Source organism: Rhinolophus sinicus, chromosome 16, assembly GCF_057876585.1.
Source record: "Rhinolophus sinicus isolate RSI-liver-muscle chromosome 16, RSI-T2T, whole genome shotgun sequence".
Classification (NCBI taxonomy): Eukaryota; Metazoa; Chordata; class Mammalia; order Chiroptera; family Rhinolophidae; genus Rhinolophus; species Rhinolophus sinicus.
The window spans coordinates 19,648,660-19,792,838 of record NC_142516.1 but is presented as its reverse complement, the minus strand read 5'-3'; the positions used below and the strand labels follow the sequence as shown (position 1 = coordinate 19,792,838).

General features: G+C 39.7%; 1 protein-coding gene, 1 long non-coding RNA gene and 1 pseudogene across 3 annotated transcripts; all 3 read left to right on the top strand.

The window, feature by feature from the left end:
- Positions 1–36,764: 36,764 nt before the first annotated feature.
- Positions 36,765–71,473, top strand: UGCG (UDP-glucose ceramide glucosyltransferase). The gene is made up of 9 exons (XM_019749553.3): positions 36,765–37,287; positions 55,083–55,224; positions 62,115–62,217; positions 62,908–63,009; positions 65,132–65,244; positions 66,641–66,819; positions 67,804–67,890; positions 68,174–68,363; positions 68,830–71,473. The coding sequence occupies exons 1-9, from the start codon at positions 37,190–37,192 to the stop codon at positions 68,998–69,000; spliced, it is 1,185 nt and encodes a 394-aa protein (XP_019605112.1). The 5' UTR covers positions 36,765–37,189; the 3' UTR covers positions 69,001–71,473.
- A 648-nt stretch (positions 71,474–72,121) lies between these two features.
- On the top strand, positions 72,122–127,523 carry LOC148754973 (uncharacterized). Of its 2 annotated transcripts, none has more exons than XR_016019489.1 (3): positions 72,122–73,610; positions 90,855–90,979; positions 125,791–127,523. It is a non-coding gene; the product is annotated as an uncharacterized LOC148754973 (long non-coding RNA). The 2 variants fall into 2 exon arrangements; XR_016019490.1 differs by lacking the exon at positions 125,791–127,523 and adding an exon at positions 100,356–101,363.
- A 13,186-nt stretch (positions 127,524–140,709) lies between these two features.
- Positions 140,710–143,874, top strand: LOC141571358 (protein CEBPZOS pseudogene; annotated as a pseudogene).
- Positions 143,875–144,179: the final 305 nt, after the last annotated feature.

Genomic DNA, 144,179 nt, shown 5'->3' with positions numbered 1-144,179 from the left:
GCACCTGGGGGAGGTGAGCAGGCAGTCTGCTCACCAAGCCAGGAGGCTAGGGATGCAGAGGACGGGCACCTTTCTCTCCTTCCCACACAGGTACTGTCTGTTATAGGAAGCAGATCTGTGTTCTCTGATTGGAGTCCTCTGATGGGAAGGTCAGGGAATTAGAAACCAGAGTGGGAACACAGGCTGTGTGGAGGGGCACAGGCTTTACAAAGCAAGTTGCAGAATGGAGGTCACCGTTCACATCAGGGCCCCTGTTTGAAACAGCCCAGGACCAGGGTTTTTGTTTGTGTTTTGTTTTTTTGGAAGACCCTGATACATTTCTAACTTGAGATTCAGACTTCATAATAGGTCTTCTGGTTTCCACCCAGTCACTTCTCACATCAGCCCTATTGATGTTTATCTCCCAAATAAATATCTCTCCTGAACATGAATATATTCTCTTCATCCTCACTGACAATTTCATATGGGAAACTTCTAGAGAATCTCCAGAAAGAGGCAACTGGACAAGAACACTAAGGACTTAAGGAGACGTGGCAAAGAACTGCTGATTTCCTAGGGCCAACCTTGTTGTCACCTAAAAAACCTTCCTGGGGTAAAGATCGAGGTTTCAGTTGTGGCTTTGATCCTAACTCTGTAAGTCCTTGCCTCTCTATGGGCTTCAGTCTCTCGGTCTGTACAGTAAGAGGACGCGGTCTTTATTCTGTCAGGCTATGATTATACCCAGCTTGGCTTCCAGAGGTTCGAAGCATAAAGGCAACTGGGCAGCCAGCTGTGGTAAGTGTGTAGCCTTGTCGAACCCTCATCTAGGACGGGAGGGAAGACATGGTTGGAAGGCACAGAGCCCTGCACTTCTCTCCCTATCCAGTTCGTGCCAAGTGAAGCAAGGACATAATTGCCTTAGCATAATAAACAGTGCTGTACTTACTTCTCCTTCAGGTTCTCCTTTTGTTCTTTGAGCCCTTTTGGAAGTTGCAACCCCTCCCACGGGTACATGCACGTGCAGGATGCTGCAGTAAAAAACCGGGAGCTTTGAAGTCCCCGTTCCACCCCTTATTAGTTATGTGACTGATTCCTGGTTTTCTAATCGGTAAAGTGGAGATAATGTTTACGTAATGGAGTTGCTGTGAGGATTAAATGAGGTTTTGTTTGAAAAGCACGAAGCACAGGCCCTGGCTGACACATGATAACTTCCTTTCCTCTTCTTCCCCTCTGCTCTTCTCGCCCCCCACCAGTGTACACATGTCAGTAAAGACTTATAGTTTTGCCCCCCTGGAGGAATGGATCAATTGGCTGATGACATAAGTCCAGGCTAATGACACAAGTTCAGGCACTTGACTATTTGTGGCTTGAAATCGCCCCCTTGCCAGTTCTTCATTGAGTTTCGTCTGGAGAGAAGTCTCATTAGAATGATAAAAACATACATTTTTCTTCCTGAAGCGATGGGTGCCTCCAGTTATGCTGGATGTGTTAATCCTGTGTGTGTGTGTGGAAGAGGTTAGCATCCATTGGATCCACTCAAGTGGCATTGGGAAGTCCCCTTAAGTGTCAGCCTCAGCACTCTCTGAGTTGAGTGTCTCCCACCATCCATCTGTGATTTGAATCCCCATCGTGTTGTCCCTGATACGCAGCCACAGCTTGAGTAATTTTACCCCCTCACTGAGGCAGCCCATGCTATCTGTACATCCTGGAGCAAACACACACTGTCCCTATTTGTATAAAACAAGCAAGTTAGCACACTGTACTGGTTAAGAGCAAGTCCATATTCAGACTGTTTTGATTTTGAAGACTGACTGCTACTTATTAGCTTTGTGACCTTGGGTATAGTTAACTTCTCACTTTCTTTATCTAAAAACTGGGGCCAATGGGGCCAACCGGATAAGGTTGTTGAGATGATTAAATGAGTCAATATATATAAAGTATCTGATACAGAAGTTCTCATAAATGTGTTATTATTAACAATGATAATGATCTCCACGTAACTTGTCAGATCCTCAAACAACGCTGAGAATGGCCCAGTGAACTGCAGCAGAACAGAATAGGTACCTAGAACTTGAAGCATTTCTTTCAGAGATATACTCAGTGGCTTGTCCTAGAAACTTTACCTTGAGGCCGACCATTCTAACTGGAAGGAAAGACCACAAACAGCAGGTGGAAGATATGCAAGTTGAAGGGCAGCTTTCTGCCTATTGAGCTTTTGCTTGACCACATAAGAGAACTCAAATACCTCTCTCTGCCAGGTGGATACCTAAGCACATTAAGGTAGGAATGGCTGTGAACTCCTGATCACCAGCCACCTTTGCATTTTTGTTTCGATGGTCATGACCCAACCATCCCTTGGAACTTCTTGACCATGGCCTTTACTTCAATCTGCTGTTGTGAACAGTATATACAACTTGTGCCAGTGACCAAATGGCTCCACCAGGACTTGGAGTACCTGACTGATAGGATTTCTTGGAAGAAAGGGCAAAAGAGCAGCCCTTGGCTCTGACCTCATGCCTAAATTTTAAGAGTATGTTTGCTTTTGGTGCTGAAGGCCTGAGTCCTTAAAAAATGACACAGCAGAAAATCTGTTGGTAAGGGTTCCCCTGGCTTTTGCTTTACCCTGTCATCCAGAATGTATTAGGATTACTAAGGCTTCTTGGCAGTCAGAGCATGTAATAACTACCCACTCCTGATCATTCTCAACTTGCTGGACCAGCTGAGGAAAGCTGGGATAGTCACACTGTTTGAACTCAGGGAAGTATGTAACCTCATTAGAATCTAGGAGGATGCCTGGAAGGCAGCACTCTACAATGACTCAGACAATCTGTATACTGAGGGATGTCCTTCTGTTTCTGTATTCGAAGATATTAATTTTTAGAAGTGCCGAGAATGAGGGATAAATAAAAACTTTACTGGTGGGGAGAAGTTCCCTGGAGGAAGTGGTCCACACTTCCAAGACCAGCTTCCCACTTTCCCCTCACTCCCACCCCCGGACCATGACAATTAAAGTCCTCTACACCTTTGACCTCTTCCTCCTGACGTAATTAAGGACACCACTTGCTTTATTGACCTTTCCATACTCCTTCAACCACAAGGCCCACAAGACAGAGCAGCATTCTTATATCCCAATGTCATTTATAGACTATTACTCAAGTACCCTCAAGTAAAAATTTTTCCTTTGTTGAATTTCAGGTCACTAGCTTATATACACCACAGCTCCCTTCCCTGACTCAAATTACTATCTTCCTGTTCCCTTCCCCACATTTACCTCTGGCCTCTGATCCACCTCCAGTCCCAAAGTCACCATGGATACCCACGATATCCATGTGGATGACCTATCCAACAGCTTCCTGACCATTCAACTCATGACCTCCATGAAACTTTAGTCAGCCCCATTTATTGACAAATCTTGGATCTTGTCAACTGCTCCAAACTACTCCACTTCCATAATCTTAAACTCTAGTGTCCTGCCCTCTGACTTCAATCTTCCATTTCTCTCACTCCTTGTTCTTTCTAGATCATTTTATTCCAGTCTATTTATTTCTCCCCATCCAACCTAAATTCTTATCTTTCCAGGTCAATTATTGTTTTGACAAAACTGTCTGTTCTTTTGTCCCCTTAACCTTTTTCTAAATCTAACTCACCTGGAAAAATAGCTGGCCCTTCCATGACACATCACTGGTCAGCTCTCTCTCCTATTCCCCAGAGCAGTTATTTCAAACTTCTCCATTCTCTCCAAATTCTCTACGCTTTCTTTGTCCCACCTTACCTCTTCACTCTTACAAGATGACCTCATTTAATACCTTAGAGAGAAAATAAAAAGTTTTAAAGAGTACCTTAAACTTCTGTTCCTCAACTCCATTATGTAAAATTACCATCACCTCTCCATATTCTTTCCTCTGGTCTAAAGTAAATCCTCTGATCCAAAGCTAATCCTTTGATCTAAAGCTAATCTAAAGCCAAAGCTACCTGTGCTCTGAATTTTATCCCTCTCTACTTCCTCAGGCACCTCACTCCGTTAGTTAACTCTCTGATATCATGAATGTCTCCCTTTCTATCTGCATCTCAGAAGCTTCTACACCAGATAGGTCCCTGTTCGCTAGGCTTCTTTTTTTTTTTTTTTTGACTTATCCTCTTTGAGCATTTATTCAGGAGCACCATTGATAGAAGTGAAAAATTCAGAAGGGGGTGGGGGATGGGAGATGAGGGTAAGGGGGATCAAATATATGGTGATGGAAGGAGAACTGACTCAGGGTGGTGAACACACAATGGGATTTATAGATGATGTAATACAGAATTGTACACCTGAAATCTATGTAATTTTACTAACAATTGTCACCCCAATAAATTTAAAAAATAAATAAATTTTAAAAAAATTCAGAAAAGGGGAAATATTTTTAGAAACAAGAATTAGGAATTGGGACTTTAGTTTTCAAAATACAGAGTTGGATGGGCCATTCCAGTAGAAATGTAAAGCAGGAGGTTTGGAGATACACACAAGAGAGATCGATCTTAGACATCCAACTTTCTTCCTTATTCTGACACTTCAAAGGCATATGACTACACATTAACTTGGAGGGTGTCTCTGGGTATTTCTTTTCCTAGTGTTTTTCTCCAAAGGGCCTTTGAGTTTGGGCGTATTAACACATTTATTTTAAATGTGTTTCAGTGGTGTTGAAAACCCAGATGTTATGATTGAGTTTCATTTCAATCTCCAGATTTGGAATCCAGAAAAATTTCCCAGGTATTATGACTGAATAGGAAATGAATGTCACTCTGGGTCTTTATTAGGAATTCTTACATTTTTTGTATAGAGAAAGCACTTAGGGATAATGTGTAGCCACATTTATTAAAAGAAAGGCTCCCAAAACTCTTATTAGAAAAGGACTTTACTATTTCTCTGGGAGTCAGAATGCACTAGTCTGCAGATGTTTCACCACCACCCCTTTTGGTGCCACCTCCTGAGTATATGCTGCATTTAAAGTAGAAAGAGGCAGAAGCTGAGAAATGTTGATGAATTCTTGGGTAGTCTGCCTTCGGCCTTTGATTGAAACTACTCAGAAGTTTATCATATTCCAAATTCCCTCTGATAAAGTTGAACTTCATTTCTCTGATGAATAATTGCTTTGTTAGTTCCAGTTACCTCACTACATACTTAAAAATTATCTTCTGTTGCTTTTAACTACCACAATCATCACAGTCTTTTTTTCATGATACCATGTTGGTTACAAATACCACAAAACACATTTTAACATTCACCAGAAATTTGAAGATTTCATTGAACAAACATTGGGTGCCATTCATCAGTGTACTTGAATATCTCCAGTGCAGCGCTGACAAATGGTCATCTGACTTCTCTTTGAAGCATGGGTCATTATTCAGAGTTCACATAGATGAAAACCTGTAAATAGAAAGACAGACTAGAATGACAAGACTAGAAGAGTCTTTTAAAGGCCACTTACTCTTTTCAGACACTATACTGTAAAAGCCATCCCATAGAATGAGATTTTATCATCCATTTTTATCTCCTTCCCTTTCTTCCTTACTCTCTTCTCTTCTTCCTTACTCTCTTGTTTACACAAACATTTACTGAGCACTCACAATGTTCCAGGTCCTCTGTTGGGTACTGAGGATTTAGTGATGAACATCAATCAGTTCCTGACTGTAATACTCTGTCTAGTAGAGGAAAGAGAGACTATGCTCCTGCGTCCAGGAGCTCAGGTGGGACATCTATATTCCTTAACTGAGTGATCAGGAAATATTTCTAGGGTGGTGAATGCTTGAACTCATCCTTTAAAGGATTAGTAGCAATTAGCCAAGCAGACAAGGGGGAAAGGGCATTCCAAACAGAAGAAACAGCAAGAGCAGCAGCATGGAAGAGTGAGAGCGCATGGGAATTATAATTGTATATGGGTGGCTTGGCTGAGACGTGTAAATGTGATAAAGGAGAGCCCTGGTCACCTATTCTGACGGTGGCATTTCAGTAAAAATAAAATTAGCCCTTAATTTTAACCCTGTTCTTTAGTAGAATTCTGAAAATTCTGACAAGAATAAAATCTGATTCCATGTCAATTAATCAGAAGTGACTTAGTAACAAATAAAGGGAGAGGAAACGCAAAGGAAGTTTTTTTTTGTCTCTTCTACTTTGTTTTAAGAGTTACTCTTACTATTTGCCAAGGGCAATGGTTATGAATAGAAGAAGTCAAGGAAATAACTTCTCAATTATTCTCAGCTGATTTCCCTGGCAGTATTTTATTCAGATCAGAAGGATTAATTCTATTTTTTGTAAGCTAGAGAAGCATGACTGGTTGTGTGAAATACAGTCCAAACTATAAAGAGTTCCAAGTCAGTTTGGATTAGCCTCAGGAAATCCTGATTTTTATCTGATGTGGCCCTAAGTCCAATTATTATACTCACAAGAGAGGTTCTTTAAGAACTGGTGATTAGCCTCATTTTGCATGCAGAGGCAGGAAGTAATAAACCTTAAGACGCAATCACATGACTTTTTGAACTGATGTCATTGAGGTCTCTCTCTTCCTCTCTCCCTCTTGATCTCTCACGTGTCCTTCCTTTTGATCCCCATCCTTCCTCTTTGCCCATTTCTTTTTCTTTTGTCTCCTTAATTGTTTTCCTTCATAATTTATATCTTATGCCTACCAGTATCTCTTAAATTTTCTTCTAGTGATACTTGGGTTTCTAACAGTTTTCTAAAAACAATATTGGAAATAATTCTTCAGACTGATCACCCCTCAAGGAATGTTAAATAAGTGTCTCTTATGATTTCTCCCATGCTCCCATGCTTGACAGAACCACACCTACAAGAACGGGATTATCGTGTCTGTGTCACTCACAAGATTCTTGTGGAGGGTCCTGTCTGTCCTTGTCCCTGCCCTGTTTGGCATTTTTAACAGGGATGTGTATGAAGACATAGATGGCAGAATTACCAAATCTGCAGGTGAGTCACAGCCAGGAAGGATAGCTGAGACCATAGAGGACAGAATCAGTTTCCACAATGGTCTCAATTGGCTGGAATGCTCATATGAAATCAACAATCTGAAATTTAAATCAGGCAGATGTAAAGTCCTAAATGTTAAGTTTAAAGAGAATCTGTAGAAACTCAAGTCCTGATTTAGATTAGCTCATGTGGACTAGATTGGAGGGTTTTAATAGAATATTAGCTTAATATAAGCCCAAAGCATGAAGCAGCTATTAAAAAGGCTAACATATTATTAGACTGTGAATTAAAAGAAGGGTCCAGATCAAAGGCAGGAATTATTATACTGTACTGTGTGTTGTCATACTATATCTGAAACATGATTTTCAATGAGAGGCAGAACAGGTGAGGTACATGGAGAGGGAAAGACAATGAGAGGTAACAAAACAAGAAGAGGGTCTATAAAATCATGTCAGATGAAAGTGGTGAAAAAACTTGGAAAGAAACAATAAGGAGGAGACCTGCTAGGTGAATCCACCTATTCCAAGATCAGTGTGAACCACTCAAGAGGAGGTGGGGGTGGCTTCCGTTGGCCCTGATCTCTGCCCTACCTGTGTTCCCTGCCTCTGCCCACTTCCTTTTTCCTCCGTGAGTTCTAAAATGAGTCTAAACCTCTACCATCACTGTTTCTAGCTCTACATATACAGATTTCTCTCTGTATTATGACTAAGGTATGGACAGGGTTGGTTGGTTTCATGGATGTACGATCTGTGCTGTTGCACAGGGCCCTGTGCTTGGAAGGACCCCGTGCTCACATTAATGTCTCCTTGAAATCCGGAACAATTTTTGAACAAGGGGCCTGGCATTTTCATTTTACACTGAGCCTCACAAATTGTGTAACCAGTCCTGGATGTAGAAAATATCATCTTCTTAGACCAATTGGAGTTTTCTGAAAGGAAGTTTTGATATGAACATGAGCTAGAAAAGAAAAACAAAAAGCAATGTGAGCTACACCACTCGTTTGCAAAGAATAAAATTTCAGAGTACAAGTTAATCCCAAAGTGAACTAGAACTCAGCCAAAAAAAGCAGTTAGTCAACACAGTTAAGAGAACCTATACCTTCTGGCTCTTTTTCACCTGCCCAAAATGTTAAATGAAGATGTGCACATGATCTGAAATGGATTTTGGTTTGGCAACGAAACCAAGCTGTGGGGTCTGTAGCACAGGCTCCATGCCAGGTCATTGGCTCTAGCTTCGTCACCACTTGCCAGTCCCATGTCTGACCTTCTCCTTCTGCCTCTTTCTACCCATTGGAGATCTCCGGCACCTGGCTTCTTCAGTTTGACTCCGTTCACTTCCTTTCTGCTTACCAGTCAACTGAAAAGGCCAGTTTACACAAATTGAAGAAGCTTGTCTTCCTCAACTATTATTGGCAGCATGTATGGTTGCTAGAATTTGCCAATAAAAATATGGGACACCCAGTTAAATTTGAATTTTAGATAAATAATGGATATTTTTAGTGTATGTTCTAAATATTGTATAACATAGACTTATGTAAATTTTTTGTTTTCGAGCTGAAATTCAAATTTATTTGAATGTCCCATATTTTATCTTGGAACCCTAGAATCATGGAGACCCATGCATCCTGGGCTACCCCTGACATCTGGGAGATGTGTACCATCTAACCTGCTTGGAGTCCGTTTGCATCTCTTCAGTTTTCTCTGGAACCAAAACTGCCTCCTGGCCTGTCTAATGTCAAATTTTGTTCTCCTGCAATTTTTGTCTCCTCTCTAGTTCCCATTTCAACAAGAGAGTAGAAATGACTAACAGTTTCTGCATTATTGAACAATCATGTATCTTTCCCAATTTACATTACCAATTCTTCCGATTTACTCACGTTCTCTTTCACAATTCCATTTCCATATCCCTAAAGAAGTCATTGTTAATAAATTTTGCAATAGAGATTGTGACTGGCATTCTTCCCGCCATTATTTCCCCAGTAGTTAGTATAGTGTATGGCACCCAGGGAAATTCCATAAATATTTGTTGAGTGAGTTGATTAAAGAATAAATTCTTTACACAACATTTGTTGCAACAGTCTTTTATTTTATTTCAGAGGTAACTTTGGGACACCTATGCCTGTTTATGGATAGGATATGTTTTTGAAAAAGTTGTTTTTATATGGATAGGTTATATGTTTATGTTTGGATAAGGTATAAGAGAATATGTGTGTGTGCGTGTGTGTGTGTGTTTGTGTGTGTGTGTGTGTGTGTGAGAGGCGGGGGTTGGGGATCTGTCCCCACAGAGTATATGTGTACTGGATGGATCCTCAGTGTGTTGGTGGGTGGTAGACCAATGCTCACGTTGATGACAAGTACGTATGTTTGGTTAGTAAATAAGTGGTGTGGGACCTATGGTGACAATAAGGCCCTGCAAGAAAGAAAATCAAATTCCCATTGCATAGTATTTCTGTCTGACCTGCTTATCCTGTTTCTATTGTCTCCAGGTACCCGGAAGATACACTAAGTACTGGCTCAGAGCAGGCTGATTGTGATTGAAAGAACTTTAGTCCCCTCCCTTTGGGTTTGTCATACCTACAACACAAGTGGGTAGTGAGATTCCAACACAGTGCTTCCTCACTTATGCCCTGGGCATGGCCTTCAATGTGCTCTCCTAGAACCCAGGGAAAATATTTACACCAAAGATGTGTTCACCCTGAGGATTTGTGTGGTCACACTCTTAGCATCCCTGAGTCTGAGCCACATCCCTGAGCCTGCCATACCAGCCTCTTTGTTTATATACAGTATTAATATTTTATTCACCTTTGTGCTGGAAATTTGTAGACCCATAGAATGTTAGATCAGAGATACTCTAGCTAGTGGTTCTCATTTAAGCTAATGGAGGAAGGGGCAGTAACTCTAACAAAACCTTCAACTTTGAGTATGGGGATGGCAGAGTGGGTCAGTGCTTCTTAGGTAACTCGGATGCCACTCTTTTCTCCTATACTTGAGACATACTGCTCTGATCTAGTCCCTTCTTGCTTTAGAGAAGAGGAATCTAAGACCCAGAAAGGGTAAGAATCCTGCACTAGGTGAAACGGCTTTATGACCAGCATGCATTTTGCCAGCTTGAGGTTCTCTAAACCACCCAATTCAGACGTTGACCTTTTGTAGGTGGGTCTACATGTATTTAGCTCTACCTGTACAAGCCTGAACACAGCATCTAAACTAAATAAGCATTCTTTGTGAAATTAATTTTAAAAAGACAAAGATCTACTATAACATAATATGGGACATGAGGGAAATAATAAATATACTACCTGAGTTTCAATAAAAACTGGAAGATGAGTGATCATGGTCTTTATGAGACAGATGAAATACACATTCATAATGGATAATGGACTAAAAATACCAGGTGGTGTAGAAAGCATTTTTATGCATTAATGTTTCTCCTAGGAAGAGACTCTGGTCTTCTCGAATTATGAAGCTGTGTGCCTAGGAAACCTATTTCTTAGAAGAAATAGGAAATCTCTCATGCTTTTTGCCTTCCCAATTTGCCTTCGCCCCTTACACGGACCTTCAGATGTAGCTAGAGAACTTAGAGAAAATAATTTTCTGAACCCCTTAAATTTATCTTTCATTTCCTTTCCGCTTTCTTTGATCCCAAGTTTATTTTTCTCACTGTTCAAAAAGAACAATGGGAAAGAACTCATAATTTAGAATCAAATCTCTCTGTACATAGTGGTTCCATCTCTCACTCTGTGGACCTGGACAAGTTTCTTAACTCTAAGTCTTAGCTTCCCCATCTGTAAAATAGTATGGTAATGACTACTGTGTATAGTTATAGAAATTAAATACGCGTATATGACCAGAGCAGGCAGGCAATGACTATGAGTCCTGTTTCCTTCAACCTTTACCTTTACCTTTGCCTGCTGTGCTGACAGGTACTTTTTTCCAGTAGAGTCACCAAAGGCAGGAAGTAGCTCAAGCTTCATCAGCCAGTGGAGCCCAGCTGGGCCAAAACTAGGGTGAGATGACAGAGGTGCTTCCTTGGATACAGAATTTAAGGAGGAGTCAAAAAACTCAGTAATCAAGATAAATAATGTTTAAAGTACTATTTTGAAAATAAAAATTAATGCTTTGGGTGATGAGCATGTTCTAAAATTAGATAGTGGTGGTGGTCGCACAACTGTCGATCTACTGAAAAACCACTGAATTGTACACTTTAAAAGGATGAATTTTATGGCATGTGACTTATGTCTCGATAAAGCTATTATTACAAAATTAATGCAAGAAACCCACAATGAACAAAATAATGACATTTTCATCAAAGTAATGATCAGGCCAGAACCTACCCAAACCCAAGGCACCCAGATTCCAGATTTCAGAACCACAAATACTGCTTTGAGAAGGGAGTGAGAGGGAAAGAGGGGGGGCCATATTCAGCAAAGAGGAGGAACGTACTTTCTGTCTCCTTTTTGCAGTTTAGATTTTTCTTTCCAAGGCCACAAGCACTAACTTCCCCTGAGTGCCTCTCTTAACAGTCCTCTCACATCTGCTCCTTCCCTTTCCTCTTTCTTCTCCATAGTTCACAATGGATGGAGCACGTGTGAGGGGAGAGAAGCAGTCTGGTAGCTAAGCTTGGATGGGGTGAGGAAAGCAAGGCTATCCTGTTTGTTTCAGGCCCACCTTTAACCCTGGCAAAGGTTTGTAATAAAATGGAGAAAATATTCAATTAACAACTGACACCAAAATTTCTAAGGGGAACCTTCTGAAGGGGAAAATACCTCAAAACTGTGGTGGAAGATGGGACCTAAGAGCATGTGTGTCAGCTGATGGCCAGGCTAAAAGGACCAACCCTGTACCTTAGTCAGAGAAAGGAATTCGTTTATCTGGAGAAGATGGGGTGGCAGTATGATATGAGAGAACAGATGATTATGATAGGGGAGGGAAAAGAGGGGAGCTAGGGAAGATATGAGTCTGGGGTCTGCATAGGCAGAACGTCCAGGAAAGGAATCTCCTGAATCGAGGAGTGGGGAAGGACACCCAAAAGATTTTTTAAAAGCAGGAATATCTAAAGTGGCTTGTAAAAGTTATCTAATGTGCTCTATATGGTGTAATCTCTCCCCTGTAAATCCCTGCTCTTCAATAAAATCTACATGTATGAGTGAGGGTTTGTGTGGAAACCAGTGGAGGGACTGAATTTCATGTACAGATTGACCTACTTACTCAAAATAGAAAATGGGACAGAAGAGGCAGAAGCCCAGATGTCAGCCCCCTGGACTGTGCAGAAACCTACAAAGGACTATGAACTCTTGCTGGCCACAGAATTAGGACAGTTGAGTCAGTTTTAGCTAGCTCTCAAAGATCAGGGAGGCCACATCTCATCCAGGTTCAGATCAGATCTATTCGGTTGGTGCAAATGTAATTGTGGTTTTTGCAATTATTTTTAACCTTTTAAACCACAATTGCTTTTGCACCAACCTAATATTAAACAGGGTTCAATCCTGTGGCCCCTTTATATTTAAAAGGGCCACTTGGGGAAAGAAGAATAGATTGGATTGATACCAACCATTGCTTTAACAGACTCACTGCAAATTCTTAGGGCCCAACTCTCTAAGGCCTGAATGTAGGGTTAGTACGTGACACATTCAAGGGGTTATTCACAGTCAAGATATTAGAATCTATATCAAGCTCAAGATCTCAGTTAGATAGCCCTGGATCTTGTTTTGCTAACGGATGTTCCAATTTAAGAGCAGATATTTGTAGTATTACCTGAATATGTGATTCTCTTCTTTCCACCTGATTGTCTTCTTTCTACATTAAAGGAGGTTTCCCATTGAAAATGACGGTTTAGTATGAACCATGACACATCCCTAATTTCACAGCACGCAAGAAGCATGAAGATAATTGTCTACTGGCTTTTCTATACTTGTTTCTTTTCAATAAATAAGTTTCTTTCCCAGAACTTTCTGACTATAGCTCTATTCTGTTTAGCAGTGGGTAAGCCTCAAAAAGACTTGAGTGGCACAAATCAGAAAACTCCACAGTTGAGTCTCTGGGAATCAGTATTTTTTTTTTTTTAAAGCTCTACAGATTATTCTAATGTTCCACCTTAGTTGCAAATAGTGGAAACTGAGTTTTTGGAGGCACGTGTATTTTCTAAAGTCCTCATCCCAGTCTACCAGTTGAGACATTTAATAAGATGAGATTTAAGACTATCTAAATCTATGGGTTGAATTATTAACTATGTAGTACTTATTGTGTTTTGTCCTCACTACCACTTGTCAAAAGCACAACCTACGGGATGAGAATTTAGAAATCAATATATTAGTCTTGAAATATCCTGACGTTTAATTCCTAATAAGAATTTGAGTTACTCCACTGATACTCAGGTATTTCATTCATTAATTTGTTCATAAGCTCTACAAATTATTAAGCACCTATTATGTGCCCATACTCATTTAATTGCTGGGGATACAAACATGAGCAGGCTCTGCCCTCAGGAAAACTTGCAATACAGTGCGATGATTATTAAGAAAAGTAATCCCATGGCACTCTGGGTGAATACTGCAAGGCATTTGACTGAATCACGGAGGTTGGGAAAGTTTAGAAAGCATTGTCTAAGCTGAGACTCAATGGGTGAGAAGGATTTATCCAAATGAAGACACAAGGGAAGAGTACTGCAAAGGCCAGGGGAAAAACCAAACAGAGAACACTCAAGGATCCACAAGTAGTTTAGTATGACTACAGCTTAAAGTTCAAGGTAGGTAGTGATTAAAGACGAAGCTGAACAGATAAACAAAAGTCAGATTATGAAGGACTCTGTCCATTATGTCCAGATTATGTCCATTATATTTTGGAGTTTGAACTTTAGGTGGGGTGTCCTAGAAAGATTTTTAAAGCCACCAGAATGGTTAGAATTAAAAATATTGACACCACCAAGAGTTGATGAGGATGTGGAGTAACTGGAATTCTTCTACACTATACACACTAATGCTCTATGATCCAGTAATTCCACTCTGGGTTGCTTACCATCAGAAATGAGTGTTTGTGTTAACCAACAGATCTATACAAAAACGTTCATAACAGCTTTATTTGTAATACCTAAACCCTACAAATAACCCAAATATCCATCAATAGTATAAAGGGTAACTAAATTGAGATTTCATAGACTGAAGTATTTAAACATGCCACACACTGGATGAATATCACAGACATTGAGAGAAAAGGTCATACACACACACACACACACACACACACACACACACACACACAAACCCATTGTATAATTCCACTTATAATTTTTAAAGTGGGAAAACTAATCTGTGGTGACAAAAGTCAGAATAGTAGTTACCTTGGAGTAGGAGTATGACTAAAATTGGGGCATGAAGGAGCCTTCTAGAGTGCCAAAATATTCTATATCTTAATCAGGTATACATATTTAAAAATATATCAAATCATATATTAAAGACTTCAGCATTTTACTAAATTTGCTTTGGACACTTTACAAGTTAATAATACCTTTATTAAGTTATACTTCAATAAAAATTTTAAAAATTAAATTAAAAAATTTAAAATTTAAATTAAGAAAAAAGAGGAGTGACAACAAGATTTGCATTTTGGAGTGACCACTCTAGTTGTAGAATGGGCTGGAGGCAAAGAGAAAAATTAGCAATAATATCAGTAAGAGAGTAGTGGCCTGAAATAGGGGGTGAATTAATTTTACACATAAAAGGCAAGGAAAGGGGGACTTGGTGTTTCCTGTATGTGGTGATGAGGGAGAGGGAAGTATAAAGAATGATTCAGGGGATTTGGCTTAGGCAACAGGATGGACGGTGATGACATTCGCTGAGATAGGGAGCACAGAAGGTGGAGCAGACTTGAGGAAATATTTCACAAATGAGAAAAACTCGGGGGAGGAGAACTGGGTGTAGCCAAGGCAGGTCATCCCCTCTCTCCAGCTGATCTGATGAGAGGTTCATAATCTCAGTTGAGTCACCTGCAGTTTGTTTGCACAGGAAGAACAGGGTCTAGACATTCAGAGTAGTTGAAGGAGGTAGTTAAGGAGCCATGGTCACCTGGGGAATAGGAATCTTGGTTTGAAAACAAGGCCTGTGAAAAATAAAGATGGATTTAAAGCCTCAAGTTTTCAGAATGCTGGAAGATGAGAAAGTAAAGACAGATTATGCCAAAGGAAATAAATGTGCTGACCATCTTTAGCCACATGATGAGGAACATAGATCTTGGGCTTTTGAGAAGGAGTTTATGTGGTTTGATTATATCGGATGAGGGGTGAAGGGAGGGGCAAGGACTCGGGGGCCACACAGACACACATTCAAATCCCATCTCTACAACTTACATCATGACTGAGGGCAAGCCAACTAAACATCTACAGCCTCAGTTTCTTTATTGGAAAACGTAGCAAATAATACCCACTGTCCCAGGTGTGATGTTTAAAAAAATTCATGTATGTGGAAGAACTTAGTTCATGATGAGTATTCAATATACTGTATATGGGTTTTCTTTTCCTTTTATTATGGGCAAAGTGTGTCCTCTGTTAAATTCACATAAAAAGTCCTAAAGGATAAAATGGCCTCCTCAAACCACTTCACCAAATTCCACTGTACCTTCTACACATTGGTTTTCAAAATCGTATTCTGCAAACTTTCCTAATCATGTGAAGTAATCATCTTCTCTCTATAATATACAGTATTAAAAAAGTAACCCTTGGGGTGGCTGGTTGGCTCAGTTGGTTAGAATAGCGTGCTGATAGCACCAAGGTTGCCGGTTTGATCCCCGCATGGGCCACTGTGAGCTGTGCCCTCCTTAAAAAAAAAACACAGAGAAAAAATTAAAAGTAACCCTTAAGTGCTATGGGAAATATCTTTATTCTTGTCCATTCCATTTCAGATCTCCCATCTTTCTTTTACTATAATACTGTTAAAAGATTGTTGTACAAGACTCAGAGTTTGAATAAGTGGCTTTATTACTGTATTTTAAAACCGTCAATTTGACAAATGTATTAAGTAGGATTAGTTTGGCAGCATTGAACCAAAAGCCCTAAAACAACAATGGCTCAAAAATACAGAAATGTATTTCTCATGTAGAAGAAGTCTGGAGGTAGGCATTCCTGGGTTGGCTCAGCAGTGCTCTGATAAGGGCCTCGAGCTACTATATTTCTGTCCACCATCTTAGCACATGGCTTCCATCCTCAAGGACCCTCGTGGTTCAGGATGGCAGCTGCAGCTTCAGGTATCTTGTCTTAATTGCAAGCCAGAAGGAGGAGGATAGGCATAAGAGCAATAAAGGGGCAGGTTTCTTTATGTGGCCTTTATGAAAGTGCTACAGAACATTTCAGTTTATATTTCATTGACCAAAACTAGCCGCAAAGGAAGCTGGAAAACATAATTCCAGTTGGTAATGTGCCCAAACAAAAATCCAGATTCTGTTACTAGGGAGGGAGAGAAGAATATATGTTGAAATAGCAACTAGTACTCTCTTCTCAGGGATTTCATTCATGCAACAAATGTTTATTGTATGAGTCTATTTATTAGGTACCAGTCCCCTATTCCAGACACTGGGGCTTCATCAGAACAAAAACAACAACAAAAAAAGACAAACTTCTATCTTTACAGAACTTATATTCTAGTGGAATATAATTGATAACGTTTATTAAGTGATTACTATATGCCCAGCATTTTTAACACAAGTAAGTATTTTACTTGTGTTAATTTATGTGATGTTTGCAACAATTCTTGGGGTAGGTATCATACAATATCCATGTTTTGTAGATAAAGGAAACTGAGGCACAGATAATTTAATAACTTACCCAAATTGATATGTTATAACTGGTAGAGCTAGGAGTTGAACTCAGTCTTAACCTCTATACTATATTGCTTCTCCTCAGTATTTTCATGTTTGATTTGTGCTCTCTTTTGGGCATAAATGATTGTGTATATGTTTTGGAGGCACAAATAGTTAGGCCCAATTCTCTTGCTTTTCTTTTGTAGTGATAGGGGGCATTGTAAGGGGGATGGCTGGCTATACATTCTATCAGGAGTGAATGGGAGAAAGTTGCCACATACAGAACGCAGGAAATTACTAGGCTCTTTACAAATTACAGTGTTGCTCAGATGCAGTAGAAAGCAGGAAGTGTCCTCCTCTTTTTTTTAAATTTAACTTTATTTTACTATTATTCAGGTGTACAAAACAACATAATGATTAGACATCATTATGTTGTTTTGTGTTGTGTCTAATGATTATGTTGTGTCACATAACATGTCACATAACATCATTATGTTGTGTCTAATGATTAGATATCATTAGACACCCCTCACAAAGTGATAACCTCACCAAGTCTACTACCCCTCTGACATCGTACATAGGTATTGCAATGCCATTGGCTATATTCCCTATGCTGTACTGTACCTCCCTGTCCTCTTTTTTAAGAGCTATGACTTGAATTGGGGTTAGTGATGGTATCACTAGTTGCTCAATCCAGAAACCAGGACATAGGTTCTGACTCTTCCCATTCTTTCACTTCCACCACATATAATCAATTAGGCCTTTTGCTTAAACCTCTTAAATATTTCTAGAATTTGTCAGTTTATCTCCATCTCTATTGTCACATCTCCAAATTCATGGCATTATCATCTTGTGTCTGTGTAATTCAGTAGCTACACATATGGTGTCCCTGCCTCCAGTCAAGCCCTCTTCGGTCCACTCTCCACACTGTAGCCTGGGGATCTAATACCCACAGCTGATCAAATCACACCCTTCTTAAAACCCTTCCATGACTCCATCTTGTCCTCAGAAAACGTGCAAACTTTTCACCTGACTTGCAAAGTCTTTCATTCCCAAAGCAGGCTCAAAGACTGTTGCAGGTTAGGTTCCCCAGGAAGCCGACTCAGATGGAGATTAGAATGCAGGAAATTTATTAGGGAGTCCTCTTGATGCCACATCTATGAAGGGGAAAGGAAGGAAGGAGGATTGAACGAGGAAGAAGTTAAACTTTGATGTAGTCTTAACGATGGCTTCAGTTGCCAATATGGCCCATGTGAAGCTGGGATGACCCATCAGAATTGTCCCAAGTTGGACTGAGAGGGCTGGGTATTTTATCCCCATATTGATCAGTCATTGGATATAGGTTGACCTGGGTAGGGGACATGACCTTGAATGAGGTCATCCACACATCCTATAGCCTCTTATACTAACTCCAAGCCCTTTTTAGAACATTGACCCAAACTCAGCACTTCCATGTGCCACACGCTTGAGTATTCAGGACCTCTCACCTAATTTTCCCAGTAAGACCAAAATGAGGCTGGCTGCCCTCAAGCCCATCCTCCCATTCACCATCCTCCCTCTTAAACCCTACACTAGACTCTTGGCTTCTTTATGAGGCTGCGTCTTCTGAGTTCTGGAATCTCTTAACTCCGTCAGTGGTTTCTTTCCCTGAGCCTCATCTTATGCCACTACCAACAGGTATTGTTTTAGGAACTATCCCAAGGACTCAGGCAGTATCAAAGGCCTAGCCATATCCCCTCCCTCCTCTGCCGGTCAACCAAATTTTATTCTCTTTGGGTGGAAAAGCAGCTGTTATGTTAACTCTCATTGATCCCAAATTAACTGAAAAGTTTTATGGTGAAATTTTATGCTCTGAGCCTTCCAGCTTTGCTCTTATTTTTTAAAGCCAACTTTTTACTCTTTTTTCCCTTAAGCATCAGGCTCATGAAGTTGAAAACCATGACTCTCAAAATTATTATCTCTGCTCCAGATTTACAAAAGTCTCCTCAAAAGCTCAAAATCCAAATAATTCCTCTCTCTCTCTCTCTCTCTGTCTCTCTCTGTCTCTCTCTCAAAAGCCATTCCTGCTCCTTAAATAGTGGAGGAGAATGATCTGGGCAAAAGGATAAAAAAAACCCCACCCATATTGTTTAAAATTAAATTTTACCCTTCTATACACATAAACCTGCTCTGTCTCACTCTACCTGCTCTCTCGCTGTTTTCCCTGGGATCATCTCCCAAATAAATTACCTGTATCCAAGTCTCTGTCTCAAGCTCTGCTTCCAGGGGCACTTAGTGAAGGGAAGTGTATTCCTCATCAACTTCGGAGCATTCTCCAGGGTATTGCCTCAGGCATGCTCAGGAACAGGCGCCTCCCTGGGGACTCTGCTACCTATAACTCTCAGACAGCTGAGTCAGTGGCTACAGAATTTTTTCTTGGGGATCACACCTGCTACCACCAATAGACCCTCAAGGTAAGGGCCACTTTTCCGAAGTATGGAACACACTTTGGAAATCATGTAATTGACCACAGTCAGAGATCAGTCTGTAACTTTTAATGGGATTTGACTAATGGTTCAAGGATCATGAAAAGGCAGTGCAATAATGAGAACCCATCACACAAGCCCAGATCTCTCCTGAAGTTTCTTCTTGACACAGCCAACTCCTTCTTTGCTCAGGTACTGCCTCTATGGCTGGAGGGTCACTTCACAATTCTACTACTGGAATCACTACTGATACTTCCACACCTCAGAGTTCAAACCAAACTGTCCCCTTAGCCTCAGAAAGAAGGGCTGGTCCCTCCTCTCCTTCATTCTAAAACCTCTTTTTTTTCCCTTTTTTTTGGCCTCAAAAATACAAAATACATCTTTTTTCTAAGGTAATTATTAGTGGGGTATGTATTACCTTCAGGGAAACTAAACAATAGGCATGTGATCTGGTTCTATGGAATCAGCAAGACATAAGTACACAATGTCTTTAATCAATAATTTTCTAAATCTTAAAAAGAAAATCAGAGTTGGGAAATCAATGCCCAATTTAGATTAAGTCTGGTAGTCTGATAGTTTCAACATCTGGGTCACCTCAAGTCTATGTAAAACTTAGCTTAGTTCCTTTTCAGTCTTTCTATTAAATATTCAAATATTGGGGTGGGGGGTCCAATCTTACCTAGGGTACCTATTACAAACATAAATAAAAAAGGATGGCAAGTTAGACAATCCAATTCAGACTACTTCCAGCAGATTATAAAATCATGGTAAAGACAGAAATGACATCTGTTTTGGGAGTCACCGGAACAAAGGATTTGAATGCAGTTAGTACATTCTCCCTGCCCATCTCTCACTCAGCTTCTTTACTCTTTATTGACTTTATTCTTTCAAGCTTCTCTAATGAAACTAAACAGCAGTTGCGATCTTATGGTTGTATAGCTTCTTATTTAAAAGATTAGCATTAAGAAAAAAAAGTATTTATATTTACCATAATTTGTCTCATTTCCGATGCTCTTCATTTCTTCATGTAAATCCCAATTTCCATCTGGTATCATATTTCTGCCTAAAGAACTTACTTCATCGTTCCTAGAGGCTGAAGGCTTTTGTTTCCTTTGAGAGATGGGACTGGGAAGTTGGGTGGGCTTCTGTAGCAGCCGATCACCTTCCTCATGCCTGCATCACCTGGTGGGGGGGCTCTCACATGTTTCCTGCCCTGCCCCCACTCTTCCTTGTGAGCACCCAGTGAAGACCATGGAATAGTTTGACAGTGAGTGCAAACTTTTCTTGTGTCTGGGGCTCCTAGCCATTTCAAAATGATACTGGATCATACTTGGCCTTTAAGAATTTGTTAACATTTTAGTCAATTTCTTCTTGCCTGTTTTTATTTTGGTAATAACCTTTATCTCCCTGATCTGCCACAAGTGAAAGAGTTTGGGTGTTTCATCTCTCATTGGAGTTGCTTGTCACTCTTTGAAATCCAGTTTACTTGGTTGCCTTAAGACCGCAGCTGTGTGATGGGTTCAAGAAAAGTTAAGATTTTGTAGATTGTATGAGTTTTTTGTGTTGTTAGGGTAGTGGTAATAGTCTCTTGTGGCTTTCTGCATCTTAAATGGAAACAGAACTCTCTTCTTATAACTTCTTCACCAGAAAGATGCTTCAGTTGGGGGGGGAGGGTAAACAACAGAAAAAACCTGATTGGCCTAGTCAGAATTTGCTTTGGTCATGTGCTCTTCTTTCCACCAATCACTGTCCACAAGGAATGGTACTATGATTAGCCTCATCTGGGACAGGGGCAAGAGATTCAGGATCTCTTACCAGAAGATGTAGAAGGAATGTCTAACAAGCAAAAACAGTAGCCTGAAATGTGATAAATACAGATAATTTCTAAAACTGTTTTTAATGAAAAAAGTAATATATGCACATAGCAAAAAATTCAAACAGCACAATGAGATGTCATTCTCTTTCCCAAATTATATTCCAGTCATCTTCCGCAGAGGCAACTATTGTTAGCAATTTCTTGACTATGCAACCAGGAATTTCTCTGTGTATGCTAATATATACACACATAAACACATACCTCCACTTGAAATAGATGCTTTCTTAACCAAACCTCCACTTAACTGACTCATAAGATTAAACAACACTCTTCACTCTCTCTGTAAAACACAAAATAAATATTTATGGCATCTACATGTCTGCTTCTATCAGTTGTATCTCATGCTTACCAAAAGTTAGTTGTGTTTATTTTAAGGCTTTTTATGCCAATTGTGGTTACCATTATATTCAGTAATTAAATTAAATGTTATGTAAACTGATTAAAAACTGAGTGCAAAAGAAACCATCATTTATATGAAATGCTTTGGAAAGACTTGATAAAAGTGAGTTCTTTTTTTAACAAGATCTATCAAATTAGCTGTGGGAGAAATAACTAAAAATCATTGGGGGAAATCTGAAAAATCAAGCAGGATTTTGTGCTGAAATTGCTTCAAAGTTGTTTTATGTCTTCATTCTACTTAGAGAAATATAAATGATGTTTTAAAAATTAGTCTTATTTTAGAAGGAAAGCACAGAAAATGCACTTTGTGTGTATTTATGCAAGAAGGACAATTTGAAATATGAATCAACTCATACCCAAAGAAAAGGTTTTAAGTTAAAATTAAATAGTTAAAATACATTCAAACATATATCATTTTTAATAATTTCCTGTTTTATTACTAATTTTTTTGATTAAACAACCAATTGATAATGTTGACCTCATTGGATTAATGGGTTTCTACTGTGTGTATGTTTGTATGTATGAAAAAGGAACTAAAGAGTCCTAATTTGTGTGTGAGCAAGTGTGTGTGTTCACACGCGTGTGTGTGTGTTCACACACGTGTGTGTTCACACGCGTGTGCTCAGGCACGCCATCTTCGTGGTCAGCAGTCAGGAAATGCATCTCTAATAAAATGGCAGAAATCTGAAGAAAGTGAGTCAACTATGCAGATCTCTAAGGGAAGAACATTTCAGGCAAAGAGAACAGCAAGTGCAAAGGTATGATATGTGCCCTAGATTGGTGGGTGACCAATGGGGCCTCATGCACTAGAATACTATGTAGCTGATTAAAAATTGAAGCAAATGATGCAAAGCTCTCCCCAAGACACAGTGTTAAATAATAAAAGCAAGGCATATATTATTTTTGTATTCAAATGGGATCATTAGAACTTCACATTCTATGTCACTGGACAAAATATATAAATAAAAAGCCATTAGAAATACGAAATGAAGTGGAAAGACACAAAAAGTACAATTGGAATTTTAACTCAGCGTTATCAACTGGTAACATAGTTAGACAGAAAATAAATAAACTTAGAAGATTTAGATAAAATAAATATGATTGAACTCTTAAGTATTTGATTTGTGCCCTAACATGTATTTTAAACAAGTAATTTCAAATTTGTCTGACCGTTTTCCAGAGTTAACCTTTTCTCTTTATTATTTTGCATCTTGTAATATTTACTAGAACTTTCAGATCTATTTTGAAATTTAGAATAAAAATTATTTGTGCCATAACAATCTGACCACTCTCACTCTAATTTTGTGTTGTACCGATCCTCCCTTCTGCCACAGAGCACAGAAGTATTATGATAAATGAAGGGGTCAAATGGTATTAACCTTAGCAATGCCAGTGCATTTGGCTGAAGCTGGGAGGTGGAAGGGTAAGGGAAACGGAGGAAATACAGAAAGTGGAACGAGATTTAGGAGTAAGAATTAGTAAAGTATGTTTACTTTTAATTTTCTGTGCTTTTGCCCTATTTTGAAAAATTTTAAATCACAAGTCTGTATTACTTGGATAATTCTTTTAAAAAGTAAAAAATGTAACAAAACCTTGAGAGAAACCCAATTTGGTCATGGTAGGTCATTCTATTAATTTGTGGTTGTATTTGTTATTCTAGTGTTTTATTTAGAATTTTCCAATCTATAATACATTTGTTCTGGCCAGTATTCTTTTTTATATGTGCTAACTTTAGTGTGGTCTAAGGATTATGTTAAGTTTATATAATAAACTGGGAAGTCTACCAGTTTTTTTCAATGCTCATTTATCAATTCATTCATTTATTCAGTCAATAAATATTTATTTAATGTTGGGCATAATTTTAGGTTTGGGTGCTACAGCAGTAGACAAGGCAGAAAAGGTTCCCACATTCATGGAACAGAGCATCCATTCTGAGGTGGGGAAGGCCGAAAATAAAGGGATAAATCGACAAGTTAAGCAAAAATCAGATATAATAAATACTTGGAAGAAAATAAAAGCCGAGTGACTTTGGACTTGGTAGTATGAGCAGGCCTCTCTGAGGAGGTGATGTTTAAGCTGAGACCTAAACAATAAAATCTGAAGCAAAAAGAGGAAAATGTAAGTTTATGAGTCATGCCACAGCTATAATCAAAAAAATAATTTCACTGACTTAAAGATCATGTATTTTGTGTATGATCAGATGATGTAATTCTTACCTCACTCCAACAGTAAGCCCCTCACACGTACACACATGATCCTCTTCGGGTGGGAATACAGTTAAGTTCTGTTTTCTGTTAACTTAGTGTCTAAGCGATATTCCCTGTCTTTCCTTTTTAACTGTAGGTGAAAACCAGGTGGCACAAGCATATACATAACCAGATTTAATATGTGTAAATGGTGTGGCCGCTGTGTCACTCTGTTCCCCTTTCAGAGCAGCACATCCTCTTACATTCAAGATGTTGTCTTTCATTTCCCCTCTCCAGAGCATAGCCTGCCACTGAGAATGTATTAGATAGACTTGCTCCGGTGAGAAGCAACTTAATTTCAAATCATCATTTATAACTTTGGAATTCCTGCCAGAATGAAACAAAAGTTGGCTGGGAAAGTTGACACCAAAGGATCTAGTACCAGAGAATCGGTGTTACCCTGGTGATAAATACTGATTCCCCTTTACTGTACTTCTTGGAAATACGCTGTTTGGGCCCCTACAGTATTAGTTTTCGTGTGGATTCTGAACACTGCTTACATGATAAAAATAGCAACTCTGGCGACGTGGTAATAAGCTCCAATGGGAACAGCACATTTCTTTAGGCTTTTCCATTTCAGGGCTCAAAAGTGATCACAGAGTTAACATTGAACCAACATAACAATTCTTTAGTGCAATTGAGTTGGAGCTCATTTTACAAATCACTATTTGTTTTCACTGTCCATGGAGTATTAATATTAATGACATTAATTCTGGGCCACCTTGAGCATAATTACATGTGGTAGCCCTTTAAAAAGATTATATGCTTTAGAATGACTGTTAGACACTATCAAGAAGACTTTTTTGGTGGCGCTGGAGGGGTGGGGAGGCACTTCTGCTTGTAAGGAACTGAGATGTGTTTATATTTGAGATCATGTTTTGTCTGGTATAGTTTCTGATGTGTGTTCCCAAAAGAACTCTATTCACTAGACTTTAATCTTTTATTATTAAAAAAAATCCAAATCAATTATTTCAAAATATAAATAAATTATCTTGAGCCCTCCAGCTTGCCCGGTGGCTCAGGCAGTTAGAGCTCCATGCTCCTAACTCCGAAGGCTGCTGGTTCGATTCCCACATGGGCCAGTAGGCTCTCAAGCACAAGGTTGCCAGTTCAATTCCTCGAGTCCCACAAGGGATGGTGGGCGGGTTCTGCCCCCTGCAACTAAGATTGAACACAGCACCTTGAGCTGAGCTGCCTCCCAGATGGCTCAGTTGGTTGGAGCGCGTCCTCTCAACCACAAGGTTGCCGGGTTCGACTCCCACAAGGGATGGTGGGCTGCGCCCCCTGCAACTAGAAAACGGCAACTGGACCTGGAGCTGAGCTGCGCCCTCCACAACTAAGATTGAAAGGACAACAACTTGACTTGGAAAAAAGTCCTGGAAGTACACACTGTTCCCCAATAAAGTCCTGCTCTCCTTCCCCAATAAAAAATCTTAAAAAAAAGTAGAGCCCTCTTTACCTGGCCACACATTCAAAGATAAAATTATGGTAAAATTTTAAAACTTTCCCTCTTTGAACTCTATTCACTAGACTTTATTTTTTTTTATTTACCAAAAGCCCCCTTCACACTAAGAGACAAGATGACAAATATTCTATTTGTTGTTTCTTTGATATGGGTCAGTCAAGGTATAGCTAGAAAGTTAAACAGGAGGAAGCTGCTTCCAAAGCAATAAAATACAGTTCTATTATATTTCCATTTTCAATAGCTGGACATGCAGCTGAAAGATGCTTGTTCCACTTTAGCTTCCTAATGTCCACATCTCACCATTCCCATTGTGTATTTGGTTAAAATGGATCTTCCATGTCACAGGTATTCTAAGAATTTCTGGTGGACAATATAGCTTGTCCCAGATTTGGGAAGCTCCCAAATTTTATTAAGATATTTGGAAACCCTTAATATTAGAACGATAAGTCCCCTTCTTACCAAATGAAATTCTAAATAAGAGACAATACCAAACCCTGAGCTATATTTAAGGAAGTTCAACAAATTGCATATTTCCCCCATGATGACCACATTGAGTCTTCAAAGAAATATTAAACATCAAATATTTCAAAATTAATTGTTCTTATTTTGGAACCCCATTTTTCCAGAGCCCTAAACACAGTTTAGGGTCAATCCTGCCATTTGCTACCTGGATTCCATACACTCACCTCTAATTTAGTACTTTCTCTTGTTCCCCCTTATAGCACTCAAAATATCGTCTACTATATCCATGCCAGAAAAGGTGAAACCACTCTGTTCCAGGTCATCAATGACCTTCTTATTGCGAACTCCAATGCTTAATTCTCAAGATTTATTTTATTGGACCTCTCTGCAAAAATTGATATAATTAATCATGTTCTTCCCTTTTACCCCTTTCTTTATTGGGCTTCTATGACACGGAAGTCTTTTGATTAGTAACGTATCCCAAGTTAACATAAAAATATTAAATTCTATCTTTCCGAAACACTGAAAGCAATGTGAACACTAGCAAAAACTGTCAAAATTAACTTTTTCATAACTCTGGAAATTAATCAATGATGTATCATCTGAAGAGCCTTTATTTAAGAAAAAATGGCTGAATCTAGGTAAGAACAATTAGCTTACTGACATTTTCGTGTGCCTTATTTGGATACTTTGAAGTGAATGGAAACAAAACATACGGAAACTTATGGGATACAGCTAAAGCAGTGCAGAAAGAAATTTATAGTTGCAAACAACTATATTAAAAAAGAAGGAAGATCTCAAATCAATAATCTAAACTTCCACCTTAAGAAACTGGAAAAAAGATCAAACTACACCTAATGTAAGCAGAAGTAGGAAAATTATAAAAATTAAAGTAGAAATAAATGAAATGGAAAGTAAAAAAGAGAAAAGTCAATGAAACCAGAAGTTGGTGCTTTGAAAAGATCAACAAAATTGACAACATTTAGGTAGACTGACCAAGAGAAGACTCAAATTACTAAAATCAGCTATGACAAAGGGGACATTACTACCAAGTTTACAACAATAAAAATTATTACAAGGGTATAATACGAACAGATTAGATAATATTAGTCAACAGATTAGATAACCTAGATGAAATGGAAAACTTCCTGTAAAGATACAAACTACTGAAACTGATTCAAGAAGAAATACAATATGTGAATAGACCTATAACAAGACAATAAGATAATTATTAAAAACAAAACAAACTTACCCACAAGGAAAGCCCAAGCCCAGATGGCTTCAGTGGTGAAGTCCACCAAATATTTAAAGAAAAATTAACAAAATCCCTCAAAAACTCTCCAAAACTTAGAAGAGGGAATGTCCCACCTATTATTCTATGATGTCAGTATTGCCAATACCAAAACCAAAGACATTGAAAGAAAATAAAAAACACAAACATCCCTTACAAACATAGGCATAAAAATCTTTAACAATACATTAGTGAACTGAATCCAGCAAGATATAAAGAGGATGATACAACATGATCAAGAGGGATTTATTCCAGAAATACAAGGTTGGTTTAACATCTGAAAATCCAACAATACAATACACCATATTAATAGAATGACGGGTGGAAACCACATGATCATCTCATTAGATGTCGAAAAAGTATGTGACAAAATTCAATAACCTTTTATGAAAAAAAAATTCAACAATCTGGAAATATAAAGGAACTTCCTCATCCTAATAAAATCCACAGCTAACATCATAATGATGATGAACCGAAAGCTTCGCCTCTATAATCAGGAACAAGACAATGGTGTCTGATTTTGCCATTTCTATTCACATTATGCTGGAGGTCTGAGCTGGGGCATTTAGGCAAGGAAAAAAAATAAAAGGCACCCCGACTGAAAACAAAGAACTAAAACTATTTCTATTAAAAGATTATAATCCTATATATAGAAAATCTTAATGAATCCAAAGAAGCTATTAGAACTAATAAATTCAGTAAGGCTTTAGTGTACTAGATCAATGTACAAAAATCAATTTTATTTCTATACACTAGCAATGAGCAATTCATAAATGAAATTAAGAAAATCTATTTATAATACCATCAAAAAGAATGATATACTTGGGAATAAATTTGAGGAAACTAAATGTAACACCTGTACATTGAAAACTAGAAAGCATTGTTGAATGATATTAAAGAAGACAATATTATTAAGATGACAGTACTACCCAAATTGATCTATAGATCTAGTGCAACCCCTATCAAAATCTCAGCTGTCTTTTTTTGCAGAAATTAACAACCTGATTCTAAAATTCATAGAGACCCACAAGAACCAAAATAATCTTTAGAAAAGAACAAAGTTGGGGAACTCATACTTCTCAATTTCAAACTTAGCACAAATCTATGGTAACCAAGACTATATGGTTCTGGAAAATGGATAAACATATAGATCAATGGAATAGAATTGAGAGTCTAAAAATAGATCCATACATTTATGGTCAAATGATTTTTGACAAGGGTGCCAAGACCATTCAGTGAAGACAGAATAGTCTTTTGAACAAATGATGCCAGGACAACTGGATATCCACATGAAAAAAAATAAAGTTGGATCCCTATCTCACACCATATATAAACATTAATTCAAATTGGATCAAAGACCTACATATAGGAGCTAAAACTATAAAACTCTTAGAAGAAAACATAGGAGTGAACCTTGTGACCTTGAATCAGGCAGTGGTTTCTTTGATATGACACTGAAGCACAAGTGACAAAAAAAAAAAAAAAAAAGATAAAAATTGGACCATTAAATTGAAAAACTTTGTGTTTCAAAGGACAATGTCAAGAAAAGGAAAAAAACAGCCTACAAAATGGGAGACATTATTTGCAAATCATGTACCTAATAAGGGACTTGTAGCTAGAATATATAAAGAACTCTTACAACTCAGTAATAAAAAGATTAAAACCCAAAAGGGGATGCGGATGGGGGTAGAATGTAAAGGGATTATGAAGCACAAATTAGTTACAATATAGCCACGGGGATGTGAAATACAGTGTGGGGAATATAATCAATAATGTTGTATAGATTATATAGGATGCCAAATGGGCACTGGACTTATTAGGGAGAACTTTTCATAGACTGTGTAGATGCCTGACCACTGCACTGTTCACCTGAAGCTGCAGTTGAATAATATTGAATATTGACTATAACTAAATACACACACACACACACACACACACACACACTGGGGGTGCCAAAAAATGTATACACATGACTTGTATTCCTCTTTTGTTATTGGTATATATTGAGTGTTACAATTTTAATACAGTTTTTTCCTTTCTTAAAATGTGTATACATTTTTTGGCTCTCTCTCTCTGTCTCTCTCTCTGTCTCTGTCTCTCTCTCTCGCTCTCTCTCTATATATATGTATATACATATGTATGTATATACATATATATTCACAGGATGTGGAGTACAGCATAGGGAATATAGTCAATGGAATTGTAACAGCTGTATATGACGTCAGAGTGGTAGTAGATTGGGGGGTTATCACTTTGTGAGGGGGTTAAATATAACTATTACATTGTTTTGTATACCTGAAACTAATAAAAAAAAATTTTAAACCAACAAGAGATTTTAATAGACATCTCTCCAAAGAACATGTACAAATATATGGCCACTAAGCTCATGAAAATATGCTCAACATGTGCCTTAATCCATTCAGGCTGCTAAAACAAAATGTCACAGACTAGGGGGCTTATACACAATAGAAATTTATTTCTCACAGTTCTAGAGGCTGGGAAGTTCAAGATCAAGGTGCCAGCATGGTTGTGTTCTGGTGAGAACCTTCTTCAGGGTTCATGACTGGTACTCTCTGACTGTGACCTCACATGGTAGAAGGGGCTAGGGGGCATGTGGGGTTTCCTTTATAAGAACACTAACCCCTGCTTACCTCCCAAAGACCCCACTTCCTAATAACATCACATTTGGGTGTTAGGAATTTCCAACATATGAAATTTTTTTTGGGGGGGGTCACAAACATTCAAACCATAGCAACATCATTAGCCATGAAACAAATGAAATCAAAATCATGAGCTACCACTTCACACTTACTAGGATGGCTATAACAAGTTTTGGTATGGATGTGGAGAAACGGGAACCCACATACATTGCTGGTGGGGTTGTGAAATGGTGCAACCACTTTAGAGAAGAGTCTGGTAGTTCCTCAAAAGGTTATAATAAAGTTACCATACAACTCAGCTCTTGTAGGTTTATACTCGAGAAATAAAAATATATGTCTACATAAAATCTGTATGTGAATTCTCATAAGAGCGTTATTCATAATATGTAAAGAATGGAAACAATCCAAATCCAACTCAATTGATGAATGGATAAACAAAATGTAGTATATCTTATACAATGAAATATTGTTTGGCCATAAAAAAGGAATGGTACTGATACATTCTACAACGTGGATGAACCTTGAACACATTAGGCTGTGAAAGAAGGTAATCACAGGAGGCCACATATTGTGTAATTCTATTTTTGTGAAATGCCCAGGATAGTAAATCTGTAGAGACAGAAATTAAATTAGTAGTTGCCATGGGCTGGGAGGGAGAGGTGGAGGTGGGGAATGACTGCTAATGGGTGTGGGATTTCTTTTTGCAGTGATGAGAATGTTATGAAGGTAAGTGGTAATAGTTGCTCAACAAGTATACACTCACTGAATTGTGTACTTTAAAAGAGTGAATTTTATGGTGATTATACCTCAATAAAGCTGTTATTTAAAAAAAAATCACAAAAGCTGAAAGAGGTTAACTGGGATCTTTCACAGTTAAGACTGTCTAGAAATTTTCCATTGTTTTGGAAAACATCAGTGTAATGGGTATGTGCTTATCTCTCCAATTCTGTCTCCTCCATCCATTGTATAGCTGCCGTGACGTTTGCGAGTGAGTATCCTTGCTCCCAGCTTCATTGGGTCATGATTTGACCATTCTAGTCTTCCTTGCCATGCCCTAAGCCAGTTAACGAACGGCATCAAGGGTATTCCAATTAGGAAAAAAAAGCTTAAGATTTTTGTTAGGTGGTCGTGAATAACTAACACATGTTCTCTCTTCCTGCATGTGAAGGGAAAACCATGAGGTACGGGTAACCGTTAGCAGCCGTCTTACAACCATGACAGAAACCAGCTTGAAGACAAAACTGACACATAGAAAAGGAAAGAGCCGAGATGATTTCAGAAAAATGGAGCAAGAGCCCTGATTGAAACTTGCCTGATTCCTGTGTCCTTTAAATAGTGTGTGACCATCTGACTCATTTGCCTAGGACAGCCTCCATTTATAACAGTTCTCCTACCGTGTTAATAGTGCCCCCTTTCTTTCTCAAAAGTGTCCTGATTTAGATAATCATTTATATGGTCACACTCCCTATAACTGGATTTTCAATTACATATCCCTTAACTTAACAGTGAACCAAGGCCACTGTTTCTCAAATTGTGTCCATTCAGACTTTTCTGACTCTCCCAGCATGCTCCTGCAGATTGCTCGGTTGTTTAAAATACTTAGATTCAAAAAGTAACCACAGAAGACATCCTGCTTTCCTCTCACCCTTTACCTGGTAATCTCTTCCTCTTGCTTCAGGACCCAGCACTTCTCCATGAAGTCTTTCTCAGCTTTCCTAAAGAAAAGTAATCATTCCCAACTCCCAAACAATTCTCTTCAAACCTCTTGAACATAACATTGCATCACAATGATCTGTTTTTGTGTTTATCTTTCATAGCCAACCGTGAACTTCTCCTGAAAAAAGATTATATCATGTTGTCTGTATCCAAAGCACGAGAACAATGTGCTCCTGGAAGATGGTTTCTTTTGATATTTTTTGAGGAGTAAAGGAAAAGAAATAACTGGATAGGAAAGCCACTCATTCGTTTCCTTTGTTATCTTGACAGTCTGTTCAAATAATTTTGCTCAGTATTTTCCATTGTATAGTGACTAACCATTAATGATGGCTTCCAACATCAAATGATCTCAAAATAATTAAAATAGGCAATAGAATTTAGGGATGAGCTTAGTATAGGAAAAGTCCCAATAGTTGTTTCCTTGAATTACACAATGGACTGTTTTATGTTTCTTCACATTTGAGATAACACTTCAAATTTATACCTGTAATTAAATAAAGGCTTGAAAATAATCTGATATGATTTCTGAACCATAAAAGTACTAGACTGGATGGAGGACTCATCTTCTTCAATTTATTGTTAGTTTGCTACTTAATCATGCAAATATTACTTTTTTTTAAAACCAATTCTGAGCTAAAAAAAAATATTGTCATCTAAACTAGACTCTTGAAAACTTTGCCCTTTGTTAATCCTGATATCCTGGTGCATTTTATTCTGAGTATTTTAAAAAGTGTTTATTACCAAAAATAATATTAGCACTTATCCAATATCACTGTTTCTTACATGTCAGAGCCTCCATGTGTATCTAAATACCTTTTTAATCACATTCTTTGCTTGTGTAGAATATTTTATTTCAAGGCCTGACATTAATTTTTCTCATGGAATAAAAGTATCTTTGATTGTCCTTTACTATTTAATTATATTCTTTATATTTTATACAATTGTAATCTAACTGCATTTGTTTCTAATTGACTAAACCAGTTATGTTAGCAAGAAGATGATTTCTATAGGATACTCTGATTTATGTAATAAACAAAAATTGTAAAATGCCATGTTTCTGCCTCAGACTGATTTTCTAAACAATCCTTATAAGTATAGTTAATTTTATTTTTATAGATAAAAGCAGTGCAGGGAGAAATGGAGGAAACAAAAATTAGTGATCTAGATGAAATTAAAATGGATGACCTCTCTCAATTATGGAATAATGATAAAACTTTGATTGAATTTTCATTTACCTAGAACTGTTCTAAGTAGTTTACGTATGTTAACTGTAGTCCTCACAACACAGGTCATATAGCTAGTAAATGGTACAACTGGGATTCAAACCCAGCCTGTTTGATGTTCGCAGTGTCTGTGCTTAACCAATAGTCTACACTGTATCTTAAAACAAAGCCTTCTTAAGATAGAAAGTATTCTGTAGAGATCCTAAATTCAGGAGATCCAGGTTATCTCAACAGCCTTTGTTCCTTAGTAAAAGTGAAATTCACACTTTAATTAGAGTGTCATTATTACTGTGAAATAATACAAAAAAGAAACAGATTACATTGACATTCTCCTATTTTTAAAAAAGTCTTCTACTTGTTGTTTACTCTCTTAGATGAATTATTCTGAAGTGACTCTATATTTTATGGAATTCCTCTTAACTGAAGCAAAAGATGTAAAAGGAAAGAGGAAGGTGTTTAAATTGCCAGTGCATCTTAGCATAAAACATATGGTCTCATTTTAACATATTATTCTATGTCTCAGATGGTGAAATAGACTTATACAGAACATTGGTTACCAATCTTAACACTAAAGCAAGTTTACTTTGCAATCTAAACTTTGATTTCTTCTATGTTTCGTTTAAATTAACTTAATATTGTACTTACTTGTATAAAGAGCATTGGCTTTGGAGTCCGACAGACCTGGGTCCAAACTCCACCTCCCTCACTTATCAGATGTATCACCTGGGTAGTTAAGTTAATCTTTTTGGCTTCCAATGATATATTTCATGACTTTTGTGAAAATCAATATTTTAAAAATTTGCCTGGTACAAAGCTTATGTCCTTGTGTTCAATAGATATTAGAGTCTCAGTCTCTCTCTCTCTCTCTCTCCAATAAACTTACCAAGTTTGTTTACACATACAGCCTAGGTGAAAGTTTTAACATTATAAACTGTAATAAATTAAATTGAGTCATAAATATCTAAAAAGAAAGAATTTCAAAAACATTTGAAAAAAATATTTACACGGGCCATACATATTTGGACATATTTTAAATTTAGCTTCCTTTAAGAATGAACATTAATGGTTCAACTTAGCACACTATGGAGTAAAACAAAATTAAATATGAAATTTGAAAAGAAAAATGAGCATGAAGTAAAACATTTTAATTAGTCATTTGGATATGAGTTAGCAAGACAGCTGAGAATGAAATGAACTCTAGTGAACTCTGGGCACTCCTCTGGACCACACCTATACACACTATACCAGTAAAGGTTTATCAAGATGAGCTGAACTGACAATTTGCCTGGAACCTTTGTGCATTTGAAGGCTATTAACAGTAACATAGTATCTGAGGATCTGAAGGTTCTTTACAAAGTTATCATTTCATGGGTAACAAAACTAACATAAATTTAAGCATCTGATCTGGTAAGTAGGTAAGGCATTTTTCTACTCATTTCAAACATGATTACGGGAAAATAGGACAAGTATTAAATAGCTTCTTTTGGCATTAACACTACAAATTTCAGATCAGTTCTAACTTTGTTTTTGAAATTCCAAATTCACCCAATTTCTGGAAGATCTCCTTTTTTTTTTTAAAACCTTCGTTTTACAAAAGTTTTCCTAGTGCTAAACATTTACAATATGCCTGTCTTCTAAAAATAACAACACATTAACCATAGGGAACTGAATTGTGATCTTTAAAACATTAATATATGAAAGATTCTTTATAACAATGACAAAAATGGACACTATGTCCTATGTTGACATAAAAATTTGCTGTTGACTGTCAAGCAGAGCATCAGCTTTGCAGTAGGTCTTCAGGTTGTGATTAGGTGAACTAATACATAGTTACTCTCACTCACTCTGTGATCTAATTTTGTAAGATGAAAGAGGGGGTATGATAGTTAATGTGTATTTTTTCCACAAGAGAAACCCTTTTTTAAGTATGTGCAAACAAAGGAGAAGGTTGAGCCATTTTTCCAGTGACTCTTCTCAATGTAGATTATTTATTCACTCGTTCAACAAATATTACTATTTGAGTGCCTAGAAGGTGCAAACCCCTGGGATTTAATGACAAACTAGTTGCTCTCACTTATTCAGACACATAACATTTCCAGTAATGTTTCTTTTAGCAGAGCACACACTATTTTTTTAAATAGACTTTATTTTTTAGAGCAGTTGTCGGTTCACAGCAAAATCGAGCAGCAAGTACAGAGAATTCCTATATATACCCCTTGCCCCAACCCATGCACAGCCTCCCCACAACTATCAACATCCTGCACGAGTGGTACTTTTGTTACAGTTGATGAACCTACATTGAAACATTATTATGACCCAAAGTCCATAATTTACATTAGGGTTCACTCTTGGTGGTGTACATTCTATAGGTTTTGACAAATGTATAATACATGTATCCACCATTATAGTACAACACAGAATAGTTTCACTGCCTTAAAAATCCTCTGTGATTTGCCTATTCATCCCTCCCCTTTCCCTACTGGAAACCACTGATCTTTTTAAAAATATGTTTCTTCACCTTTCTATGGCCTCAGTCAAACTGCAAAAAATCCTTTGTTGGAAGGCTCAAAAAACATTTTGGGGAAATGCAGAATATAACAAAATGCTTCAATTGACCAATTAATGTAGTTCATCAAATCTAAGAGGATGTTAATTGTAAAATACATTATTTATATGTGATTAAGAAAAACCACCTACCAATTAATTGTAAGATGTCACTGACTGTGTGAAATTCATTTCCATTTCAGAAATCTTAAAATGTGTTCAAGTTTTTTAAAAGTATGTCTTAGAATTGATTAACTACAACAGTGATGTTTTAAAATTTCCATTTGTAATGTTATTTCTATGTTAATAAATTATCCTGCTATAACTTTAACCAGTAACTCTCAACAATGAAGTTTGGTTTCTAAGCACTGTTCTTTCTCACTGACATTAAAGCAGACAAAACAAACCATACAGCAAATCCAGGATTGGTTCTCAATGCGGACATTAAACTCTTTCCTGATTGTAGTTTATAATTTAACCGCAGATTGAGGTATTCTCATTCTATCAATATTAACTATAATAAATTGCAATGATAAAATAAACAACTTTTCAAAACTGCATTCAATTCTAAAATCTCTCAAAGGGTCATGGATTATTTAAAAGGAAATCATTTGAAATAATAAACATTGTTTCAACATAAAACAATCGAGAAACAATACAAACTCATCCAGGCTAAAGAAAAAACAGAAACATTTAGTACTAGAATAAAACATCTCTCTAGACTGATTTTAAATTAAGACAAACACTAAGTTACCTTACTATCCAATGTGCCACTTCTTTCCTTTTTAGAGCACTGTTACTATGCACTTGTGTAATTAAATATTTTCTAGTAGCAAGACACATTTAAAAAGGAACAAAAGAACAGTGAAATTAATTGAATAACTTATTTAATTTAACCCAACATAACAAAAATATTGTTTCAACATGTAATCAATATAAAATTGATTACCGAGATGGCCTTAGACCTCCAGTATATGGTATACACTCCCAGCACATGTCAGTACGGTCACATTTCAAGCGCTCAATAGCCACGTATGGCTACCCTATTAGGAAGTAGTCTTAGGGGAGTTCAATAGTAACTGATTCTTTACATGCTGAGTTTGAGAATTTTTTGTATTACATGCAGTCTCTAACGCGCTTAGAGATCTGCGAGGCACCGGAGGTTATTTTACTGCCAAATCCGTTGTGATCCAGGATTCCACAACACTAAATCCAATGAGGGGGTTAGGCGATGGGAAACCCTTGCGCCCAAGAACGTGGCCTGGAGGAGGGCCTAAGCCGCTTGGGGCAATGCCCCGCGGAGAGGCTGCGGACACAGCATGGGAAGGTGGATTACAGACAAATCCGGCAGCCGTCTGGCACCCCATGTCTTTCTGGAGCGCTGTGGAACCCCAGAGCCGGACAGAAGGAAAGCGGCCTCCGAGTCGGACACAAGGTCACGTCCCGCAGCCGCTGCCACCAGGGCTGCAATGCTGGCTGCCCGGGCGCCTCGGCCCGACGCCGAGAGGTAGGCGGCGGCGGGACACCGGAGCCTGGGTTAACACCCGGCGGGCGTCCAACAAGCGAAGCTGCCCAGGGGCGCGCGACGGTGACGCAGCGGGCGCGAGGGCGGCAGAGTGGGCGGAGAGGAGCGGCGCGCCCCACCTCTCAGAGGGGCGGACGCCGCAGTTGCGGAGGGCGGGGACCGACAGGGGCGGGGCGCGCCGGGGACTCGGGGCGCAAGCCGCCGGTTTCGATTAGTGCGCGGAGCTGCGGCGGCGGAGCAGGGAGCTGAGCTACGCGGCGCAGAGCCCCGCAGCGAGGTGGTGGGGCGGCGGGGGCGCGGGCGCTCAAAGTCCGGCTGGCGGCCGCAAAGGTGTGGAGAGGCGAGCCCGAACGCGGAGCCACGGCCGCCCAGACCACCCAGCCCGGCCACCGCAGCGCCTGCAGTCGCGAGCGCGCCCAGGACTGCGCGCGGGCGGGGGCGCGCAGGCCCTGCCCGCCCCTTCCGTCCCCACCCCACTCCGCCCCTTCCTCTCCCCACCTTCCTCTCCCCTCCTGCGCCCCCGCGCCGGGCGCCTACCCTGTTCCCCGGCGGGAGCGCTGTCCGTGGCGGCGGCCGGAGCGGGCCGGGCCGGGGGATGGCGCTGCTGGACCTGGCCCTGGAGGGAATGGCCGTCTTCGGGTTCGTCCTCTTCTTGGTGCTGTGGCTGATGCATTTCATGGCCATCATCTACACGTGAGTGAGGGGCAGCTGGCGGTGCCCGTAGCGGGAGTTGGGGCCTCAGGGATAAGCGAGGATGGGAGGGATTGCGCTTTGGAGGGGATTGGGCTCGGGTGGGGGTGGAGAAAGCTAATTCGCAGGCTGTTTCCCCCATTCCCTCTCCCCTTGGACCAACTGGGGCGGGGGTCCTTGGGTGGGAAAAGTGGCGAGTGAGGGGGTTTCTGGGCTGCGGGTGACTGCACAGCCGGGGATCGGGGACTACGCTCTTTTTATGTGTCGCGCGGAAGGTTGCTTTCTTGGTTTGATTGTGTTGGGGGAATTCGTGTGATTTCTCATCTGGGCCACGATGTATGATGTATTTTTCTCTCTTTACTCTTGACCTGGGCCACGTTTCTATTGTGATGATAATCGTTTCCACTCTTCTAAGAGGTGCACACCGCGACCTGGAAACCTCTCTGTGGATTTTCTTCCTGGAAATGCTCTATGCCCTTTAGATAGGTGTGAAGCACCTGTCCGCTTTGAAAAATGTCCACCAAACCTCCGAGGTCTTACAGCCTTGAGTTCTGTCGCTTGTACATTCCAGTGTGGTTTTCTTTCCTTGTTTTCCTAATTTCTTATTTATTGTCTAGTTTGAATTTGTGTTGCGTTTCCCCTCCCCCTTTTCATTATTAATTTAACAAATACTTCTTGAGGTCGCCTAGTGCCATTCACTGGGGACCGTGGTGAGCAGGACAATTCCTGTCCTCAGAGTCCTTACATTCCAGAAGGGAGAGACAGATAGATATCCGAATAAGGTTATACCGATAGTGATAAAGTCCATGAATAAAATTAAACAGGATGACGGGATGAGTAATGACACGGGGTATGTGGCTAGTTTTGATAGTTCAGTTGTTTAAACGTATTTGAAGTGAAATCAGCCTTCATAAAGAAATGAAAGAAATTACGTAGAGCACTTAACTGATCGGGATTCACTGGTTTTTTAGCCTTAAAAAAAAGTGCTACATGCTAATCTTTACCACCACCATCTAGAATAGCTTATACGTTAGTAGAGGAGAAGAGAAGAACTTTAAGAAATTAATTATTTCTTTTTATTTTATTTAAAAAGTTTTTTTCACTTTTTACTCCAGAGAAAGTGTGCTTTTCCTTTTGAAAATGTTGCATTTTATTAGTATAATGTGGCATTTCCTGGTACTGGAGAAAGATGTTATTACATTGTACAAGACACACTGATAATTCTTTGAAGATGAAAGAAAACATGCCACTTGGATATTGTTGATATTAGTTTTTGGAGTTTGTGAGCTGTAGTCACTGAACACATTTCTGGAGTTTATTTTAAATATGTGAGTTCTTAAAAAATAATTTTGTTACTTTCTCCAATCATAAAATAAGAAATGCTTCCCATATAAGGAATTTAAATAATACAGAGGAATAAGGAAGAAACTCCATTACATGTCAACCTTTTGTGACTATCCTTCCAATTATATTTATGTGTAAGTGTGAGAGGGGAGGGGAGGAGGAAGGAAGGAAAGAGAAACGGATCTTGTGATTATTGTTCTGTAACCTGCTTTTAAAATTCATCTATTTAATAAATGCTTTTTGAGAAGCTCTTTTGTACAAGGCACTGTTCTAGGTGCTGGAAATAAGATTGAAGAGCAAGGCATCCAGGGCCCCTGCTCACAGTGGAGCTTCCATGTAAAATATCATGACTATTTTTTCATGTTATTGTGTGATTTCTGCATCACTTTTAATAGATGCTTGGCATTTTCATTTTTAAGATACTAATACATGTTCATTGTTATTGATGAGCATTTAGGTTGTTCCCAGTTTATCAAGATTACAAACAACACTGATGAATTCATATGCATATATCTTTAAGAGATGACCTCCTTAGTTTACGTTTATGAAAGGTATTATTGGGCAGGAAGTGGTGCACATTTTAAACTTTGATACATACTGCTCTATAGGAAGGTTGTATCTATTCATAGTCCTAGTAACATGGTATGATGGTCCCATTTTCCTCTAAGTATCAGGATTTTTACTGTTTTCTGGGTTGTTGGTTTTTTTTCCATTGCTTTAATTACTAGTTCCATTGAACACTTTTCATATATTTATATGTTAATTGCATTTCATTGTAAATTACATACTCATATCATTTGCCTGTGCTGCAATCTATTGCAGCATTGATCTTTTTGATATGAAGATTTTTTGTGTGACACAATTTTTTTCCCAGTTTGGGTTTTTTTTTGTTTTTTAGTATTTTTAGTTTTCTTAGCTTTGTTTTCACATTTTACCCTTTACTGTACTCAATATTTTATTTTGTTATATGATGAGATCTAGAGTCTTAATTTTAGGTTCACCTAAATAGCCACTTTTTCCAAAATCATCTATTGAATGGTTATTTGATTATTGCACAGTTTTGAAATACTACATTATAGACTGAATTTTTCTATATACTTGGGGGTATGTTTCAAGGCTCCCAATACTGTTTCATTGTTCTCATCCGGTATACACTATTTTAATTAATGAAGTTTTATTTACCTAATTACTGGTGAGGCAAGCCTCTCATTATTTTGCAAACTTTTTTGGCTTTTTGCACATTTTTACTGAAAGATGAACTTAGAATCTTTTTACTCAGATTAATCTTGTGGGGTTTTTTTGTTTGTTTGTTTTTAAAGATTTTATTGGGGAAGGGGAACAGGACTTTATTGGGGAACAGGGTGTACTTCCAGGACTTTTTTCCAAGTCAAGTTGTTGTCCTTTCAGTCTTGGTTGTGGAGGGTTCCATTCAGCTTCAAGTTGTGCTTTCAATCTTAGTTGTGGAGGGCGCAGCTCAGCTCCAGGTCCAGTTGCCATTGCTAGTTGCAGGGGGCGCAGCCCACCATCCCTTGAGGGATTCGAACCGGCAACCTTGTGGTTGAGAGCCCGCGCTCCAACCAACTGAGCCATCTGGTAGGCAGCTCAGCTCAAGGTGCCGTGTTCAATCTTAGTTGCAGGGGGCGGAGCCCACCATCCCTTGCGGGAGTTGAGGAATGAACTGGCAACCTTGTGGTTGAGAGCCCACTGGCCCATGTGGGAATCGAACTGGCAGCCTTCGGCGTTAGCAGCACAGAGCTTCAACCGCCTGAGCCACCGGGCCGGCCCTGGGGTGTTTTTTTTTAATTGCCATTTTTAAATTTATGGTTCAATTTGGAGAAAATTGACTTCTTTCAGCATAAGACCGTGATATATCTGCTTCTCTCTATTTTATATACCTATATATAATGGTAAAGTCACACTTCTTTAATTAAAATTAACATCAGTGATGTAGCCTAATATTCCGAGTAACCATCTGGGAGTATTTAGACTTGAAACAAGTCCAGAATTGTTTTAAGTTACTTAGTTTGTGCTTAATGATAAACAGCAAAGTTTTCTTAGAACACTTGTTTCTGAGAATAATGCAAACATTTAGTTAAGATGCTATAGAGAGGCTCTGTTTTCTAATGCCCCACGGAGTTACTTTTTTTTATTGATAGTAACAGGATCCGGTAAAGTTATGTGGAAATAGAATAAAGAAAATGCAATTCGTTTATAACAGATTATAATGACTAGCCAATTAAAGGAATCTTGTAAATAACCTTTCTCAAATGGATAACTGAACATAAAGCAAATAATCAACAGCTTCATTTTTGTATCAATTATCTTACCTTTTTTTTTTTGGTTAAGTTCTTTCTTCTGGTCCCACATTCAAAATTATTTACATGTTTGATTTGATTTCTTTCTTATGGAAGTAAAGACACTTCCCAGTTTAATTTGAGTTGTTCTTAAGCAGAGAGCTAAGTTTTTTCCCCTCTCCCTCTCTTTGCTGTATTTAGTAAAATTGCAAATTTGATATCTCAACATTTTGACAAGCAAGGTTAAAGAACATTGGCAACAATATTTTGGTTAAAATACTGTGTTAAGCATTCTGTATTTTACTGAAGAATATATTTTCTGAACACGTGTTCTATGTCCTGTCAAATTCTTTTGAAATAAGATAAAGAAAGTATCAATAAATTGAAATAAATCAATACTCTCCAAATCTTGTGTTTGCAGCTGGTTGAAATGAAGCCTATTTTCAAAAACTTAGATGGCTCCATATCTGGTTTTCAGATAATGGAGCACAATCTGTGAGCGCCTAATTGGTAAAAAATGTTTAAGAAATACAAATATTGTAGTAAAATTGCTGAGAAAAACTAAAAAAATTTTTAAACCTATTTTTTAAAATTAAATGCAGAATGTAATAGTATGTAGTTAACTTATTATCTCTTCTTAAAATGAGATGAAGATCTAACTAAGTGTTGACCTGTATTGAAAAATGGAGCTGAATGTGATTAATACGATGAACGATTCTTATGCAGTGAAATTATTTGTTCTGATATCACAAATGTCTTATAATTCCTATAAGCCTGCATTTTTTTAATGAGGTAATTTATAAACTAGAAAATCATTTTCAATATTTTGAAACTATCTCTATTCATTGGTGTGTCTACCGACTACTTTGCTCCGTTCTAATTTTATTCATTGGTGTGTCTACCGACTACTTTGCTCCTTTCTAATTTTAACATTGAACTGATGCTTAGTCATTTCATAACATATTTTAGGTGATAGACATTTGTGGGATTTCTGCCTATAATGTTAAAGGAAATACTCAGATTAGAGCATTTGAAAGTCAAGGCTCTTATTCCCAAGATTTCTTATTTCCTAAAAATAACTAATGATTATAGCCTCAGTAGGCAGATTTGGTTAAGTGATCTTTTTGAGTTTTTCTTTTTTGAGAGCTAGTGTGGTTTGATAGCTTGGGGGCTGCAGTGAAATCATGTAAGAGCCTGGAACCAGTTTTCTTCCCTTTTTAGCCCTTAAGGAGCCATATTGCTGGATGATAAGGGTATCTAAACAATACACTTTCCATTTTTCTCCTCCATCTTCATTCTTTTTCTCCTCTCTTCCCCGTTTTTCCCCTCAGATAATCGTATTTTCCCCCTCTGTACATAATGTCCTAATGTTTAGTATTAGGCACTATCTTTTTTATTAATTAACTGAAGCTGCCAGGCCTGTGTGGAAATTCATTTTCTGTCTGAATATTAACTACCCTCTAGTAAACCAGAGGTCCATTTCCTAGAAATTTTTTCAATTTAATTCTGTTTTATCTAACTTTTCTAGTATAGCAATGTTTATACCTGCTGCACAGCTTTTGAATGGAATTTAAGTACTCATAGTAGCAGGCTGTGATAAACTACCTGTCAGAAAATAATTGTTTTTAATGTAAACTTCAGCATTTTGAATATTGTTTTTAGATAGTATGATTTTTGCCTTAACTTCATTAACACATTGGTGTTCTGAGCCTTAGTGGAATGTAAATTGAGAGATTCTTTTCTGGGTTTAGTTCTGAGGATGCACTTGGTGGACTTTGGTCGGATGTTAATCTGTCCAGGTCATTGCTGCCAGGACCACTCTTTGGTGAATGAAGGAGGCAGCTGACCCCTTTAACCTGAGCCTGAGGAGCTACCGAGTTGGACTATAGTGTGACAGCTTTAAAAAGCAAAATGAAAATCGAAATTCAGGGTTAATATTCAGGATGTGGCTTCATCATCCCTCTCTTTTCCTACATCACTTGTTTAGTATAACTTATCTCTACCCCAGAGGGCTGAAACTATCTCTAAGCACTGGTAACCCTGCCTACAGCCTTGTTCCCTTTCTACTTTATTTTGCTTATTGTAGCCTTATCCTGCTGGAGCACTAATCTTAGATCATGTGCTTAAAATCTTACCATGGTTCCCCATTGCCTTCAGGTTAAAATTCAAACTCCTTAACAAGATAGGTATCTTTCTCTAGATGCTGAGCCATCCCCTTGTACCTGTATCTTCGGCAACATTGAATTACTGGCATTCCATCGAATATGCAGTGTACTTTTAGAATTGTTTCCTTCCTTTTCTTTTTACTTTCCCTCTCTCCTTCTCTCCCTTCCTTTTTGTTTAACTCCTACTCATTCAAGTTAATTTTAGAATTAAGCTCCTTACTGGGTTAGGCCCCCCTCCTCTTGTGTTCTTCCCCATAGTACCTTGAATTTACCCATCTAAATTATAAATGTATGTTCAGTTTTCTCTTTTTTCCCAATTAGATCGTAAGCTTTTGAGGGTAAGGTTAATCTTATTTATTGTTGTAGCTCCAGTGTCCACTAGGCACTCAGTTATTGATTGTTGAATAAATGATCTTTGATTTTTTTTCAGTAGTAATGGTGGATTTTTGCTTATTCATTAATTCAGTGTCAGTTACCTATTGTGATTTGCGGTAAATGGTCAGAATTTGGGATGCTCTGGACTTGAATGAATTTTATTGGACCAAATGGAATCTTTATCTCACTTTCCTATTAATTGCCAGTTGAAATAGAAAGGGCTGTATCAGTAACATGTTTACCTCAAAATATGAATTTTCCCCTCAAGGCGTTCCGAAGGGAATGCCTGTCTTACTATCAATAATCTTTACACTTAAATCTGTCCCAGAACCCAGTGCTATCCTGAGTTGGTTGACATACAAATCATAACATGTGTCCCCTACTTTTCTTTCATCCACAGAATTTTATTTTATATACAAAATAGTATAATTTAAACATTACATTTGGCTTTAAAAGGGTAGCCTTAGGGAATTGTGTAGAATGCTCTATTTTTCCATACACTAGGGCTACCTATTATTATCAAAGGGTTAATGAGTTGGGGTGAGGTTTTTTTGGGGGGTGGGTGGGACAAAATTAATAAAGATCTCCTATTTGTTTTCTATGGTGATGGAATCTTTTATATTCTGTAGTATATAAGTAGTCTGTTGTCCAGTGGAAGTAGTTTGTGTTTTCCTACAAAGTCAGCTCACTATTGGTTATTGTGTGTTCTCTGGGGAATCTTGTGTCTGCAGAGTTCACGTTGCACCAGAAGGTATGCTTTGTGTTCTGATGAAGCCCCTCGTGATGCAATCCCATTTTGTAAAAGATACGTGATATATGGAAGTCACATTAATATGAGGCAGACTGATCATAAACACACAGTAACAGCCTTCCAGGGCATAATCATAAGTAACAACAATAGAAGCCTTGAATCGTTGGAAACTGTTGGAGTGGACTATGTGAAGTAAAGGGCCTGCTGCTATAGCAGTCAACCTAATTTTACATGAAATATTAACAAGCTTGGTGGCATGCAGCAGAGATAAATTCCTAGAGTCAGATAAGTTGGTTCTACTGAATCACACAGCAGAACTATAATCACACAGCACAACCTGGGGCTGTTAAACAAGGTGATCTTTGCCCTCAAGGAATCCATAGTCTCCCCTAGAAGCCTGGAGCGAGATTCCTGTGCCTCACTTCTGGGAGATGTAGCACTGTGTTAAGGTTGCTGCAAAGGCTGCTGCCTCTGACTGGAGGGGAAGAGTATCGCCCGCCCTCTTTCTGAGGGGTTTCCCTTCATGCCAGACTTCCTTCCTGCTAAAAACTCAGCTAGAATACATTTAAAAACTGTACAACCATTAAATAAACGGAGTGAGTGGGGGTTGTGCTAAAAGGTTAGAAGGATAAAACAAGCTAAAATGATGAAATAGACAATAAGTTTTAGAGACCGAGATGTTAAATAAAGAAATCAGCTAAGAAAAAAAAAGACCATGCCATCAGTTCAAAAGTTGAAAACCCTCATGATGAGAGGCAACAAGGATTCCTCAAGCTAAAGCAGCTATGAAGTCCAGCAGAACCCCTGCATCATTTCTTACCATCACGTGGAGTTCTTTGAACTGTTCCCTGAATAGATGTCCTTCTAGCTCACCACAGAAAGCAGGACCCTGAAGGCCTCTGTCTCTTGCCTGTGTTGTGATTCATCCTTTCTGACCTTTTGGACTTACATTACTCGGAGAAAGCACCCCAGATGGCATACCTGCACTCGTGTTCCCTGTCCCTGCTGCTGGCAGGTACAGCTCTGCAGCAATGTGCTGTGAACACCTCCCCCTCCCTGTCCATGACGGTGACATGCCTTAATTATATGAATAGGACCCACCCCCCCCCCGTGACTCTAGCTCCTGATTTAAAGTTTAATTTAGAAGAAATAATTCCTCAGGAAAATGACACATGTTGAAATTTTACTGTTGTTTTCTACCTTCCCATAATTGCTCATTTACGTTTCAGGATCATTTTACTCTTTAAAAAGGAAACAAACCAAAACCATTGAGTAGCCAAATAGGAGGTTCATTCCTTTTATACCCGCTGTGTTCCTGAAAATGTGACAAAATCACATTTCTAAAAATCCAGTGGACGTACCTGTTCAGTGGGAGGTTCTGTTTCAAGAGAACTAAGGGTCTTATTAAAATCCCAAATTATGGGCTCCTGCTGGTCCTGACGCTTGGGACATGCTGCCACTGATGAAGAGCTTCTCAGGTGTTAGGGATTGTGGGGTGGGGCCTTCCCTCTGGCTAGAGTGGCAAGGGAAGTGGATAGAGGGCCTTGTGATCGGCTCTGGAGACCGCTAGGTATGGTGACTTCATGGTCAGCACAACAGAATAGAGTCTTTCCTGGGATCCCTCAAAACATCTTCATTTTAGAAAGTGATATCATTTGGATTACATAGTAACCAGTAGGTACTTTGTACATTGTCCCTGTTACTTTGTACACTGTATCTATTATTTCGTACATTGACCTGTGGAAATTATCTTACCTTTGCCTCTCAGCTCTGGGGGTGACGGCCTCGCCCTCTAGCAGAGCCAAGTGAAGGGGGAATTCTTGTGGCTGCAGAAGCTAACATTTTGAGTCAGGCTCTGCAGATAGAGGAATTAAGTAAGAGAAGCCAGGACTATGCAGTGGCTCTGCCCAACTGAGAGCCCATCTCATAGTTTAAAAGGAAAGTTCAGCTGAAAAACAATAAGAGGTCATTTTCAGTGGATGATAAGCTGTGATATTTAATGTTGTGCACTCTCATACTTGCTTTTTTTTTTTTTAAAAAGATTTTATTGGGGAAGGGGAACAGGACTTCATTGGGGAACAGTGTGCACTTCCAGGCGTTTTCCCCAAGTCAAGTTGTGGTCCTTTCAGTCTTAGTTGTGGAGGGCACAGCTCAGCTCCAGGTCTAATTGCCGTTGCTAGTTGCAGGGGGTGGAGTCCACCATCCCTTGTGGGAGTTGAGGAATCGAACTGGCAACCTTGTGGTTGAGAGCCCGTGCTCCAACCAACTGAGCCATTCGGGAGGCAGCTCAGCTCAAGGTGCCGTGTTCAATCTTAGTTGCAGGGGGCGCTGCCCACCATCCCTTGCGGGGACTCGAGACGTTGAACCGGCAACCTTGTGGTGGAGAGCCCACTGGCTCATGTGGGAATCGAACCGGCAGTCTTTGGAGTTAGAAGCACGGAGCTCTAACCACCTGAGCCAACGGTCCGGCCCATACTTGCATTGTTTTTACATTTTGGATGATGTCTTTAGAACTTTAAATTTGTTCCTAAATATTGGGTGTAATTTTAACTTTGAATATAATTTTATCCTAAATATTGGATATAATTTAAACTTTGTATTAAATGGGTTTATGGCATGTTTTTACTGTTTTTACTATGATTTGGGACTTTTGATTATTCCCCTTCCACCCTTAAACCCTTTTTAACACATGACTTTTTTTGTTTTTTATTTTTTAACCAAACATATTAGGCCATTTAACCAAATATTAGGCCATTTAAATAATGGCCTAATATTTAAATATATATATGAATCTTTAAATATATGAATTTCTAGTTCTTTCTCCCCCCCCCCTTGTTCCGCTCCCCTCCAACTCTGGTTCAAGCCATTATTTCTCAGTCTTGTTGTGTAAGACACAGCTCCCTGGCCCATGCTGGTATTATGAGCCTTGCGCTACCCCCAGCTGAGGCAGTGGGTTGGCCGCTCACGGCAGCTCTCGCCGCCTTGCTGCTGGCCGCACATGGTAGCCCGTGGCAGACACGGCAGCCCACTGGCCGACTTCCAGCTGCTCACGGCAGCCCAGCTCCAGGGAGAGCTGTTGTTGACAGTCTTGGCTGTAGAGGGCGCAGCTCACTGGCCCAAGTGGGAATCAAACCGGCAACCTTGGCGTTAGGAACACAGCGCTCCAGCCTGAGCCAAAGGGCTGGCCCAAATTTCTAGTTCTTTCATTTTGGTGTATAAGTCTCATTAAAGTTCAACACCTCTAAATCTCTTATCAGAACCATGGTAATTCAGTGAAGTTACATTTGGTGGAAGATGTCCTTAAATTAGCAGAGTTTTTAAAATTACCAATAAAAGGTATCATTTGAATGTTCACTTTGTGGCCGAAAGTCATCTATTTTTCACAACTACTTTATGACATAGGTACTGTTATCCACACTTTATAAAAAGAAAAGAAAAAGGAAAAAAAAAAAAAGAAGAAAAAGAAAAAGAAAAAAAAACTTGAGATGAAGAAATGACTTGGTCGTGAATAGCATAGCTGGGAAGCTGGTATAGAAATCCAGGCAGCCTGCAGCCAGCCCAGGCTCTTCAATCAGTATGGGGATCACTCCAGTTGCTATGACTCTTAAGTTTCTGATCATTGGCAACATTTACATTACTATGGAGAGGAGCCCCTGCTCATTCTCTCCTATTAATACAACTCTCCCCATTCTCACACCGCTTGTATTGCTCCTTCACAGGCTTCTTGGTTTTCAATTCAGCCCATAACTGCTGATCTTTCTACGAGTTTCCACCTCAGTCCTTTTCTGTTTTTACAGTAATCTAGTCTTCCTAAATCCAAGGTTCTCAACTTTGACTGCAGTTTGGAATTAACGGGAGGGATTTAAAAAAAAATAAAAAAATACCGCTGCCTGAGTCTCCACCGTAGAGATTCTGATTGACTTGGTCTGGGCATCCTGATTTTTTTGTGTTTTTTTTTTAACTCCCCAAGCGATTTTCCTGTGCAGTCAAGGTTGAGAACAACCTCCTTAGGCTGTTTATCCATAGTTGTGGCCACTACCTTCTCTACCTCGTGGCCTCATTTAATTTTCCATCTAACCCAGAACTCACAGTTCATCACTTCATTATCTTGCCCCGTGCCTTCCCTCATCTCTGTCTGCCCTGTTATCCTGAACCCCTCTCATAATTAATAGCTTTTCAACTTTCAAAATCCTGCAAAGGGTAATCACACAGCCATGTGGATTAGGACTAGTACGCATTCATGGTCTCAGATCTCAGCTAAGCCCACAGTACTATCTGGCAGTTCTTAGTTTCTATATTTAGCTCTGTCACCCTTCCTGGCAGAACCTCTTCCAAACTTTCACCACTCTACCCTCATGCTTGTCAGATTACCGTAACGCCTACTTCACACTATGGATCCTAATATGTCGTTAATTATTTTTAATCTTCTCTGGCTATACCCTTTCACTAGCTCTTTTCCCTTAACCATATACACTCAAGTATTAAACGTTGAAAATAATTCAAAATGAAACTGAAAACCCATTCTCCATCTGGTTAGTCTTTGGTCTTTTCACGCACTGTCAGGTTTTAGGAGAAACTACTGTTTATTCATTGTTATCACATCTTACCTCCATTCATGTACTTCTTAGCCTGTTCATATCTTTTTACTGCTGCCTAAAGTGCTCTTGCGGTCACCAAGTACACATTCTAGTGGACATTTCAGTCTAGTGGGCATTTCAGTTCTCATCTTGACCTCTTGATAGCATTCAACGTTCTTTCTTGAACCCTTTCAAAAAAGTTAACAGCACAGCCAGATACACCTTCTGTGACTTTACTTTCTTTCTTCCTGGCTATCTTCCCACTTCTCTGGTCACTCACTCGCTCTTAGTCTCCTTCGTGCGTTACTGGTTCTGTAATACTAATTACATTGATTTGTGGCCACTTGCTGATGGCATGTTCTACCCGGGAGAGCTCATGTATTTACCAAACTAGATGGCTCCCGTATTTTTATCCCTAGACTAACCATACCTTCTGAGCTCTATGTGTCTAACCCTTTGTTTATTTACTCTTCATTTACTCAATGTTTTAAAAAACTAAGGACATATTATGTACCATTGTTTTGCTGGACCCTGGGGAATTTATAGTCTGTAGTGTGTCTTCAAGTGTGGTTCACTGCGAGCCAGCGTCAGAATCATTTGGGAGGTTTATAAAAATGCATATTCGTAGGCTCTGCAACTGGTCCATTAAGTTATGGTTTCTACCTATGGGCATTATGTATACCAAATGTTGCAAAACAGTAGTCTGCTGGATAAAAGACATTGCTACTTGAGGTCTTACGAGTAACTTTAAAGTTAGTATGTTACAAATAAAGCTCATCGCTCTCTCCCATCTCTTGTGCCCAGGTTTTAGGAAAGGCTCCACTGGTCACCTGAACCCTAACCTAGGAGTCAGCCATGTGCCCTCCCATTCTCCACCCCCCTCATTGCCCATTGGCCAAACCCCATGAATTCTGAATTCTTACTTTCTTCTTTTCATTTCCTTTGCTAACTTCTGCTAACTCTTTAGTTTGTGCGCCTTTTTCTTTTGCACCTTTATAATATTTTCCTTTACCTTCCATCTCCCTGCCTCTACTTTATTCTCCTAACTTCTATAAATACAAAGGTGAACCTCGTCCCTTCCTTATAGTCTTTCATGGTGGTTTCTTGCCTACGGGATGAGCTACGAGCCTTTTCAACCTTGTCAGTGAAGTCAAGGAAGAGTTTATAGCAGAGATGAGTCTTAAAAAGCAGTGCCTCTCAAGCTTGGATGTGCCTATGAATCACCTGGAGATCGTTTTAAAATGCAGATTCTGTTTCAGTAGTTGTGGGGCTGGGGCCCAAGATTCTGAATTTCTAGCAAGCTTCCAGGTGATGCCATGCTGCTGGGCAGTGGACCACACTTGGAGTATGAGAGTCTTAGAGGAACACCTCCTAGGAAATGTTACATAAACAGTTTCATTATAGTTTGTATCACATTGCGTTTGCAGAGGCTTATACAAGTTGCTTGTGAATCGGGTGTCCTGTACACGTGTGAGAACCACTTCTCCTAGTCTAAACACATGGAAATGCCGTAATTATTACACACGCACATGTGCCCATGGCATGAAAATAATAAAGGAAAATCTCCAGGTCCCAGAAATGAAGAGGGAGTGCAGAGCAGTGAGTTGGCCTTGGCTGCTAATTTTAATCCCAGTGACAGTTCTAGGTTGGTTTCCAATTGTTGATTTTTGTCCTCGTTATTGGTTATGTTTTCCTGGTTCTTTACATGCCTGGTAATTTTCTATTAGGTACCAGACATTTTGCATTTACCTTTGCTGTGTGCTGGATATTTTTGTATTTCTGGACTTTCAACTCCATCTCTTCAATTCAGGGGATTCTGCTGGGTACTGCCTGGGTTTCTCTTCCCTGTGCCATGGCCTGGAAAGTGTCTCAAAGCAGTAAGCTGCAGCAATTGGAGGACTCACCTCACTTGTTTTCCAAGTTTCAGGAATCACTGCCCCTCTTTACCAGATGTTCAGTGTCTTAAAAACCATCATTTCCTATATTTTGTATGACGTTTAAAAATGTTTCAGGTGTGAGATTAAATCCAGTCCCTGTCTCTTCATCTTGTCCAAAAGTTGAAGTCCTGGGGGTGGGGGGTGGGGTTGGAGGGGAGAGGAGAAGCCAGGGGTTTTGATACTTATGTAGGGACAGAGACAAGACAGCAGACTGTTTGTAATGGCCAAACCCTGGAAACAACCCAAGTGTCTATCAACAGAAAGGAGATAAAGGGTGGCATATTAATACAAGGAATACTGTGCTGTAATGAGAGTGAATGAGCTATAGCTAAATGTAACCACATAGATGAATCTCAAACATGATGTGAAGTAAAAGAAACCAGACTTAAAAAAGTACATCCTATGAAATTCCATTTAGATCAAATTTTAAAACCGGCAAAACTACTGCATGGTGTTAAGCCAGGATAGTGGTTACCCTTGGGGGGAGTAAGTAGAAGGAGACATGCAGGGGTTCTGGTGATAACTGTTTTTAGATCTGGGTACTGGTTACATAAGTGTTTCTCTTTGAGAAAATTCACTGAGCTGTACACTTATATGTAACTTTACTATAGGTATGTTACCCATCAACTAAAAGTACTCCCTCGCCTCAAAAAAAAAAAAAAAATCAGGTCTGTAAGTCAAATGCCTGATAGGAAGATAGAACTAGATTCCCAGTCTAGAACCCAAAACTGAGAAACTTCTGTTCCCAGTATTCTAGAAGAAAGCAAGTCACCAGGCTAAGGGTAGAAATGGGCACCCATGAGAAATCCTGTGCAATGTGTGCATGCAGTCAGCTCAAGTTCACACTGTTTATATAATGCAGAAAATCATGACCTGAGATATTTAAATTAGAAACAGTCTCGAAACCAGTACACCTGGTAGGTAGGACCCTGGCCCACTCTGAGGACTCTACCTCTTAAGCCACTTTTGAGCCACCAGACATGCTACTATATCATCAGTTCTCTTCACCATAAACCTGGAGTGGACTTCAGGTGAGTCAGAATGAGTCAGAATGAGTCTTTGATAAAATACTGCATTCTTTTTTTATTTATTTATTTTTATTTTTATTGGGGAACAGTGTGTTTCTCCAGGGCCCATCAGCTCCAAGTCGTTGTCCTTCAATCTAGTTGTGGAGGGCGCAGCTCACTGGCCCATGTGGGAATTGAACCAGCAACTTGGGTGTTATGAGCACTGCGCTCTAAACGACTGAGCCCACTGACAGCCCCAAAATACTGCATTCTTGATATGAAAAGCTCTTCAAAAGATAGGAGGCATATCTGTATTAGCATTTAAAGTAAAATGTCTTAACAAAGAAGGGGAAGAAGGGAGAAATAGGATCAGCACTTGAGTGTTTTCGCACTGTTGAAATTGTTCTTGTTTTTAATCTAAGGCTGTGCCAAATGCAGTGTGTCCGTGAGCTGGGTTTCTCTGTGATGGGTCATCAACCTCATGTGCGTGTTTTGATACTGTTTAATGATCATACAGTGGGACCAAGAGATAAAGATTCCTGGGATTGTAGGCCTTCTCATTCTGTCCTTCATGTCTCATACTCTTTCACAATTTCAGTGTGATTGCCTCTCATCCTGTCTGCACTGCATTCTAGATAATTTCCTCAAACCTAGTTCCATTCTTCAGTTCTCTTTTAAACTGTGTATATGCAATTTTCTGTTTTACCTGTGTATTGAGTTTTAATGTCAGTGATTGTAATGTTCATTTCTAGACATTGTGTGATTCTTCTTATGTATTCGTGGTCACATGTGATGGTCTCATTCCATCTCTTGGGTTTTGTTCTACTAACACTCGTAGCTTGCATTCTGGGTTCCAAACCCACGTGGTTAGGTGTTCTCCAGGGAAACTTTTTCCTTTTATTCCACTTCACTCAGGACTGAATCCAACATAGGCAACATCCCATCTTCCAAGCTCTGTGGGCCAAGATTTTTTAACTTTGCCTTTCAGGGATTCCACATTTATACAAGGTTCTCTGAATGGATCTCCTATGATTCTTGTCTCAGGTTTGTCACCATCTCTAGGTCATCAGTGACCAGCAGGTGGCCCTGGGGCAAGCAAGACCTCCAGCACTCACTCACTCAGAAATTTCTCATTTCTGTCCTGGGATGTTTTCCTTTATTTTCCTAACAGTTTAGTCATATATTTAAAACATGCATGCTTTTAGTGCATTTGTATGGAAAAGGAAGGTAAGAAAATTATAAATATTATATAAGGATTTATACAGAGGGTGCCAAAAAAAAATATGTATACACATTTTAAGAAAGGAAAAAAGTGTATTAAAATTGTGATACTCAAGATATACTGATAACAAAAGATGAATATACGTCATGTGTATACAATTTTTTGGCACCCTTGGTGTATGTATAATATGTTTTGGCTTGTATATACATTTAAAAAAAAATCTCTGGAAGGATAAGCAAGACACTAATAATGCTGGGGAGGGGTGATAGGAATGAGGCAGGTGGGGGACAGGGAGACTTATATAAACCTCTTAGTATTTTTTGTGATTTGAACCATATTAGCTGTTCAGTCAAGTATATACTAAAACTGCCCCCCCGACACACCCCTAATAATCTAGATGTCCTGTATTGGGTGGGTTTCTCTAGACCTCTAGTCTACTATTTTGTTGGAAATGGAATGGTGGTCATTTTTGTGGTTATAGAAATTTTAGATCATGATTGAAACCCCTGTCCAGCCCTTTAGATGAACTCTGTAGATCAGTATGTTCCAACCTATATGTGTGACAAAGGATTAGTCCTTTAAACTTTTCCAATCTGTCATGGACTGATACTTTGATAAAACTACAATAAAAATAAATTACTGATCACATGCTTGGATGGCATGGCAATGTCAACTTGCTATAAAAGTTTCTAAATGTTTTCTCTTGATTTCGTCTCATCACAGACCAATAAAAAGCAACTCGTGGACTAGACCACACTGAGCAGCACTCCATTGAGCATGCTCCATTGTTTTCTAGCCTTTTGTGTGTGGATCAGAAATTGATACACTGTCTTTTAAACTTCTTGTTGGTTTCAAATGTTTTCCATTGTGGGTAACCTGTCTTCTCGCTGTAAAGATGTCTGGATGGCCATCCCTGAAACATTAGGCGTTCACTACAGTACAACTCTGCCTGAATTCGCTGGGAGCCAGCCTGTGGCTGGCTGCTCTGGATGAGGGTACTGGTGTACTTCAGAAGTCCTTCAGAGATTAATAGTTTATTTCTCAAACCTAAGATGCACTGATGCTGGTATCTTCTAGATCTTCTACAAGGTCTTATTGGTTGGTTTTCATGCTGCGAAGTCAGGACTGCCATCTGGCTGCCAGCAATTGTAAGATGCCATCGATTTCAGAGATGTTAAAATGTGGAAGGACGTGTGTCTGAAGATACCTCGCAGGTGGCCCCGTGATTGTCCTAGCCTCTGTTGAGTGCTTGGAGACTTGCTTATGAGAAGAGGGGGAGGAAGCTTTTGGTGACTTCCTTTAGAAACTTCACTACTCTGCTGAATGACATCTCATCTCTTTGTTGTGGCAGCCTGACATTAACGGGCGCATTCTCTCATCTCTAAGGGGCATGACTTTCCGCATTAGGCGCTCTGTGCTGCAGCACCCTTGGGATGAACCAGCACTGAGACCTTGGCCACCTAACTTATCTGTGAATTGGTGGCACTGGTTATTTTCGCAGTGTCATTAATAGACATTTTTCTCATCATTGAGATTTTTTCCCCCATACTTTCATCATCCCGCTGTTCCACCCCTGCTTTTGAATATTGGGAGTTCTGCTAGTTACCCCATTTTCTTGCTTGCCATGCAGGCGGCTTGGTACTTCTTTCAGTCATAGGTTATCTGGAATATTTGTTATAGAAATTTTTCAAATTTTTCTGGTTACCCTTCCGGATTTTCCTGGTTCAGATAGGGATTTTCCCCACCATGGTTTTTATAGTTCTTTGGCCAGTTTGATGACAGTTAATGTATGGGCTCTAACTCTGTCATGCATTCTTTCACCATGTATTTATTGAATGCCGACTCTGTGCCCAGTATAGTTCTGGGCACTGAGAGTACAGCAGTTGACAATAGTCTTCAGTTCTGGCCTTCGTGGGAATACTCCTTCTGCTTAGTTCTGGTTTTCTTAATCTGGAAGCTTACCTGCTTCTACTTTTCTTCATTTTCAGATACTGTATCCCTTTAGAAAGATGTCAGTTTAGAGATATTTTAACTTAGAAATTTGTTGATAACTTGGTACAGACTACATATAGATTTGGCACTAATGTATTCTCCAGTAATAATGTATATGGTCATTTGCTTTTTAGCCGATTACACCTCAACAAGAAGGCAACGGACAAACAGCCATATAGCAAGCTCCCAGGTGTGTCTCTTCTGAAACCACTGAAAGGAGTGGATCCTAACCTCATCAACAACTTGGAAACATTCTTTGAATTGGATTATCCCAAAGTAAGTACACTGTTGTCCTCGTTGGAAATGGGCTAGACCATGCTTTTCTCCCCTCCCATGGTAAATACTTACAGAGGCGTTTTGACAGAAGGTATTAAAAAGTCAGGTTGTCAACCTCATAAAATTTATGCTGTAATAGCAGTAGTCCCAGGAACTCAGACAGTGTTAAGTGCCTGGTGGTTTGAATAAAAAAAAGTCTTGTTCCAGGAGAGTCGCTTGTGAACAATAGGAAGAGGAGGCAGTGAGAGAGAGTGAAAGAGCAGTGCGCAGGGGTCTGAAATGGGACGCGGGTCAGCTAGAACTAAACCGAACTCCCCCTGAGAATCTGGCTTCGAGCCAAGAAAATTAGTGATAAGGTAGAGCTTCATCACACCTAATTTCTAATTTCTTTATTTTTCAGGGTTTTAATATCTAATTGTACTGCTCGTATCATAACTATATAATCTGTATATTCATAAACTCGGTGTACTCCCTTCATTGGAGAACGTCCAGTTTTCTTGAGATGAGAGCATTCTTTTTATCTCTTCCCTTCAGTTTCTTAGGAGAACTTAATATTCCTTGATTTTTGTAGTTACCTTTACTGCAGCTATTTGAGACACTGCTTTTGAAAAGGCGTTCTGGGGGTAGACTACTTGTGAGAAGGATGTGTCCTTTAATTTCTACCTGCTTGATTTTCAGTCCCGTTAGTTTTCCCTTTGTGGTCTCTATTCACTTGCCTCAGTTTTTTCATAGTTTTTGCCACTTGGAAACACTGTCCCTCTTATTTCTTTAGGACAATGTAGCTCAAGTAGTGAGAAGGAAGATGATATATACACCACACTTCTCGTGATGACCAGTTTTCATTCTCTTACTTTTTTTGTGTTAGCCCTTATTTTTTTCGGTAGCACCAATGAAAAGAATAAAGAAGACACAGGCATGATAGCCTTAATGCAGCTCTTACTAAGTATGTAGACATGAGTATCATTCAGTTATTTTTTAGTGTTATATTATCATTTTCAGAGTTTCGGAGTCCAAGTATTTGAAGCAAAAAATTAAATATTTCTAGTTTGTGTGTGTTTATATATGTATTGAATAAATTTAAAGAGAGCTAAATTAGGCATGTATAAATCTATCCAATAACTATGTAATTTTTAAAAAACAAGATGTACTTTTAAAATTTTTTATTTTATTTTAATTTTTTTAATTAAATTTATTGGGGTAACATTAGTTAATACCATTATGTGTTTCAGGTCTATAATTCTGTCATACATCATCTGTATATTCCACTGTGTGTTCACCACCAAAGGCTAATCTCCTTCCATCATCATATGTTTGATCCCCCTTTACCCTCTTCATTTTCCCCTACAACCCCCTCCCCCTCTGGTAACCACCATACTGTTGTCTTTGTCTATAAGTTTGTTTTGTTTGTTCGTCTGTTGCTTTTTGTTTTACGTTCCATAAAAGAGTGAAGTCATAATTCTTACACTTTTCCATCTAACTTATTTCACTTAGCGTAATAGTCCTAAGACCCATCCATGTTGTCACAAATGGCAGTATTTTTTTTTTTTTTTATGGCGGAGTTCTTGATTTTTTTTCAAACTAAAAAGTGGCCATATAATTCAGGAAGAATTATATAAATAAAATTAATTGTAAAATGAGCTTTGCAATGAGAAAAATGGAAGTTTTTCAAGCCCCCCATTACATAAGTAAATGGAAAGGAGAATTAATTTTTATGAATGAAAGATTTATTTCATTGATTATAAATGAATCTCAAAACATAGCTTAGACTCATATGCACTTATCCTTGTGACAGTCTCACATTTCAAGTTTTTTAACCATTATCCTACGCTTTCCCCCTTTCTCACTCAACCACTTTTAAAACCTATTTACAAAATTTTTATGTTCCAGCTTTTGTGACATGATAGTCATGGAATTTAAATGGTTGCGGAAGTTAGTGTGGACTTTATTTATAGAAAGGTTTTAAAAATAACCCCAGGAACATATGTAACCATTAATTATGAACATTTGGGATGAATCAATAATTGATTTCTTCTTATGAATGAAGATTTATTTGTTTTTTAATTACAATTTGGGATTATCTCAAGAACTCTAGTTTCACTTAGTTCTTTTTCTACTTAAATTATGTCATCAAGGCATTTAAATTGATCAAGGGGAAAGCTATTTTGGTACTTACTATTAAATGAGTAACAGTATATGCAAGAGCTTGTTTTTAGTTTTTAGTTCACAATTTATTTTCTAATTATAAAAGTATTGTTAGCTGTGTAAATAGAAAATTTAGAAAGCAGAGGAAAAGCACGTAATACTTGCAATCTAAAGGAGAATTCTGATCTCGGCATTTTACTTGATTTTTTAAAAGACCAAAAGCAATGGCAAAATGTTCCACAAGAGACTGAAGTTAAACCACTGAAATCACACAAATTCGAGTGCGAACAGATGAGTCCTTTGTGTCACCAAAGAGGCATGTAGTCATGAAATTAACATTCATATGACTGCCAGGCCCAGTCAACTTTAATTATTTGCTTTTTGTCAAATGTGAATATTGTTTTACAAAAGTAAGGAAGTGTTTTCATTCTGGATGCAACTTTTTCCACTGTTATTTGATTTGGAACATTATAGACCATTTGGGGGGGTAAAAACAGAGCATGTTGAAATTCTAAAATTTTATATAATTTTGGGTATGTGAAAGATTTAATCCTGGTACTTGTTCTGAATTTCTAGGTCTAAATTTTGGTGAGACTTACTATACTAGATTGCCCTGAAAGATTTTTATGCTTTAAGTGTCTTATAAATCCACCTAATATTGACACTTATTCCTTGGGGAAAAAATTAGTTCTTGGAAAAAATTACAAGAATGAAAAAGTATTTTTCACAAAATTGAGTGTCAGCATAGAAGAAGGCATTTGGGGAGAAATTCAGCAGTAACAGGAAAACTCAGGAATCTACATCTAACGTGGCGCGATGGCTTTACTTTAGCAAATTCTGGCCACATGAAGAATGTTTAAAATTAATGAACAGAGTTATTAACAGAGTGAGGCCACTCTAATTGTGATTTTTCTTTTTCTTTTTTGCAAATACAGTCTTGGCATAAAACATTACAAGTTCAGTGCATGCGTGTTTGGATTCTTCATTGTTAGCAGTGTAGCTATCCTGAAGAGAAATTGTTTTCTAACCAAATAGTCTTCTAACAAAGAATTAAAAACAATCGAAAATCACATCGGTTATCTAAAGATAAAACACAATACATGTCATAAAACTACTAAGTGTGAAAGATTAGGGATTTACCAAATAAATTTGAAAAATAGTATAAACTACCTAGTTCTTGAAAATAGATAAGTATTTAATATTATCTGTCAAAACGTTGAATTCAGAACAGTTTTCTTACAAAACATTTCCTGCCTGGCATCTATCTTTCACTCAAAAGCTACCCTAGGACATATGTATTAGCTTAATAAATATATTCGTCACCTACTCTGTGCCAGAGAATGTTCTAGGCATTGGTGTCTAAGTCCATTCTGGCATAGAATTTATATTCCACTGTAATCCAAATGTCATAAAATTTGTCTGTAAACATGATGTGTAGGTATTTAGAAATAATTCAAGGTACTCCTACTTAATAGGCAATATAATTGAGTAATATTTTAAAACATTTTTCTATTTTTAAAGGATATTTTTATGTTGTGTACTATACTAAAAACTTTACATTCCTAATGTCTGTAGGGCTAAATCAACGAGATTTTTCTAATATTATTTATATGTCTAAATCTAGTGTTTTTATTAATACTACTTTTTATCCATAAAGCAGGAAAGTAGCATTCATGATTATTGCAGTTTCAGATAGTTATTCAGTTCTTAAATATCAAAGGGCTGAATCCTGGTTTGTGGATTTTTCTATAACTCTCTTGTTCTCAGACTTTTAGTCATCTCAGTGTTTAAAAAGAAAAAGGAAAAAATAGTCATTTTAGCTATTTATATAGCAACCTTTACTAAAGATTTGATGGAGGCTAACCTCATCTAAAGTACTCCCGGGTTTATTTCTAGATTTTATGTACTCATATTCACACTGGGTCCATTTATAGTGGAATTTACTATATACCTCACGTCCCTTTCAGATTTATGAAGTAAATGTTTTCTTATAGTATTTTTATAAACACCATATTTTTGAACATATGTACCTTTGCCTAACCCTTTAGATAGTATAAAAAATATGAAAAATTATTTTTGTGTTAGCTAAGAAAACCTTGAACCAATTTAATATCTTGTATTTTGCCAGTCGCAGTGTAGTTGAAGTGATTTAACTATTCAAATACAGAGAGAGAGCCCTAGCAAATAAAATGTTTGATCAAACTGTGAAGACACAGAGATGATAATCGTAGCTGAAAATGAAGATTCCTGGTTAAAATCTAATACTTCAGAAAACACTTGGAATGCTACCAATATCAGAAGCAATTAAGCGAAAGTTGTCTTTAATAGGAATCTGAACATTTTTTAGATGTTGTGAATTGAGTTTCATTTGCACTCTGGCTTATCAGAAAGTATTTATTTTCCATTTGAAATTAAGTTTTAAGAGGTGTAATCAATAAAAATAAAAACTTTAAACTTTGACTTTGAATAAAGGTAAACTGTACCTCCAGTATATTAACACCATATACTTCTCAAAAAATTTTTACTGTCACCTAATACAGTTTTTTTTTCCTTCCCATTGAGTATATTTCTAGTATTCTATTTTACAAAGTTTTTTCCTGCTGAGGTAAAAGGTTAAGAGTAGCTTTTTATGTTTTATGGAATTGTATTGCTTATAAACATTTCCTTTCTCTGTACTCACTCATACGTGCAAAACACCATAAATTATAAAAACATTAAAGAAACTGTTAAATTTAGAAAAACAAGGAACTCCTTCAAGCAAGCCTAGCTGAGCAGTTTACTACGTAGTAGGAAAGCTAATTGTTACTATTACCCTTTGGAAAGTCACTCAACCTTTCTAATCCTCACTGTCAAGGTCAATGTGTTATGGTGGGTCACCCAAACATTGTTTTGACAGTCAGGTTGGCAGGATGGCTGACACTTTATGGGACTCAGAATCAACCCTTTGGGAAATTTCAGGGGTGTGGCAGGAGTGGTGCCCTTCCCATTCTCAGATTTTTATCTGGTCTCCAGGAACTAGGTAGCTATAAAGTTGGTTTCAATACCTTTTGAGTGGCAGTTCAAGTCATTAAAAGAAGCTATCGGATAGAATATGTAATAATAGGTAGAAAGTAGGAGGAAAGTATACTTTTTTTGTTTTGTTTCTATAAATTTTATTGGGTAATATTGAGGGACAGTGTGTTTCTTCAGGGTCCCTCAGCTCCAAGTCCAGTTGCCGTTTTCAATCTTTAGTTGCAGGGGGCACAGCCCCACCATCCTATGCGGGAATTGAATCGGCACAATTGCTCTTGAGAGCTCTTGCTCTAACCAGCTGAGCCATCTGACTGCCCCACCAGTAGCTCAGCGGCAGCTCGTTGTTTTCAATCTAGTTGTGGAGGGCGCAGCTCTCTGGGCCATGTGGGAATCGAACCAGCAACCCTGTTGTTCAGAGCTCACACTCTAACTAACTGAGCCATTTGGACACCGCTAGTATACATTGTTTTCTCCTCTAGTTAATTACTGAGACAACATTTTCGTCACTTGAAAAAAAATCTTACTACGTCTTCATGGACCTTAGTCATAGCTCTTTTGTGCTCAATCACTAATCTCTATATTGCCAGTTTTTGCTGAGATGCTATGTATTAGGCAAACAGTAATTAATTGTTGTGCTCAAGGGCACTGTAAACATTTTATTTCCACTTTTTACTTGCGTATGCTTATTAATAGGAGTAAATAAAATAGGGCTTCCCTTTACCTGAGTTAGTCCCTGTATGTTAGACACTTAAAGTTGTGTCCTGAGCTCTTTCTATTTTTTAGAACACATGGCTTTGCTATTTTTTCATGAAGATAATTATTTGAAAAAAAAATACTACTTTGAATACATATCTCACGAAATGTTAGAGTAGCATCTTTGTACATGAAAGCAAATACTTTTTAAAAATTCAGTGGTTTACTAAATGGTAACTTAGAGCTCAAGATTTTATAAATCGGGTTACATGTCAAAATCAAATTCTGATTCAGAAGTCTAAGAATGGGGCCTGGTGCTCTCGTTTTAAAATAAATGTCCCAGGGTAACTTTGACACAGCCAGTGAAGTGCTAAGAAATGACTTCCTTAATGTACTATCAGAGTTAGTAAACATAGCACTGGGCAAAATAAAATCCTGAGTATTCTCATATTTAAAAGGCTAAGTAAGCATGCTTTTCAGAATGATGCATTTTGAATCAAATCAAATTCTACATTATTTCAAAAACTATTATACAATGAAAATCTAATCTCACTTTGTCCTTTTCACGTGAAGAGTTAGGGAAAGCCCTTTAAATTTCTTGTAATGGTATGTACTTCATAGAACCTTCATGAAATAATATTAAGTTCAGAGACAAAGTGCTGGAGAATGGAGGATGTGTTGATTTTGTTTGCTTTCTATGTTGCTGTTACACATCTAGGCACCCTCTCGCGCATTCAGTAAATCTTCAGTAATGAAGGGCATGGGGAAGCTTAAGACCTGATTTAGTTACTAGGCCATGCCTCTGGGAATGGCAAGACTTCAGCTGTAGGCGCCGCCAATCTCCATGATCTCTTCAGCTTGCAGACAGCCCCTGTTCTGGAGAAGCTGCCCTCAGTTAAAGCCAACCCTTAATATCATAAGTGTTTGCATCCATTATGAATATACTCTTCTTCACTTTTAAACTTTGTGTGCATAATTGCTTGTTCTTCTTAATGCTCTTTGGTCAAAGAGTTTAATTGATATAAAATACATTCTTTGGCTAGTATGAAGTACTCCTTTGTGTACAAGATCATGATGATCCAGCCATTGATGTATGTAAGAAGCTTCTTGGGAAATATCCAAATGTGGATGCTAGATTGTTCATAGGTAAGTAACAAATTCTGCAATAACATTTTGCTTTCATGGTATTAGGTAGCATTGATCTTTGCATTAAACTATCGATTAAGGTGTCAGCCGTCCACTGAAGCTATGGGCTTGTTTGTTGGAGAAGTGTAAGGTGTTTATATCCTTATGAGAAAACTTAAGTTATAAAAACAAAAGGTTTTTTGTTTCGTATCTGGGAGTAACAAAATAACAACAACAAAAAAGTTACCCAAATTATGTTTTACTTATCAACCAGATATGAGAGTCTGTTTTTGTTTCTTTAATATTTTCACTGTGTGGCCTTTTCTATATCTCATTCACTGTAATTGGGAGTGAGCAATGGAATTCCCTTTTTTTTTTCTTGCAAAAAGAATATTTTTCCAAAAGCTTGTAGGCTTATTCTGAAGACTTTTTATAGAGGTAAATTTTCCATTAAATATTGATCCATACTTACTAACTAATACAAGAAGTTAAGAATTGGAAAACAAACTAAGAATTTTTCAAAGATAAATGATGTAATTATTTTTTTGAGAATAACCAGTTTTTTCTAGATACATTATGAATAAGGAATGGAAAACAATGTTAAAGTATGTTCATTTAAATTATTAAATGTGCAAGTACTTTTCACTTCTCTCTACCATGTATCTATATAATAGTAAATATTTTTTCACTGCTGTACTTTTAACTTTTCAGGTGGCAAAAAGGTTGGCATTAATCCTAAAATTAATAATCTAATGCCAGGATATGAAGTTGCCAAGTATGATCTTATCTGGATTTGTGATAGTGGAATAAGAGGTGAGGTTTTCCTTATTTATTTTATAAAACTATTCATTTGATAAAAGCAACCTGAAAATAAATTTATCAATCCCTTTTGTTTGCCTAATAAATTCATTTCATCATTATTTCATGGTAATACGTCAAGTTATGCTAAGATTTTGACTTTTTTTCACGCTAACCTGGAATATTACATGTTTAAAAACTTGTTCATTTTGAGAAAATTCTAACCATTAAAGCAATGTAGTCATGAGGGATGTCTGAACATAATGAGCATTTTGAAGCCCCAGCTCCATTAACGAGACTGCAGCGCCAGCTCTGGGTCTTGAGTGGCACCTCTCGCTAGGCTACATAGCTTCAGGTTCCTGGGCCCGGAGGACACCCACCAACCACACTATGGCAGTGTATGACCTGTTCTTAATTGCTGCTAATTCTGGTGATGCCCCTTATCCCTGTTGTTTCCCCAAAGCCTCAGCTCGGCCAGAGTGATTTGTTACAAATGAGCGAAAGACAAGTTCCCGCTTCCCTCAGAAAGGAGAGGAGCTGAGCTGCAGTGCTGCATTGGGCTTCTCGCCTTCCAGCTCTCCCCAAACCTGAAACCCAGATGGAAGCTTTGTATGTTCTCCTTCCTGGGAGAAAACCACCTGTCAGAAGGGTATCATGTTGCCCACTCCCCATTCTTCACCCTGCGCAGAGGCTGGCTTTTCCGCCTCCTCCCTACAGTGCCTGGTGGACAAGTGCTACACCCACAAACACAGACCTTTTGTTGGGACTTGTCCTATAGCTGGTATTAAAGATGTGCTATTAGTGCAATGAGGTGAAGGCTGTCTGCGCAGAGAAATACATCATTTATATAAGAATACATTTCATAAATAAATAGCAAAAAAAAAATGTAGTCATGGTCCATTATACAGTCCCCGAGCTTTTTCGTAGGTGTAAATTTTCCTTTGTTCATGTGGTACTTATCTTTTACTTTAATCTGTTTGTGGCACACACAATATACGCTCTCACACAAAGGGACAGAAATTAATAGGTGTTTCACTAGAATATATGCTTCGCTTTTTACTTAGCTGATTTTAACAGGAAGACTTTTATATACTGAAATTATAATTTGCATTTTTAAACATTTATACTTACAATAATTTTAGTGTTCTGTAATATTCTGTTATACTCTGATTACCTCAGGTTTCTCAACCTCAACACTATTGGCATTTTGTGTTGGATATTTGTGGTTGAGGCCATCCAGCAGGAGGTTTAGCAGCATCCCTGGCCTCTACCCACTAGATGCCTGTGACACCCCTCTCTCAGTTGTGACAACCAGCAGTGTCTCTGGGTAGTGCCGGTTGAGAACCACTGCCCTACAATATGCATATTTAAGGTCCAGATGCAGCTTTATACAATAAATTTAGTTCTTAAAAACTTGAAGGAAATAAAAATGAAGTAATGTAAAATGATATAAGATGTTTGCTGTTTGCATAGGGGACAATTTTTTTTTTTTAGCTTAAAATGCAAATTTGAAAATTAATAGAAGTGTGGCACTCCTAATTAATCAGTATCATTACACATTTATCCATTCATGGTCAGATTATGTTCATTCTTCACATTGACTATATTGAATTATTTACTGTCGTACATTTGTTATGTTTGCAGTGCACACGTCTGTCAGGTATAATCTCGTTTCATTCCTGTCAGCAGTTTTGTGAGATACACTATCTTTTACCGTCCAAGAAAGTGGAGCTCATTTCCTGTGGTTGGAGGGTGGAGGAGCCAACACAGGGTTTGACCTTTGACCTCTGCTCCTGTAGCTTTTGGACTAGGACACATTATCCATTATTCCACTTCGGAGGTTCTAAAATGGGGGGAGTAATGTTTTCAAGGTATATCCTGCCTCTGGTACATAGTAGGTGTATACTGGCCTGAAAATGTGTAGAGTGAATTAGCTCATCATAAATTATGCCTTGTTGAAATTTTGTATTCTTTTCAAAGGTGATTGAGATTCCTTTTATTAGATCCAGATGTAAAAAAACAATTCTTCTTAATTTAATAAACAACTCACAAAATATACTTTACGTTAGTAGGCATTTGACTAAAAAAGAATTTTGTCTCTCTCCCCCTTGCCACCTGTTTGTCTTTTTTATTATAGTAATTTCAGACACGCTCACTGACATGGTCAACCAAATGACAGAGAAAGTAGGCTTGGTTCATGGGCTGCCTTATGTAGCAGACAGACAGGGCTTTGCGGCCACATTAGAACAGGTAAGTGCGATGGTCATAAATAATATTCTTCTTATCAGATCCCGAATCTCCCAGAAGCTTGAGACTATTCTGAGAGCTGGGATAACATTTTGTTTTGGACAGGACCAATTGTCCACTAATCAAATTATTGTTTAGTAAAGGAATCTCTGGGTGGTTGCTTTAAAAGAAAATACTTTTTATTCTTATATGCCACATTGTGTTTTTGTTTTAGAAACATCCAAGTTGATATATATATGTCAATGATAACACATCTTCCAGATTACACCCACTCCCTTAATTTAGGTTTAATCTGCATAGTTAGAGAGAATGGAAACAGGCCGAAGGAATTATTCCCTTCTATAAAGAGATCTTGGGAGTCACCATCAAAGCCCTTAGTCCCTTCTCATTCCTAAAGACCTCACTTAATAGCTGCTTAAGGAATTAAGATGTGTGCTTCTGGTCTTTGCAGTTTAGTCCAATGTAGTACCGCAGAGGGCTTCATTACAGTCTGGACATAGGGTCGGTGGCAAGAATCATATTCTTAATTCATTGCCCTGATAATTCTCTTGTTCCATGCTGTGTGTGTAACGCCTGCCATTGAGAAAGATCACTGCTCTCTATTTCAAGCTAGTTAGAAAAGGCAGCATATCTAAGATGGAAATAATAAATAGGGCTTCATGTCTAATAAGTAGGGAAATGACCATCTTATTCTACCATTAATTTAGCAACTTACATATATCATGACTTCAAAGGGTCTCTACGGAAACGTAGATATGGGAGACAGAATTTTAATATCTGGCCTGTTTATGAAAAATACATTGAAAAATAAAATTGGAAATTGGAAAGAAGCTCAGTGACTCAGGGACAGGAAGCAGCTAGTTATGAAAGGAGACAAGAAAAGGAATTAAGAATTCGATTATCCTATAGGTTTATATAACTATAGGTGATGTTTGTATATGTAAGCATGTGTGTATACTCACACATACACATGTGTACACATACATACACCTATATGTAGATGTGTATGTGTGGTTACATGAACGTTCTGAAAGCAGGCCATTAAATATTTGTTAATATTTTATATGACAATGACTGATACTTTTACCTGTCTTATATCCAAATTAAATTTTATTTGGATATATCTTTGACTCTTGCAGTTTTGGGGAAGACAATATTTATTTGACAGTAGAATGTACTTTCCCCCTCCAGAAATAATAACAAGATAATAACAGAAGTCAACCGAAGAAATTACTCCTGCTATATGTAAACAGGATTTTATACCAGCTTTTATTCAGATAGTTTATGTAAGAATATTAGGGTGCTGATTCAGTCATACTTAAAGGAAATTCATTAGCAATAAGAGTTTATAAACCCATACTTGGAATATAAAATTCTAATTTTTTTTTTTTTTTTGCAGGTATATTTTGGAACTTCTCATCCAAGGTCCTATATCTCTGCCAATGTAACTGGTTTCAAATGTGTGACAGGAATGTCTTGTTTAATGAGAAAGGATGTGTTAGATCAAGCAGGAGGGCTTATAGCTTTTGCTCAATACATTGCTGAAGATTACTTTATGGCCAAAGCAATAGCTGACCGGTAAGAAAACAAAATTACAGTAGGCTACAGTAGTTTTTAGTGCCTAACTTCTCTTGGTTTATTATATTCGTTAAACCCATGGATTAAGGGCTATTTTATTTAATATTTTTGTTTTGTTTTGTTTTTTGCTAGTGAGTACAGAATAGGTTAATATTTTTAGAAAGTAATAGAAATTATTTATGTAGACATGTTATACTAATGAAGCAAATAAGTGTTCTGATTCTTCTGTTAGTCTTCAGATTAATGAGATTTGAAGTGATTAAGAAGCAGCGGCTCTGTGATTGTGAATTTTCATTAGTATGAATGTAAATTTCTGTGTTTTAAAAGAATTAAGAAATATCAGTGTAGTCGTAAGCCAATAGGTGAAAATTTTAAAAATATGATTTCAAATTTTGAAATTTCTCATATTATTTGATGCTTTGCTAAGAAGCTAATTCACTTAACATTTCTCTAACACAAAAATGATAATTTGCTTTTAAAGGGGGTTATTGCCTTGTGTGATATTTTACTGTGATGATTTAGATACGATTTTAAAAACTGAAGTATGTTTTTTTAAAATTCTCTTAGGATGGTGTTCGTATGATTAATGGTTTCATAGTGTTTCACGTGAGATACGTAATGCCACTTTCTGTTTCCATTTCTTTTTGAATATCCACACGTTACACCCCCACCTTTTTTTTGGTTAATAGTGACAGAGACTAAACTATTAAGTACAGAGCCCACTCCATTTAGAACTTTCAGAATGCCTGTATTTTTCAGTTTCTTAACCTAAAATGAGATGTAGTTCCTTCCAGCTCTTAGATGGTACTATCACAGACCTGTGTAATTGCATAATTGCTAAATAATCCATAAGTATGATACACCCTAAATAGGGTACTAATTCTGAGGACGAGGCTCACCCTTTACAGTCGTGAGTAAATGCATAATCAGCCGTACTTGCCACATGCTCATCATAACTCATTTTATAATTATCTTATTTTTCAGAGGTTGGAGGTTTGCGATGTCCACTCAAGTTGCAATGCAAAACTCTGGTTCATATTCAATTTCTCAGTTTCAATCCAGAATGATCAGGTGAATCAGAATTTTTTTATATGCTCATCTCTATTTTCTCACATTCTACACTTTGAATTTTATAGTATTTATTCATCAGAGTATAGATCATACAAATGGATTTGTAGACTTTTTTTCTTGGTACACTAAATAAAAATAACAGAAAGATTATTAAATGCTCTGTAAAGAGGAGGGCCTCTATGTAACAGGGTAAAGAGCTGCTTGCTCATTTTGGGGAAAAATTTGATTAGTCTTGTAACCAGGCTGTTGTTTAAAGAAAATCATTTTTTGTGTTTTTTTTAAGGTGGACCAAATTACGAATTAACATGCTTCCTGCTACAATAATTTGTGAGCCGATTTCAGAATGCTTTGTTGCCAGTTTAATTATTGGATGGGCAGCTCACCATGTATTCAGATGGGATATTATGGTATTTTTCATGTGTCATTGCCTGGCATGGTTTATATTTGACTACATTCAACTCAGGGGTGTGCAGGTATGTGGACAGGCATGAAAAGGTTTGCAGACATTTGGTGGAACTAAAACTTTTCAATTTATAAAAGGTTGAAGAAAATCTATCTGAGCCATTCTTCAGCTTCCCATTGAAGGTTAATATCAGATTTAAACATTCCTTTCCTTAGTGGAATGTGGACACAAAGCTCAACTTGATTTTCAACTTTCAGTTGGTTATATTATACAATCACTTTTATTAAGACTCCAAAAAAAAAACACCGATGTTAAGCAAATCAAAAGTAGTCAAATTCAGAATATATAACAGCAGTTTTTTTAATGCTTCTTATCTACTCATAATTAACTTTTCTTAACCAATATAGCATAACAATTGGATTATCTAAAGAAACAAGACTTTATGTAGTGTACTGAAAAAAGTGAATTCAAAGAATTTAATTTTTTAACTGTGTCTTTAGTTTGACAGTAATTTTTTTTTTTTTTTTAATTCCTAGGGTGGCACACTGTGTTTTTCAAAACTTGATTATGCAGTAGCTTGGTTCATCCGTGAATCCATGACAATATACATTTTTTTGTCCGCATTGTGGGACCCTACTATAAGCTGGAGAACTGGTCGCTACAGATTACGCTGTGGAGGAACAGCAGAAGAAATCTTAGATGTATAACTACAGCTTTGTGACTGTACATAAAGGAAAAAAGAGAAGTATTATAAATTATGTTTATATAAATGCTTTTAAAGATCTACCTTCAGTAGTTTTATCATATGTATGTTTTGGTATCTGTAATTTATTTTGCATGGCACTTGCATCTGTGAAAAAAACAACAACAACACATCTGTAGTCTTGGCCAAATGGTACCCTTTATTTTGTGGCAGTAGAAAATCAAGAGAATTGGTTCTAGGAACCTAGATTTGGTTTCTGTTGTTTATTTTTTTTAAATTTTATATATATATATATATATATATATATATATATATATATATATATATGTGTGTGTGTGTGTGTATATGTATATATATATGTGTGTGTATATGTATATATATGTGTGTGTATATATATATATGTGTGTATATATATATATATATACATGAGCTCTGCAACAAACACTGACAGTATCCTTCAGTAGAAAAAGTTTCTTATTTGTGAGTACACTTTTAGAACATTTATAGGATGGCAGCAGCTTTGGGGGTTTAGAAAAGACTAGAAGGTAATCACTGTTCACGTCTGAAGTGAACTGTTACGCAGTGAACAATCGCAGTGAGGTACTAACTGAGAAACTTTTTCAAGCTTTATGCCTACCTCTTGTAGTTGTTGCAGAGCAGATATAAATTGTAATAGGTAGCTAGGCCTTGCAAAAACAAACAGAAAAACTTTAAAAATAATAATAATAAAAGAGCTGGAGTCTAGTATTTCTATGAATCTGTGAGAGATATTTTTTTGGTCTCACTGCAATGAACCAAAAGTGGTTGAGTTTGGTTTTCATTTGTAGCCGTGTATTGAAGGCATCTTTCTGACCAACTCTTGTTGGTTCTGTCTTGAACCATTGTTAATCACTGTGCTGGTAAACCTTTCCTTTCCTTCCCTGCTCCTCACCCGACACACCTCATCTTTCCTTTTTTTGGGGGGGTGGGGGTGGGGTGGTTTTGTTTTAGTGTGAATGGATGTTTTGATAGTTGTGAGGAAAAATGCATTTCAGACACATTTCACACATGAGCTATTTTCTTACACAGTATGTCTTATTGTTAAAAAGAATGTAATTTCATGATACAGGTATTTAATATCTTTTTTAAGTAAGTAAATATATAGCCATCAATAATTAAATTGCAGTAGAGTATTAAGAGGGGACAGGATGAGTTTTACTCTTAAAATTAATCAGTATCAAACTAAGTCTACTGTGTGTGTGGTTTTTTGTTTTGTTTTGGTTTTTTTTACTATTATAGTTAGTCTAGTCTTATTTAAATTGGATTTTTGTATTCCAGTTTGTATGACAAAATAGACTAGATCAGTGCGAGCTGTAAATGCATGCTGTATTTCACTCTTCTCTGCTCCATCATGCCGCTAAACTTGCTTGTCAGGTTGTGCTTAACTTGTGGTGAACTGGACTTGTTTTTGTTTTAAAAAAAAAATAGGCAAATATGTAAGGGACAGTGCATAAGCCTTTCTTTTTTTTCGTAGTGGAATTTTTGCTTTTTCTGTAGGATTGGATGGCATGTTGTCCGTATGAATGCCTGCTGCAGGGCTGACTCTGGCAATATGGCAGCTTTAAATTCTGTTACTACAGTTTCCATGTCAAACCATATGTGTAGCATATTAGCAATAACTACATATTTATAGGAAATGAACACTTTTTCACTTCACTGAGCCAATTCATTTAATTGTCTAATGACTATATACATGGTTTAAATTGTACTATATCTGTAAATGTGTATATGCTATGTATACACATTAATATATAAGCTTTTCTCTGGGCCAAACTGCTTCATTCTTTTTTTTTCCCCCCTGCCTTATGATGAATTTGTTTGAAGGGCATCCTCTTCGTGAATAAAGGCTTTGATGCATATTCCTTTCTCTGTGAAATGGGTAGTATTGTTCCCTGAGGAAAGTTGCACAGTGAAAACCAGTCTAGTTGTGACCCACTCCGTGTTTCTGTTTTTAAATCACTGTTATACAAGTTGAATTTTGTAATTTGTTGGTTTGTTTAATGAAGTTTGGTTGAGGCCATCCTATGCACTGCCGAAGTGAAGTCTTGCTTATTACTTAGCTTTTTGCTGATCTCAGTATGGGCAAGGGAACAACAAAACCAAAATGGCTGGACAGACTTCTTGTGTTTTGTAAATATAATAAAAGGACTGTTCTGTCTGTGTGTCTTATGTGGTAGTGGAGTATTTCCTTCAAGTGAAGCTTCACTTAAGCAGACAGAGTGATTCTTTGTTTAGCAAGTTTAGAGTGATAATAAAATGGTAAGAAATAATATAAATGTTGAAGAAAGTATCACAACAGAACTGTAGGAGTCCCAATTTAATAAACTGTCTTTTCAAAGTGTCTAGAATATGCCATGTTTTATTATTTAAAATCATTGTCTTAAGTTTTTTGTTCAAAAAATAAAAATTTGAATACAATCAAAACATTAGCAATAATATATTTTTGTTTCCTGTCTTTCATTTTACATTTTTATAAATAACCTCAACATGTTCCACTATTTGCATCAGAATTATTAGAAGAATTCTGTCAAGTGTTAATTTTGAAATCTTCCTTTTACGTGTGCTACAGGCAGATTTATGACTTAAAGTTGGACTTTTCAGAATTTTGCATGGTAGAATTACCTGGAGATCTTTTTTGAAAATACAGATGCCTGGGTCCTGCCCACAGTGATTCTGGTTTAATTATTCTGGGGTGGGGCCTGAGCTGTGCAGATAGAACTCAGAAGCACTGGCCCATAATAACATTTACAGAAGTTCCATTGGTCCTTTTGGCCCCTCTCTCACCTGGGCTCACAGCCTGAACTCAGCCGTCTAGATCTTATAACTCCAGTGGCTAGGCAAGGCAGGTCCAAGGAAAGGAATGGAATGGCATTGTTGCTGGAGGCCTAGCAGAAGACAGACTAAGCTGCCCCCCACACACTGCCAGCGCCGGCCTCCTCCCAAGCTAGAGACACTCCTGGGCCTGTTTTACCACCAGCCTATAAGAGAAAAATATTCCTAACTGGAGAACCAATCCCGGGGAAGGGTGGGGGGCAGAGGAGACTGTAAAGGGGGTCTCTGGCCGTGGCCCAGGAAACAAGCTCATTTTTCCTGGGTTGTAAAGTATACTTCTAACTTTAAAGTTCAAGAAAGGATAAACAGTTGAGTGTAAGTCTTAAAATTTTAGAGCGAAGCAAACTTCGAAGAGCCCTCACCCTTATTTTAGAGCAAAGAAGTCGAGACGGCCACTGTGAAAGGTGTGATCACAAAAATTAGGTGACAGTTGCAGGCAGAGCTGGGAGTGGCCCCTTTATATAGTATTATCAGGTCCCAGTGTTGTGTGTTACTTCACTAGCTCATGTGGTCTAAAGTTCTGCCCATAGGAACTTTAAAACTTGTTATATAAACCCTAAATTTTAAAAAATCCTTAAAAAAAAAAAAATAACCACCTGTATTCCAGCTCTTAAAAATTGTTCTATTGGATCGGATGCAAACCTGCAGAACAAGAATGTAAATTATTGTAAAGCTAGTGTAAGGTAAAATGCTTTACATACATCATTTGATGGAGAAAATTAGTACATACCACAAGACTATATTCACGTAGATGAAAATAGTTCAGACATTTCTTTTTGAAGTTGATTAGGATATATTGTTTGAATTATTCATTTCAAGTTACAGTTTGACTACGTCAACTTTATTTTGTTGTAAAGAAAACAAACATTGTAAAATGGCAAACAATTATCCCTGCAGAGCTGCTAGGATATGCTTTGAATTGAGTCACTTACCTAAACAATATTAATATCTGCCAGATAGTTTAAAATAACTACCTCCACATTTTCTAAAAACAAATAAAGATACATCTTGAACAGTTTCTTAATCAGCTAGTTTCCTAAGAATCAAAATGTGCTAAAACCCTTTGCATGGTCCCTCCCCAGTTCTGGGAGAGATTGGCAGAGGCTGTGGGTGTCGTGTGGAATGGTTTCATGCGGTTACGCTGTTTAGACTATTAGTCATCAAAACACTCATGCTAGCAGCATGGACTTGTAATTATCTAAACAGTTTAAGGATATCATTTCTTTCCAGATGTGGAAGTATCTGTACCGCCCTCCCCTGCTGCCTCCACACCTCCCAATGTCATCTTGTTTTTACTTTGTTGCTTTACACTTGTCATCAGCTCTGAAACTTCTATCATCTCCACAGTGGGAGAAAAACATCCAGGAAACGAGGCTGCCAAACCTGGGGTCAGACTGAGCCTTTTGGTAGCTATGAGACTTGGGGCAGCTTCCGTAATCTTCTGAATCTAAGTTTGTTACAATGTGGAACAGGGATGTCATTTATATAAAGCATAGTGATGGTGGTTAGTTCCTTCCTCTTCGAAAGAAGTAGTAAAAAAAAAAAAAAAAAAAAAAAAAAAGTGCCACAGTTGCCTTGGAAAGAGATTTCAAGAAGGAAATGATCAAGAGGGGTCATGGACGATAAAGGATAAGAAAGGCTGGTGAATTCTGAAGCAGACACACTTCCTGCAGTGTCACCAGTGTTGCTGGATCTCAGTCCATTGTGAATTGTCTCAGATCATGGAAGGTGAAGCCGCAGCAGGTGAGTAATATACCTTCTTTATGAATGATCTGTCTTGTTTTACATTATGGTATATTTTGGACGAAAGAGAGAGAAAGGGGTGGGACTTCCAGATAGAGCCAGAAATTGCTTCTGACCCTGAGAATGCCCATCTGGCTTCTGGGCCAGGAAAACTTTTTAAGAATGGCTGCTCCTAGGAAGCCAGTTCACTAGAGTAGAAGGAGCAGAAGTCAAGTTATTTGGATTTAAGGAGCACGTGAAGAAGAAATAAAAACTATGGGTACAGATATTTGGAAACTGCAATAGGGGTGCATTTTCCAACCAAGATCCCAGTAATCTTAGGTTAAAAAGAGCTTCTCATGTCAGAAAGAAATGACGAAGGGTTCCTGTCCATCCACATCTTCCAGTCCTGTGACTTTATCATAGCTTAGTCTCCCTACTCCAGGATCAGCATCCAATATGGAACTTGGGGTTCCACAGCCCGGCCCACAGTCTGCACCTTTTTATTGTGTTCTTATTTTGGCTTATTAATGCTTTGTCTCCATATTGACCTAGAGCTTAACCTCTGACTTTGGCTTCTCTGACCCTACATTCCTTATCACTACTCAAAGCCCAGTGAAAGGTAGTCCTTCCTTTTCTCATTTCATTCAACCTTCTGTCCCACTAGGCCACTCCCACCCCTGTGCTTCACTGTCACCAGACCATTCTTTTCTCCAAGTTGAACCAGAGCTTCCTTGCTTTCCTGCTATTTCCTTGGAACTTTCCTGAAAGTTTCTGTCCTTTATCTTCGATTTCTCCAGAGCTCCGTGTATGTATGTTATCATCTGCTTCATTTTGTCAGTCATTCTACTTCCAGTCTGCAAGTTATTTACAGCTTTTTAAGGCCCCGAACTTGGTATGTCTTAGTAGTTAGTCATTTGTGTGCCCTTTTCTCTTTTCACCTGTCTTTTCCTTCCAGTGTCTTCACGTAATAGTCACTCATTTTTTGATGGTCTAGGAGAAACTCATTAACTCTGGCTCCAATGTTGTGTAACACTTTAACTGCTCATTGTGTGAGCAATGCATTTGCTACTTCATTTCTACCCTCTGCTTAATAAAATGATTCCTCTGCATATGAGTGAAATACTGAATTTTTGTTTCACTTTTCTGGAATCTTCTAGTTCTGGTTTTTGTTTGTTTACTTTGAGAAGCCAATGGTTATTGGAAGGACTCAGAAGTCACCATGGTAAATCATCTCACCAACACCCTAAACCCTATTGGTTCTTGGGTTGTTGTTTTTTATAAAGTAACACATTGCTTTTCAAATCATAAAAATAGTACATATTTACTATAGAAGACCTGAAACATAAATGAATAAAAGCACTCCGAGGTATACACCCAAGAGAATTGCAAATAGGGAACATACGTCCACACAAAAACTTGTACATGAATGTTCATAGTATCATTATTCATAATAGTTAAAAAAGTGGAAACAGCCCAAATGCCTACCAACTGATGAATAAATAAAACATGACATATCCTTACAATAGAATACTTCGGCCCTAAAGAAGGAGTGAAGTACTAATTCATGCCACAACACAACGTTGAAAACGTGCTAGGTGAAAGAAGCCAGATCCAAAGGTCCCCATAGTGTATGATTCCATTTGTACAAAATGTCTGGAATTGGCAAATCGGTGGAGACAGGAAGTAGATTAGTGATTGTCAGTGGCTGGAGCATATGAGGAATTGGGAGATACAAAGTTTCTGTTTGGAGTGATGAAAATGTTTTGCAGGCAGACGGATGGCTCAGTTGGTTAGAGCGCGAGTTCTGGGCAATGGGGCTGCCAGTTCGATTCCCACATGAGCCAGCGAGCTGCACCCTTTGCCACTAGAATGAAGTCAATGAGCTGCAGCTAGGCTCCTGGGTGGCCAGATGGCTCCGTTGGAGCGCAGGCTCAACCACAAGGTTGCCAGTTTGACTCCCGCAAGGGATGGTGGGTTGCGCCCCCTGCAACTAACAACGGCAACTGGACCTGGAGCTGAGCTGCGCCGTCCACAACTAAGACTGAAAGGACAACAACTTGACTTGGAATAAGTCCCAGAAGTGCACACTGTTCCCCAATAAAGTCCTCTTCCCCTTCCCCAATAAAATCTTAAAGAAAAAAAAAATGTTTTGCAATTAGGGAGTGCAACCTCATGAACATACTATAAACCACTGAATTTTATGGTATGTGAATTATATCTTGATTTTTAAATAAAGGAAAAATAAAAATCACTGTTAATGTATTTCCTTCTATTGTTCTGACACATTCCTGAAATACTTTCCAGAGAGGGTGTGTGTAGCTTCTGCTCATCACTTGGCATCCTTGGTAGAACTCAGAATTGCTATTTTCTAGATCTTTCTAAATTTGACAGATGAAAATATTGTACCTCATTGTTTCAATATTTGCATTTTTGTTATGACTGGGAAGATTGAATATTTCTGTATGTATGATTTTTAGCCATTTGAAATTTCTTCCATTTCTTAATCTAGGTGAGGGTCTTAATGCTTTCGTATTGCTCATTCTACATTTCTTTTTAACCATATAAAACAAGTTACATTACAAACAGAACACTGCTAAAATCTTTACATTTAGGATAATGTTCCCCCAAGGTAAGATGAAGTAGGCATGGAAATAATTGATTGGCATTTGTACAACTAAATGGCCCACACAAGTGTCCAGATCAAAGAAGAGTTTTGCCAAATGTTATTCCCCACCCTCTTTTAGCAAAAAAACATATTCAGCTTTGAATTAACAGTATTTTCAGAGTCTGTATCTATTTACATTTGTGACATAAAACTTACTTGGCCTTTGGGTACTGTTTTTTCAATACATTTCTGAACTTTATTTGCTAGTGTTTGATTAAATATTTTCTAGGTTTTGGAGTGAGGTTATGTTAACTCTGAAAAGTCAATTAGGCTTTTTTTTTTTTTAATCTATGCTATAGAAAAAAATCTATGTAGCTAGGAATTACCTGTTCCTTGAACTTTGAAAGGATTTATTCATAAACGTTTAGGGGTCTGACACTCCAATAACATTTTCAGTTTATTTCATTGATAATAGTTCATATGTCCTACATTTCCTTAAGTTAGTTTTAGTCATTTACACCATAGATTTGAACATAGTTTTCATAATTCTTTACAAACTCTTTCTAGCCACATGTGCTGCTGGGCAGGAGGTTTGCAGCCCCTCTGCCAGTTGAACTTGGCTGGCCGCCTGTGACCTATGAGCAGAGTTGCCGGCAAGGCTATCCCTTCCGGGGCCACCAGTATCTTCTTACTATAAAGAAAACCTGACGCTGTTACTCTCAAAACACTTGAATGGCTTGATGTTACTTAACTTCAGGATAAAGCCCAAACTTTTCTCATGGCAGGGAGGCCGTTTAGGTTAGATCTCTGCCAAGCCCTTCAGCCTCTTCTCACCACCGCCCTAACCCACTCACATAAACTCGCTTCAGTAACCTTACTGCAGTTTCCCTGACATCTGCCCTTTCCTGCTCTGGGCCTTTGTACTTGTTGCTTCCTTACCTGGTCCTCTAATTCTTCTAACACCCACCCCACCCTTAGCACTCAATGCAGATGCCAACTCCTCCGTGCCTTAATCTTCCCATCGGCTATGTACCCATGTGTCTGCCTTCACAGCCTCACCCCTCACTTCTGCCCAAGCATGTGACACTGTTGTAATGGCCCCTTTAGTTCATTATTAGATTGGGAATTCCAAGGGCAGGGAGGTCAGTAACACTTGACTTTGTGTCCCAAGCACCTAGCTTAGGACCTGACACAAAGTCCATTTTAGTGAATGAATTAATGAACAAATAAAGATAAGTGTGTCTTTATCACTGATCTTATGCCTATAGCTAATCACGTCATGGTTAGGAGTGCAGGCTGTGAAGCCAGACTGCTTGGGTGCGTTTTCCAGTATCAACACTGGCTTCCTGGACCTCTCTGTGCCTCAGTGGGTACCAATGTTATCTACTCAGCGTCAAGATGAGAATTAAAGGAGATAATGCATATGAAAAGCCACATTAAAGCTTTGTGTTACTATAATAAAGGTCTCCAGTGCTAGGCTGTGGGCACTAAGGGGAAAGGAAAGCTTGGTTACCCTGTGGGCAAAGTCGCTCTTCTTCCTTTAAAACCTGAGGAAAAGAATTGATCACAGTCTGATGGAGAAGGTTGCATATTTTCTAGGAGAACTGACCCTCAGCCCTTGGTGCTTCAGAGTAAATATTCTAGCATTTAAGGAGAAAATCAATCTGATTTACTTGAACTATTATAAATAATGCTATTGTGGCCCATATAATACAGTCCAGAATGTGAGGGCGAATAGACTGAGTTGCAAAGCCTGGCAGGCAGTTGTAAGACTCCATTGCACAGGCCTGCAATCCTGTGGACAAGAAGAGTCCACAAAGTCTGCAGGCTGGGAGAACCTGGAGCTCACAGCAGAACATTGAATACATATGTGGAATGAGATGCACCCATGGCACGGGCGACATTCAAAGAATAGTTGCCTGAGAGGTATATGTCTAAATATGATTCATTTAATGGACAACTGGTTCTGGATAATGCAGATAGTTCCCGAGGGGTTCTGTGACTCGGGGCACTGAGAACAGTTGAGTGTGAGTGTTAAGGTCTTTCTAGAACTGGCCATCTGAAAGGGAATATTTTTCCTTGTGGCTTTGTAGCTTCCATGGTTCCCAAACTGTAGTATGGATAAGAATTATTTTAATTGCCAACTGCAGTGCCCCATTACCACGTAATGAAGCCAAGAATTCTAAACGTTTATAAGCTTTCCTAAGATTCGGATGTAGGTCCTTTCTAGTGTACTTTGAGGAACATTACCGTGAAGCTATGTCACCAAGGGGAGGCGTTTTACACACGTCAAGGACAGTGGAGTGGAGGTGGTGGTTTTGGGGACAGAAGGGTTGAGGCTCAGCCCTTAGGACATCATTTTTTGATATTGTGATTTATGATAAAAAAAGATATATTTGGTCTTCATCTGTTTCTGGCACAGAGCTCCTAAAACCCTTAGTTCCTAAGTGATGAGAGCAGTAAAAGTGTCTTATGTCATGAGCTGACTTTTACAAAGCACCTAAGATGGTGGCTGATTGTCTGGAGAGCCAACACCCCGACCTCTGGGACCAGAGAAGGACTAGAGGGTGAATCAACCACCCAAATGGCCGATGATTTAATCATGCCCGTGTAATGAAGCCTCCATGAAAACCCAAAAGGACAGGGTTCAGAGAGCTTCTGGGTTGGGGAACACATGGAGGTTTGGGAAGAGTTGCAGGCTTGGAGAGGGCATAGAAGCTCAGTGTCCCTTTCCCCATACCTTGCCCCATGCATCTCTTCCATCCGACTGTTCCTGAGTTATATATACCCTTTTATAATAAGCCAGTAATTTAGTAAGTAAGTTTCTCTAAGTTTCGTTAGCTGCTCCAGCAAACTGATTGAACCCGAGGAGAGGGTATGAGAACCTTCAATCTATAGCTGCTTCAATCAGAAGCACAAGGGTCAGAAGCACAATGACAACCTGGACTTGGCATTGGCATCTGAAGGGAAGGGAGGAAGGGGCTGTCTTGCCGGACAGAGCCCTTCACCGTGGGACCTGACACCACCTCCAGATAGATATTAGTATCAGGACTGAGTTGAATTCTTGGACACCCCACTGGTGAGCAATGCCTGGTGGTATGAGGGGAATCCTCCCCCTCCACACGCTGGAATTTTGATCAGGAAACAAATAGTGGCCCAATAGAAATGTAACCACTGCAGGTTGCAACAACACACAGGAATGTGCAAAGCAGGCCCTACAGAACAGTAGATGTTGACTGGCAAATGAGAGGTCTGATAACAGGGGAAATGGAGGCAGAGGAAAACTTGTTGGAAAGTTTTTCAATTTTTTTTCCTTAGAACAGGTTTGAAATTTTTTTTTCTTAGAAACTGCAATTTTTACCTTTATCACCAGGGTAACTGGAACTTCAGTTTTTCACTTTGTTTTCATGGGTTAGCCCAAAGAGGAGCTGGGAGAATGTGTGGACGTGCACCGCTGCTGACTAATGAGATTGAACCAAAACTGCCAAGTGAATGTAGGAAGTAGTCTCTGTCCTCAGAGTCCCTACTGATTTGTACTGAGCCTTCTGCCAGCACATGCAGTTACTCTTCTTCCTCTTCTATTGGGGAGATCACAATGATTTTGTAGGGGTTCAGAATGAGTCACCCCAAGATGTGCCTCTGTGATATGTGGATTGTTTTCAGCTAAAGGCAACCAAGACCCTGCAGGCTCGAGAGAAACTTGTGCTTACCCTTCCAACTACCTAGAAGAATTTGAATTGGGGGCTTGCCCATAATAAGAGATAATCACAGATAACCTTTTATGACCTATCTATAGGGCAGGACAAACTTCTAATTACTGAATATCTGCTCTTCTTATTGTCCTGCAATGACCTTCCTCCCTTCTGAAGCCCCAAGGTGATCCTTAGCTCAGAATGTCATATATACCATATTTTTCCTTTCTGTCTTTGAACCTCTCATGTATGTGGTATCTCTGACTCTCTCATACATGCAGAGTTTCCATATATATGTATGTAATTAAATTTGGTCATTCTCTCTTGCTAATCTGTCTCATGTCTATTTGATTATTAGACCAGCTGAAAGAACCTCGAGGGTAGACGAAAGTTTCTTTCTCTCCCACAATCCTCTGTAAGGAGTTTCCTTGTAAAAGGAAGCCAATTCTCTTCATGCCTCCTTCTTATCATCTCTGATTGTCTCCAAACTTATTATAACCAGAATTATATCCTAGCGTGTTCCCAGGGGACCCAAACTAGAAAAAAGACTTCAAAAGACTTTTACGTCTTTGCTGATTTTTATCAGCATATCCCTGGAGAATGTGTATGAGATTAAGGGCTTCACCAAGGAAAGAAGGTCACAAATAAAGATTAGGCTACATTTTTCAGTATAATATGTTTTTCTTTAGTGTAATATTTTTTCCAGAGATTTTGGATGAAAATGCTAGCTCCAATATCTGGGAGCGAGTCTCACTGTTTTTCTCAATTGGCTGACTGGAAACTGACTCCAAGATGAACCACCAAATTAAGCAACGAAGTCAAAAATTCTTGGGTATTATGGAAAGGAAGGAATAGAAAGACTTAGCAAGACAGGGAGTTTGGAGTGGATTTATTGTATGTGAGTCAGCCCCAATAAAGATTTAGAATATACTCGTTTCACCAAACCATTGAGAAATACATTGGTTCAGGGAGAGCCAGTCTTTATAAAGCACAGGTGGACCAAGGATGCGATAAGGGTGATGGGGTGGGGGTGGGGCACGGGAGCAAGGCCAAGCATCACACTTAACCGTCAGAGGCATGGAATCTGTAAGTATGGTAATTGGCAAAGGTAGTACAGTGGTAATCTGAATGGTCTGACTTTGATGGTAGCTAATTAATTAATCAGAAGATCCAGAAGTGAAACAGATGGGCAGCCTACCACAAGGATTTACTTGATTTATGGAAAGAAAAAAAAAACAAAAAAACCCCACGTCTGGTGGAAAGACAACTTACTTGAACCGCTGCAACAGAGAATCCCATTTCCTCACTCAATTCCCAGGCTTTATTTCCAAACTCTGAGCTCCTTAAATGCATGAAGGGTGCAGACCCCTGATGAAAGATTCTGTGATAACGTGACAGATTTATACTGTGCCTCTTCCTCCTTGTTTTCTCCAAAGAGACAGCTATTTATCAGGGTAAACGTACACTTAAGGAAAAGAAAAACCCAAACCTTTGGTTTTGAAATAATGGGAAACTAGAGTGTCACTATGGATTACTGGTCCATGGTAGCCTATGGGGATCACATTATATAAGTGCTTTAATTCTAATCAGCCTCATGTGCGCCCTATGTGACTCCAAACCCATCTTGTGGTTGAGTGTATAGCTAGACTAGATAAATTCAGCAATTGGCATAGTTTCCAAATTTGCTTCCTAGCCTCTGGCATGACAGCTATTATGGCAAGAAAAGCAAATTAAGCCTTCAAGCTGTACTGTTCGACAAAAATATAATGTGAGCCACTTACCTAGTTTTAAATTTTCTAGTGGCCATTTTTTTTAGAAAGGTGAAAAAGAAACAGTTGAAATTAATTTTAATAGTATTTTTATTTAATCCAATAAATCCAAAATATCATCTCAAGATGTAATCAATACACATTTTTATTTTTATTTTTGTAACAATGTGGTTTTTTTTGCAGAACCCATCAGCTCCAAGTCAAGTCTTTATGCTTCAATCTAGTTGTGGAGGGCGCAGCTCAGCTCCGAGTCCAGTCGCCATTTTCAATCTAGTTGCAGGGGGCCCAGCCCACCATCCCATGCAGGAATCGAACTGGCAACTCTGTTGTCAAGAGCACGCGCTCCAACCAACTGAGCCATCCGGCCACCCCCTCAATACACAACTTATTAATATATTTATTTTTGTACTAAGTCTTCAAAATACGGTGCATATTCTATACTTACAAAACATCTTATCATGGATTAACCACATCTCAAGAGCTCTCTGGCCACATGTGGACGGCACAGCTCTACAGCATCCCCTCCCTCCCATAAGAGTAAGCCAAAAGCAATGCCACATTCCTGGAAGAGTTTCAGAAATGAGTGCACAATCAAAAAAGAGTTGAAAGTTGCAGAAGTATGGTTCTTTTCATATCCTTTTTTTAAACATACCTATTTTGCCTATGCAGCTGTCAGATCTCAAAGAAATAAGGAGGATTATTATAGGCTTAATTAGGTAGTAACTCAAATTCTCTCTGCTGTTCCAGATGTGGTTTCTTTACTGTAGCAAATAAGCACAGTCCCTAACATCTTGTATGCAACTGTGGATGTGGTAACTGTTTTTGTCCATTCAAATAAGGAGAAAGCATTAGTTGCAATTGGCTTTCACCTGGCAGGCAGAGCTGTCCACCTTCACTGTCTTGCATTGGCTTTACATCAACTCTGCCTCTGAGCCACCATGCTGGACTTTTTCCCTATTCCACAGATATGATGTTGGCCTATTATGTTGATGACATCACACTAATAGGACTTGGAGGCCAGGATGTAGCAGGTGCTTTAGATACCTTGGGTGACATACATACGTGCCTAAAGTGAGAGATGTATCCCGTGAAAATATAGGGGCTGTTATCGCATTGAAGTATCAATCCCTCATAAAGCCCGAGGAGTTAAATATCACCCTCACAGGAAGAGGGAGGTGCAACTTCTACCATTAAGAAAGAAGCACATTGCTTGGCAGACCTCTTTAGATTTGGGAGACACTATATATATCACATTTAAGCATGCTGTTTTGACCCTATTGCTGCATGACCTAAAATGCTTCCCGGATTGAGCACGATGGATAGCAAGAAAAAAAATGAAATGGGAGGTGAGGCACCCTTCGCTATCAGATATAAATCTGATGACCCACTTAGAAAAATGTTGATGCTCATTTCCACAGTTATGAACTCTACTAGTTTAGAAGGACTGTTTCCACCAGGGACACAAAAATGATGACACTGAAATAAAAGCTGAGACAATTACTTGGCCATTTGGGGCTCCTCATAGCACTTGAAAAACAGGCAAAAGGGGATTATGGTGTTGACCAGAATGTTGTATCCTGATTATCAAAAAGAAATAGGGCTGCTGTTACCCAATGGAGGCAGGAAGGAAATATATCTGAAGCCCAGGATGTGCCTTATACCTCTTAAGGAAAAAACAAAACAAAAACAACCCATCAGTTTTTCCTCCTGTATCTTTCTCCTTTTACATTCACAACACTTCTGGCACCAGACATGTGAAAGTTTCCCCCCACCAAGCAATCCTCTGAAATACCAGCTAGGTGTCCTTCAATTTAACTCAACTCAATTCTGACACTATCTCCCAGGAGATAGTGTCAGATCCCACAGGTTAAGGGTTCAGTCCGATAAGACTGATCCCATCCCACTTCAGATGCCAGTCGCAGGCCCAGGTTGTCACCTGTGATTCCGACCGATCAATACAAATTTGAAGTTCCCACAACCCCCACCTCGGGTTTGACTAATTTGCTAGAGTGGCTCACAGAACTCAGGGAAACACATTACTTACATTGACCTGTTTCTTAAAGGATATGATAAAGGACACAGTTGAACAGCCAGATGAAGAGATACATAGGTTAAGTATGGGAAGGTCTCAAGCTCAGGAACTTCTGTCCCAGTTGAGTTGGGGTGAGTCACCTTCCTGGTACGTGGATGTGTTCACCAACCCAGAAGCTCTCCAAACCTCATACTGTTGGGATTGTATGGAGGCTTCCTTATGTAAGGCATGATCAATTATTAACTCCATTTCCAGGCCCTCACTCCTCTCTGGAGAACAGGGGTGGGGCTGAAAAGTCCAAGCTTCTAATCATGGCTTAGTCTTTTCGGTGACCAGCCCCTGTGCAGGAGCCATTCAGGAGACCACCCAGAGTCATCTCATTAGAACTAAAGATACTTTTCATGCTCTTGTCACTTAGGAATTTACAAGGATTTCAGGAGCTCTGTGTCAGGAACCGGAGTGGCGGGGATATATATATACACACACACACACACACACACACACACACATATATATATAATTTTTTTTTTACAATGTCCCGGTACTTCTTTGTTCAGTAATGTTTTAAATAAACAGTATGCATAGAATCATCCAGCCAATACGCTAACTGAGGGCAAGGAACATGGAATGAATGGTGGAGGACAGAAAACATAAATGCCAGCTGTGACCATTTAATCAATTGTGGTCAGAAAGGCAATAATGTGTATTTCTTTCCTTGCTGTGTCATAATTAATTGCCCTTTTCCCTTTTTTCTATTCCCTTAGAAATTTATATGGAGGTTTGTAGTGAGGATGGTTATCTTTACAATATGATCCATAGATTACAGATTATAAAGACAGAATCCAGATGGAACTGGAGAAAGAATGTACATCATTCAGAGATCCTGGACTTAAAGCTGAATGCCCTAACTGATGAGACCTTGAGTTGTCTCCTTTTTGGACAGAGAATAAACCTGTTTTCATTTAGGGGATAATTGCATTATCCCAAGAAGGAAAGTTGCTCCTGGTAAGCCTAAGTACGCAAGAAGGCTGTATGTTAATGTTGACAATACTGTAAATCTCTCTCACATTTTCCATCAGCCCAGCAATTTTTGAGCATCCTTACTATGTGTGGGGACACAGTCCCACAGAGCAGTTTTCAGGCTCTTGGCCTCACGTGGAAAGGTGCTGGCTCAGGTAGTAGATGGCCATCAGCTGTGACTAGTTGGCCATCAGCTGTAACCAGTTAGCCATTGGCAGTGGCTAAGCTAACAAGCGCGGATTGCAGTTAGCAAGGGGTGGGTGGGTTGTTTGGTTGGTTGGTTGGTTGGTTGGTTGGTTGGTTGGTTGGTTGGTTGGTTGGATGGTTGGTTGGTTGGATGGATGGTTGGTTGGTTGGTTGGTTGGTTGGATGGTTGGTTGGCAGAGAAGAGGATGGCGGATTGCGGATCATGTTGTCTTGTCTGGCTGCCAGCGAGACTGGGGTGCAAGAAGAACCCCTGTTGGGATACTGGCGGATGTTTGCTTTTGTGTCTTGACCAGCCTCCATCGAGAATATAGTGGTATGACTCCCCTCTCTATGGCTCCGTTGTTGTTCCTTTTTGGCCTCACCATATCCTGCGTTCCAGTGCGGGGAGTGGGAGCTGAGTCCCTGCATGACACTATGTTTCAGGAATTTACCACCTGATAAGTCTCCCCCACACACACACATACACACAGACACACGCACTCCTGACCCTTAAGGTAAAAGCCTAGCTTTCTTGTCAGTTGTGGTATAACCATGTAATCCAGACTCTGTCAATAAGGCTTATCCATGGAGACACTAATTTCAGAGTGAGCAATATCAGGAAGCAGGACTCTATGTTGTGGGGACAGAGCCCCAGAAAGTAGTTTACAGGCTCTCGGCCTCACGTGGAGGAGTGCTGGCTCGGGTAGTAGATGGCCGTCAGCTGTAGCCAGTTAGCCAATTAGCCGCTAATATAACTGCTGCAGCTACGAAGGAGAGCCGAGGAGAGTGGAGGAGAGAGAAGGAGAGAGAAAGAATGGGGGCTAGCAAGAAGATGGTGGCTGGGCTGGCAAGTGTGGATGGCGGTTTGCGGACAGTGTGAATCCAGCCTCCAGTGAGAGTATAGTGCCGCCAGAGAGAATATAGTGGTATGACTCCCCTACCTATGGCTCCGTGGGTGTTCCTTTTTGGCCTCACCATATCCTGCGTTCTTGTATGGGGAGCGGGAGCAGAGACCCCACAGGCCGCTCCGCACGACAAATGGCGCAGCGAGCAGGGTCTCCCGCACGACATATGTATATATATATATTTTTTTCTGTGAATAGGGTAGAAGTATCTGGCTTTCAGAGCACTCAAGACCGAGTTCTTGGTGAAGAGATGACACAGATGCCGGCAGGAATAGTAGTTTCAATAATATTGAATTTCTGACAGAAGTGGCAGCAGGGAAAAATCACAGATTTGGTTAGTGCTCAGAGGAAATGACTAAGGTGTTTATTTCATAAAGCCTGTTTTGTGGCATGGCGTCAGGCCCCTAGAAATGTAAGGCTGTGGCTGATTCTCCCTCCAGTTTTATCAATTAGTCTGCAAACTACCCAATATCCAGAGACAGTTTCTGTTGCTTGCACCTGGTGATTCCAACCAATCCATATGGGTACTACTTCCACCTGAAAGGGTTGAAGGGTACATGAAAAGAAGGAATGGAAGGCAAGTCTAGAAAGTGTGATTATGGAACTAGTGCAGGTTTCTGAGCAGGGAACTGATATAATTGTAACAGTGCTTCAGGAAAATGAAACATTAAGGAGGGACTTGAGACAAGTTCCAATTAAGGCCAAGGCAAGGCTAATGAAATAAATCATCATACTAATCTAGGTGGGATGCCGAGGCTTGGACTAGATCAGGGGTCTAGATCACGGATAGTAGATGTGGATAATAGTCTCATTTCTGGTTTAACTGTTGGCAAGGAACTCACATGGTTTTCTAATCCCAATTTTTAATCTAATAAAAGTCACTAATCATTTTTATGGTATTTGAAAGAACTATCCAACTCAAATCTGTCAAGATGTCACATGACAGTTGTCTTCTTGGTGTGGATTCAAGTTTGATTTTGACATTCCCGGAACTTCCTTTGTTGTGAGGTCCTCAAAAATTGCACTTCTGCAAATCATGTTTCTATAAGAAACATTTCTGAAGAGCAGCTTCTTAGTGTTTAATGGAAAAGGAGAGAAATAACATTTAACTATCTTATCATGTGCCACATCCATGAGCTTCTTTATTTCTCATGAGGTTGGAAGGATTATATTCCTTTTACAGATGATGAGAGTAGCCAGGGATTCTCGTAAGTGAACTCCCCACACTTTTCAGAATTCCCACCTGCCAGGCTAATTTAGCCCCTGTTAGCCTGGCTGAGGCCCCAGTTCTCCTTTTTCTCCCATCAAGGGGCTCACAGAAAACTTAGCCATGCTATGGTCATGGAGAGAACTACTGTGTCTTTCTGACTTCCAGCCTAGAACCACTGGGACCTAATAGGAAAAGCAAAGACATTGGGAGGTGAGAAGAGCTGTGTGCTCATGTGGGGACAGAGCCAGGTGTGCAGTTTCCAGGCTCTCAGCCTCAGGTGGAAAGGTGCTGGCTCAGGTAGTAAATGGCCATTAACTGTGATTGGATGGCCATCAGCTGTGGCTAGTTGGCCGTCAGCTGTAACCATTGAGCCATTGGCCACTAATAGAACTGCCGTGGCTAGGCTAGCAGAAAGATGGGGGGCTAGTAAGAAGATGGTGGCTGAGCCAGCAAGCGGCAGAGTGAGGGTTGCGGATCGCATGGCTCCTGTTTCCTGTTTCTCCAACCCAGCCGCCAGCGAGACTATAGTGGTGTGACTCCCCTACCTATGGCTCCGTGGGTGTTCCTTTTTGGCCTCACCATATCCTGCGTTCTTATGTGGGGAGCAGGACCATAGACTCCACATGCTGCCCTGCATGACAGCTCATTCTCTGTGGGGTTGATGACGACCACTCCCATCTGTAGAGTTCACAAACGCGGTTCCCACTTGTTTTCTCATTGAATGAAGTCTTCACAAGGCTCTTAGGTAGGTATCATTAGGCCCATTTTAAAGATGGAGACACTGAGACTCAGAGGTCGACTCATGTGTATATAGTTACGCAACTAATAGTAACCAACAGAGCTGAGGTCTGAGTTCAAATCCTCTGATCCAAAACTAGTAGATTGTGCACTGCATTGAGCCACGGAGGAAAATGAAAGATGGTGCATTTTTCTGGATAGAGTCATGGGCCTGGGACTCCTTGGTAGGAAGCCAGTATCCCTGCAGGGTGAACTTCCCTCTGGTTTCTTTGGGACCTTTAAGGCAAATCACCCTACTCTGTACTCAAAGCCTGTGTGGTGTGCTTTCTCAAACATACAGGCCCAGGAATGGCAATATATTAGGCAATGAGGTGATGCTAATTAACCATACTCCTCCCTCTTAAGCCAACTTCCAAAGTGATAGAGATATAATCATAGAAGTTAAACAAACAAAGATCAAAATACAAGCTTTGTGGCTAATAAAAGAGACCATGACTTGAGTTCCCCAGACTTCCTACTATTTATCTCCCAAATTGTAGTCCTCCCTCTCTGAGGGGCAGAACATGTCCTGGTAAGTTCACTGCATGGAGGAACAGATAGCCTGAGTTTGCAGAGAGTAGGCTGCTCCAAAAAAGAATTTTCCTATCCTCACTATTCCAGTTAGTCTCTCTCCCACCCTTGGGGGGAAGTGCATGAAGGATAGAGGGGTAGAATGTGTCTGCCTATACTTTCTCCTCCACAACAGTATAAAGAAAGGGGAGCAAGCATTCCCCTCTCGCAATACTGTGCCTCCCACATGGCAACATCCTGAGTCTATCAATGACCAACGGTTGATGCAATAATGCAATCAATTCTGATGAGGAAAGAGACAATAGCTTTTGTTGTCTTAGCTAGAATAGTAGGTAAATGTTGCAATCACATACAAGGTAGGACTAGTAGCCTGGAATAGCAGATGAGTTACTGGGTTCTGGCAGAATCATCAAATTAGATTGTCAGGGCTGCAAAGAGATCAGGTACAACAAATGCCTGTACACCTGACAGGCATATTTGTCAAGGTCACATAGGAAGTTGTGGACTTGGGATTTGAACCCAGATAGTCTGGTTATTCTGAAGAATTCTAATGACCTCAGCCTCAAACTCATGACCCTCTTCTAAGGCTTCCTCACTTTAGGCCCCATGCAGACACCTTTCACCCCTCTAACCTGGCTATAATTGAACGGACATCTGATGCAAGGATAGCCAGTCCATACACGTAAATTCAGCAGTAGGGACACCAGTGACTAAGGAAACCAATCAGATTCTGTCCTTTGAAGATTTTTGAATATGGGACATTGGAAATTGAGCAATTGATAGGAGGAGCAAATGACAGAGAACAGGCAGTAAAAAGACATGAGCTGAAGCTATGAGTGAGCAGAGTGTGAGGTTAGGTGGAGAGTAAAGACTATTTTATAGGTAGAGATGTGGACAGTAGAAGAAAAGATGCAGGATCTGACCCAAATGTCAGTGATGCTCTAGAGTAGTCATCACCCCTCCTACTGCTAAGGGATGGATAGAGATCACCCAATTGCCAGTCCCACGTTGGATCCTGTAGTACCTTCCAATTACCAAGCTATGTTCTAGTCCCTGGGGAGGCTAGCTCTTGAGATGTTTGTTTAGTGTTTTCCTGAGACCTGGTTATATGGCAAGATATCACTGTTCCTTAAAACTAGTAGCTTCATGAACCACCAAAAATCAGGGTAATCTGAATTAACTTCCTTGTACCTTACAACCCAAAGAGACAAACACGGTAGCTTTTCCACTGATGCACAAACATATAAATTCGTATTAAAATTTTTGATCCAATAGCCTCCCTGCCCAGTAGTAAGACCTGAAATCTTTTTGTTTTATTTTATTTAAGATTTTGTGGGGGAAGGGAAACAGGACTTTATTGGGGAACAGTGTGTATTTCCAGGACTTTTTATTGGGGAACAGTTTTTCCCAGGACTCATCAGCTCCATCCAAGTCAATTTGTTGTCCTTTCAATCTTAGTTGTGGAGGGTGCAGCTCAGCTCCAGGTCCAGTTGCCGTTGCTAGTTGCAGGGGGCGCAGCCCACCATCCCTTGCAGGAGTCAAACTGGCAACCTTGTGGTTGAGAGGACACACTCCAACCAACTGAGCCATGCGGGAGCTCAGCGGCAGCTCATTGACTTCATTCTAGTTGCAGAGGGCGCAGCTCGCTGGCCCATGTGGGAATCGAACCGGCAGCCCCGTTGCCTAGAGATCACACTGTAACCAATTGAGCCACCCATCCGCCCCAGACCTGAGATATTTTTAATTAGCCCAGAACTCACTATGGTCATTTCCTTCATCCCAAATAATCAGTAGTGCAGCTTTGGAAACCTGTCTGTATTGCCTGAACAGTTCCTTTCTTTCTGGCACTCTAAGCGGGGGCTTCTTGGGCATTCATGTCTAGTGTCTGTCCTAAAGTCTGATAATGGCAGGAGCAGTCAGGATGAGTAGGTACCCAGAGCATTAACTCCCTATTCACAGGAAGTGGAGCAGCTGGGTGGAAATGTGCTCGTTCACATTTTGTGGAGGCAGGTAGATGGGGTGGGAACGGGAATGCAGCTGATTAGCTACGAACTATAATCTCCAGCTTCACTGTGATTTGCCCCGACCTGCTGCTACTCTACTTCCTCACCCTCTTCACCCCTTTTTTGCTCTCTGCCACTCTTTACTTCTTTCCCCTTCCCCTTTCTCCTTCTTTCTCCTCTCCCCTTCTTTCTACAGGGGTGGTAAGAGTAAACCCCAAGGAAGCATCTATAAAATCCAAGTCTCCCTCTCCCTAAAAAGCTTGGGTGACAAAAGCATGGATTTGTTTTCACAGTTAAGTGCAAAGTTTATTTTCTCACCTATAAAACTGGCAAAGTTTAAAAGCCCATCTTATTTACAAGGGTATAAGAAAACAAGTACTTTCATACATCGCTGGTGGAAGTATAAATTGGTACAATTTTCTGTATGAAAATTATAACTCACATGGCTTTTTACCTAATAGTTCCACTTCTAGGAATTAATTCTACAGATATACTCATACGTGCAGAAAACTTTATTTTTCATCTCTTTCAGGGAGTATCCATTCAGGATGGCTCTCATGAGGAAGAAGCAGTCTTTGAAATTCTCAGCAGCCACTGATATGAGCTAACCAGCATTGTAGCCAAATGCCTGACTGGATCGAGCATGGACATAGACAGGTAACATCTCTCTCCATCAAACTTTCCTCTGATTTCTCAATAGAACGATAGAGATAGCACCTCACTATATCCCGTACAGACTGCAGCTAAAGAATTCAAACTGTTCACCAACTATTCTACCTTTCTGATGAATGCAGAGGATGAAAGGGTTGTGACCATGTAATAGGAGATATTGGGCAAAAATGATTAAAAAGCAATATCTCAAGTTACTATTGCCATAGAGGCATTTAGTACCCTCTTGCACAGAAAATGCCAGAGTATTGTGCAAACGGAGGTCATTTTCACTTCTGACCTCAAGCAGGAAGGAACTCCTCTAGACAGGGAGCCTTTAATACCCCTTTTAGTCACCACAATCTGCAAATAATACAGCAACTAGAAGAGTAGGGTTTCAGCAGAGTGCACACTTGGGGATCTTAGGTTAGAGATTCAGCATGCCAGCCTCACTCAGCTATTCCCAGACTCAGCATCTAAACACTGTACCTTCAGCATGTGCAGAAAGATGACATATAGCAATTGGATCCTGGGGAAAGAGACAGATCTCCCAGAACAGGGCACACTGTGTGAGATGGAGAGACGTGGGCTACCTGCAGAGCACTAGACCCCACTTGTCCCTCTGCATTTGGGTCATCACTGGAATCTTCTGACGAGGAGTGGTTGTTACCCAGTGTGTACTATAGCCCCCCTTCAGTCACTCTCAACATTTGATTTTGCCATATTCATAAAGTTCTGAGCTTGGTGAAGTCCAAGGCAATATTAGAATCTTCTAGAAAAATAAAAATATTCACTGCCATTTACCAATTATTTTCCCATCGTTCCTGCCATGTTATGACAACTTTTCATTTAAAGGGGCATAGTAATTGGATGGAAAGAGTATTTGACTTGCTGTTTTATGTAGGATGAGCCTTCCTGTGCTTTATTTCCTTACCTGCAGTGCCAATTTGTATGACTCTGTGGTAAATTTACTGACCTGAAAAGAATTGGGAGCCAGATTGTGGGTGAGGTGAGGTGGGAGTAGGGGTGAAGGGGAGATTAAGAGGTACAAATCAGTAGTTGCAAAATAGTCATGGGGGTGTCGAGTATAGCATGGGGAATACAGTCAATAGTATTACAATAATTCTGTATGGTGTCAGATGGGTACTGGATTTATTGGGGTGATCACTTTGTGAGTTATATAAATGTCTAATCATTGTATTGTACACCTGAAATTAATATAATGTTATATGTCAACTGTAATTGAAAAAAATTTTTTAAAAAAAGAATTGGGGAGCAGGGGACAGAATAATGGAAGGGTCTAGAGTGCCTGGATGGTAAGGAGATAATTCAGACAGAAAAAGCCAACACCAAAAATAAATTGTGCTTTTGAGAGCCTAAAAAAGAATGAGATATGAGTCCCTGACTATAATTTTAGTTGTGTTCATTGTGAGGACAGGTGTTTGCTCTCTGATAGTAAGTAGACTTTAATCCTAGGTGTGAGTACAAGTCATGTCAACAGGGGTGGCTCCAGAGAAATTCAAAGTAATTGCCCACGATACAACATCATCCCACAACCAAATTCTCACACTGCAGAATTACTAACAAATAGAAATGGCAGCCTTGGCATAGCTCATTAGGTCATGGAAAAGGCACGGATTCTTCCAAGTCAACAAACATCTTCCAGGGCTTCAAGAGCCAGCCAGGCAAGCTATTCCAGCAATGGAGAGGTGTGGCTCTGGAATGTGGTGACACATGGTAAACACCCAAGTGCTGTAGTGCCTATGAGTTGTGTAATGAATGGGTGAGTCACAGATCACCCTTCCTGGTTTGTCAGCTACTTGGTCGTTCCTGGGAACTTGCTCCATCAGTGGCTCCATGCAAACAATCCTGGGGCTGATTATGAATTCACAGAGTCACCATCAAGAGAGGAAAGATAAAGGGACTCCTGACTCACATCCTTTAATCCAAGGAGGAAGATTCAGTCAGGGACTGTGTTTCCCTGAGCGTCTTCATTTTCATTAGGGCATTGTAAATGTATGATGACAGCACAAAGGAAAAAGCAAAGTAAGAGTCTGGTCCAGCAAAGTCAGCTCTGACAAGGTATGAAATCTTACCTACAAAACTGGTCAGTCAATAGTACCCACAGGTACAGTTGGTTCCATGTTCCTTCCAGTGAGCTCCCTACCACAAGTCCCCTGGCCATAATATTGGTATCGACACTGGTCACCCTGCCACCCAATAGTGCTGAACTGGGTGGAGAGCTTAGCTGTCCTCTCAATCCCAAGTGATCCAAGAAGAATCAAGAAGTCACATACTCCCAGGTTTAAATCCTGCCTAAGCTATTTAATAATTGGATGACCATGAACAAATAATCTCTGAGTCTCGATTTCTTCACCTATAAATTAAGGATAATAATATCCACTTTGTAGGGTGGTTCTGAAGATTAAATGAAATAGATATATAAAGTACCTAACACAAAGCGTCGCACAAGTAGAAGCTCCATAAATGATAGTTCCCATTGCTGGGATTAGTGAGTCTCAGAATGAGAAAGATGTTAAAAGTCATCCAACTAAAACCCTTCTTTTCTGTTGCTAGAATCCACTATTGCACACCCAAGACCTATGGTCAGCTAGCCTCTGCCTTGAATCTGTCCAAGGCAAGAGAAGTCCTCTTCAGGAGTTCTCAGATTCTTGCTGAAATTGAGCTGACATACAACTCACAGGGGCTTCTATTTGCAATGGGAACCCTTTGTCCATATGCAGTAGTAGCACTTCTGATTGTACGGACATACACTGCACAGCTCTGGGTATTGCTGTTCACATAGACTACAGTGTAAATGGTGTCCCCTTGGAGTTGGGCAGGGTGATGGATGGCCCTGTCTATATAATAGTCATCCAAATATTTGATGTCAATCTCATACTCCTTTGAGTCTTTTCTCCTCCAATAAAAACCTCCAGATATTTTCTATCATGCCTCACATGACAAGTTTTGTATCTCCTGTCACTCTTCTCTGAAGGCTCACCTGGCTAGTGCCTGGATCTCAGCACAGGGCTTTCAGTCACCGTCTGACCAGTTTGGAAAAATAAGCCTCACTTTTCACACCTCACACAGCTAAGCTATGTTCTTCTGCTCCTACCCCATGCTGTACTTGTATGATTTGTTTTATGCTTTCAGTTCTCACTTAATCCAAGAACAGGACTTTACATTTGTCCCAGTGAAATTTCATCTTTCTAGTTTCAGCTCATCCTTCCAGATGATGAAGACGTCTTTGTATCACACAACATATTAATTGTTTCATATTGGTACAAAGATTACTCAAGACTCATAGGACAAGGAATGGAACTCTTTATTCTACGCTTAGAAAATTTCTTCCAACTTGACATAGATTTTTTTCTATTTATTTATTTATTTATTTATAATTTTATTTAACTTTTTTTATTAGTTTCAGGTGCACAAAACAATGTAATAGTTAGACATTTATCATTTATATCCCTCACACAGTGACACAGTGACAACTTCCACCCACTACCGCTGACATCGCACACAGCCATTACATTTCCACTGTCTCTATTCCTAATGCTGTACTCTGCTTCTTGTAAATATATATATATAATTGCAGTTGACATTCATTATTGTTCAGCTTCAGCTTCAGGTGTACAGTGCAGTGATCAGGCATCTACATCATCCCTGAGGTGGTCTCCCCAATGAGACAAGTGTCCATCGGATACCCTACAAAATCTTTCAACATTATTGATTACGTTCCCCAAATTGACTTTCATATCCCCATGGCAATCTTGTGGTTATCGACTACGCTTTCTAATTCCCTCACCTTCCCCCTTATCCCCATCCCCCCTCCTATCTAGCAACCCTCAGTTTTTTCTCTATGTCTCTGAGACTGTTTCTGATTAGTTCATTCATTTATTCTATTCTTTAGATTCCACATATAAGTGAGATCATATGGTATTTGTCTTTCTCTGTCTGACTTATTTCACTTAACATAATGTTCTCTAGGTCCATCCATATCATTGCAAATGGTAAGATTTCATTATTCTTTATGACTGCGTAATACTCCATCGTATAAAAGCACCATAGTTTCTTTCTTTTTTTTTTTTCTATTAAATTTATTGGGGTGACAATTGTTAGTAAAATTACATAGATTTCAGGTGTACAATTCTGTATTACATCATCTATAAATCCCATTGTGTGCACCACAGTTTCTTAATCCAGTCATCTACCTATGAGCATTTCAGTTGTTCCCATGTCTTGGCTATTGTGTATAGTGCTGCAATAAACATAGGGGTGCTTAAGTTCTTTTGAATTAGAGTTTTGGATTTCTCTGGATAAATACCTAGGAGTGGAATTGCTGGGTCATAAGGTAGTTCCATTTTCAGACTTTTGAGATACTTCCATACTGTTTTCCATAGTGGCTGCACCAAACTGCAATCTCACCAACAGTGCACAAGGGCTCCCTTTTCTCCACATCCTTGCCAGCACTTGTTGTTTGTTGATTTATTGATGATAGCCATTTTGACTGAGGTGGTATCTCATTGTGGTTTTCATTTGCATTTCTCTAATGATTAGTGAGGTTGAGCACTTTTTCACATGTCTGTTTGCCATCTGTATGTCCTTTTTAGAAAAATGTCTCTTCATGTCCTCTGCCCATTTTTTAATTGGGTTGTTTGTTTTTTTGAAGTTGAGTTGAGTGAGTTTTTTAATAAATTTGGGATATTAACCCCTTATCGGATATATCATTGGCAGATATCTTCTCCCATTCAGTAGGATCCCTTTTTGTTTTATTGATGGTTTCCTTTGCTGTGAAAAAATGTTTTAGTTTGATGTAATCCCACGTTTATTTTTTCTCTTACTTCCTTCCCTTGCCTGAGGGGATATATCAGTAAAAATCTTACTCTGGGTAGTCTGTTAACTTTCTTCCTATATTTTTTTTCTTTTTTCCTTTCCTTCCTTCCTTCCTTGTTTTCCTTTTGATATTTGTTGCACTGGCATACAGTTAAGGTGTCTCTTTCTTAACCACAATATTATTATAGGAGGTTTTGTTGAGCTTTTTGTTCAAGTTATTTATTCCTTCAGACAACAGTTATTGAGCACCTGTTGTGTCTTGGCACTGTACTAGATACTTACAGTACAGACAGTGTTGTGTTGGTAAATGTTTAATAACTGACTACCCAGAAAAAAAATTCCCTAGTTTGTAGTGTTTGCTGATTTCCAAGGCATAACTACTTCCAAAACGGCAGATTTCTGACTACCAATGTGATGTCACTGAACATGGAGTTGGAAAGAGAGGCGCACAACCAGCTCTTGTGAGACAGCATGAGCCTACTCCAGTGCACCACTGATAACGTGCAAATGAACCACGTATGGTCTCCACCTTAGGAAAGTGCTTATACTCTGGTGATGCACAATGTCTCTCCCCTCTAAACCTATCGTGGAGAAACCATGTCAATGGAGGAAATAAGATTTGTCTGATATGATTTGTTCTCAGTGAATCTAGAGCCTCCAGAATGAAAAGGGCCATGCTGACATTATGATTTTAGCCCAGTGAGACTCATTTCAGATTTCTGACCTCCAGAAATGTAAGATAATAACTGTGTTTTTTAAGCTACCAACTTTGTGGTAAATTTGTTACAGCAGCCATAGAAAACTCATACATCAACCAATTCCAGGCCTCCTTCTCCCTGCCATCTTCCACTATAGATTCTAGAAAGTCCAATAATTTCTATGTCAGCAGTTCTATGCTCTTCTAATCCATAATGGTGACCTAGATACCACTTTCACCAAAATATGGTGTTCTGGAAACCAGAGGACCTTGACCACTGAAGAAAGTGTTTTGGCTATCAAGACATGACCTGTCACTGTAGTTTGATGGTATTTTTCTCCAAAGGCAGGGGGAAAGATAATGCTTCCGCTCTACAGTATTATGCTCAGCTGTAGTCACATCCAATGCAGGTGCTCTTCAGTTACACAGCTGTATCTTTAGGTGACACATGCACACACAGCCTCTTATCTCAAGGTGTCTTCATAGCGCTAGAGTGCCACATCCAGATGAGTTTCCAAATTTAGCGATCCATTCCATCTGGAACCACCTTTCCCTACAATCTCAGTGTCCCAACTTCTAGACACCTCATCTCATTCCCAAGACCCACTGCATTTCCTGGTTCAAAATGAGTGTTACTTCTTTCAGAGGAAAAAAGTCCTACTTTATTACAGTAAAAGTGCATTTTTGCTTTCTAATGTCTCTGAGGAAATTACCCCATTAGTACATAGTCTTGTGATTCTCATATATTTAACTTCACCTTTTGATCAGCATTGCTTCTCCATCTTTGCTTCTCCAACCATTTCCTCTCCCCTCCACCACGAACTCACCAACAAAGCAAGGACTTTGCCACATGCTTGGATCTTACATGAATGAGAATTCTGGGAGAGGTTGGAGAGTTTATGTACTGCCATAGCTTCCCCTTTCCTTCCCTTCAGCTGGGTGGGAAGCCTGCAGTTCTTTCCCAGAACCACAGGGTTTATTTTTTTCTTCCTTTTTATCATTACTTATATGCCCTCCACTGAGTCTCTACCGTAAGGTAAGTGATTTTTACACTACCATAAATGTTCCCTTGAAGAGCTCTCTTCTCTACCATCTCTGTGTTCCATTCTTCAGTTTCATGCTTTAGAGTCTCCAGAATTATATTCACTCAGTATATTACTCATGCTCTGTACTCAGGTACCCTCAGTTCATCATTCATTCATATGTTCTAAGTGCTGTGGGAAATCAAAGAGATTTCATGCGACATGAATCCTGACTCATAGTTCACAGTCCAGTTGGGAGATTACTAGATAACTATGCTGTGAGGTAGGAAGTGGTATGCGCTTTAAGAAATGAATAGATAAGATACAATGGGAACTCAGTAGTGGGCGAGAGGTCACTTCCAATTTGAAGAGAGGCCTCAAGAAGAAGGGCCTTCTAAGCTATGCCTTGAAAAGTATGAATGATTTAGACATGTGAAGAAGGGGGCGGGTGGCATTTCAGGCAGAGGAGGCTATCACGTGAGCAAAGAAATTAAGAGGGGTGATAAGCCTGGGTGTATCCATGGAGAAGAATGAAGTTCAGCTTGGACAAGGATAGCTGGGTAGGTAGAAGAGTGAAAGATAAGACTAGAAATGTAGGAGGGGCCAGATTTTGAAGGGTTGTAAAGTCGGCAAAGGATTTGGCCTTTTAGCTGTTGTCAATTCTAAAAGTTTGGTGAGTAAAGTCACGTACTTTTAAAAAATGTATAGTAACTGCTAAATTAAAAAAGAAAAAAGAAAGTTGGTGTTCAGTAATTTAACTAAGTTATGTAGGTTGTCATTTAATCTCTGACGTCTCTTGTTTTTTTGTTGTTGTTTGTTTGTTTGTTTTTAATTGGGGAATATTGGGGAACAGTGTGTTTTTCCAGGACCAATCAGCTCCATGTCAAGTCATTGTTTTTAATCTAGTTGTGGGGGGCCCAGCTCAGCTCCAAATCAAGTCATTGTTTTCAATCTAGTTGTGGAGGGTGCAGCTCCCTGGCCCATGTGGGAATCGAACCAGCGACTTTGGTGTTATGATCACTGCGCTCTAACCACTGAGCCAACTGGCTGCCCCTCTTGTTTTTTGTGTGTGTGTGTTTTTAACCACTGCTCTGAATTAAAAGGGGTGAGTGAAGAAAAGGCAACTTGGGTTCTGAAAGGCTCTGCCTGTGCATTCCCCAGAGATCAAGGCTGAAAACAAAAACATTTACCCAAATCTACCAGGTACTGGCCTTTTCTAAGCTGTGCAGTTGGAGAGACATTGTGCAGTTGGAGGATGAGGAAGCAGCTTTCAAATGAGATGACGGCTGCAGTGGAAATGACCTTGAAATGACATTCGGGAACCCAGGGTTGTTCCTGATTTCCAGGTCCCTTCCCTTCTTTGGCCCTCAGTTTCCCATCTGAACACTGAGAGGGTCTATCAAGGTGGCCCCTGGGCATGGGAAGTTCAGTGACCTCTGTCCTGTTAGCTTCTACAGTGTCTCAACCCCTCTGCCACTACCCACAGCGTGGGCTTGAAATGAATGTGCACCACTCTTCTTGCCTCATCTCTGGGAATTCTCTTGTCCTAAAATGCTGTACACAGATCTCTGAATTTAGGGAACATCAACTACAGTCCCCTTAATTCTATTACCTTCCCAGGTAGTTTTTGGCATGCATTGGAGAGAAGTTGCAGGTTAGAGTGATGCTAGAGCGGGAAAACCTTGAAGAAAACCAACTACAACCCTTTCTTCAAGGAAGGCCTGCCCTGGAGTACTGTTTAGAAAGTGGTCTTTAGAAAAAGCATGGCTCAATAGGATTAACTAGGTTGTGTTAATCTGTGAAGTGTCAGGTGGAGTGGGGATGACAGTCATCTTCTTTATGGAGTCAGGTCTTGGGAAAGTAACATTGGAAAATGGCCCTTTAATAGGGGTTCTACCTGTCACAGATTCCCTGGTCCCAATACCTGGAGTTGCAGGTGGGTCTAGGACATAGCTAACTGGTTTGGAAACACAGCTGTCAATCTTTTGGCCTCAGCTGTCACCAGGGGCAGGACAGCGATGAGAAAACGGCAAAGGAGAAAGAATAGAGGTAAAAGTAGGGATGGGAAGGAAAGGGGAGGAATGTAGGGTCCTAAGAGCACCCCAAGATCTTGCAACACAGCCTGGGCATGAGTGGGTCATCTTCCTAAGGAGATCTTGCAACACAGCCTGGGCATGAGTGGGTCATCTTCCTAAGGAGATCTTGCAGAGAAAGTGTGACATTTTCTACAACTTCTAACCTCTGGAAGTGGTGCCTTTCACAGAGAAGCCAAATCTGGTGCTGAAGCCACGGCCCCATCTGTTGGTGAATTCTTCTATCCAGACCCTTCACCAAAATGATTCTGTGGACCCAAGCCTGGCATGGCTAAGCTAGAAGGCCCTTGGAGGGAACCTAGGTGAAGCCCCTCTCTCTACCAAAAAGGAAAATTAGGCTCAGAGACAGGAAGGAATTTGCCAGAATCATTCATTTAGCAAGTAGCCACACTAGAACTTGATGCCAGACCTTTTTATACAAGGTGAGGACTTATAAGAACTTTAATATCATACATAACTTGTGGTCCAAATTTTGGATTTTTGCAGCTTGAGTTCTGAAGATCCTTACAGAGCATCACTTTGCCCTTTTGGGCTCCAGAACTGCCTGCAGAGCCAGCAGCCCCCTGTGCTGACTGTACTGTTTGATAAATTGTACTCCTCGCATCGTTGTTAAATAATAGTCTTCGTACTATAATTGTGTGATCAAAGGCAGCCTTTTTGTCCTACAGGCCTGGGCTGGAACGAGGACTTGATAAATGCTTAATCATATTTTACCCATTGCTCTTACCTCACAGCCCCACTTGCTTGATCACTGAGTCAGCCAACCATTGAAAGTCCAGTGGCCTCCACCAATCAGAACACAAACGATGTAAGTTTATGGTCTTGTTTCCCCTAGCAACCAATCTCTTTGATCAACAGCTCCTTACAACTTCAGCCGTTATAAACCCTGCCCTAGCCCCTCCATTTTGGAACATATTTTCAGTTCAGACTGAGGGCTGCATTTCCGGGTTTGCAAATTGTTACCTGAATAAACTCTATTTGGTATCTCCAGATTTTTGTTTACAAAGGTGTAGTGATTAAGAGAACATCTGTTTAGAACCAGACAACATAGATTCAAATCCTGCCTGCACCTCGACTAGCTGAGAGAGTTAACCAACTTTCTTAACCCCTTTCAGGCTCAGCTACCCCATTTATAAAAATGAAGACTATAATAGAATCTACCTCACAGGATTTTTGTAATGCTTAAACAAAATACTAAATGAAATGCACTTACTATAATTGACTCATATATAGTAAGTGCTCAGTATATATTAGGGGGGAGAAGCCCATGCTCTTTCCTAACCCCTGCAATAACACCTCCCACCCCCAATTCTTGTCCCCAAACCAAACTGCTGGGTAGATGATACTGAGATTTTCCACAGCTGGTCATAGACATCACTCCTTTGTTTTTATTTAAAGCACCAGTCAGGGAGGGAAGGAAGAAGAGGGCCTCACTCCACAAGTCCCACCTCTCTCCATGCTCTGTCTGTTTATGCTGGGGTCACAAATTTAAATATCCACAGAGAACTGACAGATATGTAAACAATTAAAGCAGACCAGGTGAGATGTGTGACAAATTGGGAGTACAATTTGATCCTGGCCCCATAAAATGGCCTTTGTTTGCACTTCCTATAATACTTCCTGTGATACTGAGGGCTGGTAGAAAAACAGCCATTATACCACCAGCCATAGTTTGAATGATAAGAATGTTTGCAATGTCACCTTTGTGAGGATGTGGAAAATTCTTGACTGATACCACAATCAACACTAGGTGTGTACCTTGTAACGACTGATCTGGGCTTTTAGCTCATGGACATGGTGAACTGTGTAACCACAACTTGTATGAGTTGCATTATTGACAGCTCAGAGGCAAATTTGTGGCCACACACAGAGATGTGTCATTTAGTGTCATTTTAGCTCTCTTTTTTTCCTTTTCTTTCTTTTTTTTTTTCTTTCTTTCTTTCTGTCTTTCTTTCTTTCTTTCTTTCTTTCTTTCTTTCTGTCTGTCTGTCTGTCTGTCTGTCTGTCTTTCTTTCTTCCTCTCTCTCTCTCTCTCTCTCTCTCTCTCTCTCTCTCTCTCTCTTTCCCTTTTCTTCTCTTTTCTTTCTTTCCTTCCTTCCTCTTCCTTCCATCCTACCTAATTTTCAAAAATTCCTTATTTTCATTAAGAAAGAAATTGTGCTTAGTGTAATATGTTCAAATAAAAATGTATAAAATAAAATGTATAATTAAAAGGACCACACCTCCAGAAATAAACTCAGCGAGAGTTTGATAGATTTTCTTCCAGTTTTATTTTATTGTATACCTACACTATATTAGCTTGCTCGGGCTGTGTAATAAAGTACCACAGACTAGGTGATTTAAACAACACAAATTTATTTTCTCACATTTCTTGAGGCGAGAAGTCTGAGATCAAGGTGTTAAAACAGGGATGGTTTCTTCGGAGGCCTCTCCTTGTCTTGTAGATGGCTGTCTTAGCTCTGTGTCTTTACATCACTTATCCCTGAGTGAATCTATGTCTTAATTTCCTTTTCTTATGAAGACACTAGTCATATTGGATTAGAGTCCACTCTAATGACCTCATTTAACCTTACTTCCTTCTTTGAGGACCTGATCTCCAAATACAGTCACATCCTGAAATACTGGGGACTAGGGCATTAACGTATGAATTTGGGGGGAATATATTCAGTCCATAACACACATATTTTTTTCTATACAGTTCGGCAATTTTCTCACTTGAAGAAGTTTCAACATGTTTTCAAATCAGAAGAGTAGGAGGCTGAAATATTGCATACTTACCTTTTTCATCCCATACATATAGCAAAGAAGAAAGGGGTTGTGATGGACCATTGGTTCAACAACCAACAGCATCAGTCAAAAAAATATGCTGGCTCTTCACTGCCTCTCTTCCTTCTTCTAATTGCTTCTATTTCTTTGTGTTTTCATCTGAAGTTTATGTTATTTTCTTATGCCTGTTCTTCACATCACATATTAAATTGACTATGGTATAAATTATGCTCTAGTTGCTATTTCTATGATATATGTTTGTTAATTGCTATTTGGTCCTTGTTTTCTTTTCTTAGTTCTCCTAGCATCCTCGTTTTATCTCAGTTGATTTATTTACTACATCTTTTATCTCTTTTTTTCACAGAAGTCACTTTTATCTGTAAAGTGCAAAGCATGTGTTATCTGAAAGCCCCTGCTGCTTCCTGGAATGTTTTCTCCAAGTCTTCTGTTTGACTGTCAAAGAATGCAAGTATTTTCTCTTTTACTTCCCTCCTTGTGTCTTTGAGATCTTTTTACATTCTTCCCCTAGTACTTAAAAATGGACATTGATGCCCAATGTTCAGCCTTTCAGTGGTGTGTGTGTGTGTGTGTGTGTGTGTGTGTGTGTGTGTGTGTGTTGTGCGTATGTGTGCACACAAGCAGGAGTCTTGAACAGTTGGCATTTGTGAACTTTGTCTCAACTCTCATCCTCTGTAACTTGACCTTGTCAGGGCCCATTTGGTCCTGTGGGTGTGCCTTCCACTTTTAGATTGTTCCCCTCCCCAGGTGAGGCTCATTCCCTTCAGGATCCTACAACCCCTTCAGCATTGCCTTGATGTGGCAGCCAAATCTATTTTAGTGTCTTTCATATCAGGATTAGAAAAGATTTTCTTACTTCAAGGTTATATAAATATTCACCTATATGTTCTTCTAGTAAGTGCAAAGTGACTCCAAATTTATTTCTTTCCAAATGGCTAGCCAACTTTTCCAATGTCATTTTTTAATTATCCAAATCTTTCCTATCTATACAATGTACTGAATAGTGTTTATATGTATAGTGTATATGAGGTCTGACAATTAAGTTCGCGAACGTGCCACCGTGAACTTACATCGGCAGCACTGTACAAATAGCTCGGTAAAGTTTCATAACTGTGGTACGAGGTCAGACAATTAAGTTCACCAATTTGTTGCAATGATATTGCTAACCTTTTTTGATATCACAGGGATTATTCCTTATGAATTTTACCAATTGGACAAACAGTTAACCAAGTTTACTATTTGGAAGTGCTAAAAGGGCTGTGTGGAAAAGTTAGATGAAAAGAACCTGAACTTTTTGCCAACAATTCATGGCTCTTGCATCACAACAATGCACCAGCTCACACAGCACTGTCTCTGAGGAAGTTTTTAGCCAGTTATCAGATAACTGTATTGGAACACCCTCCCTACTCACCTGATCTGGCCCCCAATGACTTCTTTCTTTACCTGAAGATAAAGGAAATATTGAAAGGAAGACATTTTAGTGGCATTCAGGACATCAAGGGTAATACGACAACAGCTCTGATGGCCATTCCAGAAAAAGAGTTCCAAAATTGCTTTGAAGGGTGGATGAGGTGCTGGCGTTGGTGCATAGCTTCCCAAGGGGAGTACTTGGAAGGTGACTGCAGTGATATTCAACAATGAGGTATGGAGCACTTTTTCTATGATGAATTTGTGAACTTAATTGGCAGACCTTGTATAATATACTGAATAATACATCTAGAACTTTTCTAGGTTTCTCTTTCAGTCTCACTAAAATAGCTCTTCTGGTTACACCTATTTTCAGAACACTAATGTATATTCACAAGCATATTATATTATATTATTGTGCATATTACAGTGTTTCCCAAAAAATAAGACCTAACCGGACAATCAGCTCTAATGCGTCTTTTGGAGCAAAAATTAATATAAGACCCAGTATTATATTATATTATATTATATTATATTATATTATATTATATTATATTATATTATATTATATTATATTATATACCGGGTCTTATATTATATTAAAATAAGACCAGGTCTTGTATTAACTTTTGCTCCAAATGACGCATTAGAGCTGATTGTCCGGCTAGGTCTTCTTTTTGGGGAAACACGGTATATATGAAATTTTAGCTTTTTTATTTTTTTTAATTTTTATTGGGGAATATTGGGGAACAGTGTGCTTCTACAGAGCCCATCAGCTCCAAGTTGTTGTCCTTCAACCTAGTTGTGGAGGGCGCAGCTCAGCTCCTAGTCCAGTTGCCGTTTTCAATCTTTAGTTGCAGGGGGGCGCAGCCCACCACCCCATGCGGGAATTGAACTGGCAACCTTGTTGAGAGCTCGCGCTCTAGCCAACTGAGCCATCCGGCCACCCCAAAATTTTAGCTTTATAAAATAGGAAATCGAAAGGTGTACAAGTTATATAAATGCTCCCACTGCTGTCTCCTCCCATTTATACTTCATGTACAAGATCTAATCATAACGCTGACCTGATTAGAGCACAATGGATATGCCTCAAACAAGAAAACCTAGACCACCTCTCTTGCCTGTGGATAAGGCTGCCTAGAGCAGGGCAAAGGAACCCATACTGTGACTCAAAAGTTATACATTTGCCTGATGTTATCAAATCTTTCTTTTAATACAACATAGGGGGAAAGTCTCGAATAGATTTTTTAATGATCTCAACAAATGGCCCCCAAATTTATCTTAGGACAGAAGCACTCTTTGGTTAAAAAAGTATTTCATCATCCATTTAGATATATAAAGTTGCTTCTCAGGTTGTAAAACCTGGTCATGAAGTATAAAGAGCGAGTTCAATTGCTTTATGAGAACAAAAAGAATACTTTAAATTCCTAAGAAGCGAAGACAGAGATAGAAGAGGTAGAGGCCAGTGATACAGTAAAACCTGCAGTGGTGGGAGAGCTGGACAGATTTTTAAGAGGATATCTAATATTTAAAGTTGAGCTTTTAGTATTGTTTTGACATAAACTCCTGCATCTCTCCAAGGTCTCAGCATCATCTGCTCCTCAATGAGGAGCATATGTGTCGGAGGTACGGGAAGTGGAGGAAAGTACCTGTGTTCATGTTGAGGTCTATGTGTTGTCGTGGAATGGTTCAGAATCTATACCTATTCAGCAGAAACATGATCTTAGAGCAGAGGTGATCATGAGCAGGTAGGTTCCCCAAACATTTGCAAAAATTGGAGGAAGGTCATTGATTTCTACAAGTTATGAAATGGGGACTTTAGATTATAATAAATCTTGCAAGTAAGGTGACCCCAGCTGGCATCTCACAGTTACCTAAAACCTCACTGACTATATATGTGTTTGCCTTTCAAAATAACTGGCATCATTCATATATTTAAGGAAATGAATCTCCATGTCACTCAGTTTACCTCCCAGAAACTAGTGGGGAGAGAGAAGGAATAAACAAAATTTCAAAGCTTCTGTCCTTCTAATGGTCCATTTGCAAGCAGAGCAAATTAGATATGACTAAGTTTTTTTATCTGTAAAATGTGGCTAATTGTAATAGCTTCTTCACAGGATTGTGGAGAAGATTAAATGATTAATATATGTAAAGTGCTCTAGAAGTGCCTGGCACACAGTAAATTCTATTTATGTTTACTATTATGAGATGGAAGAGGAATTCTAAGAAGAAAGGACCTGGAAATTTCAGAAGCAGGGAGAGGAGTGGGTGGGACCCAGAAGTTAACTGTATAACTTCCACCCGATCACCTCAAACCCTTTTAATCATATTAAAAAATAATAATAAAAAATACCTGTTGGAACTTTTTTGGAGGGAGTCACCAGGCAAAGAATCATGGAACAGGAGCTGAGTTATGGAATAGAAAAAACAGCATCAGAAGGTGTCATGTAAATGAGACCGAGAGCGTTTAGGGAGCTGGAACTTGAACTCAGAGCCAGAAATGACCAGGAGTCAATAAACTTCACAGGAGTCTTTGAACATACTGGAAAGTACACAGGATTTCCCATTGCATATGGGATTAAAGAGATCGTGCCAATTGGAAACAAAAAACAACAGTCCAGTGATGATCTCAGCTGATCTTGTTGCAGAAAAGCAGCGAGAACTGAGAGACTCAAGTGGCACCCAGAGATCAGGAAGAACACAGCTTTATTACGCCGGTGGGCTCAGCGGGATTGTTCCCAAACACTGAGCACTTACTGGGGTCCGGCACTTTGTTTTATAGGGTTAAGCCTCTGGGTTGGGGGGAAATCTGGCTGGGGTGCCGGGGAGGTCCGTCCCTAGCAGCTGTGATCACTCAACATTGTTTTGACAGGGAGGCCTCTAACTATGGTGCCCACCGGAGACATCTCTGATAATAAGGTATGGGAGGAGGAGGGGGATGGAGCTCCGAGCCGGGGGCCTGCAGGAGAGAGCTCCGATAAGGGGGGGATGGAGCTCTTAGCGGGGGCCTGCAGGAAAAAACCGTCCCAACAATCTAAGATCACATTAAAAATAGAATATTCAAGAAAGTTAAGAAATAACTTAAGTTAAAAATACATCACACTTCTGGGAAAAGGGATGGATTAAATACACAAATTACAAGGTCCCTTTCAGCCTATCCCCATTAAAATGAACAAAAATATCCAAATTTAGAGAAGGCCTCAAGCTCATACATATTAAAAAATTGACCAGCTACAATTCAATCTGTACCAAACTGAAAACGGGTGCTGGGAGTTGAAATATGAACACTCAAGTTGGTGTGCATTACTGTTATGGGTAGGGCACAAAATTCTGAGGGTCCCACTATTACTACCCAATAGAGATAGGGTGGGTTGTTCTCAGGAGTCCCTCTACTAGGGTGAGAGGCTATAGTTGAAAGAGGTTTTGTTTCAGCTGCAGGAGGGAAAAACCCTGTGAGAAAGTTGTTTTCTTGTTGATGAGAAACCTAGAGGGTAATGGCTCTGAGAAGCTGTACAACTCTATCCCTAATCTGGCCAATCAATGAACTAGCTGTCCTTGGGCAAGTAATTGGGGGGCAGTGGATGGGAGTGGGGATGGGGTTGGGGGAACAGGTGCCAACCGACAAAACAAAATCCCCACCAGCATCTCCCTAACCAGATGTCCACTGAAATGGCTGCCTTTCCCCAAAGTTGGGATCAAACAGAAATTTGGAGACTCATCCCACTGTTCCCCCAGCCAGGAGGCCCCAAAGCAGTGAAGTTGCTCACAGGATTTTTAACAACTTTTGAAAGAAACCTCAGATGCCCAGATGATTACTCATCATCATAAAATACAAATAACAATAAACAAATGGAATATGAGGGAGTCCAGAAATAGAACTTTACATATATGGCCAACTGATTTTTGATAAAGGTGCCAAGGCAATTAAAATAAGGAAAGAATAGTCTTTTTGATAAATCACACTGCTGAAATACCTTACCTCACACTATATATACATCACCCTTTATCTCATATTACATACAAAAATTAACCCAAAGTGGATCATAGTCTTAATGTAAGAGCTAAACTATAAATGTAAAAGCCAAAACTATAAATCTTCTAAAAGAAAACATAGGAGAAAAATTTTACAACCTTGGCCTAGACTAAACTTTCTTAGATACGATATAAAAAGCATAAACCACAAAAAATGATAAGTTGGACTTTGTCAAAATTTAAAACTTTTGATCTTCAAAAGATGCTACTAAGAAAGCAATGGACAAGGAGAAAATATTGATAGTATGTACATTTGCCGAAGCACTTATATTCAAAATAGCTAAAGAAGACTTGTAACTCAATAGTAAAGAGACCAACAACTCAATTTTTAAAATATTGAGTTGTTTTAACAAACACCTTACAAAGAATATATATGAAAGGCCATTAAACACATGAAAACATCATTAGTCACCAGGGAAATAAAAATTAAAACTACAATAACATACTATCACATACCTACTAGAATGTCCAAAATAAAAATGACAGATAATATCAAGTGTTGGAGAGAATATAGGCGACCGGGGGGCACTCTCATACATTGCTAGTAGGAATGTGAACAACTACAACCACTTTGGAAAACAGTTTGGTGGTTCCTTATAAAGTTAAATACACGTTTACAATATCACACAGCAATTTCTTTTAATAATTTTTTTTAATTTTTCAATTACAATTGACATACAATATTATATTAGTTTCAGGTGTATAATATAGTGATTAGACATTTATATAACTTATGAACACCCTGATAAATCTAGTACCCATCTGACACCATATATAATTATTACAATACTATTGACTATATTCCTTATACTTTACACCCCCATGACTATTTTATAACTACTAATTTGTATTTAATTCCTTTCCCCACTTCACTCATCCTCCCAACCCCACTTCCATCTGGCATCCATCAAAATGTTCTCTCATCTATGAGTTTCTGTTTTCTTTGTTTATTTTGTTCTTTAGATTCCACATATAAGTGAGATCATATGGCATTTGTCTTTCTCTGTCTGACTTACTTTACTCAGCACAATAACCACTAGGTCCATCCACATTGTTGCAGATGACAAGATTTTATTTATTTTTATGACGGAGTAACAATCCATTATGTATATGTATCACCTCTTCTTTATCCATTCACCCACTGATGGACACCAAAGCTGCCTCCGTATCTTGGCTATTGTAAATAATGCTGCAGTGAACATATGGATGCATATGTCTCTTTGAAGTAGTGGTTTGGGTTTCTTCAGATAAATATCCAGAAGTGGAATTACTGGTCCTTCTTTGTCTCTTGTTATAGCCTTCGTTTTAAAGTTTATTTTGTCTGGTATAAGTATTGCTACTCCAGATTTTTGTTTGTTTCCATTTTCACAAAATATCTTTTTCTATCCCTTTACTTTCAGTCTGTGTGTGTCCTTTGAGCTAAACTGAGTCTTTTGTAGATACTATCTGTAAGGGTCTTGTTTTTGCTTTTGTTTTGTTTTTAATCTATTCAGCCACCCTATGTCTTTTGATTGGAGCATTTAATACATTTATAATGAAGGTAATTGTTGGCAGATATGTAGTTATTGTTTTTTATTATTAATATTTTTCACCTTTCTTCTCCTCCTCCTCCTCTTCCTCCTGTTCCTCCTCCTCCTCCTCCTCCTTCTTCTTAAAGAAGTCTTTTTAACATTTCTTGCAATACTGGGTTGGTGGTGATGAACTCCTTTAGCCTTTTCTTGTCTAGGAAGCTCTTTATCTGCCCTGTGACTCTAAATGATAGTCTTGCTGGGTAGAGTAATTTGGTTTTAGGTCCTTGCTTTTCATCACTTTGAATATTTTGTGCCAATCCCTTCGGGCCTGCAAAGTTTCTGTTAAGAAATCAGCTGACGGTTTTATGGTAGCTCCCCTGTAGGTAACTAACTGCTTTACTCTTGCTGCTTTTAAGAGCACCACCTGGCCACTTCCACAGATGACACACCCAAAGGGAAAACTGAGCAGGCACCAGAGACCAGCTAAAGAGAATCTTGCTCTGTAGGGTCAGCCCCTGTGCCACAGCTCCTCCACTGTAGTCTTGGCCAGTCCCGACAACCAATCAGACTTAGGGGAAATCTCTCCCACTGATGTGCAAAGAGCAACCAAAGCTCAACTACAATAAGAGGGCACACGCAACCCATACAAGGGACACACCTGCAGCCCCCAGCTCTAGTGACCAGGGAGACTGCACCACTAGGCCCCACAGGCCACCTACCATAAGGCCACTGTACCAAGACTGGGCAACATAACAGTTCCACCTAATACATAGGAAACAAATTTAGGGGAGAAGGCAAAATGAGGAGACAAAGAAATGTCCCAAATGAAAGAACAGAATAAAGCTCCAGGGAAAAAAAATTAAACAAAATGGAGACAAGCAATCTACCAGATGCAGAGTCCAAAACACTGGTTATAAGGATTCTCAATGATCTCAGGGAGAACTTCAACAAAGAGATGGGAAACATAAAAATGGAGCTAGACCAAATGTTGTTTGTTTGGGGGTTGTAAATTTTTGACAGAATTTAGGAAAGTCTGCAGCATAAGCGAAGACTGGCCATTTGTAAGGAAAAGCCACTGGAAGCAGCTTGGGTGGGCCCACAAGTTGGAACAGGCAGGGTCTCAGGGAATCACCAGGGTGGGGTAAAAAATGTCAGCAAGGTTGATGGAGACTCAGCTATGGTGCTCACCTAAGCCTGAACCCTGGGAGGAAAGAAGGCTCAACAAAGGAACAATGGCTTCAGCCAGCACTTCTCTCTGGGAGAAACCTGCCCCTCCAGCCCTTGCTCTAAAGCCAGACAATTAAGTTCCTCCCTGTATGGCCCTGGTGCCTTTTGAGCTGCTGCCACAGCACTGGAGCGTGAGGCAAATGAGTCCATCAGTGAGTAAGTTCATGCGCTGGCACTTTAAGAGGAACACCTGGGACTCCAGCGCCCTCCATCTCATTTAGCCACAATCTCTGCTGGTTTTCACAGCCAGAAGTTATAGGGACGTTTCTTACTGGAACCCTAGGCTGGGGAGCCTGGTATGAGGCTAGGATGCTTTGCTCCTCAGGGGGTACCTATGCATCAGAGATATCCCTCCCAATTTTTAACCACTACATGCGGGGTTAACCACCACGTATGGGGACAAGCCCGTTCCAGGTTTCCACCCCTCCTACAGTCTTGGCATGGCTTCTTCTGTATATCCTTAATTGTAGGACTTCTACAGCTAGATTTCAGGTGATTCTCAATGATGGTCATTCTGTAGTTTAGTTGTAATTTTGATGTGGTTGTGAGAGGATACAATCACAGCATTTACCTTCCCCGCCATCTTGACTAGAAATCCCCTCATGCAGCAATTTTACTACTAGTTATTCACCACCCCCCAAAAAAAGATGTCTGTATAATGATTTGTATATGAGTGTTCATAATAGTTTTATTCATTCTAGCCAAAAATTGGAAAAAATCCAAATGTCCATCAAAGGTCAGTGGATAAATAAATTGTGATATATCCGTACCACCCAGCATCAAAAGGGAACAAACTATTGACACAGGCAACAAAATGAATGAATCTCAAAACCATCCTGAGCTAAAGAAGTTAGACACAAAAGATTACATACAGTATGACTCTATTCATATGATACTCTAGAAAAGACAAATCTCATATGCAGTGAAAGAAAGCAGACCAGTGCTGCTTTGGGCTGGTGGCCAGTGGGTGGAGATTGACTGGGAAGCAGAAAGGAATTATTTGAGATGAAGGAAATGTTCCATATCTTGATTGTAGATGTAGTTACATGGGTTATACATTGATCAAAAGCCATTAAACTATACACTTAAAATGGATGCATTTCATTGTATGAAAATATATGTCAATTAAATTTACTTAAAAAAGAATAAATAACTTTGATTAAAGAAAGCTATGTAATATAACAATAGTATCTTTATGATGATAAACAGGAATCTGGACCAGCCAACTAAAGGCTTAGTATGCAGGATGGTGGGATACATATAAAATAATCTCATCTTTCAAAAGAAAAAGTCATTAACGGATAATTACAGATTCAGATTCTGATCAAGATAAAAGTTTACTTAGCAAGAACTGCTAGTTGTCTCCCCTGAAGATGCAACAGAAATGTGAGAGAGGTGTTCATGAACTCTAGAACCTAAAGTAAAACAGTGAAAAGCCCTTGACGAGACAGAAAGTGGTTGGGTCTTGGTAGGGAGGTAAATGAGTTTTGGAAGCCTAATAGTAATAAAAATAATACAAAGTGTTTATTGTTTACCAGACATACTTCTAAGTCTTGTATGTTTATTAACTCATTTAATCCCCTGAACAATTCTATGAGGTAGAAATTACTTTCCCCATTATACAGATGAGCAAACTGAGGCAGGGTAAAGATAAGTAATGTGCCTAAGGTCACAGAGCTAGTAAGGGCTGAGCCAGAATTTAAGCCTAGGCAGCCTGGAACTAGCATCAGGTTTTTGTTTTTTGTTTTTTCTCTGTACTATGCTGTCTCCCATTTCAGTGTCAGGAGCCACAGGACAAGGGAATGACTGAGGGACCACACTCTCCCCCTGCTATTTCCTTTCCCCAACATTGCCTTCCCTGGGTGAATAGCAGAATCGTGGCAATGCCCTCAGAAGGCCAAACTGAGAGGGCTCTTCTGTCCTCCATGGCAGCTTCTGATACGACAGGTGCAAGTGGGCAACTGGCCTCTGATCATTACCTTGCTTCTCCTCCCATTTGTGACTAGGAAATTACAATCTAAGATACAACCCCCACAAAAGATCCTTGCCTGGAGGAAGTGGTTTAAGATTGCCTAAGGAGTGGGATTGCCCAAGGTACTAGGGGAGCATGCTAATGTGGAATGGTTTAGTCAACCAGAGGTTCTCCCATCCCACTTATCTGGTAAAGAAGACAGTGTTCAGGATTTCATCCCTCCTTGCAGACACAGGGTCAGGCAGGATGGCCATCAGATGCAAAAGAATATTAGCTCACAAGAAAAAATAACGAGACATCTGCTGAGCAAAAACACTATAAAATAAAGACAAAAAACTGAAGAGCCAATATGAGAGAAAGCGGAATTAAACGACTAGCAAGATAAATATCAAATTAAGCATTATAGATGCCCTGGGAAATACAGGGAGGGAATTAGAAATGCAACAGTATGACAAGAATAACAGATGTTACAAGGAAGAAGCAATGCCATATGAGAAATAAGGTAAGTAAATAACTTTAATTTTATTGCTGCCTAAATAAGCAATTATAAAAAATGAAAAAAGCAAAAACTATGTCCATGACAATGCATAATTAAAACTAGAGAATACTGCATGATGGGAGAGATGGCTGGACCACAGGGATGTGAAATTGTACTAAAATACTTGACTGATTTGGAGAGAAGACATGGATAATTTGAAAGGAATAAAGAGACTGAAAATTATGTGACTGGGAGAATCATATCAGATAATAAAAGCCAAAAGAAAGCTGGAGTAGCTGTTCATAGGCAAAATAGATTTTAAACTCTTTATCTTCCCCATCCCCCTAAAAGAAAAACAGACTAAGGGAAAAAATAATAATGATGTCATATAATTGTACAAATATAGCAGAACCAAAAAGACATAACAATTGTAAATATGCAAATATATATATATATATATATATATATATATATATATATATATATATATTCATAATATCTATAGCTATTTAGCCTTAAAATATATAAAACCACAACTGATGGAACTAAGGGAGAAACAGATAAAACAACCATTTCTGGAAGAAGTTTTAACATTTCCTTCTCAGAAACCGAGATCACACAGACTTAAAAAATTAAGTATTGGGGTAGTTGGATGGCTCAGTTGGTTAGAGCGCAAGTTCTGAACAACAGGGTTGCCGGTTCAATTCCCACATGGGATGGTGGGCTGCACCCCCTGCAACTAAAGATTGAAAATGGTGACTGAACTTGGAGATGAGCTGTGCCCTCCACAACTAGATTAAAGGACAATGACTTGGAGCTGATGGGTCCTGGAAAAGGACACTGTTCCCCAACATTCCCCAATTAAAAAAAAAAAAACTTAATTCCCCAATTAAGTATCAGTATACAAGATTTAATAAATATAGAATTGGACATTTTTAAGCCAGGACTTATCTGCATATTTTTTTCTTAGCACATCTAAAGAAAAAAGCTCATTATAGCCGTGAGTCTCAAAAGTAGGAAGAGAATACAAATTCATAAAATTAGCAATGATGAAAGAAATTTATAGAATCAGAAAAATTAAAGCTCAATTTTTAAAAGTTGAAAAATCTGCATGAAATAGATGAAATTCTAGGGCAGCTGACACAACAAAAGTGAGACTCTAATATAAACATGGAATATCTGTCTTTAAAAAAAAAATGACTAGACCCTGGCTGACCCAGAATTCATTTGCTTTAATTCTTAGAACTATTATTTAATAAGTACTGTATTAAGCACTCTTCCTCATAGCAACTCATTTCATCTTCATAACAACCCTATGAGCTAGTTCCATTATTATCCTTTATTATTTTATATAGAAGGGGGGACTGAGGCATGGAGAAATTATCTTGCTCAAGATTACCCAATTTACAACTATGTTATAAGTAAGCACTTATAATGTACAAATATTAGAATATGAGAGGTAATATCATTATTTCTATTTTTTTAATTGAGAAATTTGACTTAGGGAGGGTTAATGAATTTTCCCAAGGTCACAGAGCTAGGATGTGATGGGGCAGGTACTTGAATCCAGTTAGTCTCATTCTAAGAGCCTAAGCACATGAGCACTAACCTGCCTGTCACTGATGAGATCGGGGATAGTTTTCTATATATTCCTTTTGAACGTGCCCAAGATACATTGTTGGGAGGTAGGGAAGTGAGCTCCAAAAATAGTACGTAAAATATTTCCTTTAAAAATATAATATAGATTATATATTGTATATTATAATATATGTTTATTTTTATTTATAGAAATTTGTTTTTATATTTGTATGTATATAAATTTATACTTATTCATATAAAATTTATAATAATTATATAATATATTATGTGTAGAAAGAGACACAGAGAGAGAGAGATAAAGAGAGAGAGAGAGAGATTGAATAATTTGGGAATCATATACAGCTTGGTAAGCATTTAGTCACATTGCATGTGTTGGATCCCAGCTCTACCATATGTAAACTCAGTAAACAAGATATTTCATCTCTCCACGCCTCAGTTTCCTTTGCTGTCAAGTGGGGCTAATAAGGCACCTAACTCATAGGGCTGTAAAGATGAAACAAACTGCTACATGGGAGAGTGGTTGAACAAGGGCAACTGCTTACTAAATATTAGTTACTTTATTTGTTAACAATGGCTATTTCTGGAGAATATTTTGCTGTTGTTACTTTTGTAATCAGGGGAAATTGTTAAAAATTAGGAATCATAACCCTACTCTAATTAAAACTGTGATTTTGATGCAGAAATAGGTAAATAATGAACTAAGATAGAGATTTCAGAGAATAAAAATGTTGACTCAGTGGGGAAAGTATGGGCTATTTTATCTAACCAATTGGAGAAAGTGCTTGGCTACTCTGGGGGAAACCAAAGCTGAAGTCCGGCAGGGCTGTGGTCGGCAGTGGGTGTTGGGCTAACTGAACCGTCCTACCGATCTGCTGTGGACTGGTGAGCTGGTTTCATTCAGTGCCCCCACGTTGCTTTTTCTTTTTTCTGAGTTAGGGTATCCTCCTGGGGTGGGAAACATGGCTAGGTCCCCTCAGGACAGTGTTCTTCTCTGCACTGGCTGCACACTGGACTCACCTGGAGAGCTTTTAAAACTACTGATACCCTCCCCCCCCACACACACCGAGCATTTAAGTCATCATCTCTGGAAGAGAGCCCAGACACTGGCATTTTTCAAAGTCCCCTAGATGAATCTAATGGGCAGTCAGGATTATTAAGCACTGCTTAAGCGGGTCACTATTTTACCCAAACGATATATCACATATTGATTTCCTAGGACCAAAACTCGTCACTCTTCACACGAGTTGTTTATTAAGAGGTTCAATATTCCTGCCTTCCTTCCCTTAGGAAGCCATGATTGACAGGTACACTTTGCATTTAAATTTTCCCTTGGAAACTTTAATTGCTTGAGCTGTCTTAACAGAATGGAATTTTTACATTTCCCTGGTTGAGTGAGAAAAGACTCTGCACAGTGTGGCTGAACTCTAACCTCTATGTCTGTATAGATGGTCCCTCAAACCCAGCAAAGGTGGGTCCCGTTTACTTGCCAGACTTGTGCGCTACTAGAAATGCAGGATTAAGTCAGTTAAGAGCAGAGCCAAAAAAAGTCACCAGACCACTCCACAGAACCTGAAGTGATAAGGAAACCAAAAGTCTTTGTAAAGACAAAGTTCTTCCTGCATTTCCAGATCTCCTTGATTTCCAAGTAGCCAGCCACCTGCACGCAGCTTTCACTTTGGACTAAACAATTTAAGGAAGGAAAAAGATTATTCTAGGTCCAAAAGGTTCTGAGAAACCTTAAGTAACCTTGCCTTTGGAGAGTACATTTCTTGGCCTCTTTCCTTTGGCCTGCAGGTCCATCTTCTGTGTGTGGGAGAAGAAAGCTGTTTATCTTTTCCTAGTCAGTGCCTTTTTCTAGACCTATATGCCTGAGCTCCTGCTGAAAGCCCTATTAACAACTGCTTGGGGGGAGGGAAGCTGCTTAAGATTAGACCACTAGAGGTAAGGTCGAGTGGGAGGACCAGTTAATAGAGGCACTCATTTCTGTATCCACCGTGTTTATGGTGCAGTTTGGTAATAAGCCCACAGAGACTTAAATTATTGACGCTGAAATGACAAAACATCTCAGGTCTATCTAGAAACCTGTGAAAGCTATCCTTGGGAGGTGAGGGCAAGTTACAAATGGGAACAGCTTGACTGAGGAGTTGAAGAAATTATTTGACCGCTTAATATGAATACACTCCTTGCGTTCACTGCACTCTGGTCTCCCTGTGGAACTGGAGCAACTGCTAGAAAACCAACACTGTGCAGACCAAGTATTACACAGAAAAGTAGAGTTGTCACGGGAAGTATGAAAAGAAAAACTAAGAAGGGTCATTAAGGTCTCCATTAGGTCTCAAGTTCTCTCTCCTGCAGACTGGCCAGCCCAGGCGTAGTGAAGTAAGACTGAGCCCAGTTCCGGTCAGATGTGAGGGAAAAGGTACGTGCTTAGTGTTAGCCAGGTACGCTGGACCAGACTGCCATCTGCTGAACTCTTCCCATACATCTCTTGCTTTTATGTCACACACCTTGACTTCCTTCAGCCTTGTCACATGAGACTTGGTTAGAGATTTGCCATTTACACACATTTTCTTAATCTCAAAGGAACTCTGTAGAATAGGGAGGTCATCTGGGAGGTGGAGAAGAATGGTGACCTTATAGGGCTGGGCCTGGGAGGGACTGGCTGGAGGAGCCCCACAACTGATGGCCCCAGAATTCTCCCACTGCCTGGTGTGATTTGGGGGAGACTCTGGTTCATCTCCTTGGGGACAAAAAGGGGGCTCTAAGGAATGTAACCTTGCAGGGTGATCCAATCATTAATTCCTAACTGGGCAGATCAAGGTGAGTAGTCATGTCCCAGGTATATACCTTCTTTAGTAAACCATTCATCTTTGCCTTAAGCAAGCCCTGTACATTGTTTCTGTGCATCTAGGTTAACACAGCTTTGAAATGCCTCTTTTCAGACCCCTCAAGAAAAACCACCCTCAAGAGAGCATGCAATCTTGTTAACTATCCTGTAATCCAATCCCTGCCCTGATTTCTCCCACCTTAGTTCCCTCCTTAATTCCAAATGGATAAAAGAAGCTGCAAACTGAGATTCTAGGAAGCATGTATCTTACTCCTTTGAGATCTTGTTTCTAGGTATATCCCTTGTTTGGCTCAAATAAATGTTTATAAAAATTCTTTATAGGTTTGGATGTTCTTACGTGAATAGCTTTAACATATGTGGCCTCAGAGGAGAAGGGAGAGGGGATGCTGATAGACTTGGAATCTCAGGGGGTCAGAGCATAATCTGGCAGACACCTCTGAGTATAATCTGGGCTCTTGACTTTTCCAAAAAGAGGAAAACTGAGAAATGTTTGTGATTAGATTATTTTTACAATAACCCTGACATCATGCTCAAATCATGGAATCACATAATCATAGGCCTTGCCCATCGGTCCATCCCAACTTTTATAGAAAGTATCCCTTTCAGTAACATTAACATCAAGGGTGGCTACTATTTTATTCCACTTCTTTCTGCCCACAGGGCCAGTACTAGGGGGAGGTAAGTGAGGCACTCACCGAGGTGTACAATTTAAGAAGTGCCAAAAAACTTAGTGTTAAACAGACAACCCCAGGTCCAAAATGGCATCACTGGTGCTGAAAGCCCATGATACCAAATCTAGATTTAATACCTGGTCTAACTGCAATTTCAACCTCTCCCAAAAACATAGCCTTAATCAACTAGTCTGGAATTTTCTGGCCAAGCACCAGTAAGTAATCTGGGCCCTCTCCATCACCCCACCCCCAAAAGAAAGGGGTAATCTGCATGATAATAACCCTTCACATTCTCTTCCCCCAAAGAAAGTGTCCTGGGCCCAAAATAATCCTTTCTTTTCTTTCCCTAGTAGATCCCTTGCCCTACCCTGTTTCCTCTAAACATTTTCTGGATAAGACCCCCTCCCTTCCTCTAAGGGAAGCTTTTCTTGCCTGAAATAATCCACTCTTTAAACTTCTTAGCCTCACCCTCTTTCTGCCTATAAAACCTTCCATTTTGTACAACTCCTTGGAGGACCCTTCTAGTTGCTAGATGGGACGCTGCCCAATTCATGAATTGCTTAATTAAAGCCCATTAGATCTTCAGATTTACTCAGTGGAATTTTGTTTTTTAACAGTAGGAATCTCAGTCAATAATGTGTCAATGCAATACTTTTACAAAAATCAAAATTGGAAAAAACAATTGTGTGACTGTCTATGGTGATGGATGTTAACTAGACTCATGTGGTTATCATTTCGCAACATATAAATATCAAATCATTATGTCATATACTTGAAACTAATAAAAGGTTATATGTCAAGTATATCTCAATTACAAAATCAAAACTGATGCCAGAAAATGTCCATGATGAACAAAATGTCAAAATTTTAAGTAAAGATGGGATCTAATCATGCATTTTCTCCACCCTGAATGTGAAGGCTACATTCACCTCCCCTAGTCCTGGCTCTGACCAAACTCATTCCCATTTCAGGGCCTGTGTACTTGCTGTTCTCTCTCTGTCTGGAATATTCCTCTGAGATCTTTGCACAGTTGACTCCTTCTCATTATCTGGGTTTCTGCTCTAATGTTATTTTCTCAGAAAGACCTTCTCTTCTCTGACTTTGCTACGGAAAATCACCCATCCCCCACCCCGCCCACACACCCCTGCAGTTACTCTCTATTCCATTAGTTCTCCTTTTTTCAGAGCACTTATCCCTATGAAATTATGTTATTTGTTTCTGCATTTGCCAATGCCTCCTCAGTGTCTAACACATAATATATACTCCAAAACTATTTGCTGAATGGAGTAATGAAGCATCTATCAGAGATCATGGCTAAGTACCTTACCTACACGATCCCACTTAATCCTCATCAGTTCTCTGAGAGGTTAGATCACCACTGTTTTACAGATGAGTGAACCGAGGCTTAGAGAGGTTAAGAGACATTTTCACTTTATGTGACATAAGGTCACACAGCTTGTAAGTGAGTGAAAGCTAAAGTCCTCTGGAATTCTATTTCTTTTCACCACCTCTACTGCTACCACCCATCCTTTGGGTTTCCTATTTCTTAAACCTTCCAAGGAAAGATTGAACTCTTTTGTTCCTAAAATCACCTCTGCTGTCTTCACTGAGCCATTATTGTGAAAACAGTAAAATCGCAACTGTTTCCCTCCATTAAAAGCACTACGAACAGTGGGTTTGCCTTACCAGGGAGGGCTCTGTAAGATACATCTCACATTCAGTCTGAGGTTGGATCCACTTCCTTTCTGCAAGTCCTGCCCATCATTATGTAGAATATAACCACGCTCACCATCTTCCTCCCAACTTCTTTATGTCAGATCACTTTTTTCACTTTGAGGCTATGAACTAGCCAATCAAGTTTGATGAGAACGTAGCAACTCTGGGAAACAGTTCTTATCTGTGCTCCAGCTAATTTCCTCTCTGGCCTTGTATAAAAGAGGCTATGCTATGGCTTCCCCAAGGTGTGCGTGCGTGTGTGTATGTGTGTGTGTGTGTGTTCCCCAAGGCAGATGTGTGTGTTTAAACAAGTTTAGCTACCCTAAAATTCACTAGTGATTTTGTATAACCAATACCACAATCCAGTTTTAAACACTGTCATCACCCCAATAAGATCTCTCATACCCATTTATAGTTATTTCCCATTTTATCCCCAACCCCAGGCAACCACTAATCTGCTTTCTGTCTCTATGAATTGGCATTTTCTGGACATTTTATATGGATGGAATCATTCAATATGTGATCTGGTGTCTCTCACTTAGCATAATGTCTTCAAGGTTCATCCATGTAGCATGTATACATTTTCTTCCTTTTTGTTACTTTATAGTATTCTAAGTGTGGGGATCTGAATGTGACTAAATGAGCAGCTCTGGCCAACGGCTCCCTCCTCTAGCTAGGTCTCTTTTCTGGAGAAGGAGTTCAGCAGGCCTACTCACAGGACCTCCCGCAGCTCTGAGTAAACCTTCATCCAATTCTGTCTTCATGGGAGGGCAGATCCGAGCCACCTCATCTTGCACTTGGAAACAAATTGCTTTAGATATGTCCTTAACTGGTCTTCTGCAGGTCCTGGGTCTCCCTTATTAGACTGAAAGCTCTTTGTAGGGAGAAACTGGGTCCTCAGTTGCTTCTATATTGGCTCAGTTTTCCAAGAACATTATTGAGCAGAGAAAGCAAGAGTATGATAGATCCACGTGAAGGATGTTCGTGTGTGGAGCAAGGATGCAGCAGGGACCGTGGGAAATCCCTCTGCTCTTTCCATCCCTTCCGCCCCAGCTGCCTGGTGGTCAGTGGATGCTTTAGCATTGCAGCACTGAGCGAATCCAGTGAGGCATGAGCAAGAGCTTGGCTGCGTCAGCTCCCTGGAGGCCACGGGTCCAGATATCCCCCTAGTCAGTTCCACAGAATACACTAGAAAGAGCACAGGCTCCTTCCATAGGCTCTAGCTCTGAGTAACCTTAAGAAAGTTTTCTCTTCTGGAAACCAGGAAAAGTACCTACTCCACAAGCTGCTGGGATTAGTTGCGAGGGTATCTATAGCATAGTTGGGCTCACAACACAGCAGCACCCTTCTCCCGAGTTCTTTCATCTTCTCCTTTCCTCTTCCCTTCCCACGTCTCCCTAAGTCAGGAGATAATAGAATTTTAAAGCTGCTTTTGAGTTTGATTAAAAGTGGTGCTCACATAATGCCTAAAAGTATTATTACCATCTCTGGAAGGAGTTAACATGTTTAAGGAATGAATTCCAAGGACTCTGAATTCAGTTCTGATATTGCTGAGCTGGCAAGAGTCTCACTGACACATGGGCCGAGCTTGGATGCGTTTCATTCGATTCTTGTAATGGAAGTCCCAGAGAGCGACGGCTTGTTTGTTTTACTTTTTGTATTTATTGTCAACATTTTAAAATTTAGAGATTTCATATTATAATCTGGATTTTTGTCTCCTCTTGGGAAAAAAACAACAACAGAGCATCTGGTCTTTGGGTTTCATGCTTTGAAGGGCAAGCACCCTCCAGATGGCCTCGTCCCCACAGGTGTTCTCTTGCTCCAAAGACTAGGGTCAGTCTGGCTTCCCTCCTCCACTGGGATCCATGGCTGCACTGCTCCTAGCTGCTCAGACTGTCCAGGTCTACCTCCAGCCTCAAATGCAGGCTCTGAGAGGCAGTGCCCCCAAGTGAGCTCCTTAGTGGGACTTGGGCACCAGAGGGCACAAATCCACAGGCTCCTGTGATTGTCTCAGGGGAGTCAGAAACCCCACGAGAACTTGTCTGTGTGTGACTTGTTCACTTCTGTATCCCCAGTGCCCAGGCCACTCCCTGGTACACAGCAGGTGCTTAATAAATACTCGCTGAATAAAAGGATAAATGAATAAAGGAATGAGTGAATGTGGATCAGGGACTAGAGTGAGGAAAACTGTATCCCACTCTCCTAGGTGTGTTGGTTTTGTGATCCTGTCTGTCTCTGTTTCATGAGTAGCAATAAAATCATTAAAGGGAAGATAGTCTGTGTGCTGGCCTTCAGGGAGAGGAAGCTGGGGCAATTTCTCACGACACTGCACCCATAGCATAGGAAGGACAGGGAACTTGGGGAGCCAGCGGGGGATTAAGAAGCCACCGAGGGCTAAGGGTCAAGCAGGAAAAAAGCGCTGGGGTTTTCCTCCTGTGGGCCCCACTGGCGAAAGACCTGCTCCTCAGATCTTAACCTCACCCCATGTATGTGTGAGTCAGAGGATGTGGCCCACTGAGGTTATCAAAAGATAAATGCCTCCTAAAGGCAGCTGGTTACTAGCCATCCTGGTGTCAAACCAACAGCATCACCAACCATAGTACATGTCCTTTCTCTTCTTCTCTGGTTTTTCTTCCTGCTTGTTTTCTCTGCTAGGTGGCAGCTAAGATGGCTCAGGTCTGCCAGGCCCCAGACTGATGAAACAGCTTCCTTCCCTCTGAGCAGCCCCAGTATGGTGAGCCCAGATGTGGATCCTTCACCCTTTTCTCTCCCCACCCCCCAGCCCATTTGTTTCACGGAGATGAGTCATGAACCCCTTTGGGCAGTGGGAGCCAAGATGAAAGGACCAGGCCTCAAGCGCTGGACAGCAAATTGCTACTTTTCTTTCTTCTGGCCTCTCTTGGGGAAAAAGTTAATTTTAGTCAACCTCTATCAACTTTCTGAGGTTGATTTTCTTTCACTATGATTTTCTGGAAGTGTATGTTTCCCCATTTCTGGTGTATAGCAAACCTAAGATGCCCTGAATGCTGGGTTGGGGACAGAGTCTGAGCAAATTTAAGCCTCTGGGATGCTGCCCTTTCTGCCTCATCCTGGGGCACAATTTCCCACTGCCATGATGATGTCACAATGGGGGGGGAGGGCTCCAGAGAAGGACCTTTGCTGTCATATGTACCATTGCACCACCTTTGGGCTCTTTCCTCTCATTTGTATTCAGGATCCACAGTAACAGATGCTCCGCCACACCCACCTCCTTGTGGAGGTGACAATCAGGCTAACTTTATTGAGCGGTTATTTTGTTTGTCCAGGCACACCAAGCACTATATCTTCATTATCTCATTTGATGCTCATAACAATAACACAAGGCATGTATTATTATTTCCTCATCTTTCAAATGAGAAAACAGGCTTAGAAAGTTTATGCAATTTGCCCAAAGTCACCAGACAATGAGCGGTGGTAGAGCTGAAATTCAAACCTAGGAAATAAGACTCTAAAGCCTTACATGCCAAAATACTAGTTTAGTTTATTTTTCTTATAAACTTTGACGTTTATCATACAGTTTTGTTGACTATAATCACTGTACTGTGCATTAGATCCCTAGCACTTATTTGTCTATCATTTGCAAGTTTGGACCTTAAACAACATATCCCCAACTCCCCATCCCTGGTAACCACCATTCCACTCTGTTTTTATGAGTTTGGGAAAGCCGTACATCCTTACCACAGCTTCCAAATCATCTCCTAAAACTCAGGGGTTGAGGAAGGAGGGGAGAGCTGTACAAGGGTTTCCTTTTGGGTCTAAATATTAGTGAGCCCTCTCCAGGGATGGAAAACCACCATCTGTGTGGAACTTGAGGCTGCTATCTGGTCTCCCCAACCCCCAGCTGATGGGGAATAGGTTCACTCCCAACTAGAATGTTGCATGTGGCACTTACAATATCAGGGCCCCTGCTTGTGCCCTCAGAATTACCCTAGCCTTCGGATCACGGAAAAAAACAAAACCAAAAAGCGTTTTCATTGGATCCTCAAATGAGCCAGCCTCTGACCATCTCCCAGGGGCTCATGGTTTTGTGGAGGTAATGAACTCCTTCCTCCACCTTGTATCTCCTCTGCCCACACCTTCTTCCCCTGGAAAGGGCCCCCCTGAGCCTTGACTGAAAGGGTCCCTGCCCTGAAGGAGACCAACCCTTGACCTACAGACCTAAGGAACAAGCCCTCAACAACAATCAGTCTTGACTGAAAGGGTCCCTGCCCTGAAGGAGACCAACCCTTGACCTACAGACCTAAGGAACAAGCCCTCACCAACAATCAGTCTTGACTGAAAGGGTCCCTGCCCTGAAGGAGACCAACCCTTGACCTACAGACCTAAGGAACAAGCCCTCACCAACAATCAGTCTCCTGCCCCCTGGCCACCCTCTCTTCTATCTGAGCCTCTCTGTCTCCAGGAAAACCACCATGTTATCTGACATTATCACTACCTGGCAGAACTCTGCCCTCCTGCTTTGGGCCTACAGGAAGTCTGGTTTAACGATGCCAAATCTGTTGGTCTAAAACTGAGGTACATGTAGGCTCAGACGACACATGCCAATTCTCAGAAGGTTTACATTGTGACAGAGTAGGAGCGGAGAATATAGTGTATTTTAAAATTCAGCTTTTCCCATCCTCTTTTCAAACCCTGAGACCTAAACTCTTGTTCTCACCCCATCACACCCTTAACTTCCGTGTCCTGTATTCTCTAGCTTTTTTAAATAGAAAAACTGCTGACAAGCAAACAAACTGCTCCCTGTGTGTGTGCACACGTTTGCACACACAGGGGTTCATTTTTTCTGGTTACAAAAAGTAAAAATATGGCCATTGTGGTTTGAGATGCTTTATGAAGATGGTGGATGTGGAGGGTAAGAGAAAGGGAGGAATCAGGAATTATGCCGAGATCTCTGGTCTGAGAATATGGAGATAGAGCAGACTAATGGAAGAAAGTTTCTAGTAGGCAACTCACAATTCCACTTTCTGAAAGGGGGGGTATGCTATCCAAGAAAAATGAAGAGGAAATTTGGGAAGTGTGTCCCACCCTCTTCTAAGGAGGAGAGAAGCCAGGAGGCCAGGGAGGGCTGTGGTACACGCATTGTCTCTGTCTCTGTGGATCAACAGTGGTCCGGGGCAGCTTCCTTGATAACAGAAGACTCTGGGGCGGCAGGGGAGGCAGGGGAGGCAGGAAGGAGGCTGCATATCACCATGTGCCTTGAGTGGTGGTTGAGCCAAGGAGAAAATATATGGGACAGCTGGTTTCTGATGTAGCTGTTCCACCAAACACAGAGAAGAAATCACAAAGAGCAAAGTTCCCCAATGAGGGCAGCTCTTGGCCCAGCTCCCTGCAGGCTGCTGTGTCCATCAAGTGATGGGTAGTAAAGGTTTCCTCTTTCTAAGGAAGTAGCTCAAACACACAATGATGCTAATGACAAAAATGCCAGACACAGATGAGGTGGCAGGGGGAAGCTATTTGGGGGTGGTTGGAAACTTCTAGCAGGGCCTTGCAAATTAGACCACAAAGTTCCTCCTGCTGAACACAGGGAGTTTTAGGGACTCAGTATAGTTGATGTGAGTTCTACTGCCTGACATTCAGATGTAAGAAATGCCGCATGTCTTCATTTCTATAAATCAGATCAATTTGCTCAGAGCCCTCACCCACTCAGGCCCTCATCCACTTGGTGATCGGATATTCCATTTAGGTCACAGTTTCGACGCTCTCCATCTCAACATATCCCTACCACATGTACATACACACAGAGGAGGCTGCAAAAATCCTGGGATTGCAGGGTGCAGGGGAAAAAAGAAAAGAAAAGAAAGAGAAAGGCATCCTGGATGCCTTTTGAAATTGCCTTTTAAAATTTCCTAAATTGAGCCAGTGTCCCATTTCTTTCCCCACCTCAGTCCAGACCTGGAATGTGAGAAGAGCTAGAAAGGCTTTCCTGAAGGCCCAAGAAAGCTCCAGAAGGAAATAAGACCACAGTGTTCCTGCCTCTCGAGAAAACGCAAAACAAAGTCATCATCTACACGGGGTGGAGATGTCTCCTTCCCCTCACATTTTGTTCATTATCCTGCCATGTTGACACAAGTCAGAGGGAAGTGTTTACTGCTGAGCCAGGCACATCTCTTCTATTTCAATTTCACAATAACAAGAACCGTGATCACTGAAACACTATCCAAAGAAACTGGAACCCTCATGTAGTGCTAATGGGAATGCAAGCTGATATAGGCTGTTTTTTTATTCTGTTAAATGCAAGAAGCCAGACACAAAAGGTCACATATTGTAAGATTCCCTAATTATGAAATTTCCAGAATTGGCAAATCCACAGAAAGTGGATTAGTGGTTGTCAGGGGACAGGAAGAGGGAAGAGTTGGAACTGACTGCTAATAGGTACGAGGTCTCTTTTTGGGGTGATGGGAGTATTCTGGAAGCAGGTAGGATAATGGTTGTACAACATAATGAATATACTAAAAACCACGGACTGTACACTTTAAATGACGAATTTTATGTTATGTGAATTATATCTCAGTTAAAACCAGAAACACCAGGGTCCCACATTCTAAAGAGTTTGAATTAAAGCAATTAATTTATATGGATGTATTCAATTACATAAAAGATAACTTTCTCAAATTTGAAAAAGAAAAGGGGTGGGGGGCATGGAGAGAAATAGGAAGGCCAGTCATGTCTGATGGGATGATCTATTGATCTTGTATTTTCGTAATAAAGTCAAACAGAAAGTTACCATAAATCTTACCATGGCTTTCACTTCTGAGATTCTACCCACGGCAAATGAAAATATGTTCACACAAATAATTCTACAGTGCTATTCACAGCAGCATTATTAACAATAGGAAGATGGTGCCACTTAATGTTTTTATTACTAAAGAATAACAATAATGTGTTAACACTTAATGACAGAGATTTAAACATAATCTACCCTAAAGAAATCCTGATGATCATAATAATAAAGATAAAGGTAAAAACTAATTAATTAGGAAAGAAAAGTGGATTAAACAGATAAGTAAATCCAAGAGCTATTTCTCTGGGAAAACAGAAAAACAAAGAAACAAATCTCTGGTAAATCTAGTCATTTAAAAAAAAAAAAAAAAGGCAACACAAATAATTAAATTTATCCTGAGTTTAAAAATGATTTAATTACTAACATAAAGATTTGGAAATCATTAACAAAGGCCATAAACTGCAGTGTGCTAATGACTATGAAGATCTCAATGAAATATACAATTCTTGCCTCTGCCAAGCTCCCTACCACCCATTGCACCCAAATCACACCCCCAAAGCATCACTCCTTGTTTAAGCAGCCCTGAAGCAGAAAAATTCCCTTAGAATAAGGTCATTGGTCTACACTTCAGGCTTGGCAGGACTATTTGACCCCTTTCTCTATCTAAAAATGCAAAGAGTTCAGATTACCCTGCAAAGCTAAGGGCACAATGCCCGTTCCTTTCAAGCAGAGTTGACCTTGTCTCCATTCAAACTAAATTGCAGCCCCACTTTTAGCCCTGCAAGAAAGCCTAGCTGAAAAAGAAAAAGCTTGGAGAATGTGGAGACTAGAGGACATAGAGCTCAGTGTTTGACCTGAAAAATAGTGAACTAAAGACTTTGTTATACAAGAAAGTGAATGGGGGTTGGGGTGGGCAGGGTGGGGAAAAGATAATAAATGTTCCATGGGAAAAAGTTAAACAATTTTGCACCAGGCTAATCAGTTAAATTTCTGACCTAGATTTAGTCATATAATTTTTTATTTTATCTTTTCTGTACCTTGGAGATAACCACCACTTATCTCACAGAATTATTAGGAGAAAATAAGGTAACAAATGTGGAAGTGTTCTGCAAAGAGTAAAACTTGATACTATGGTAGTACAGAGAGAGGGGTCTCACTGCTTATTTGGGGAAGAGATAAGACAACACATGACATTTGGCTTTCAAATGCAACAGTCATCCGTCATCTGTCACAGTCCTCCTTTGTCTAGTCAGATACACCTGGAGCTGCCAGTGGGCTGCTGTGAGTTGGAGACCTGTCCTAAGTAGGAAGGTCCAGTTGTCCCAGCCAAGCTGGGGGAGCATACTTCCAGAGCCCAGTAATCTCACAAAGATGTAAATAAGGGCAACATGAGAACTTGTGTTCCCCTCAGGCATCCAAATTTATTAATCACCAATGACCTTGAACAAGAGACCGGGTGAGGGTATAGATCTGGAGGACTGACCTTTAATTAAGAAACAAATATTTGAAAACCCCATAAGGACTCAGACCCATGTCGGGAAGCATAGATCAGATGAGGCCATCAGGAAGCAGCTCGGCCCAAGCGGGATTGGGGCTTTTTGATTTGTTTGTACATTGGTAAGTGATAGAAATCCACTCCTCTGTCTCTCCTAGCAAATATTTAGTAAAATCAACATTGATCATTAGTGTTTTGTGCAATAGATATTCTTTAGAGAGGAGTGCAAAGAATACTTGAGTCTGATGTCATGAGCAGCAAGAGCAGAGGCTCCACTTGGAGATGGAAGTTCCTGAAACAGATGGTGTACAATGTGGCTTAAGTTCATGATAAAGGTGCTTTTCATATCACTGGAAAAAGAAGGGATTATTCTACAAATGATGTGGAAAACCATAAATTGGCCAACCATTTTGGGGGGAAATTGATCCTTACTTTACAGCAAAATGCGTTCAGACAAAATACAGATCTAAATGTAAAAAATAAATCATAGTAGATTATATAGGTGAATATTCCTGCAATCTTGGCATGTGAAGAGCTTTTAGAAGCACGACACAAAAATCAGAAACCATAGGCGGCCAGACGGCTCAGTTGGTTAGAGCGCAAACTCTGAACAACACATGGGCCAGTGAGCTGCTCCCTCACAACTAGACTGAAGAAAACAAGCTGCCACTGAGCTGCCAGAGGGGTGGCTGGATGGCTCATTTGGTTAGAGTGCGAGCTCTAAACAACAAGTTTGCCGGTTCAATTCCCGCATGGGATGGTAGGCTGTGTCCCCTGCAACTAAAGATTGAAAACGGCAACTGAACTTGGAGCTGAGCTGCGTCCTAAACAACTAGATTGAAGGACAACGACTTGGAGCCGATGAGCCCTGGAGAAACACACTGTTTCCCAATACTCCCTTCCCACCCAAAAAGTCAGAAACCACAAAGGTAAGAATTAATATGGCTAAATGTTACATAAAAGTAAACATTTCTATAAAGCAACAACAATAAAAACAGTAACAAAGAATAAATCAAAGGCAAACATAAAACTTGGGAAATACTTGCAAGAAAAATATTTTTTCAAACACCAAATGTACTTTGAAAATACATAAAGAGTTCTTACAATTAAAAATGAAAATTCCAACAGAAAAATGGATGAGGATAAAGGACAAAAACTGTCATTTATACATGAAATTATTAATTAATTAAGGCCATTAATTTAGGAGGAAAAAAGGTCCAATGTTAGCTATCAAAGAAATGCAAACTAAAACAAGAAAGTATCATTTTGTTTACTAGATTGACAAAGATACAAAATAATTATAATTCCTAATGCTGTTGATCATATGAGGAAACTGGTCTCATTCACCAAGGATGAGTGTAAATTGGCACAAATTTTCTGAAGAAACTTGACAGTATACATTAGAACTCTTTAAAATGCATTGACTTTGTCCAGAAATGTGACTTGCAGGAATTTATCTATCTTAAGAAAGGAGTAGAATTTTTTAATAATAGAGAAAAATGTGGAACTACCTAAAAGACCCAAAACAAGAAATAAGTTAAATGATATGATTTCACTTATATGTGGAATCTAAAGAACAGAATTAACAAACAAACCAGAAACAAGACTCATAGATCCACAGAAGAAACTGAGTTGCCACTTAGGAGGGGAGTTGGGAGGGTGGGGGGTGAAAAAGGTGAAGGGATTAAGAAATACAAATTAGTAATTACAAAATAGTCATGGGAATGTGAAGTGCAGCATAGGGAATATAGTCAATAATATTGTAATAACTATATATAGTGCCAAGTAGATACTATAATTTGTGGGATCACTTTGTAAATTATATAAATGTCTAACTACTACGCTGTACAACTGAAACTAATAGAAAATCATATTGAATGTCAACTGTAACTGAGAAAAAAAGTAGGTTAAATAAACAATAGTACATATATAAATAATGTTATACTGTTAAAACTATTATTGTCTTGGAAAAATGCTCATATTATATATATCACGATATATTACAAAGCAGTTTATAGAGTATGATACAATTTTTTAGGTTCTATTATTATATTATACTATATTTGCACCTTTACAAAAAAAATCTGGAAGAATTCATGAGTTAAATTTCTTTGCAAGAAACTAAGACTGATCTAGGCCAACTTAAGAAAAAAAAAGAGAGAAGATGAATTTATTGGGAAAACACTAGACTATCTCATGAAATTAAAGAAAAGAGCCGTACCTTCAAGATATGTTTGGATAAGGAAGAAGAACAACACTAGGATCTTTCTCAATATATGGATTTGAGGAACTTCTTCCTCTACAGCCTTTTTTTGGGGGCTGGGGGGCGAGGGGAAGGAAGAAAAGTTGGAGCTTTTATTTCTATTTATTTTTACTAAGAAAAATAAATTAACCTTTATTAGTAGTATATAGATCAAAAGTGAATCATGTACATCATATAAACATTTTTTTCAGAATATTGGTCGTATGTGCTAGAAATATATTTGTCTCTTTTCCTGATAACTCTGTGATCAAAAACATTTGGAGACTACTGGGTTAGAGCATTGATGGAGGGCTGAAAGGTGAGCACTCCAACCTCTTTCTGGAAAGCCAGAAGTCTCTGCTGAGTGTTCTCAGGAAGGAACTCCAAGATTTGCTGTCAGTTTTAAAGTCAGTGAATCAGGGTGCTTCTAAGATTCACCTTTGTGTGAAGTCTATCCATTTGTTTTTATGACGGAAAACCTTCTTTGGATAAATATTTCAGAGGTGCAGCAGTGGAGTGCAGCCTTATGTGACATTTGATTCAGTTTAAGGTCAGTCTGTGGCATCATAATTGAGTGAGACAATTTTGTCAGTGGCTACTGGCTACTTCTGGCGGAAGTCAGCATTGAAAGTCACGCAAGGTTGTTCTCCAGTTCAGAGTAGCCGGCTAAGTAAGTGGAGTGGATGCGTGTGGCCAGGAGTGGCCAGCACCGCCTTCCTCCCACATTAGTCACTAATAGATGTGCACAGCCTCAGTAGGGACAAGGAGCAGGAGAAGGAATATCTTCCCTCTGAGCAGGAAGTGAGTGGATTCCTCCTCAGCATTCTCCCGAGCTCTCAGTGCAGGCCAGCTGAGGAGAGAAAGGAGGGACGTCTGATCCTGCGGTGTGGCTTTGAAACCTCCTTCCATGGTCTGCAAGCTCAGCAGGACCTAGTTTAGTGTGGGGTGGGTGATAAAATCCGCACCGCACACACTTACTTCCTCTACAGCTTTGATGAAATGATCCCTACCTGGGGTCTGTGTCTTTACAGTCTAAACGTAAAATTTTAAGAAGAGAGTTTCTGATTGGCCCAACTTGGGCCAAGAATGACTGTTTGGGTTAATAAACTATGGCTAAGTGGGTAGAGCCAAGTGGTATTGATGTAGCAACTGGAGGTCTTTCCCTGTGAATCAGGGGCCATGGCCAGGAAGACAGACTCTTGGAGAGCTGGGTAGGTGCTCCAAGAGATGCTACTATGGGAGTGTACACCACAGTGTGAGAATGGATATTCTCTGGGGGTGAGGTTGTGGACGCCTTTTTGTTTTGGTTTGTGTCATTCAGGAATGGGTTAGCTGCAAGTGACAGAGACACTCTTCTAACCCTCTTAGGCAGAAAGTGGACATTATCAAAAGGCTAACAAATGCAGTGGCAGCAGGGTGCTGAGCTCAGAAACAGCTGGAAACAAAGTCTTGGATATTCTTTCAGGACCACCTCACTTCTGGTTCTCTCTGATTTTCCACACAATAGGGAACATGGCTGCAAAAGGCTTCCCAGCCTTGCATCTCCCTATTTCACAATCTACAAGAGAGAGACTGACATTTTTTCTGTCTGGTTCCAAATTTGAAAACCCCAGAGAGAATTGGCTTCACGGGGGCAAAAATCTACTGCCTTGTTTCCCATTATATCCGCACTACCTGACACATGGCACAGCCTCAATAAACATGTTAAATGGTGGGTGTGAGGAAATGGAGAAGGCCTAGTGAGGGATGGCTCCTGAATTGGGGTGAAAAGTTGAGAGGTGACACCATGAACTCAGCCAGGCTTCCGAAGAAGAGCAGGGGTGGAGGGCCCCAAAGCATTGCTTCGTGGTTAAGAATGTGAACATTAGACTTCGACTGCCTGGATTTGAACTCCAGCTCCATCTGTGTGACTGTGCGCAAGTTATTCCAACCTTCAAAGCCTCGGCTGCCCCATCCAGAAAAGCGGAGAACATTTTAACACGCAGTCTATAGGGCTCATTGTGAAAATTAAATAAAATACACTGTACACGTGCTCAATAATCACTGACTAATATTAGTATGTTCTTCTTTCACCCACACTGCATTATAGTTTCAAACTGACTTGCACTACTTTTGCACCTAGAACTGATTTTTGTCTAGTGATAGAATAAGTTTCATGTTTCAGCACTCTTGCCAGTTAATCAGTCTGTTTCTCCGGTAAACAGGGCAAGGATATATGCTCAATCATACTTATTGCAATGAGGAGAAATAATTTTGGACAACCCCTCCCCCGTCTTTGCTCACGTCCATGTCATAACAGAGCCTGTGCTGTAAGAAGAGTTTGTAAGTTGCACAGGAATGTCACCAGGACTGCTCTTGGCAGGTTTCCAGGCAGTAATAACTAGAAGAAGGTGACAGCACAGTCAGGGAGTGCGGGCACGGCTCAACAAAATCTGGGACAGTGTGGGGACAAGTACTCAGTCATGCTCACTGATTGGGGCTACCTCACCTACACACGGGGGTACTCAAAAGGATTTGGCTTCTCCCTCTAAATATTAAGGTTGAAACTAATTTCACCCCCTCTAGGGTTTGAAGTGTCAGCTAAGGGACTGAAACAAGTCCTGTACCTGGGGGAATATATAAGTTTGAAACCAATCGCTTTTTATGTGGTCTTTCTAATTTCTCTCTATCTAATGACTGTGGCTTTGGGGCTATGCTCACCCTCTAGACAGGTGTTGCTTTGAAGGTGTAAGTGGAACACAGAATAAGAACATTTTGTGGGTAAGTTTTACTTTCTTTTTATTAGTAGCATAAGCTTTAATGTTTTATATAAAGGTCCTAATCTTTATAACAGCTTCAAATATGTTGGGGCAAATTATATTTTCCAAAGATGGCTACACTAATATCTATCCCAACCCATGTGCTCTGATTATAGAAACATGCAAATAACAAATTTCAGTCAAAAGACACTGACTGCATCCTTTTAACTATTGACCTCTAAGTCATGACCCAAAATTCAGACCATAACACTTGACTTAGACAAGTTATACCCTATTCTGCATTAGCATAATGTTAAAATCCCAGGATGTAGAGTTAAATTTCCTGGGTTTGACTCCTGTTTTACCACCAGCTAATTAGAGGACATTGGATTAGTGACTTAACTTTTCTAGGCCTCCGTCTCCTTATTTGTAAAATGGGCATAATAATTGTTCCTAATTCATAGAGTCATTGCTAATGAATTAATACACATACATAAACTTAGACTAGTTCTGAAAACATCATATGCTTAACACATGCTAGCTGATATCATTCCTCTCGGTGTTCTTGTTCAAGTGACTGATATAGAGGGAAGGAAAAAAGAAATGTAGAGCTATTATAATCCAAGTACCAAGCTGACTTTCTTTATTCAGGTTAATAAGTGAAGGCAAGGAATCATGTGTTGACTCACTCTACTGCTGTCTGCTCTGCTGGGTATTTCTTAGTCAACCATGTCTTAATATGCTGTGGCAGGACTGAGGCTGCCCCTGGAGGGACCTGTCCTGATCCACATCCTTTCTGGAAGCTGAGGTTTGGGAGCAGATGTGTGTGTGCGTGGAGGGGAACATGGAGAGGAGAGATTGGGGCACCGCAAAAAAAGCTAACCCTAAGGAGAGAAAGGGCCAAATTCAGGATATTGGTTGCCCTAGGGACAAACCACATATTTTATCATTTATCCCAGGTCTGGGGCCCACCTACCCTCAGTCTTGACCTTGGAGGGAAAAAAACAATGGGGAAGCACCTGTAGAGCAATATGACGAAAAGGCGCAGCCTGAGGATGCTGGGCCAGGAGTGAGCTATGGACGGGAGGAGGGGAAGGGCAGAATGTCCTTCAGAGTCCTGCAAGCTTCCTGCTTCACTTGGTGAGGCAGAGGCAGCGGCCTGTCTCCCTGATTCTGACTGTGTCCCATATTCTTAATGCTATACCAGTCTTATCCCCCCACCCCCTCCATTCTGAGCACCACAACATATAGAGACTGTCTCATGATCAAATGCTTCGTCTAGATTTAGTGCTAAAAATGAGTGGGGATAAGGGGTAAGTGGAGGCAGGGAAGGGGAAGAAATACAATTTCTTGAGTGCCTACTGTAAGTCAGGAAAAGAGCTGTCCTTTTCCATGTAGCCCTCACAAATAACTCTCAGTTCCATATTTTTATTTATTTCCAGGTAAAACGGAAAACTGAAGCTCAGTATTAGAACTGGAATTTGAATGCGGTGCTCGTTCCAAGGCTGATTTTCGGAGTATACCACGCAGACTCGCACAGTGAAAAATATAAATGTTGATCGCTATAAATCCAATCACTCCCCTAACCACAGGCCAAAGAAAGGAGGGAAGCACAGGACAGTAGATGACAGAGCAGGACTTAAGACTCACAATAACAGCATATGCTGCGTGCAACAGGGCTCCCTGGTTATCATACTGTCAGTCATCTGCTCTCATCCGCCTATTTACAACTCAGGAAATGAAGTGGGAAGGGCAAGCATGAGGGGGAAATTGACAAACAAGCAATCTCTAGAAGTTTCGCTCAACAATATGGTTTTCTCATGTTTTGTTATCAGCGGGATAGAGAACATGGCAAGGTTACAACCAAGACAGTTGTGTAGCCCACGTATCCCCGGGCCACATCAGATTGCAGGCGTAGTAAGAGAAATACAATCATGGATGCTGGTTCAGCCACGCAAGTAGAACCTGGGGCATCTGCAGCTCCCTCCCCCAGCCAATCCCTCCTTTTCTGATTCAAAGGCTCACAGAGGCTCACAGACTCGTGAGGATTAGCAGACTTCAAAGGTAGACGACATACTTGGTTCAAATCCTGGTTCCACTGTGTCACCTCTTAGGGTCATTGCAGATGAAGATAATGACTGTAAAGGACTATCACAGGGTAGTGCTCACTCACTTCCCTTGTCAAGGCTAATTCTAGACTTCTCTAAATGGTTACAGAGTCCTGCCAGCTCAAATATTTAAAAGTAGCCTCCTTCCCCAGCTTCAGTGCACGTTACCAGAATGCTCCACCGAAACATCGAATCTGCCTTCGTTATTGTCACAGAACTAGAGATTTGAAAGGAAAAAAAGTGTATCGTTCCACTTTAAACCTGTATTCGACTGTCCCACCACACATCTGTAGTGCTCTGTTACTCAGAATAGTTTAGAAATCTTCTAGTTACCTTGTGTAATAGCACATCCTGTACTCTTAAAGGAAGGTATGGTTTTCAATCATTTTGGTGGGAAGAGTCATTTCTAGTTTAAAGCGCCATGTCTGTCTGTCACAGATGACCTTGAATGCTTCCCTGGTCTAGGTTCAGCAGTGGTGGTTCCTCTTCTGGGGGTAAACCCCAGGGTTTTTTTCTACCATTGGTGACAGTACATTCACAGTGTTTGTTGTTCAACCATAACCACTGTCTACTTGTAGAATATTTTTATCACCTCAAAAGTGATAAAAACCTCAAACCCATTAAGCAGTCACTTCCTGTTCTCCCCAACCTCCATCCCCACACCAGACCCTGGCAGCCACTAATCTGCTGTCTCTATAGATTTACCTATTCTGGATATTTCATATAAATGGAATCATACAGATAATGCAGCTTTAAGAGCTAACTAAGGCTAACCCATCTGATTGAAAGGTCCTGACCTCAGAGGCCCCAGGCCAATCAGGCCTCCCCAGGCTCACTGGCCCCATCACACAAGAATGCCTTGTGTCTCAAGGCAGAGAATAGAGCCCGGACAAAGAGCCTCTGATAATGGATGGATCTACCCCAGCCTTGAGAGTCTAGAGAGAAGACCACCAGGCACACCATCTGTCAAACACATAAGGAAGCAGGAAGACCCTTGGCAGTGACAGTAGAGGAGCAGAAAATGGCAGGTAGAAACTTCCTCCCCAGCTGTCCTGTTGTGACGTCAAAATGACTTCCCACAACTGGTCTTAGACAAGTAATTGGTGCAGAGCCAGCCTGGCTCCTGTCAACACAACCCCCTCAGGGACTCCCTCACAGCTGTCCATGAGGCAGACAAAGCCTCTACTTGAGAGTCTTTCATTGTGTAAAGAGTCAGTAATGAGTGGAAAAGATGGATTAGAGCAAGAGCCAAAACACAGGATTGCTGACTCCCAAGCCGATTCTTACCCCTAAGAGAGGCAGCATCCCTCAGATGAAGTGAGCGCTGAGAGGTGGACCCACTAGGCAGACAAAGGCAGTGTTCACAGTAAGTACCCAGAGTGTGGTTCACAGGAAGAAGTACAAACACTAGCCCGGTTGTTTAAAATAAATAAATCTGGAGGGGTTTGAATCATTAATTATCCTGTCTCTGCAGGATGTACATCCTGAGAGTTGTTTGGCCTCTCCAGGATAGTTGGCTCCATTTCTGATGAGATTACACAAAAGCCAGGGCCAACTGAGAGCAGAGAGGGAATTGTCACACATCTCCTCTTGCAAAATCACATCATCAGCCATGGTGCTGGCGACTGGGTGCCCAAGGCTAGAGCACTCAGAAAGGGTCAGGGTGGGGGTGGGGGCTGCCCATCAGCTTGCAGCATCAGCTGAAGTATTCATGAGCTCTGCACGTCCTCCGCTGCTTGAAATCTCTCCAGGCCTCCATTCACCCTGACATTTACAGTCCAGCCTGATTCCATTCAAACTCTCCCCTCTTCTCCTCTCGGGCATTCCCACCACAGCTACAGTCATGTGACTAGGATGTGACTATGAGGACCAAGGTGAGAGCCAAGGAAACGTTACTCATTCTCAGCACCAGCCACAACCCTAAGAAGAAGGAGAAAATGTTGGGGCAAACTGCTTGTTTCCAAAATCAGAGCCTTATCTCTGTGGCCCCAATGTGATGGCCACAGACGTGGGTTTCAGTGATTTTGTGTGCTTCCTGCGCTCTAGGCTTTGGGTTGAGCTGCAGAAGGTACTGAAGCAACGGATCCTCAAAAGCACTTTCAGAGCACTGTCTCTTTACATCTTCACATCGCTGGGGGCACAGACAGTATTACCAGAATTTTTTCAGATAAAGAAACAGGGGCCCAAAGATGTTAATGATATGTCCATGAGGGAGTCAGGATTTGAATCCCGGTTATGCTGACTCTTGTTCAGTATGGCTTCACTCCCTAAGACTCGGTCTCTGAACTCAAAAAACTCACAAGAAATGTATACAAATTACCATAATGTCATCATGTGCATGAGAGTCCAGTGGGGATTTAGAGAACGGGGAAATCACATTTAAACTTTTCAAATTGAGAGAAATGGTCCAACGGGCTAAGGAAAACCAGTCAGGATATTTGAAAGCTACTTTGTTATGAAAAATCTTGTTGGATGGACTGGCAAGTAGAAAAAACAAAGACAGATTTCCAGGGATGGAGAAGAGGGCGAACATTTAAGTTGGGACCTAATACTAGGATTTGGACACCTGGAGATAGACAAGACATGTGGGTGTTACTTCCAAAACAGGGTCAGTAAAACAAAGACCATGATTATCAAACAGAAAGTATTTACCAGGAAGACATCTGAGATAAAGCCTGATAGGAATTAATTTATAACACAAGCCTGAATGTGTAAGAAAAGAGCACATTGCTTTGTTTTCTTTACATAAAATTAAGGTAGGTATGACACTGAGTCCCCATTCCATTCAGCTGGCAGGAAATTTAATTTCAGAGATTGAGAGGGTTCTCTTCTCTTCCCACCTCCCATTCTCATCCCTACTCTTAGAATTAATGATCAGGAGTCATGATGTGAAGCAAAACGTTAGGAGATTTCTCCAGTCATTGGTGGGCATCAGGGGCTAGCAAACTTTTTCCGTGAAGGACCAAATAGTAAATATTTCGGGCTTTGCAGACCAGATAGGTCTCTATCACACGACTCCATTCTGCCATTGTTGCTTGAAAGTGGCCATAGATAATAGGGAAACAAATGAGCTTGGGTTTTTATGGATACTGAAATTTGACTTTCATATCATTTTCACATGTCATAAAATATTCTTCTTTTGTTTTCAAACATTTAAAAACGTAAAAACCATTCTTAGTCAGAGGTCATATAAAAACAGATGGCAGGCCAGATTTGACTTATAGACCAACTCCTTCTCTCCATGGTTTCTACCAAGATGCCTGAAGGTCAAGCTTACATCGATCCTTGAAGTTGGCTGGCACTTTTGTCCCATGGAAATCTTCACCAGGGCTGAGAACCCAGGACCCAGAGTCCAAGAAAACCTTCCTATACTTAACATTGAATTGTCACTTCTAGACAGCTTGTCATCTTCCTGAAGTTCTGTGGAGGATGGGCCACAGAATCCCATTAATTATAAAAACTGCAGACATCCATTCCTCCTCTTTGGGAAAAATCGTCACTCTTTTAGGGATTCTACCTCTCAAAGTCACTCTCCAGCTCCCTTCCCTAGCATAGTATGCTCCAATCCCTCAGGACAGGGAGAAAAGTCAGGAGGTAGCCTGCAGAATACTTCTTTAGGCTGTGCTGCAAGGGAACACAGACTTGGCTACCTATTGGAATGCTGAGTAATGTACAAAGTAAACAAAGACAAATATCGCACTCAATTTTCCTGCTTAGGACCAGAGCTTTCTAGCCCAGGAGCAAGTTCAGGCCTTAACATTCCAACATTCTGAGCTTACAAGATCAGGCTGTCCCTCCACACCTCAATGGGTACTGGTGCTGGGTGTCCTCAGAAAACCTCTGAAGGAAAGTCAGGGTGCTGGTAACAAAGAGGGGAAGCACGCAATTCAGCCTTCCCCAGGGCACCAGGCTCTGCAGAAGGTGATTCACTGCTTTGGCTTATAAGCAACTTTGCTAATCTTTCCAACAAACCACTGGTTCCTACCAGCTGCCACTCCAGCAGCACATTTGTGATCCAAAGAACCTCTACCAGCCAATGCCCACAAAAGCCCGTTTTACATCTGCTTTGAGTGAATTGCTTAAGTTCTGTGAAACTGTAGCCATAATTTCAAGAACGGAAGGTCAAATGCCACTTGCATCATGACATTGCCTCCAAACCGTCCCACCCAAAGAGGTCTTTTTTATCTGATTTTAAAGCACACACTCAGCAGGGCCTGCTATTCACGTCATACCCATGGCCTATCTTAGGCCTCTGTGTAATTGCATTGGCTTCAAGCATGGTTCCTGCAGCCACCTGCTCCCCACTAGGATGACCAGGCTTCCCGGAAGAGAATGTTCTCTACGCAAGGAAATTTGAGACCGGAATAGTCATCCTTGGAGGGTAGGGGATGGGCAGATGCTCGAGCCTAGAAAATGCAGTTGTGCTGGGAAATGACTTGTATAAAGTCCCAGACTTGAACATTATTCTCTCAGGTAGAAAACAGAAGCCATCCTGCAGGTTGATTTCTTGCACATTATCTGTGCACCCATCAACCATTGACAATGGGATCATTTTTTATGCCCACGTGTATCATATAGGAAAGACTCAACGATGTGTTGTTATATGGATAAGTAAATGAAATGCACTCTCAGGAATGTAGCCAGTATTTGCCTAATTTTACCAACAGCTCTAGAGAAAGGATATTTTATGAAATAAACTTATCATTTTGCAGAGCTGTATAAAGCCCCCTGACTTAATTGACTTTAGTTTTTTTGAACTTGACAATGATTCTTAAATTCAAGATGGCAGCCACACATCTGCTTTTGAGGCAGGAAGAGGGGGAAAGGAGAGGCAACAGCCCCAAGGGCACCCTTTATCAGCAAAGTGAAAGCTTTCCCAGAAACTCCCCTTGTAGACCTAATTGACTTCAGCCTAACTGACTAGAACTGGATCCTCTGTTCACAGGTTAACAATGGAGGTTGGAAACTTGAGTGTTCTACTTTTCCAGCCTCTAAAGATGAGGAGGAGGATTTGAAAGGGTATAGGAGAAATAGACTGGAAATTCTGCCACAAATAGCTACACAATTTTGCAAAAACAAAAGCACTGAAGGGGAAACTAGCTAACTATTCTCTATTCAAATATATCATAAAGTCACAGGAATAAAATCAGAGTGATACACACAAGATTGACAGAGATTCATAGAAAAGAAGAATTAGCCCAGAAACAGATCCTAGTATATATAGCAACTCAATATATGATTATTTATTTAAAACATTTGTAGACTCCTGGGCTAGATGATGAGGTACTCTTGCTACTTAGGGAACTTGTGAAACTGAATCAGCTGTGGCTCTTGCTGGAGGGAAAATTACCCCAGAAGAGAAGTCACCATCTATAGCATTGAAAGACATCCCCGCCCCCCCTCTGCCCCCCCCCCCCCCCCCCCCCGCCCTGAAGCTGGGAAAGTGTGAGTGGAGGATGCCTGCACTAGCAGACACCCAGATGATGCTGAAATTGCATCTTTAAGATCCTGGGGGCTACAACATCTATCTCTCCTGGAACGACATAGTTTTCCACACAAACTGAAGTGGGATCTACCATTTTTCTATAATTTGTGAAGTTGTGAAAAAGCCATTATCATGGTTTTTACATTGAATATTGGAATATTTCAAAAATAATAAAAATATTTTCCTAATTATTAAAAAAAAAAATGAAGTGGGACCTACCGTGTTTCCCCGAAAATAAGACTTAACCAGAAAATAAGCCCTAGTGTGATTTTTCAGGATGACATCCCCTGTACATAACGCCTAATGTGTCTTTTGGAGCAAAAATTAATATAAGACCCGGTCTTATTTTGGGGGAAACATGGTAGGAACAGCGAGGCTTTCAGAGAGGACTGTAGAAGTGGGAAGAGGAACTCTTTTAGGAAAAGAGGGCTCTGTGTGGAACACCTTTCTGGAGGTGGGAAGAACTTGCCCTTTACATTATATAAGAGGAATGTGTCTACTAAGAAAGTCTCAGTTTCTGAATAGCTCTGATTATCCCATTAAGGGCCAGCATGTCTTTGGTCTGTGGGAAAACTGAGAATAGAAACTTCTAGGGGCAGAGAGTTGCTGGGCTACTTTGTCCAGCTCTAGCAGAAATGATCCTGAAAGTTCATCAGTCCCCTTTCGTGGATGATGATGATGATGATACCAGCTAACATTTAATGAACAGAAGTATGGATTATGTCATTTAATCCTCAAAACCACCCTTTGGAATTCAGCTATTGTCACTCCCCTCCCCTCCCCCTGCCCCCCTGCTTTTTCTCACATGAGGAAGACAAATGTGTTAAATTTACCATCCAAGACCACCCAACTAGCAAGTCATAAATGCTAGAGTTCATGCTCCTAACTCTTACCTTGTCTCGCTCCCTTTGGCAGAGCTGCAGCTCTATGAGACTGACCACTGGCAGTGAGAGACCTGAGATCGACAGCAGGAGAGGTGGTTCTCCTTGAGCTAGAGAACGTGAGGCTAAATATCCTAATTTCCTGCCTCTTTCCACCTCATAAGAAACACCTGCAATGTGTAAACATGAGCCTCACCTAGGATATACCCGGAATTAGTGTTTCAAGTGCTCTGTCAAGGAGGGGAGCAGGGGCAGATGTTTTCTAAATTCTTCCCATTCAATAAGCAAATTCCTCTACTTAAATCCCATCATTGACAAATAGAGAATTACAGCTTAAAGTGTGCTTTTAACAATCTTAGAGGAGGTACGTGACTCATGATGGCTTATATTATGGAACCACTGGCAAAGAAGATCTTTAAAGGAGTTTTAGTTGCTGAATTTGTGGGCATATTTGGAGCATATGGTTTGTTTAATAAGATGAACACAAGCCAAGATTTCAGGTAAACAATGAGCAAGAAATTTCCCTTTATCTTGGAAGCTTATTACAAATCCACTGAGTATTCTGGAATGTATGGAATCAGAGTTCAAAATAATAAAAAAAGAAATGGTTGAACAGCAAAAGTTAGGAATTTGGCCACTGATCAAGGTTTACCCTATTTCATAGTATCAGGCAAGATTAAAAGCCCAAAGTTGACATGGATGGTTTTGGAATATTTAAGGCAAAATGTAAATTCTAATTAAGCCAGAGATTTTGTTCTTTGGACTAACTGTGAAGAAATTGTTGGAAGGTATGTTTAATGTTAAAAATAAAGTTTTGTTTATTTTAACTAACTAACTAAATAAATATCCTAGAAGAAACCACAAGTAGATTTAAAATGTGATCTGTGACATCCAAAACCTTGAAAAACATGAAAATGGCATAGAATAGTAACAAGATGCACAAAAAAATAAGAGGCAAATGCAAAAGCTAAATGAAAAGTGAAGACTTGTTATTATTCTAGATAAAGTAGAATTCAAGAAAAAAGAACGAAATTGAAATAAGGCACATAATTTATAACTGATATATCATAACCATCATCCTCTATGTATGCAATGTCATGACATCAACATATAAAAGTACAAACTGCTGAAAACTAAGGGAAAAAATGACAAAAATATAATAAAATAAGATATTTTAAAATATTTATGTTACTATGGGACAAATGAAACATGCAATAAGAGAAAAGGACGCAAGGAAAAGACGAACTGAAAAACAAGTGATAAGATGAGGAGGGGTTCAGAAGAGTATGTTGTCTATAAGTTTTGCTTCTTGGAAGTCTAAGTGACAGACCTCAGGCCTCTTTTCTCTGATGTGAGAGCTAAGCAAAGCTATCCTCGTACACATACACTTACATACCGATGTTCTTATTTCTTAAAGGTGGATCACCAAGTGTGAGATTTCAAGGCCAGAGGTAAATAGGTTTTTAGTTTTAAGGGATGCAACTGGATTGCATTCCTAAAGACAGAACAATTCATATTCCTACCACATCATCGGTGCTCTTTTATATTTTGCTAATCTAAATGAAAAATGGTATCTTATAATTGCCTTCATTTGTATTACTGTCTTCCACCTTTATCGGCCAGTTATATTTCCTATTCTATAAAGTGACTATTCGTGTCCTATGTCAATTGAAATATTGGCTTCTTTTCTAAATTCAGTTTATGAGAGCTCCTTGTGTATTAGGACATCAAGTCACTATTATATGTATTACTAATATTTTCCCCAATCTATCATTTGTCTTTTGACTTTGATTTTGGTATTTTTCAATATACAAAAAAATTTTTAATGGAGCCAACAATATTTCCCTTGATAAATTCTGGGTTTCCTAGTTTCCCGGTTTGCTTAAGAATTCTCCCCTTATCCAAGTTTATGCATATATTCTCCTAAATTTTCTTCTTTTTTTCACATTTAAATTTTTAATCCATCTGCACTATACTTTTTGTGTACTCATAGACTGTGCTTTTGAAGAATTTAGCAGTGAGAGGATGGAAGAAAATGATATGGTGGATTGAGTGGGAAGCAGGAAAAGGAAAATGTTTTAAAGCCCAGAGAAGATTTATACATTTGTGGCCCAAAATGAATGAGTCAGTGGACAGAGACTGACAGCTGAGGATACAGATCTACCAAAGAGTTAAGAACATCTGTAAAGTTTTTCCCCAAAGAACTAAAATAATGTGATTATCATAAAATTATGTTACTCAGTTTCAGGCTCCATATATGTGTGTTGCCATTAAGGTTTGCTGTAATCTCAATTCAACATTAAGCACTATATTAAAAGAATGAATAAAATCAACTACATCCTCCTCATTGGTGAAAACAATGAAGTTAATTTTTTCTCTGTCAAGTACGATCTTGAAGACAGACACTGAGGAGGGAGAAGACTCATGGAAAGCACTGGATTCAGAGACATAACTGGGACTCTGCTTCCTGGTAACCATGGTAAGTAGTTGCAATGGTTTTCCCCTAGCATTTGCCTGTCCCATTTCATTCTGCTCCAAACAGAAGAGTGGTTAAACCATTGCTCTAGGGCTCTGAGGCAGTGGTTTCCAAACTTGGCTGCATAT

Coding starts and splice junctions, on each gene's coding strand:
- UGCG (XM_019749553.3), top strand. CDS start 37,190: ATGGCGCTGCTGGACCTGGCCCTGGAGGGAATGGCCGTCTTCGGGTTC. Junction 65,245..66,640: donor TTGCGGCCACATTAGAACAG/GTAAGTGCGATG, acceptor TTTTTTTTGCAG/GTATATTTTGGAACTTCTCA. Junction 66,820..67,803: donor GCCAAAGCAATAGCTGACCG/GTAAGAAAACAA, acceptor CTTATTTTTCAG/AGGTTGGAGGTTTGCGATGT.